The following is a 144,179-nucleotide window of genomic DNA, read 5'->3' as shown; positions in this document are numbered from 1 at the left end:
TTCTTATTTAAATTCATGCGAACATTTTTTTCGAGGAATGAGAAAATGAATCTCCGTGAAGTGTAGTGAGATCATATTCATGGTCTTATTATATTATTATAGCAAAATTAATAGGCTTGCTAACCCATTGTGAAATCATATGTCTTTATTAATTGTTATTAAACACAAAGTCGTCACAGTTCCACATAGTTCACATGCACACATTGTTTAGCAATGCACCGGTTCCTGCGAATAAGTTTGTTTAAGCCGGACAAGATATTAAATCTCTTGTGTAAATGTGTCGTGTGAAACTTCGTGTATGCGTGGAACTGTGACGACTTGTGTTTTAACAAAAATTAATAAAGACATGATTTTACAATGGGACAGCAACCCTCGAAACTAGAATCCTGAAGAAAAGACTAAGATTGATGACGTGAAAAGGTATTTAGCCTATTTATTATCAAACTAGATTAAAATTCCTTTTACAATATTCGTTGAACAATTACTAAATATGTGTTAAAAATTTCATTGTTTGAACATGCAAATAAAATGTTTTCATTGTTTTCCTAAGCATAAAAGACACTAATAAGATTCAAAATAGATGCTTTATAACTTTTATTGCTTACTAAAACATGTTGCTTGAGAACTACACGTAATAAATGTTGCCTTAACTGGAAGTATATTGTGGGGAATATTATAGAAGTAACAAGCTATATCATTAATTCAACAAGATTAAAGCTGGTCATGTCAATCTAGTCTGGGTGATGTAGTCCAGGGGATTGGATTCGGTTCAATCATCTTGTCATAATATTGCTCCAACATTTTCATACAGTGTTTTACATTAAATGAAAATATACTTTTGATCAGATGCAAATGTAGCTTTGATAAGAAAACATACGATTAAAAAGTTTTCAAATCATATTCATCTTATTTCATCTTATTGAGATAAAGTTAACAATACACTGCATTGGCTAAGTCATAAAAGAAAATACAGTGTTTCTTCTTCTCTTTCTGAACTTTAGTCTCATGGGGGTTTAGCCTGGAGAATCCAGTAGATTCTTGGATGACTTTTGTATCATTTTACAGGCCTTGATAAAACTAAACAATTCACATAGAGAAAATGACAATTTGACCGCTAAAACCAAAATGGCAACTAAAATTTACTCCTATCAACACGGTGTTAAACAGCATTGTTGTTGTTTGTTCCCTATTATATAATCACTGTTATCAGTAATCGTTTTAGGTTAGGTAGGTTTAGGGTGAATCATTTTTAGGATGCTATTTTTCTATTAGTGGTCAATTTTTTTATGCCAATTGTTTGGTTTAATCAACCCCTGTAAAATGATATGAAAGTCGAGTTTACTTCCCATTTGAAATTCTTTAGCTATACCTACTATATCTCAGGGTAAAATGCTTAAAATTAACCATAATTATTGTAGCCCACCATAAATAAAATGTTTGCCACAAACCAAATCAAATACTTCAAATAGTTAAAAGGCAAGGAGTGTTCAAGTTACTTTTTAACCACCCTGTATAAATCAGTTAATTTTTATATTGTTTATATAGATAAATTTAAAGATAGTGTTTATTTATAGCTTATTTAGATTAATTACAAGTTTTGGTTTAAAAAATAATAATTTCTGTAAAAAACTTGCTCGTTATAAACTAATATTTCTTTCTTTAAAGGTTCAAATCCTTACACTATATCAAAGATTATTCATTACATTATTTTATTTTATGTAATTAAGTAAATTATGACGTACTGGATATATTAATACTAACGTACGTTTACTTAAAACAATAATACAATTTTATAGAAGTTTAACTGCTGTACAATTTATTCGTATACAAGCGCAAGAGAACAAACTTTGGAGATGCGGATAACTTCTAACAAGATTCGTCGTTTGCTTTTAAAACTTTTTGCACTCCGGATTGTACTCAAATAGGTAAGAATATCTCCTTTAAAATGTAATTTATTCCCTATTTAAAAAGAATTATGTTACTGAGTAGTTAGGCCCGCTGCTAAAGAATAATACAGTTTTTTTTTTTGTGTGTAATGTAAGTTAGTTTGTTAAGAAATGAATGCATTTCCAAAATCAAAACAAAATAAGTTAGTTAACTGTCAAACTAAAATAGTTTCCTTGGAAGAATAGTAAAAGAATATATTTAAAGTTTTGTTTTTACTTTAACCGTAACCATCTAAACAACGCTTCAATGTACTAAATAATCATTTGTTTGCTCAACAATATGGTTTAGCAATAATAATAAGGATGACATTATAAATTCGTTTGTTCTTGTTGCATTTAAAAGTCTAATGTTTGGAAAAGATAAAGGTGTAGAGTAATTCGTTGACAGTATTTCCATAAAGCAGTGATTCAGAAAGTCCAATTTTAATACAAACTTAAGATGCAAATTATGATATGTATTTATTTTGGAAATGATTTAAACATTTTGCCAATTTATATTCCATGGTTAAACTCGTATTTATTTAGGAGATTTAGTAATATAATATGTCAATTGAACACAAAACTTGAATACGTTTTAATAAAACAAATTTCGTTAAATAATCCCGTATATAGACCTGAGAATAAGCTAGTACCGTGGATCCTATGGTACACCTAGAACCTGGGCCATTATTTTCGTTAGTAAAAGTCATCCGATTTCGTTGAAATTTTGCATTAATGTGTGCGAAATTTATGAGAAAGTGTTCGTGAACCAGCATAATTGAACTTTGGTAACGATGTTTATAGGCCTTTTTTTTTTGTTAAACATAGATGTTTATGTTTGACCTTTAAAACAATCTCCCAAATGTATTTTTAAAAAATTGTACATTTTTTGTTAATAAATATAAACGTTCTTATACGCTGTATGGAGACGGAAAAAACTGATAAAAACTGTTAATGCTTAATATAAACATTATTGTTATGGAGGATTAGTAAACTTAGCTTCTTTATTTATCGTTATATTTTTATTTAAATTGCTAATGTATATATTCATACTAAGTTATCTGCATTTCGCGAACCCAACTACTACTTTTTGTCAATACTTAGGCTCAACATTTAACAATCACTATTTAGAAAAATCCAAACAACCAAAGTGCTATGATAGGTAAATAAACATATTTTTTATGTAGGAATATTCCTTTTATTTTGATAATAAGTTAAAGATTGTACTACACCTAAGTAAATATAGTATTCTCATTCAAATGATGTAAATATTCTTAATTAATCATATTAATTTCAGTTAATTACATCAGTGTTACATAGTAATTGATGTTATTCTCTGTAGGTACGTGCCCCGTTGGACAGAGATGAGCTGTAGTACATTATACTCAGGACAATCCAATTAATTTCTGAGATCCCATCATAATCCTTTCCTCCTACCAACTTGTCTTGTTACAACCTTGCTAGTCACATTTAAATTATCCTGAAACAACTTATAACTATTGACCTTTAACAATAGCTAAACAAAATTAAAACGTAAATTAAACGTATAATTCAACGTAATGCTAAGTCAAACTAAAGCATATAGATTTTTTGGTTGACTATTGGTGTATCAACTTTACCGAATTAAAAAGAATTTTTTGTGGAATACACAACAAATTCTAATGAAGAATGCAAATTCAATCCAATTGAAATGAATACCGAGTGAAAATAAGAATTACTGTATTTGTGTAAAGTGGCAAATCAATTTAAGTACTCGTTATTTATTAATAATCATGAATACTCAGTATTCATTATATTTTTTTATTATTGTTATACTAAGACCTTTGGCTGATATATACACACTTATGAGATATTTCTTTTACTACCTAACACAAAAATATGAAATTATGAATATGTACTATACATTTAAACAAACATGAGGTACTTGAAGAGGTATTTAGTTTGTAGCAACAAATTATAGTTGAATTAAAAAAAATACATCTAAAATAAGATAATAAATAAAGCGAAACGCATCAATTAATGTCAAATACACGGGTGATGAATGAGTTTATAAGTGAACGTAGGGTTAGTTGCCGTCTGATATTATTATAAACAATGAGGTATTTTACCTGCTTTATATCATTCAATAAACTTCCTTTTTAATAGTAATAAATTACAACTTAAATTTATAAAATCAGTGTTTTTCCAGTTACAATAAAATCAATAGATTTTACTTTAATTTAATTAGGTTTTTATGTACCGGTAGAAACCCAAAATTTGAAATTTTTTTCCTGTTTTTCAATGTAGGAAATAAAATAGAGATGCACTTTGGTTTACATAAATTCATTTTAATTTAAGTGTCAGCCCTCTAATTTTCCCTAACATATAAATCTAAATAATTCGAATATAATGTTCTACTAGGCTAACTACGATTACAAACAAACGATTTCCCTGAAAATTTGTAACCTTCAAAACAGTAGTTAGGGTTTAGACACCGAAAACGTCTAAAAATCTGTATGTATTTATACATCGACAGTATTTGTGCGTACTATTTAGTTTAGTTTTTCCATTTAGTTTTGTTATCTGCAGTATTTCACTGGGATTTTTATGTTTTAGAATTCCTTGTCATAAGACAGTGGTCCTCCGCATTTCTAACCGTGTATCGAACACTAATTCTTAGTTACATACATTGCAAAACATCTTACCACTCATCGAGAATAAATGAGTCTTTAAGATTTTTTAAAGTAAAATTTCCAATAACTTAACCCGATTGTTTTGGTATATCCAACAAGGATAAATGACATTAGAAAGTTATCGAGAGGCCTAACTCTAATTGCTAAAGCTGAATTGATGATCAACCTCTTACACTAACTACTCAATCCCTTAGCCAAATTACTAAATGATATTAGTGCGGTAAACAAGATCAAACTGTAAGTTGTCTGGATGGTCAATCATTATGTTACCGGACAAACCTGATTATAGGACAAACTAGTTCAAACGCATAGTTTAGAACAAACTATGGCGATTAGGAAAAACTAGATCATTCTAGTTCAAACTAGTTAAACCTAAAAATCGCGTTTGTTCAGTAACAATATATTTCTTGCCTTTTAATCTGAAGGTCGCTGGTTCGTCTAAAAGCGACATCGTTCCCGGAACCAAATGTCATTCGTCATTGGGTTATAAATTTAATGACACTTTCTAACAAAAGGTTGGTCGACGTTAGAAAGTGTAAGACTAGAGTGTGATCCGATCCCTTACAAAGCCAAAGTTGTAAAAACACAAATAAAATTGAACAGTTTTTTGTGGATGGTAACTTAAACAATGTTTACAAAAGTTCGGCTTTACCTTCGTCAGCAGCTCAAACAGTACTAAATTGTGCTACAGCCTTTACGGCATTACATTGCCATTATCAGATTTATCAAATATTTAGCTGAAGCAGTGCCGTCAACGCAAAATATAACACAAATACCTCATAAATGATAAAACTGTTTGTTGTTCATTAGAGCAAGGTTAGTAAATTTCAAATTGCTCTAGTATACATGTATCTTATGTTTTATATCAATCTAATTAAATTGTTGTACTTTTTTTCGTATAGTGTAAGATATACAATAAAAGCAGCTAAGAATATGGTAAACACAAAACAAGAAAGGCAATAATTTCAGTATGGTCTCAGAGAGACTTAGACCAAGGTGTTGGGTAGCAAGTCAATCATCTTATAATAATATTGGGCTTCCGTTGTCTATGGCATTGAACACCAAATGAACACTTGCTTGATTAAGGGTAATACTAAATCACATTTTAGAGTTTTTGTAGAACACCGAACGGAAAAAGAAATATTCTAGCAATGTAAGTGTAGTAAAAAGGCCAAAGAATTTATTATTTACATTATATTTTAAACACATTCACAAAACATTATCTTATCAATTAAACCTATCATTAACGTGAATTAAATAACATATAGGGAATAGATTTGATATATTATCTGTTTTTATGAAAAGAAATTAAATAAATGAGCAAATTTTTCTAATAAATAACCTGTAAAATCGCAATAAGATATATGTTCTTTCATTTTATACAAAAGTAATCCATTCATAAAAATATTTATTTTTGAACATTTTAATACAACAATGGTTGACTGTTTAAAGGTAAATATTTCTTGACCGTAACTGAAACATTAATAACCAAATGAATAGATATATACATCTAATTGGATAACATTATAAAAATAGGTATATCAAATCCAAGTCAAAACGTAAACCTAAACTAAAGGAATTCTTGAAACACACTCATTAACTTGAGTTATTACATCGTTGTAGTATTCAAAATACATACAATGTGTTATAAGTAAGCAACTAAGTAATAAGCTCTTTGAATAGCTCGAGTCTTGCAATCAACTTTTTGGAGTAAGCTTTCATGAAAGACGTAGGTAGCATATAATTTACACGAGCATTAAATTAGTTCTTGTAAATGAAACTCTTGCACGCCTCTTCTCTAAAACTTCTCGTTCCATAATTAAGATTTTCGGGGTTTTTTACATACCATACATCCTACTGAAACATCAATTTTCCAATAGTAATCCAAACATACAATTTACGTAATTGCACATTACAATTCGTTTTGTATTCTAACTCCCACAAAGGTTATTTCATCAATTTATGACATGTAATCAATAGTACACTAATTTAAGGTATTTCACAAAAACATGGTCCTTACTGCAGGGTTTTTTAAGAACTAAATCATAATACAACTAATTAAGGGTTTTCATTAGGACTAGAGTTACTACATAAACTGTGTGACAACTAACCGGAAAGGAAACTATTTTGTACTTAGTTCAGCATCTTATCGTGTAACTTGTAGCTAACAAGTAGTCCACTCTTGGTTTGAACTCCCAATTTATGTGAACAATGCTCAAGACTCGAGATGAGCTTTGCAATGTCTGAGGAAACTTGAAGTTCTCGGCATTCTTGTGGTCGCATAACTTTGCTTTGTTGGTCAGTTCTTGTTTTACCTGTTTTAGTTTTATAACATTTAGTTTTTAATTTGACTTTATTTATTGTGTGATTTCTAAGGTATTTGTAAAATGAGTGTCACAAATATTAGATTTTCCTAAGATAATGAATGCGATGCAAATTTACCAACCCTAATTTAACTTAACCTAAACTAATTTAACATGCTTGGGTCAAATTTACATAATTGTGGCCACCCTCCTCTTGAAAGGTCTCATTTCTTCCGTTATAGTACGTTGGTAAACCGTTTCACAGCATCCTAGATGTGAAGAAAATGGACAATTGATATTTTTTTACAATCCATAATTTTATTACTTTGGTTGTTGTTGTGCACCTTTTAAGACTTTGAAATTAATATAATAAAGCTAATCACGTAGAAATATATTTGTAATTAGAATAACATTTTAAATACAATTAAATTATTATTATATGCACCAATTATTGATTGATAAAAGATTACATTAAACAATTTTAAAATAATGTAACTTTTTTAACTCTTTATAAAAGTTAAGGAATCATGATATCTCGTAATATTGGATCAGTATTCTATACGCTATTTTAAGTCAATACTTGCATTTATATAATAAATAAGTGTTTTATTTTTTGCACATGATATAACCCCTTGGGCACAAGCTAATAGAGTTATTGATAAAATCTTTAAGGGTAGGATTTTTCAAGTAAATGGTTATTAAAATAATTTTATGTTTATTTATATAAATAATAGTGTCTTTAAATAATCTTTACAGCATACAAACTCCTTCAATGGTTCGGAGAAATCAGAGCTATAATCCGGATACATCGTGAAAGCATACTTTCGACTCCAAGTTTTTCAGTACAGTCCACATAATGTTCGGTAAAATGTTACACCTATTTGAGCATCTGATTTGGAGGACAGGGGTGGTAACAGTTGGACTAATGGCTCTCGTATTTTATGGAATATCTCAGAGACTAAAAATGGTTCTCTTCAATATATATACAAATAATTTAAACATTGTGTGTGTTATGCTATAGATTTATCTCCTAATATGTTGTATACATAAAACAATTTATTTTACATGTTATATTTTCTTAATCAAGGTGTGAATAGTTTATATCCCTACTATTCTTGGGTATTTAGATAGTTATTTTAATTGCAACTTTAACTCAATAGACGATAGTATACAACTAACGGCAATAAAAAAAACAGTAAAATAAACAGATGGGTTTATTATAAATTTTACACCAAACGTAAGCAAAAGTACTTAAATTTATTTCTTAAAATAATTACACTAGACTAAATATTAGGGAAATAAAAATCCTGTTTCTGTTACTTTTAAATATTTTGTAAAAATCCAGTAAAAAACGAAAAAAATTAAAATGTTTTACCTTTGATGAATAAGATTAAAAGCCGAGCCGTGATAATTGCATTTAAAGTGTGGCTATGTGTCGTTAATGGAATAGGTTAATTTCCCTTGGGAAATATTGCCAGTTAATGTAGCGAATAATAAATGTGCACTTCATCCATCAGTGGTTATTTATTTTAAGAGTTGGTTAGTTAAGGTCTAGAGAAACAAAGAAAATATTTCGATGATTAAATGCTTAGTCGTATATTTTTCCTTTATATTTCAACTTCTTCAAACGTAGTGTGATCCAAGCTGAAAATATTAGATGCATGTTTTGTATTGGTGACGTTTGAGTGCACTTGCGTCAACTCAATGTTTCGCTCTTAATAATTAAGGTAGATTTAACAATTACTGGCGCACCCTCTTACAGTTGGAGTTTACTACTTAGTATTCTACGGTTTCAAGTTCAGGGTAGAATTAAAACAGCAGTTATCTCGCAAGTATCAGGGGAATAGTTGTCACTGAGAAAACATGTTAATGGAGCATGACTTTGTCAAGGGAGCAGCTCTCACCATCCTTTTGGATTCAATTACGAAATAGTCTCTTATATAAAAATAAAACTGTAATGTTTAAATGCTAAAACTTAACATTTTTAATTTACAAATATACTTAAAAGTTAAAGACCAACGTACTCAAAGGGAATCATTCATGGTTTCGTATGTTATTGTTTTCCATAATTTTTTATATTTATATTTTATTGTTTTACCCAACTCAATAAAAAAAATCAGTAGTTAAAATGTACATTTCCCATTAACTTACTGCTTAAGTCCCACCTCACTTAGTATTTTTTTATTTAAAGTCCAAGGAAACATAAAACATAAATTATCTTACAAGTATCGAGGGAGTACTTGCCACTGCGAGGACATGTTAATGGAGAATGACTTTGTCAAGGGAGCAGTTCTCACTATCGCTTTAGATTAAATTATAAAATATTCTATTGTAGAATAATAACATATGCAACATTATTAAATGTTAGAGCTTAAACACAATATTTAACAAACATACGTAGAAAACAGAATAGAATGTAAAAAACATGTTTTTAAAAGTAAAATTAAAGTTTCAAGTTGTATTTTCTGTATAAACGTTACGTTAAAAGAGAATGGATGATTTATAACTCCTTTCTACAACTACTATAGAAATATAATTCATAGTCTATTCTAAAAAAAAATAAAAAAAAAATAGATAAAAACTATCCTAATTCAGCCAGTTAATACCATTCTCAAAGAAGAAGCTTTACTAAACTATGCACTTTTATCTACATATATACCGCAATAAATAGTCGTGAAGGATGGGTATTAAATACGTCCTGTGACATTTTATAATTTTTATTTTTAACCTAAATTCACTAAATAAAAAAAAACAATAATCAACTATTTACACTTCTTATGTATTTGCTTCATCAACTGCCCAAACTTCCCAAAGAAAATGCATTTCTCCATTACGGATGCATAGTTGCGGTAAAATTGCAAATGCTTTGGCTTGTAATGATTAAAATCTGCAATTTCCCGTCAATGGATTGTGCTTTTAGTTTTCTCAATAAACTGCAATGGGTTCCATTTGTTATACTTGAGTTTGAATATTTAAAAAGTGCGATGAAAATACTAACAAAATGTATAATCACCGGCAAACACCGTATAATATTGTATTTATTCAATCATTTTCATAATAATCGTATTTTAAACCTTGCTTTGTACCTGAAATTTGGATGTATATAAAATTTATATTTTGGTTACCGATGATTGAAATAAATTGTTTCCTGGTTATAAGCTAAAAAGATTAATTCATATATTTAGTTTAGTTTATAATTATTTTTATTATGTAAAGTGTATGCATATTTTTTTCAACTAAGTAATTACTAACTAACCCACGTTCATAATTTTGTATATATATTTTTTTTTTATTTAAAACATAGTTGAAAGTAAAAAGTTGTCATTGAGATTAGAATAATTATTTATAAAAGTTAGAGATTTTTTGGACATTGGATAATTGGTATGAATAACTTTGAAAGTTTCTCTGTTGGAAAACAAAGAGGCTTGAAGATTGAAAAAGGAGTTTTAGTTTTTAAAGGGTAATGTATTTTAGAAAAACTATTTAAAATTATATAGTGGAATAGACAAAATAATTGTCTACCTATTGTGTATGATAAGATTGATAAATATGTTGTTTCTTCCCTAAATTATATTTCGAAACGGTTATTGGTTACCTTAAGGATTGTTATACAGGGTGATTGAAAAGTCTGGTTACGGCTTAATATTTTAAAATATAATGCAGATTGAGCTACAATACTTGGTACAAAGTTACAGGGCATAAAACTCTATATTAACACATATTCAGTGATCCAATAACTCTTCAGGGGGACTGCCCACAAGGAGTCGGAAGAAAATCTTACAAGGAAGCATAGGTCAATATGCACATTAAAGGTGTTTTTTATTAGAATACAATGCCGCAAACCGCACTTCAAAAGGTTGATATTGCGCAAAATGGCAGTTGTTCAAAGATTCATTTAATTTACATTGCTATTATACGCTTACTCCTCAGGGGGCACAGCCCTAGGAATCGGAAGAAAATTGTTAACGTAAGCATAGGTCGATATGCACATCAAATTAAAGGTCTTCACTAGTAGATTACGATGCCGTAAATTCAAGCTCAAAAGAATGCCTGAGTAAAAAATGACAGTCGTTCAAATATTCAAAATGGCGGATTCAAGAAATCTTTAAACATCTGCCATTTTGCGCAGGATCAACCTTTTGAAGTACGGTTTGCGGCATAAAAAGACCTTTAATTTGATGTGCATATTGACCTATGCTTCCATTTAAGATGTTCTTCCGACTCCTTGTGGGCCGTCCTTCTGAAGAGTTATTGGATCACTGAATATGTGTTAAAATAGAGTTTTATGCCCTGTAACTTTGTACCAAGTATTGTAGCTCAATCTGCATTATATTTTAAAATATTAAGCCGTACCCAGACTTTTCAATCACCCTGTATATTGAAATTCAATGTTGTATTAAATACAAACTATTAGGCTAAATGTTTATTCTGCGATTTTTATTTTCACTTTATTCTGGATTATTTGAGGTGCAAATAATTACCTTAACAAAGGTCAAACTGCTTCAACTAAGGGAGTATCAATAGAGAAAAAACATAAAAATGTATGCTCATTTAAAAATATAAACGTTTTATATTTTTATTAAATCTTTAGTACAAAATTCTCTTTATATTTTCACCCTCACTAATTATACTGCCTAGAACAGCAAACTAGAATCAAATTATTTTTACAATATCCATTGACAAAAATAACAAAAACTGACTGTCTTTCAAAATACCATATCTGGATTAAAAATATTATTGTTTTCTAATGTTTTAGAAACCAAACTTGTTCCGAAATATTCCAAGGTTTTTTTTCGAGTTGCAATGTCTAACTATCCAAAATGCATTCTATGAACATGCAAATAAAATATTTTCATTGTTTTTTCAAGCATAAAAGACACTGATAAGATAAAAAACATATGCTTCATAACTTTTATTGATTACATAAACATGTTGCTTAAGAATTACAAGTAATAAATGTTGTCTTAACTGGAAGAATATTGTGGGGAATAGTATATAAGCAACAAGCTATATCACTAATTCAATAACATTAACGCTGGCCATGTCAATCTAGTCTGGGTGGTGTATTCCAGGGGATTGAATTCGGTTCAATCATCTTGTCATAATATTGCTCCAACATTTTCATACAGTGTTTTACATTAAATAAAAAAAACCTTTGATTAGATGCAAATGTAGCTTTGATAAGAAAACATACCATTTAAAAGTTTTCAAATTAAATAATCTTATTGAGATAAAGTTAACAATACACTGCATTAGCTAAGTCATAAAAGAAAATACAGTGTTTCTTCTTCTTTTTTTCTGACCTTAAGGCTCAAGGGGGTTTAGCCTGGAGAAATTTTAGATGCTTGGATGACTTTCGTATCATTTTACAGGCCTTGATAAAAACTAAACAATTTACATAATGCAAATTAAAAATTTGACTGCTAAAACAAAACGTCAACTAAAAATTACTTTTATCGACTTGATGTTAAACAGTATTGTATTATTGGTAGTAAACAATTATAATTTTATAAAGTTTCAATTTGTACCAATGCAAAATCGTTTTTAGCTCAAATCATTGCTAACATGTTCTGCGTGGTTAGTACCCAAACAGTACCCGGAATTCCCTATTATATAATCACTGTTATCAGTAATCGTTTTAGGTTAGATAGGTTTAGGGTGAATCATTTTATGACGCTATTTTGCTATTAGTGGTCTATGTCTTTATTTATGCCAATTGTTTGCTTTGATTAGGACCTGTAAAAAAGACCTGGTATGAAAGTCAAATTTACTTTCCAAAAAAATTCCCAATTGAAATTCTTAAGCTATGCCTACCATACCTAAGGATAAAATGTAGTTAACCATCATTATGTAGCCCACCATATATAAAATGTTTGCCACAAACCAAATCAAATACCTCAAATAGTTAAAAAGGCAAGGAGGGATCAAATTACCTTTCAGCCACCATGTATAAATAGTTTTGGTGATTCATTTTTATATTGTTTTTATATATTAAGTTAAAAATATGTTTTTTATAGGTTGTATAGATCAATTACAAGAGTTGGTTTCAAGTAAAAACTTGCTTGTTGTAAACTAATATTTCTTTCTTTAAAGGTTCAAATCCTTACACTATATCAAAAGATTATTCATTACATTATTTTATTTTATGCAATTAAGTAAATTGTGACGTACTCGATATATTTATACTAACGTACGTTTACTTAAAAACAATAATATAATTTTATTGAAGTTTAACTGCTGTACAATTTATTCGTATACAACCGCAAGAGAACAAACTTTGGAGATGCGGATAACTTCTAACAAGATTCGTCGTTTCCTTTTGAAACTTTTTGCACTTCAGATTGTACTCAAATATGTAAGAATATCTCCTTTAAAATGTAATTTATTCCCTTTTTAATTAACATTAGGTTATTGAGTAGTTAGGCTCGCTGCTAAAGAATGATAATATACAGTTTTTTTGTTGTTTTTTTTTAATGTTGCTAGTTTGTTAAGAACATATTTCCCAAATCCAAACAATATATCTTAGTACACTATCAAACTGAAACAGTTTCCTTAGAAGAATGATAAGATAATTTTATAATTAGTTTTTTCCCCTTTTGTTGTAATCATTCTTAATAACAAAGCTTCACTATACGCGCGCTTCATCAGTCATTTGTTTGCTCAACACTATCGTTTGGAGACAAATTGCAAATTTCTATTGCTTTAAGGTTAAAAATGGTAAAACCCCAATTTTCAGCCATCAAGCCCCCACTTAACCTCGTTGCCTATAGGAGCCCCAAAACGAACAAGTTAATCCGCTCCAGATCTTAATATTACTGTGAGACCTACGGTAATAACCCCTTATGTGGGAACTTCAATAACAGGATTTTAGGTAAGTTATTGTCTGGAAAGTGGTTCAAGTATGAGTTACAATCAGTTATAATTTCTCTTTCTAAAAAGAAAACTCACAAAAAACAAACAGAAATGAGTTCAAAATCTCTAGCCTTGAGGTAATAACTGAAACAGAGTGACTTTAAGTTTACATTAACTTGTACCTGAAAACTATAAAAACCATACTAACCTTAAAAATAATTACAGCATATAAACCTAGATAATTGTTATTGAAATGATTTAAAATAATAATAAGGATGACATTATAAATTCATTCATGCTTTTTGCGTTCAAATGTCTTATGTTTTAAAAATATAATAAGGTGTAGTAAATAATTTGTTAATGGTAGATATTATGGTGCACTTAGAACCAAGTTAATTATTTTCGTCAGTAAAAGTAATTTAAAACAATCTTCAAAACAATCTCCCAAATTAATTCAAAAATATCGTACATATTTTGTTATATTAAAGCGTTCTTATAAGCTGTATGGAGACGGAGAAAACTGATAAAAACTGTTATTGTTTAATATTAACATTATTCTTATGGAGGATTAGTAAAATAATTAGCTTGTTTGTTTATCGTTATATGTTTATATAAATTTGCTAATATATTTATTTTATACTATGCTATCTGCATTTCGCGAACAAACCAACTATTGCTCGGTAATACTTAAGCAAACAATTTACCACTCACCATTTAGAAAAATCCAAACAACCAAAGTATTATGATAGGTAAATAAATATATTTTTTTTTGTTTTTTTTGCAAGAATATTTCAATATGTTTGATAATAAGTTGAAGATTGTACTACACCTAAGTAAATATATTACTCTCATTCAAACGATGTAAATATTCTTAATTGATCAAATTAATTTCAGTTAATTACAGCACTGTTAGTAGTTGATGCTATTCTCTGTAGGTACGTGCCCCGTTGGACAGAGATGAGCTGTAGTACATTAAACTCAGGACAATCCAATTAATTTCTGAGATCCTATCATAATCCTTTCCTCCTACCAACTTGTCTTGTCACAACCCTGCTAGTCACATTTAAATTATCCTGAAACAACTTATAACGATTAACCTTAAATAATAGTTAAACAAAATTTTTGAAATGATAAGTTAAACTAAATCGTATCTACCATATTGGTACATCCATCTTAACAAATTATTCTTTATGGATTACACAATGCTAACCTCACACAATTACCAATTAAAAATTCAAATCCAACTTAATTGAATACCGAGGAGTCAGTGGAAACAAGAATTATTTGTCTAAAGTGAAAAATATATATAAGTACTCGTTATTCATTAATATTCATGAATACTCAGTATTCATTATATTTTTTTTATTATTGTTATACTAAGACCTTTGGCTGATATATACACTCTTATGAGATATTTCTTTTACTACCTAACACAAAAATATGAAATTATGAATATGTACTATACATATAAACAAACATGAGGTACTTGAAGAGGTATTTAGTATGTAGCAACAAATTATAGTTGAATTTAAAAAATACATCTAAAATAAGATAATAAATAAAGCGAAACGCATCAAGTAATGTGAAATACCCGGGTGATGAATGAGTTTATAAGTGAATGTAGGGTTAAGTTCCCGTCAGATATTATAAACAATGAGGTATTTTACCAGCGTTATATCATTCAATAAACTTCCTTTATAGGAAAAATAATTGACAACTTAATTTAATAAAGACAGTGTTTTTTTTTCAGTTACAATTATATCAATGGATTTCACTTTACTTAACTTAGGTTGTTATGTTCTAATAGAAACCCGAAATTTGGAAAATTTGATTTCCTGTTTTTCAATGTAGGAAATAAATAAATAGGTATTTTAGCTTAAATTAATTCATTTTAATTTAAGTGTCAGCCCTCTTATTTTCCCTAACATATAAATCTAAATAATTAGAATATAATGTTCTACTAGGCTAACTACAATTACAAACAAACGATTTCCCTGAAAATTTGTAACCTTCCCAACAGTGGATAGGGTTTAGAGACCGAAAAGGTCTAAAAATCTGTGTGTATTCATACATCGACAGTATTTGTGCGTACTAATTAGATTTGATATCTGCAGTATTTCACTAGGATTTTTATGTTTTGGAACTCCTTGTCATAAGTCAGTGGTCCTCCGCGTTTCTAACCGTGTATCGAACACTGATTCTTAGTTACACACTTTGAAAAACATCTTACCACTCATCGAGAATAAATGAGTCTTTAAGATTTTTTTAGTAAATATTTCCAATAACTTAACCCGATTGTTTTGGTATATCCAACAAGGATAATTGACTCAACAAAGTTATCGAGAGGCCTAACTCTAATTGCTAAAGCTAAATTGATGATCAACCTCTTACACTAACTACTCAATCCCTTAGCCAAATTACTAAATGATATTAGTGCGGTAAACAAGATCAAACTGTAAGTTGTCTGGGTGGTCAATGATTGTGTTTCCGGACAAACCCGATTATAGGACAAACTGGTTCAAACACATAGTTTAGGACAAACTAGGGCGATCATTAAAAACTAGATCATTCTAGTTTAAACTGGTTTGACCTAAAAATCACGTTTGTTCAGTAACATTATATTTCTTGCATTTTAATCTGAAGGTCGCTGGTTCGTCTAGAAGCGAAATCGTCCCCGGAACCAAATGTCATTTGTCATTGGGTTATAAATTTAATGACACTTCCTAACAAAAGGTCGGCCGACGTTAAAAAGTGTAAGAAAAAGTTGTAAAAACACAAATAAAATAAAATTTGTTTGTGGACGGTAACTTAAACACTTTTTACAAAGTTCAGCTTTACCTTCGTTAGCAGCTCAAACGGTACTAAATTGTGCTACAGCCATATTTCGGTATTACATTGCCATTATCAGATTCATAAAATATTTAGCTGAAGCAGTGTGGTCAACAAAAAATATAACATGAATACCAAATATATATGATAAAACTGTTTGTTGTTCATAAGAGCAACGTTAGTCAATTTAAAATTGCTCTAGTATACGAGCATCTTAAGTATTTCACTGATCTAAAATGAATTAATATAGAATTTTAGGTGTATAATCTTACCAATCTAATTACATTGCTGTACCTTTTTCGTATAGTGTAAAATATAGAATAAAAGCAGCTAAGAATATGGTAAACACAAAACAAGAAAGGCAATAATTTCAGTATATTCTTGAAAGATTTAGACCAAGGTGTTCAGTAGCAAGTCAATCATCTTATTAATATTGGGCTTCTGTTGTCTATGGCGTTATACATTAAATGAGAACACTTGCTTGATTAAGAGTTAAAACACATTTTAGAGTTTTTGTAGAACACCGAACGGAAAAAGCAATGTTCTAGCAAAGTAAGTGTAGTAAAAGGCCAAAGATTTGTTTTGATTATTGTCATTACATTTTAAACGTATTTACAAAACAACTTCTTATGAATTAAACCCTTCAGTAACTTGAATTAAATAATAATATATAGCGAACAGGTCTATATAGTATCTGTTTTTATGAAAAGAAATAAGATAAATGAAAAAACTTTTCTAACAAATAAATATGTTCTTTTATTTTATACAAAATTAAATCTATTGGTTAAAATATCTATTTTTGAACATTTAATACAACAATGATTAACTGTTAAAAGCTAATAATATCTTGACCGTAACTGAAAAATTAATAACCAAATGAATAAATATATCTAATTGGATATGTTACACTCAATCTCCGAATTCGGACAATGTCCGAAATTTCTACCCACTCCGCGATGTGGATAGAGTAAAATACCCACGTCGCGGAGTGAGCATTTTATTTCGGACATTGTCCGAAACGAAATGCCCAGACCGCGTTGTGGGTGAACTGATTTACTCAAACGCCGAAGTCAAAACCTTCTTCGGCGATTGAGCTAATTCAAAATACCCACAACGCGATGCGAGCAAAAGTGATTGTCCATGTCGGGTTGTGGGTATTTCTAGTTTGCTCAAACGCCGACTAGTAGTTTATAAACTACCGTATACCCATAAATCTACATGAAATCCACAATCAATAGGTAAAATAAATAAAATTTATGTTTTCGACTATAATTATTTAATGTATAAATAGCATTTTAGAAAATACAAGAAAACAGTAAAAACCGAATAGGAACAAATATAAAAAAGTCCATTACACATACATTGAAATTATGTTTTCCTACAGTTACCTAACAATGTACATGTTCTCTCACTGATTCGAGAAAGCAAAGTGGCCAATTCGCTCATCAGTGAGACAATTTTAACATTGTCTCACTCTAATTACTTTGTCTCACTCCAGATTTGCAACGTGAAGGCACGAAATAGTGAGAGCGTAACATGCAGGCAACGTCGTATGCGCGCGAAATACGTTGGCAGCACTGGCTGTAAATCAGCTGGTCAGCTGTTGTACTGTTGTATTTGTCACTTCACGTTAAATTTTATATTAAAAGTTCACTTCTGTGTAAACATAGGTTATGTTTCTTCACCAATTTATTTGTTTTATGGTAACTGTAGGAAAAGTATAATGTGCAACTCGAGTTCAAAGTACAATTGCCTCACTCGAGAAACCATTCCTCACTCGCCTACGGCTCGTGAGTAAGAATTTCTCTCGAGTGAGTCAATTGCTGACTTTTCTCACTAGTTGCACAAATAACTATTTCCCGCTTTACAAAAATAGGAGTAACCTTAAAACGCAAATTATCACACAGTTCTTGTTACATCTTTCTTTTACTTATTGGCACAAGAGGTGCTGCCATGGCATTGAGAATTGCATTTTACGTTTGATTTAATACATTTACATGATTTACTCAAACAGTTCTTCTTGCAAACACATCTTATAAAACCTTGTTTTTTTTTAAGAGGTTGGCGACCTCTTTTAACCTCTGATTTGCCCATCCACATTGACCTCTGACGTCTTGATTGGCTCGTTTGACATACCACAACAATATCTCACAAGAGGTAATCACTGAACATATATTAACTTTATCACGTGCGTATCACTACAGGACAGCAACAGTAAAGAAAACACAATGCAGGTACAGGTCCGTCCATCCTAATCGCAGATAGTGCAAATGGTGGGGGTGACATGTCTAAACGTAAATTCGGCGTTTTCAAAAACTAGAAATACCCACAACCCGACGTTGGCAATCCCTCTTGCTCACATCGCGTTGTGGGTATTTTAGATTTGCTCAACCGCCGAAGAACGTTATGACTTCGGCATTTGAGTAAATCAATTTATCCACAACGCGGTCTGGGTATTTCACTTCGGCCAATGTCCGAATAAAATGCTCACTCCGCGACGTGGGTATTTCACACTATCCACATCGCGGAGTGGGTAGAAATTTCGGACATTGTCCGAATTCGGAGATTGAGTGTAACAGATACATTATAAAAATAGGTATATCAAATCCAAGCCAAAACGTAAAGCTAAACCAAAGAAATTCTTTGAATCACACATATTAACTTGAGTTATTACATCGTTGCAGTATTCAAAATACATTCAATGTGTTATAAGTAAGCAACTAAGTAATAAGCTCTTTGAATAGCCCGAGTCTTGCAATCAACTTCTTGGAGTAAGCTTTCAAGAAAGACGTAGGTAGCATATAATTTACACGAGCATTTAATTATTTCTTGTAAATGAAACTCTTGCACACATCTTCTTTAAAACTTCTAGTTCCATAAATTAAATCTTGGGGTTTTTTGTACATACTACACATCATACTACTGAAACATCAATTTTCCAATAGTAATCCAAACATACAACTTACGAAATTGCACCTTAGAATTAGTTTTGTATTCCAACTCCCACAAAGGTTATTTCATCAATTTATAAAATGAAGTAAATATTACACTAATTTAAGGTATTTCACAAAAGCATGGTCCTTTTACTCCAAGGTTTTTTGAAATTAAATCATGATAAAACTAAAATTAGGGTTTTCATTAGGACTAGAGCTATCCTACGCACTCTCCTTAAACTGTCTGAGAACAAACCGACAAGGAAACTATTTTATACTTAGTTCGGCATCTTAGCGTGTAACTTGTAGCTAACAAGTAGTCCACTCTTGGTCTGAACTCCCAATTTATGTGAACAATGCTCGAGACTTGAGATGAGCTTTGCAATGTCTGAAGAAACTTGAAGTTCTCGGCATTCTTGTGGTCGCATAGCTTTGCTTTGTTGGTCAGTTCTTGTTTTACCTGTTTTAGTTTTATAACATTTAGTTTTTAATTTGACTTTCTTTATTGTGTAATTCCTAAGGTATTTGCAAGAAAATGGTCACAAATATTCGAATTATTCCTATGGAAATGAATTTGATGTAAATTAACCAACCCTAATTTAACTTAACCTAAACTAATTTATCATGCTTGGGTCAAATTTACATAATTGTGGCCACCCTCATCTTGAAAGGACTCTGTTTTTTTCGATCCAGTACGTTATTAAACTTTTTTACGTTCTAGATGCGAAGAAAATATAAAAATTAACACTTTATATTTGTTTACAGTATATATACTTTTTAATATGGTTGCTCCATTTTAGACTTTTAAATCCAGTAGAAACTATCTATAAATAACATAATATTTTAAATATACAAAGATTACAATATGCACAAATTATTGACTCAAATACAATATAATAAAAAAATAAATATAAAATAATAAGGTTGTAATAAGGTAATTAAAAGATTTTAAAATGGTTTAACTTTGTTATTCAACTCTTTTTAAAATTTAAGAAAACATGCTATCTAGTAGAATTGGGTCAGTATTTTATACGCTGTTTCGAGTAAATAATTGTATTTATATAAGAAACTAGCCGCTATACCCGTACCTTGCAATAACAACGAGACAATTTTGGTTCCTTGAAAAGAATTGCAAGCAGCTTTACAACGCTAAATAGAACAATTATCATGATCCCTAGATTTGCTGTGTGTAGATAGAATTTTATTAATTTACTATTAGTATTAACTGGCTACATAAACATAACTGTAAAAAATCCATCCATTCCATGTATCACTGCTTTTTGTTTCTGCATGTTAAAACTAGCTGTTGTCATAAATTTAAACAATACTTTCTCTATATACTATGTTTAGGGGGAGAAAGTAAAAAATAATAGTGCTGCTCCTTTAAAACTTTTTAATGCTATTGAACATCAGAGAATCACTTTGTTTAGTTGAAACAGCTGTTAATATTCTTAAATTCCATTTAAATATAAGTGCTCTTCATGTTAACATGGGGAAACTCCAGAGCCACTAGGGCGAAGCCGATTGGACGGATGACGAAATTGATGCTGTACAAACCTATTCCATGAAATTCTACACTTATGTACCAAGTTTCGTGGCAGTCAGTCCAATGGTGTCCGAGATCATAACGGTCAAACATACAAATTTCCTCTTTAATAAATATAAGAATAAGTATTTTATTTTTTGCACACGATACAACCCTTTGGGCACAAGCTAAATTGATAAAAATTTTTATGGTCAGACCTTTTTCGAAAACGTTTGTTCAAATAGTTTAATGTGTTTTCAAAATAATGATTACAGCATACAAACTCCTTCAATGATACGGTGAAATCTTATCTAAACCCGGATACACATAGTGAGAGCACACTTTTGACTCCAAGTTGTTCAGTACAGTTCACGTAATGTTCGGTAAAAAGTTACCTCAAGTAACCTATTTAAGCATCTCGTTTGGTGGGTTGGGGTGGTTAAAGGTAGAAAAATGTCAATTTTTTAACATCTCAGAAACTATGCATTTTAGCGTGAAATGATTCACTAAGAAAAATTATCTACACAAAATTCTAAACATTAATGTCATAATATTGTAAAGTAAATTATTACATAGTTACAGAAGCTTAAATTTTTACATTTTCGACCGTCCTTATTGCTTTAAAAGTTCCGGAGTTGGCTGAATATTAAAAAAATAATAAAGATATAGCCACAAAACTTGGAACAAAGTCTTTGGATACAACAATAATTTTGGTTCATTATTTAGTGTTACGCTACCTTCTTAAAGGGGGCGGCCCGCTAGGAGTCAGAGGAAATTCTTTAAAGTAAGCATAGGTATATTTGATATGTATATCAAATTAAAGGTCTTTGTAAATTCTACTTACATTGTAAGTAGAATTATGCCACAAACCCAAACTTAAACGAACAAATGAGTAAAAAGTTTCTTACGATAAATGTAACAGGGCCATCAATCAATATATCAATATGCTTGTGGATAAATATTACTACTGTCATGTTTCAACTAAAAAGTATATAATCATTAAGTGTATTACATTTTCGATATCTATAAAAATAATGTACGGGTTTGATGTTAAAATATTACGAAAAGAATTATTAGAAAGAATTATTATAAGAAATTATAACGAAAAATTTTATTCAAAAACATTTTTATTGTGTAAAAGTACAATCTCGATCACTAATGAAACATAAAACTAACTTATATACTATTACTGTATAAAGACAATAATGTAGTTGGGGCTTGTAAAGAATAGGTTGAAAGGTGATTGGTAGAGGATTTTGCACTTAGCTGTTTGCAGCTACTCTGTCATTCTCAAAGCACTATCACCACTATTTAAAGAAGGAAACTACCCTCTTCGTATTGAGTCATACTGTAAGTCTTTTTGTAAGAATGTTTACTTTTAGTCTGTTTGAGATCATTCTAACGAGAAAACTCTAATTGAGTTAAGATTTTACTGGCGGATAATCACTTAAGCTTGTCAATAAGATAACTCCGTGTTTTATAGGTCATCAAAATATCGTAATATAATTGTTAACGATATAATAGTCAACTCTTTAATTAATATATCTACAATTTTAACATTTATCAGTAATAGATGTCTTTGAGGTTTCTGATCAACTTTTTGAACTTCTAAACGTTATTGCATTTTAACTTTATTTGAGGTTGTTCGATTTAGGTTCAAGAAAAGTATTAAAATAGAAAAATGCATGACATCTTCAACGAATTTTGCATGGTAAATTAGTAATCATAGTAATAGTTAGATGTATTTAATTGTATGTGGTAGAGTAAAGTTTCTTACTTAGAATCATCGAATTTCTACGAAATGAATTTCATCAACAAGAAAGTTAAAAAGAAGTTATTCCAAGTAACCAAAAATCCTTTGCTGTCTTTCTGTCTTGTATTATTCGTTTTACATACTTCTTTTGTAATTTTGTATATTTCTAGTTTCTTAAATTTTTACATAGAGTAAAGTAAATATTTAATATTTAAATATCACTTAACGTATACACAGTTCGTACTTATACATTGGTTTGTTTGGAAAAGGATTACAAAAAATAAAACTTTTGTCCATTAAATAAATACCATCTGTATAGAAACAAAAGCAATATTAAAAGTTTGTTTTTAATTAGTGTACTCACATGTAATGGAACATAAAAGAGACGGTAGTATATACTTGGTTATTTTAGCGTAGTAGTCAAAATTATTACAAACATAAGTAACCATAATTTGGTAAAAAAATTAATTTATATTTTCAGATCTCAGAAAATACCATGAAAAGTTCATTAAAAGGTCAATTATTTGTAAAATTGTGTTTATTGGTGATAGTTTATAAACTTATATTCCTAATATCATAGACAAAACTAACTAAATATATAGAAAAAACTAACTCTGGCGCACACCGCTGTGAGGACCGTGTAGTTACGTATATAATTCTACGCGTCTATAATTCTATAATTCTATGAATCCATAATTCTACGCTACGTATATAATAGATTAAATTATTTGTATATATACAGTATATACAAATAAATTAAACGTTGTGGGTGTTATGTTACAAATTTATCACATTATGTGTGGTATACATTTAACAATTTATTTTACATGTTATATTTTCTTATTAAAAATGTGGATAATTCTTACCCCTATTATTCCTGGGTATTTAGATCGTTAGTTTAATTGCAACTTTAAGTCAATAGACGATAGTAACAAACTAACGGCAGTAAAAAAGAAACAGTAAAATATACAGTTGGGTTTATTATAAATGAAAATGTTTTACCTTTGATGAATACGATTAAAATCCGAGCAGTGATAATTGTATTTTGAGTGTGGCAATGCGTCGTTAATGGAATAGGTTAATTTCTCTTGGGAAATATTGCCAGTTAATGTAGCGAATACTAAGTGCACTTCATCCCTCAGTGGTTATTTATTTAAGAATTGGTTAGTTAAGGTCTAGAGAAACGAAGAAAATATTTCCATGATTAAATGCTTAATCGTTTCTTCTTTTTGTTGTTCAATTTCTTCAAAGGTTGTGTGATCTAAGCTGTTGGACTGCAATTAGGTTTAACAATCCGTTCTGCAATTTTTGCAGAAACATCTAAACATCATACGTCATTCAACGAAAACAAGAAAATACCTATAGGTTTCAAAGTAAAAATAGTTGCAGTATTAAAAACTATGCATACTAAAGAACCAAAAATGTTGTATTTAAAGGAATTGATATATCTCGATATGAGTATAAAATAAATGTTCTTAGGGAATAATCGTACCTTTTTTGTTATTTTCTAGCATACCATCACCAAACTGAACACAGAAAACAATATAGTTAAACCAAAAATTAATAAAAATAAAAGGTATAGCTTGGAAAATACTACATTTCCCATTGACACAGTTGCATAAATAGTGGTTTTTGATTTTCTTTCTGTATTAGAAGATTAGTTTTTATTGTATTAGGATTTCCTCTTTTAAGGACATACCTCAAGATTAGTTGGGAATACATGACAAAAATATTTTGATCCAAGCTTTCAAAAACGGGCGATTAGATATGCAATGCAAATAAAGACAACCCAGTATACACCCTAAATTGCATAAGCACTACGTCTAACCTTATTCCTAGTAACCAAGAACGATGTATATTACTTAAAATAATACTAAGTTATGAAAAGAAACAGTATACTTGTAATCCCCTTATACTTATTCTTACATACTTTGTGGTTATCGCAATTCTATTTTCTATGGGCTAAAAATTAAACCATATATTCCTGTAGTCTCAATTTATATTATAAATTATTAAGTTATTTGCTTTTTCAGTAATGAAAAATGTAGAGGATCCCATCTTAATACAATCGATTTTAAGGTTGACGAGAAAAATATATATTTACTATAGGTAATCTATTTACGTTCCTAGCTGTTCAGTTCCTTTACCTAATATGTTTTTTTAGCCTGTTTAGAATTAATTAGAACAGCTGATGATTTTTTAAATGATTCATAATATTGTAAAAATAAAGCTTTCATTATGTTTCTTCTTGTTAACATGGCTTACTCATTTTTCTCTCACGATTTTCATTTATTACACACAAACACCCCGCATTATTTAATGGTACTTCGATCCAAGATATTACTTAAGCGATTTGGAATTACTTTCACCCACTAGAGTTCTTATATTAATATTTCCTCATTTTACCCATTGTTTTCTGTGCCTCTGAACTCTTACCCAATTGAACTCTTATTTCCACATTGGAACTCTTAACCCACTCATTTACACATTGTAAATTTTTGACATTTATCTCCTCATCTTTGAACAATGGCATCTCCAAATAGTGATTTTAAAATTGAAACTTATATACGACTCACATATTTTATTAAAACTCGTCTCAACAAAATAAGAAACATCATGGATCAACTTGTTGAACAAGAAGAATTATTAACAGTTGTGCAACATTAAGCCTTAAAGACTGTTATGTAAGAAGCCCATAAGAAAAAAGACGAATTTGATTATTATGTTCATCGAATTTTAAGTACATCAAGTGAAGAAGATTTGAGCATTGAAACTTTAGCTGAAGATGAAGATGAAATCAGTGAACTGTTCATTCACATTACTAGTTACATTAAATAAATGCTTCTCAAAATTGGCTCTAACCATGATTCGACAAAGGTTGATTACAGTCCAGCTCAACCTCATAGAACTACTGCAGTGCATGTAACCAAACCGAACTCATCAAGTCCAGCTCAACCTCAGAGAACCACTACCCAACCCGAACACATCAAGTCCAGCTCAACCTCAGAGAACCACTGCAATGAATGTAACCAAACCAACCAAGCCAAGTAACCGTACTGTTATAAACCCTACTGATAATGCTGTCACCCATCCTACTGACCAGGTTGCTATCCAAACGACAGACAGTGCTGCCCACAGTGCAACCACTACGGTAAAGACAGTCAAGCAATTTAGTCAAGTGGTTATATCTTCCGATGGAGGTCTGACCAATAACTACTCTTCATCACAAACTAAAAAGGAAGCGCTCATCCTCCAATCTCAACTTGTTGACGAATTACTGAAACAAGAGTGCTTTGAATTGAAGAAATGTGTTATGAACTGTCAAGACTTGTTTATTTCTGTTACTCGATCTAATCATAAAACACCAAAGTTCCTTCTAAACTCTGATGATCAACATTTAAACGGAGGGCTAGGACTTCTGTGGTCTCCAGCAACAGTTTTTAAGTTGTTTCCTAGTAAAGATGGTATAGGATGAAAAGCAGAAGTAGAAAAAAGCAACCAGCTGCTATAGCAGGCCTATAACAAACTTTTGTGTTTCGTTCTAAACTAACTGTTGAAGTGAGGACACTTCAAGGCCGGGAGTATGTTCAGTTCTTTCACCTAATATGTTTTCTTTAGCCTGTTTAGAATTAATTAGAACAGCTGATGATTTTTAAAATTATTCATAAACTTGTAAATATAAAGATTCCTTTCTGTTCTTCTTGGTTTATTCATTTTTTCTCTCTTAATATTTCATTAATTTACTCAAACACTCTACACTACTAATACTTCACTATTCTACTACTCACCGCTACCACCGTTCACTCGCCGTTCGCTATTGCTACTTCGTATTCTACGGTTTCAAGTTCAGGATAGACAAGAGAAGTTATCTCACAAGTATCAAGGGAATAGTTGACACTGAGAAAACTTGTTAATGGAGCATGACTTTGTCAAGGGAGCAGCTCTCACCATCCTTTTGGATTCAATTACGAAATAGTCTCTTATATAAAAATAAAACTGTAATGTTTAAATGCTAAAACTTAAAATTTTTAATTTACCAATATATACTTAAAAGTTAGAGTTTTATCTTGGATTTACATGTTTTAAAATTAAAAATATATTACAAATAAAAAAAAATGAATATTGTCTCCAGTGTTTTCCTTACTATTTAAAATAGTTTACTAACAAAAAGATCAATACCAAATTAGTTTCATAACTTAAGTTACATAGCCTACTAGATCGTACACAGTGGAATAAAATATAATCGATGACTATAATCTAAACAGCTGTTTCCCTACTTCAACAACATTTACTTTACGTTTGCAAACATTCATAACCTCACATTTACATTCAGGAACACGAAGGAAATGGAGCTATCTGACAATTCTGCCTAAGCCTTTTAAAGACGCCATATGTTTTGTAGTTGGCGTGAATCTTTAAATCATGCCATAAAAGTAAACCCTTTGTTTCAAAAAATATTTACTTAATACTCTATAAATGTGTGTATATTTTTACATTAACTCATTTTTTTTTAATTACTTACTTTTAAAATGTAAATCCGTAATTGTAACATCCACACCTTTGACCTTTTTTTCTTAGACGTTTGGTTCTTACAATGCTAATAAATAAAAAATCGAATATTTTGTTTTTAATTTCGAAAATAAAATATAGGTTTATAATAGTTTAACGTGAATAATTTTTATGTATAAAACATTCAGGTAAGATTTTGCTTATTGAAACGAAAGCTTTGTGGTTAAGCTATACAAAACTTGTTGCATATTCCCAAATTAAGAAAATTAAGAACATTTTTGAACCGATAGTTATTGGATAACATGTTTTCAATTAACTGCAAACGCTATTTCTCCAAAGAAATAATACCATCAAATGTTATGCTGTGAAACAGTGGTCGAAACTTCAGCTGTAAACCCTTGAAAATGCTAAAGAACGTAAAAACCAACAAACATTTAATTCACTTAATCAATATTATAGGCCTAACAGGTAATAGAGGAAGATTTGCTAAACTATACATGTACACCTTATTACACATTATTACACACATAACATTACATTACATTATTACACATGTACACATTATTGTCTTGTAAAAAGAGTTGTAACATTTTCTTTATTGCTGTCGACTTAAATTAACCGACCATCTCTAAATAAATAAATAGTCATCAGTTCTCTACACTGCTGTATTTGCTTCATTAACTGCCAATAGTCCCAAGGGAAATCAATTGACTCATTAGTTCCGCATAGTTACCTGTCAAATGCAATTTCCGTGGTTCGACATGATTAACGTCTTTTACCTGTAATAAATAGGTTATAAATTTACCTTTCTTGGTCTATTATATCTGCTTTAGTCTAGGTTTCCAGCTGAAATATGTTATAGTAGACTAAAACTTTTCCAATATAGTTTTAGCGAATTTCCCTATAGGGAAGTAGCTTTTACCGTAGGTGGCACGGTAAGACCTAGACCCGGGACCGATTTACTTTTTCATTTTTATGTCCCCAGTTGCCAAAAACACCATTCGTTCAAATTTTTATATATGTATATATATATATAGACTTATATATATAGACTTATATATATATATATATATATATATTTACGTCCGTGAACGCGATAACTTGAGTAATTTTTGTCCGATTTTGATGAAATTTGGTCTAAGGGTGTAAAGCGGGATAAACTTGAATGAGTTCGCGAACCAGCATGATCGGACCATGGGAACGGGGTTTTACGGGGGGTTTTATAGGGTAAAAATTAGTTTTTCTCACTTTTGAACCTCAAAACACAAGATTTCAAAATTTCTCTTTAGACCTTTTTAAAGAGCTTAAAAAAACAATTAATTTAGTATGTAAAATTATTTTTGTTCGGTTAATAGTAACGGAGAAAATTAAAAAAAGTTTTAAATTTAAAATTCCCATGTTATTCTTATGGTGAATATTGTCAAATGTTGTAGAGTGCTTGCTTATGGATATATTTTGTATTTTGATCAAATTTATTTATTTTGTACTAAGCTATCAATATTGTACAAAAAAACAAACTTTATTAGTTTCCTTGTAGCAGCAAACCTAGGTACTCGTTAAACCTAATGTTATTAAAATATATTTAATTGAAAATAAATTAAGACAAATGGAAATTCGCTTAGTCGGCAGGTTTGCTGCGGCGGGGGTATTTAATAATATTCCTAATCGTTGGGCAACGTCTTTGAAAAAGCGCAATTGTTATCCAAAATAGTATCATAGTTAACACATTAATCCACATGAAGACAGTTTAAATAATTATACATAAAAATGGCTTTTAGCCAAAACGATTTTAATTTTACTTTATTAGGGTGATGGCTAATATAAATATATAGGAATAGGCAAGCATGTTTCTTGAAACCCTTTTTTCTAACTCAGTGTGCACGGCAAGGAAAATCTACACATAGGCTACTGTTACAAGGGTATTTTCCTGTGGACGTGCAGAATACATTTACAAATTAAAATTGGCTGAAAAATAAACACAAAAAATCAATTAACGGTTTTACGAAATTAACCTAATTAAATGGGCCTTATGCACCTGACCTTAAGCACAAAATAAGAACCAATGGAAGAAATTAAAATTACATTATTTATTTACAGCACTTGGTTAAAATAGAGAAGTCCGCACATAAGATATTTTTGGTCGGTTTTTTACCACTGGATGGCCCTAAGTTTTTATTATTTTGTAATTTGTTTTTTATAAGAATTAAAAGTGCATGATACATAAATCGATTTTTACAATAATCACACAGATACAACAACTAACCATAACATGAACAATTAACATCATGAATATAAACTATAATTAAAATGACTGACTTCTTTCTTCTTAAATAAAGTAGTTTTATTTATTTATTGAAATCAATTTCTCCTACACACATTTAAGTAATTGTCACCTAAAAGCATGACTTCAGCCAGAATTAAACAATTATGTGAGTAAATATTTTTACCAATGAAAAAGTAACAATATTACAATTCAATAAATTATCTTACGAGTTACATGAAATATGCCTATGACAACGCATTATACACCTCGTAAGTTATTTTATGGTATGTGGAAACTAAATAAATAAATAAACATAACTATTAAGGATTGTTATCTAATAATATATGAATCATTTATATATAATGAATAGAAGTGTTTTAATAGCCTCGGTAGTTTAAAGTCAAGCTTTGGCTAGAGGTGGGGGAATAAAATAGGTCAGCAGCAACAAGCCCCAACCCTTAAATAGATTTTCGAATAATATTTATGAATGAACTGCTTGTATACATCTTTTCCATTATATTATCACCCTTTTGATTATTAAAGAAGGGAAATTAGTTTTTAAGACTGAAAAATCAAGAGCCGTTCACCTTTTTATTTAGAATACTTTTTAAAATAATAGTTTTTTCCATATAATTTCATTCGACTAATTTGAAATTAACTTTAATTCAATTTTTATTCAAAAAAAAGTTTTGGGAAACGTGTGATTTTGATTGTATGATACCGTAGTAAAAGGTGCGAGAATTTCTTTTTTAAGGTTGATCCATCGATCTCTATTATTAAACAATAGAGATCGATGGTTGGATCTCGTGCATAAGATATGTAGTGTTGATTTCAGGCAAACCAATCATTATACTATGATAAAATACAACTTTTTTACTTAAGCAACCACAAGGACTAACTTGAAATAAAAAAAATCACCCAATGTGTATAATATCTTAAGGTACAAAAGTTCAAATTTCACAATTACCAAGTACAGTACAAAAATAAATTACATTATACCTAATCGTAACGCTCTATTGAATGCGAACATTTTAGAGACATTAGAATTAGATTATTTAAAATCATTTTTAAATGTTGGCTATTTTCTAGCTTTTCATCTTTTAATGATCTGTATTTATTAAATTAATAAAATTATAGAGTCGATGATTCAGTATTAAATCAATTAAAATAATATCGTTGCATCAAATGAAAAAGAGATATATTAAAACAAGGATTAAACATAGAAATAGAGATAAAGTAAAATTATAGCTTCGAAATCAAATTATTCATTCGAACTTTGAGGACAAAGAAGCTTTGAAACTTGTTCTGATAAATATATTAAATTGTAACAACTCAAAACCAACAAGCACTGTTGTATAAAATTCAATTTGTACTTTCTAAAACGTTTCACCCCACTAAATAGAAATTGTGTTTTTATTAAACTGTTACAACAATTCTTTGAAACCTGTACAGTACACTTTTCAGTTTCACCTTGACATTATTATGTTGTATTGTATGTCATAGACTTAAATTTTTAATTATCACTACTTGTGGTGGCTATAATTACTCTTAGACCCCAAAAGTTGCTTTTAGATCCAATTCATAAAATCTAAATGTTGTGTTGGCATTTAAATATGTTTTAAATATTAGCGAACATTTTAAGTTTTCATGAAATATATATTACTAGAAAACTAATACCAAAAAATATTCAACAATTAATAAGTTATATATAACTGTCCATATTGAGAAGTAGGACGTTATGCACCACAGTGTTAACATGAGTTACAAAAACAACGTTAGAAAACACAAAGATTCTTTTCTCCTCTTAAATCCGCAAATCAAACTCTGTAATTATTCAACATAACAACAAAAACGCCCAAAACGTAAACATAAGCCAAACTATTAGCCAGCAGATAATTTACAATTACACTTGTCATAAAACGCAACTAAGTCATTAAACTGCAATAATAAATAAATCCGTTTAGAAAACCCCTTGCATGAAGGACATATAACAAAGTAGTATGATTGAGGTGAAAATAAGGTATAATACACAACTTTAATCGTATCCATATAACAATCCTTTTAAGATTTTGCAAAAACTACTAAACTGCATATGCGGTTTACAAAGGCAAAATTATAAAAAAATGCTTTAAAGTTCTTAAAGTAAGCGATACATATCGAACAACGCAAGGATTATTTAAAAATTTGCCTGAATATACCCATTTAGATTAACTTTCTTGAAGACTTTACCATACCTTTTTCTCTGTTATTAGCGGAAAATGTGACCACAGTGTGAAAACGTTATATCATTCAATACTATTTTATTATCGAAAAGATAACACACCATTTCTTACCAACATAAAGAATGATTTTGTTTCTGTATCCTTCAAGTTTTTGTCGTTGTAATTTTTTTCAGAATCTTCCCGTTTTAATACAACAATTTTGAGTGAGATTTGTATACCTGACGAAAAATATTGTTGCCTGAAATTTGCAAGTATATAATCAATATCAGGCAAAATGTTATGCAATTATAGCCCATCCTTTACTCTAAATCCACTACTGAACCTATTCCAATAAAACAGATTCCAACACACATGTCACTATCTGAAAATTGTTTCTAGCAAGCAATGCTACAAAATCTAAAGAAAATCGGAAGTATTACCATAGAAAAGTATTTACATGTATTGTATGGTAAATATTAGATTTGATGGACTTTTACAACGCTAAGTCTTTTTACAACACGTATAATGAAATTGCTACCTACATCTACAGTAAAAGTTATCAACTATAGTAAGACAGTAAACAAACGAACTTTTGAAAATATCAAATTCAATTAATTAAAAAAATGATTAAATTGTAGTTAATTATTTGTTTTTTTTACACTCGATTCTCCATTTTTCCACATTGACGCATCTACTGACGTTGCATGTTTACGTCAAGTAATTAATTTCTAAACCAACGTCCTCCAAAAGTCTAACGTGATTTTGTATTCGACAGTTGTGTATTTATTAATATTTGTTAGTTATCGCAGTAATCGATATATTTTTCAAGAGCAATGCACTCAAAAGGTGTAGTACATTATTCATGGTTTTGCATATTATTGTTTTCCAATTTTTTTATATGTTTATATTTTACGGTTTTACCGAATTTAATAAAACAACAACGGTTAAAGCTCGCATTTCCCAAAAACTTACTGCTTAGGTTTCACTTCACATAGTACGAGGCATGTTTTTTAAGTAAGTACCGTTTTTAAACTTCTCCGTTCCAGCGCTGCGATTGGCATTTTGCACATTTGCGCTGTATATGTGCATCTATTGGCAAGCCCTAGCCGGAAATTCGACAACAATCGGCCGTGTTTACATCCGGTATCGAGCATTCAAAATGGTGCCGCCAATAGAGACTGCCGCCGACTGTGAAGTGCGCTCTGTAATTAGATTGTTATGTTCTAAAGGTGTGAAAGCCACTGAAATATGTCAACAGATTAGTGAGGTGTATGGCGAGAACATTTATGAGTGACGGAATGGTACACGAGTGGGTAAGGGCATCTAAAGACGGCCCCACCAATGTTCATGATGAGCAACGCACTGGGTACTGGGGACAGTGACGCTGCCCAGTGCGTTGCTCATGATGGACGTTGGTGGGGCCGTCTTTAGATGCCCTTCTGTGTCCTTACCCACCTGCGTACCATTCCGTCACTCATAAATGTTCTCGCCATACACCTCACTAATCTGTCGATAAATTTCAATGGCTTTCACACCTTTAGCACTTAAAACTCTAATTACAGCGCGCACTTCACAGTCGGCGGCAGTCTCAATTGGCGGCACCATTTTGAATGCTCGATACCGGATGTAAACACGGCCGATTGTTGTCAAATTTCCGGCTAGGGCTTGCCAATAGATGCACATATACAGCGAATGTGTCCAAAATGCCAATCGCAGCACTTCAACGGAGAAATTTAAAAACGGTACTTACTTAATAAACATGCCTCGTATTTTTTTATGTCAAGTTCAAGATTACATAAAACATAAATTATCTTACAAGTATCCAGGGAGTAGTTGCCACTGCGAGGACATGTAATTGGAGAATGACTTCATCAAGGGAGCAGTTCTCACTATCACTTTAGATTCAATTATAAAATATTCTCTTGTAGAAGAATAAATAATCCAACATTATGAATTTATTTATCTTAAACGGTACTTACGTATTAAACGGAGGCCACATTTTGTCAGCGCGCTGCGGCGGTTATGTTAGGTTGGGTTATCGTAAATATTATGTGTGTAGGACTTTCCTCGCTTCGTTATGAATCGATACCAGACGAGTTATACTTTCTATTATGATAACCCAACCTAACATAACCGCCGCAGCGCGCTGACAAAATGTGGCCTCCGTTTAATACGTAAGTACCTCTTAAACACTTCTTTTAACAAACATACTTAGAAAAAAGAATAGTTTGTGAAATGTACATGTTTTGAACAAATAAAATTATTTTGCAAGTAGTATTTTCGTTATAAACATTATTTTAAAAGAGAAGGTGTAAATAATAACTCCTATCGGAAACTATAGAAACCTTAGCTCATTGGCTATTAATTTAAATAGAAATGTAAAATATACAGCTGTTTGGCTTGTCCAAATGTTCAAAAGATAAGACCGATCAGGTTTATTTATTAAATTACTGGCATGACAAGAACCGGTATTTGAATTTTTTTCCAAGAAATCATTTTTTCTACTTAACTTTTTTTACGACAATGAACGCTTCTCAACCATTGCGCTTTTTAACATGTGTTTATATGCATTTACAAATATCGTTATAAAACATTAATTAACGCAATTTTTTCATTACATTTACCATGTCAATCATATGGTAATAGATGGAAATATTACTTTAAGCCTAAACATGAGCTGAGAATGTGTAATCTCTAAATATGTATGAGATTTGATGGAAGCGGTGGAGCTTAGTGCTGACTTTGTTGTTTTCATTAATTTCCAATTCAAAACAAATAACGGTTATGCAGAACGTGGTAATCCTGATTGTAAGCCGAAACCAAATTAGAAAACTTTGGAGAATCATCAAGTCTCACGGATTTAAAGTTATAAGACTAGTGTTATCAAATAAGAAAATACGATTATTAAGTTGTAAAATTCTAACTTCTTTAGTGTTTACTTTGTACTGTAGTAGTTATTCTATGTGTATTTACCTGTACTTCATGTCTATCCTTATAGTTATCAAATGTATTGGTTTTATTAATTTTTTTTTATGATTTTCTAAATTTTTCACAAAATTAGAGTCTTTATATTTTCTCGTTTCATTCGGAGGAAAAAACTTCTATCGTAAAATAAATAAGGTTGCACCTTCTAAAACGTTTGATAGCATGTTTCGAAACAATAATTTAAGGAGCTAAACAAAAGGAAGTGAATAAAACAAATATTTTACTAATTTACTGAGAATGTAATTCGATAAAGATTGTAGAGACAATTTTAAATTTTTGAAAGATTTAAATCGCATTGGTATTACAGTAGTCATGTGCCTTTTTAAAACTAAGTCAACTAAATATAAAAACGTAACTCTATTTTATATATATTGACAAAGCTATTTTTGTATCTTTTTAACAGAATTATTATCATACAACAGTTTATTTAAAGGTAATTTGATTGAGTTGGTTATGTTTTGTCAATATGTTACTTTAACAATATGTTAGTTAAGTAACAGAGTATATTAAATCTTTGTCATCTAAAATATAGGATACACAAAGTAAGAAAACAGTGAGCTTTCAAATGAAAGCAAATACTAAGAAAAATACTCAGAAAACGTAAATATTAGAATGAATGATTTATATTAACTAATACTTTTTATTAATAAAAGAAAAAAAATACAGTTAACATTTTTAGTCAATGCTCTGTTAAACATGAAACACATTTATTTAAATTAAGTAACTAATCATTTTGCAAAGTATTGATATTGAATGTCAAAAAATATGAGATTCATAAAAATATACATGGGCCATCTCTAAAACCGTTTTTATACTATTACAATAACCCCTATCAAGTTTACTGTTTACAAAGTAAACATGTTAAAAAAATAAATTATTTCTTAATTGTTCAGAGCTCTGAAACGACGATTTATATGTAAATTTAAATGGAGTTTTAGAATGGCGTTTACGATGGATAAATCTACATATTTATGAGATGCCTAGTTACAGATTGAATCTGGGGCAAGTCATTAATTTCAGTGAGTGACAGAGGTTGTTTGGCTATTTCAACAAACTGAATTGTCCATCCGATCGACATAAATAGTCAGGGTTTTAAAGATTAAAGCTTATCGTAAATTGAAGCTAGCAAATTGATGCGTTTTCATCAAAATAATTTATTTTAACACTTAAGAGTTTATCAACCAAAATAAATTTTATTGCAAAAAGCATAACCTTTTATCACTGTTTGATTACAGTAATAACAATTTAAAGCAAAGGGATTTGTAGCTTTAGCTTTAAAACACTTGTTTTAAAATATTGATTCACTATTTTTAAGAACCAACCAAAAGATGTGTTTTTATTGATATGTCCAAATTATAAAGATGCTATAAAAAACATACAATTGGGACGAATTTTAACCTTAATGTTAATGTTAACCTAAAATGAGAATTTTTACTGACCACAATGCAGTTGCTAACTGTGAGAGAAAGTGTATTAAATAAAAATCCGATGCATATTCAGTGGCAATTCGTTCTCTAATTGCCTTAGAGGTTATACCTTTTTCCACTTTATGTATAACTCTTCCGAATGTAAAATGGTTTTGTAAAATGAATTTTTTATAATTTTATCAATATTTATTTTCATTAATATTCTAAATAATATTCAGAAATCGGTTAAACTTTTTTCAATTCAAATCGTTTTCCAAAGAACTTACAGCCCCAAGGCATTTGCAGAAGACTGTTATTTCTAGTAACTATGGTTTGTCTATAAATTATGTCATTTATATAATGTTCAGCATTGTAGGAAAGTCTTCAGTTTCCTTTTTTAAGGAGTTAAACTTACTTACATTTTGTTTTTAAATTAGAATCCATATACTGTAAACATTTTATAACCTACAAAAATGTTTTATAAATTCATAATATTTTTCAAATTCCAGAAATCTCCAGAGAATAATTTTAATGATTGTTGAAAGTTGCATCTTTTGACAAAAGAATATTTCATCAATAATTTTAAAACTATTTTGAGAACCCTTGCTTAAGTAACGTTTCGTGGCGGGTTTTTACACAAAAAAAACCTTTCCCTTGATACTGCTGTTTGATTCTTAATTAATATCACCTTAACAAAATATCTGTTAGAATGTCTTGCTCTGTTTTTGGTTACAACAAGGGGTTTGCTATACAGTGAAGTATCACACCAAATACATCGGTCCGAAGTGCTTTCCGAGCGTTTTAACTAGACTTTTACTATAATCTTCGTTATTGATACCGATTTAGACTTAATAAACCAACTCTTTATTTCAATAAGCACAGGAAAGATAGTTGTCGCTTTGTTTTTAGCTAAGTCAGTTAATTGTTTAACTATTTGTCATTGGATTTAAAAATCAATACCTAATACTACTCGTAATATTACGATATTATTGTATCTATGTTGTTTCCATTTATGTCTTTGTAAATATTTATATGTGATCAATGTGTGTACACATTATTCCAATTCGACAATATCTCAAGTAAGGAATGGCAAACAAGAAGTTTAGCTAACCTATGAGACAAAGGACTGACGATAACGTTTCGACGTAGAAACCTAGGTCTCCACTATATAATAAATTGGATCGTAAGGTAAGCCTTAGGTTTAATTAAGTAATATTAAATTACTCTATAGAGAAATATTTATTTGAAATACAATGAGCTACCGGTAGCTTTATTCAACACCGTGAGGGGTTGAGTTTACTTTATTCACTACTCAAACATTAAATACAAGCAAAAATGCTAAAAAACGAAGAACAGAGTAAAAGATGGTCAGGCAATGGTTGGCTTTTACATTGATTACGCGAAAGCGGATGGATAAAGGGATGTTTTAAAGCTTAAATGCTGAGAAAAAAAGCGCATTTGTTGTTTGAACTAACCATTTAAATGATATTCGAAGTAAATAGTTACAAAATATAGTACAATTTAATTCATTAAGAGTATATTTGTATTTTCATATAGTTAAAACAAAAATCTGTATTTGCTTGATTAACAAACTTCTAGTGCAGAATGTATATTATTTCAACTATATGAAAGGAGAATATAACAGAAAAGGACAAAAGGGGTTCCCTTAACTGATACTATAAAGCTAAAAGCAGGTCAAATACGTACTGTAAAAACCACATGTGTCCACAAGTAGGTCAAAAACGCCAAGTATCCCCAGAAATTGCAAAACTTTCCTCAAGTCATAGAAGTTTACAGAAATTGGGAGTTCAAACCGATAGCTCTTGGACAGCTTGTTTGTTGCAAGCTGCTCGTCAAGATACTGAACTATATTGTAAACAGATTTTGGCAGTTTTGCTGTCTGAGGGTGATTGTAGTGTAACCTAGAACTTAACAAGTTGACGTGATTATGTAAAGTATATAGTGTCAAAATTCCATTAGAAACCCGTAAAAATTATTATTGTTGAGTCGGAATAGTATTGTCAGTAAAATGAAAAAAATGTAGACTGGCTACTCTTTATTCTAGCACAAACACTTACAAGTAGATAATTATAAGCTATATTGCATTATTTTCTTTATAACATTCAATAACGTCATTCAGATGGATACAAAGAGGCTAGGCTATAACGTTGGCAAGAATAAATTATTTGACTGTGAAATTTAACATTTCTTAAATAGAATATATTTAAAATCTTCCACAAAAATGTTTACAACATTGAAGAAAGGCCTCTGAACGTTAGGAGGAATGATATTGATGACATTTAATTCGTTTATTGCTAGAATTTATAATCCTGTATAATTTCCTGTTATAATATTGATATGTTAACAATACCGGGTGTCCAAAAAAGAATGGACCAAAAGTAAAAGGGTGTAAACACTTTACTATTAATGATAAAGAATTATCTATATATATATAGAATATTTTCCTTAACCTCAGATTTTCCATGCAATGGAATAACGGATTAACCTCTTCATGTTCACAATTATTTCGCTAAAAAAGGTCAAGTCGGTGCTCCAGCCCTGACCACACATTGTGGCACATTTCATTAGATATGTTTCCTAAGCCTTCCCTTATCTTTGCTTTAAGTTCATCTATGTTAGGGATCGGCGAGGGATACACTTGATCTTTCACAAACCCCCAGACAAAAAATAACAGCACAATGTTGTCTCTATAAAAAATTCAATTCAACTGCACCTCCATATTGCAAAAGTATGATAAAAAAATGATAAATTGCTAACAACAATGAATCAGCTGATTATTATTAAAGGGCACTAAAACAAACTAATAGATGCCAGCTTTAAAATTAGCCATATATGACTTTTCAACAATTCTTGCTTGTTCTGATCCATTCTTTTATGGACACAGTATATTATCCATCAAGCTTTCCAGACTTGACATATGAAAAGTTATCTTTAGTTTAAGTTTAGATAGGGCGTTTTGATTTATATCAATATTTTTTAGTAATTGAATGCAATAGAGAACATTATACAGTAATTTCAGTATTCCATTGAGCAGTAACGCAAATGTTTATCTAATTCGAAAATATTATTATAATTAACAAATAGATAATAAAAACAATATTTCAAGATAAAAAATTGTATCGGACAATATTTTGTATAAAATAGTATTCTGTGAGGAAATATAGTGTTTAATTTGATGACTGAAGCATATAATTACAAATATTCTGTGCCAAATTATTTTTAAAAACAAAATGGGTTGATAAGTTAAGTTTAATTATACACTGTATAATGATAAGGTACTGGTTTGTAAAGTTAATTTAACGATATTTACGAAGCAAGGTTTTTACTTTATATTTCATTAATCACTGCTATATGAATTGATAAACTAAAATAAATTCACAAACATCATGTTTTAAGAAAACATATTTTATGATTTCTCTTTGATTTTAATCAAAAGTCTGTAAGTAATCTTTATTTAACCAATATTCCACACAATTAAATAAACTCTTCACACGAAGGGTAATTGATTAAGGGAAAACTAATTTGAATTGTGATTCAGTTCATTACCATAAGTTGATTAAATATGGAAACTTGTTTTAATCCCTTGTGTTTAAAGGGGAAGAGAAGTAATGTTTTTGTAAAACAGAATAATACAATTTGTTGACACTATACTACACAAATTTAAATTATGTTAGCAAGGATATTTTTTTTTTCTTACAATAATAATAAAGTGATCTGAACAGCTGTAATTTTTTACTCGTTTTTTCGGTTGAGTTCAAATTTGTGGCACTGTATTCTGCTAGTAAAAGCCTTTAATTAGATTTACATATCAACCTATGGTTCTATTTAAGATTTCCATCTGACACCTTGTGGGACGTCCCTATGATATGACAAAAATCCGATAGTTCCATAAAAAAATGATATTTAGGTGTCGTGTTTATGTACCAAATCTTATTGATTTATCTGTTATTGTTCAGAGCATATTAGGCCCGTACTGGACTTTATTTACAACCTGTATAAAAACACATACATTTTTAACAACATGGTTATATCTACGATACTTTCTATTAAACCTGAGATATATTAGAAAATTTCCCAGACAGGGAATAAGCTATTACCGTATGTCTCATGGTAAGACTTAGACCCGGGACCGATATCCCTTTTCATTTCGAGGTCCCCAGAGGCACTCCATGTGTCCATTAGCGCGTTAACTCGAGCACAAATGATCTGATTTTGATGAAATTTTGTACAAACGTGTAAACCTACGTTTATTTGAACGAGTTTTCAAACCAGCATAATCGTACTATAGGAACGGGTATTTATTGTGGCTTTATGGGGTACAAATTGGTTTTTCAAATTTTTGAATCTAAAATCATAAAATTTTACAATTTCTTTCCAGACCATTTTGTAGAGCTTCAACAAAATAAATAATTTTGTATATTGAAGCGTTGTTGTGTGCCTAACGGTTACGGAGGTAATAAAAGAAAAACTTTAAATTTAAAATTACCATGTTATTTTTGTGAAGAATTAATAAACTGTTGTAGTTTGCTTGTTTATGGACATATTTGAATACAATTTGGCAATTTTGTTTATTCCATACTAAGCTATCAACATTTCAATCAAAGACACACCTCATTACCTTCCATGTAGTAACAAACCTAGGTACTCATTAATTTTTTTTATATAGGAAATAAATCTGGCAATTTTCAGGGAATATTTTTGTATAAATACAGCCAGGTAAATGGAAATTCACTTAGTATACAGGTTTGCTGCGGTGGCGGTATATAATATTTAAACCATATTCTATTGCCCTGCTGAACAAGGTTAGTGCGAACACAAGGTAGGTGTAAGGGATTATGATGGGATCTCTGAAATTAATTGGATCGATCTGAACATAATGTACTACTTATCTATGTTCATCTTTGTCCAGGGCGGCACGTTGACTTGAGACTAATCAACGAATAGGTTTCATTACAGCAAAAAGATGTAAATAACAATAAATCCTGTAATATATAAACTTATAACAACTCAAAGTAAAATAAAGTTATCTTAATGAATTGAAGTCACATGTAATATTAATAATTACACGTACATTGACACCTTCAATAAATTTGGTCTAACAGTATGTAGAGTTTAAATTAAATTGAAATAAGCTAAAATAGTTTTTATTTAACAGCGATGTAATTAGGCAAATAATAAAAACAGAATATTTTGAAATAAATTAATTGGCAAGTATTTTTTATTCAATTAATGTATAACATTTTAGTAGGTTAAAATAATATACGAGAAACATTAAATGGAATTATGTTTGTAATTTGTATCGACAAATAAGACCATGTACCTTAATTGGCTGTTTTCTGAGATTTCTCACTAAACTTGATTGTCATGAGCAAGCAAGTGGAATTAAAATATAAGTGGGGACCACTCGAATGTATTTGTAAGTTCATTGTTCCCTTCGATTAAAAAAATAAACACTCTCAGGTTTTAACCATAGAAAAAAAGGAAGCCAAAGTATAATTGACATATAGTAAATAAAGTACAGTTTTCGGAAATAATTTTTATTAAATTGTATGATAAACTTGTGTTTTAACATTTAGGTAGTATTTAACTCTTACTGTAACAAAAAAAGGAGACACTATTTTATTTTAACATTGTATTTATGAAGGTTAAATTTATTTTGACGTAGAAATAAATGGTCCTAAATAAAGTCATTACAAATACGATTTTGGTGCCAAAAAAGGATCTTGAAGTCATAAATTTCGAAGGACAAAATAGAGAAAATCAAACTGACGATTTTTCTTTAAACTAAACTAAGCTATTCTAATGCTGATTAGATTTATGCAAATGCATCTGGAAATGTTTGATGTTTGTGATCTATGTTTTTGGCTGACACGGACATGCATGACGTTGAGGTAAAACCAGACAGGAATATATCACTTACACTTTAGTAGATACAAACAAGAGGAACAGTAACTGTTAAACGAGGTTGAACTAAATAATTTGACTTTTAACTATCAATATAAATGAGCAATATCAATTTAAACTAAAATTAATATAAATGTTGTGCCAAACCTAAAATGTTCAAAGTATCTGTAAATCTTTGTACAATTTGGTTAATCTATTTAAACTAAATTGTATTGCAGTTGTTACAAAATGTCGATCACTTAATTATCTTTACTCATGTACTCATGATACTAAGGTAAATTGGACTTTAGAGTAAAACAATTAGGTTAAATTACAACGCGGAAATTTTGGGTCTGGTTGATAAGTATAGTTGAGCCAGTAAAATTGTCTGTCACATATATCTGAATTTATACCCGAATACTTCAGAAGTTTGTTTCAAAGACAGTAACTCGAGGCCAGACTAGAGTACTCGGGGCGTTTCAGAACTGTTTGTTTGTAGCGAGTTTGTCATTAAGAGAGGGGACTGCAGTTGAAACAGTTTAGAGGCGATAACTTTGTTTCAAACTACTTTCCACGTTTGAGTGGCCAAACGAAATAAAACATTGTATTCGTAATGTTCATTACGTTTGAGTGCATTTGCTTTTTGATGTTAATTCATAACTTTTACAGAACATAGTAAAGCGTGTGCTGGGGATAAAGAAAAAGGGTGAGTACGTACATTATATATTTTATACACTGATGAAACTGAAGTTTCTTAATATACTCGCAATAACAATCAATAAGACAATAGGTTCGATAATAAAAACGTATTAATATTGTTTAAGCTATTTAAATTCAATCGTTATTTTCTTCTTGTTTACCTGGCGTAGATTGATTACTATACAAATATAGTCCAATTAAAAAATAAACCTATTTTTTAGAGTTGAACAGTTACTAAGCCGGAAACTAGAGCAACTTAATAACCGTTCAACAATTAATAATAAGTTTTTTTTTATTGGGTTCATGGTGAGATAACTGATTAGAGATTAGACCTTTTTTTATTTGGTACACTGTTAAGCATATTATTTTCCTTTTTAAATTTTAAGTAGTTACATATATATGATATACATTTATTTTTCCATAACAATTGTGATTTCGTATGAATCTGTTAAACAGATTTTTCCATACCTGTCTTAAGTACATCTTGGTGAAAAGAAAAAGAAACATCAGCCTTAGATGAGGATCTTTATAACCCATACATTACTTTGCAGAAAGATGGCCTTCGGCTTAGTTTAAAACACTCTTAAATAAACCAGGGTGAATTTTTTTACAAGAGGTTCACTTGACCAAGTACAAACTGCACACAGATGTTGACCATTGACTACGATTTCAAGCGAAACAAAATAAAAGCTACCATTTTTATATACCGATTTCCCTCATATAATCAGTATATTTCATAATTCAATGAGACTATTATCGGAAACACCATATTCGATACATATTATACCGTCCACATACTATACACTTTGATAAATGGATGATATATTATACTCCTGTGGTCCAGAGAAATTTCAACTTTAGATGACAGTATGATCGGATTTTGTGATGAGAAAAGTTAGGGGATAAAACTCTCAAAGCTTAGCTGGCGACGCTGAACGCATAACAAAATATCACCCAGGGTTTATACTCTACAGTGATGAAAGACTACTGCTTCAAAATAAGTACTTCTCTATTCAGTGAAAGCTTATTAGCCGTGTTCAGTTCATTCAATACAACTTGTGTTGTTTCGCCAATTGTCCATAGTAAAACTCTACTAAAACATCATTTATTGAAATGGTGTACAATTCCTTTCTTTTATTAAAGTGTGTTTTTTTATCATGACTTATTATGTTTACTAAAGATTAGGTGAAGTACATTAAAGAAACTACATGACTGATGGAATGTGTAGGCCTAATTTATAATTATAACAGAACAAATTAGTTTAAAAGTAAACCTGTTTGACTGCTTTAAGTAAAATATTTCGATATTACTATTATTTGTATTTGAGATATATTTTCCTCTTATGTAAATTGTTTCTAAAATAAATTATATAACCGATGCGTGGATATAATCAGCTACAGTTTTCATATACGACCCATGTAAAAATAGTGAATTATGTTTTTTCAAACCTATGGCAATATAATATTATTTACTTTAAATACCAAGAGATGAAAATAATTAAAAAAATAGCAATACAGACAATCACTCTTGAATTTCGTGAGAAGTTCTTTTTTTATGAACGTTGAAAGATGATGATGTTGTGTTTTTAATTTTTACGACAATTCCGATCGAAAATAATTACTTCCGGAAGCTTGTGGTTGAATCTAATGCAATTTACATTCTATTTTGTTCAAGATAAGATTAATTTCTTTCGTAAATTTAAATTCAAATGTTGTTTTAGCTATAGGAATATTTTTTGTAGTTATATTTAATCCTTAAACCACACAAATACTTAATCTTCACTAGTCGTATTTTCCACTTAACGAAACCAAAAGTTTCCTAAAAAACCTGTGAACAACAGGGTTACACTATCTCAATCAAATAAATCGTTTAAAAACTAATTGTTTAATCATTTAATGTTTTCAAGCAGAAAATAAGCTAAACATAAATGTTTGGTTCTCTATTTCTTTTTATAATGATAAGTGTGCAAGTAATTATATTTACACTACACGTAGGCTTATCTTGCATGAACACTTGACACACACAATCAATGTACACAGCTGTCAGCTATACAATAGTGTCAGCTAACACATTGTGATTGAATTCCACCAGTAACTATGTACACTCTCATCTGTGTTTGTTTAGTTGGTTACAACTGTTATCAAACACCATCACCTTGTACACACAACCGTCCAAGATTGAATAGTTTTTATATTTTAATTGGTAACCTAATTGTAATTTTGTAACCTAATTGACTGTTGTTGGCACCAGTTTAATACATTAATCACATTATTACACATTATTCTACATTTAAAATGCACTAAATGTCAACAAAAATATTTGTTTTCGTTAATTGTTTATTGCTGAAACGTGTGTGGGGTAGTATTTTTTAACTTTGTATTTTTTACAAGAAGAAAGTCTCCGTAACCGTTATAGTTATAGCTTTTTTAGATAACCACATCCCGTGCGAGAACCAAACTCTGGTAAAGGCTTCTATGTAATGAACACTTCCTCTCACTTAGACGCTTGTCTCCATTACCCAGGAGAAAATGGTGTTACAGGTTGTCTTTGCTGGGTTTATGACGTTATTATACTAACTAGACTCAACAATCACTTTAAGATTTTTTATTTTCAATAGGCAATATTGTAGTTTAGTTTTTTTAAAGTAATATATTTTCTTAGTATTTTTAGCAACATTTAAAGCTTTATTTTAGTGAAGCCTGATTTAAATCACCGAACGTCTTTTACAGTACGTGCCTCCTTCTACTAGACGAAGGATGCCTAGGAGGTTTAGTTAGTAGTCGATATACATATAAAAGTTCAAAATTCATGTTTCTAGCCCCTGGAATATATTGTCCGACAATAATAAATTGTTTAAATAGTTCTGTAAAATATCCCAACGATTAATATTGCTCATAAGCTTACATGTTTTGTTGCGAGGACAACATTTTCAATGCTTGCAACTCGTCAAAACACATTTAAAACACGGACTACAATAACACATAAGACATTATACATTAAACATTCGTACCATTTTAATGTTTTTTGTGTTCGTGACGTCCGTGAGTTAAATGTGTTTTGACGAGTTGCAAGCATTGAAAATGTTGTCTTCGCAACAAAAAATGTAAGCTGAATTGCAAAATTAATCATTGGACTATTTGACGGAAGTATGTAAAAACCTATTATTGTCGAAATATAAGTTGGTTATCTTAATGTTCCATTTGTCTATTAATACAATAACCAATAACTATGTTCTAGGGGTTTGCTGTAATTAGTTTAATAACTACAGCTGTTTCGTGCTGCTAAGAGCACAAGTTCTTAGCAGCACGAAACAGCTGTAGTTATTTTATTAACACGAGGATCAATATTTACGAAACAGCTAATCTAAGCCTTTTAAATCTTGCTATAGTAATTTTCGAACAAGCGGAACACAGTTTAGTAGCTGTCCTTTCCACTTTTGCCACGTTTCAGAATAAGTACATTACAGTTGTTCTTATGTAGCCCAACCTATTTTATAAATTTATCAAAAATATGTTTGGAGCGGTGATGTTACATTGATATCAAACACGTCCTTAATGAATAGGCTTGATCGGAAATGTCTAAACTCAAGCGACAGAACCACTGATACCGCTGTAGTTAACGACTGTTTGTAAAGTTCGTGAAACCGATAATGTCATTTTGTGTAATTACTAGTTTGTAATTCAAACGTTTCTGTGTATTCCTTTTAAAGAAGCTATATCTTAGTGATTCTGTGTATACGTGCACTTTTTACATCATTGAAAGGTTCGTCTAAAGTTAAATTACGGTGAAAAGTTGTGGTTGAAAGTAAAAAGTTGTCATTGAGATTAGAAATTTATTTATAAGAGTTAGAGATTTTTTGGGACATGTATGATAATTTGTATGAATGATTATGAAAGTTTCTTTATTGGAAAACAAAGTTGCTTGAAGATTAAAAGAGTTTTAGTTTTTCAAGGGTAATTTATTTTAGAAAAACTAATTAAAATTTTATAGTGGAATAGACAAAATAATTGTCTGCCTATTGTGTGTGATAAAACTGATAAATATGTTGTATCGTCCCTAAATTATAAGTATTTTGAAATTGTTATTACATCTTAGGGATCTTAGGGATCTTAGGGATCTTAGGGATTGTTTTACATGGAAATTCAATGTTGTACCAAATACAAACTGTTAAATATTTATTTTTGGATTTTTATCTAAATTCACTATATTCTGGATTATTTGAGGTGCCAATAATTAACTGAACAAAGGCCAAACTGCTTCAACTAAGGGAGTATCAATAGAGAAAAAAACATAAAAGTGGCTACTCATTTAAAAGTGTAACCATTTTATATTTATTGAACCTTTAGTATTAAATACTCGTTATATTTTCATCCCTCTCTAATTATACTGCCAAGAACAGCTTGACTCTTTGAAGAGACTCCTAAAAGTGTATTTGGACCCTTTGATGCGTTTCATTTTTTTTAAAGTATTGGTTATAAGCATTGAAAACTGTTAAGATTGTAAGCCAGGCCTATTTGTACAAGGTAAAACATTTAGTGGTGTACAGTATAAATAATTATTTCTTTTTCTGTGAATTACTAAAAAAATATATAGGAACACCATTTCGCCACAGTACAATGATATAACAAATATACCTACCTACCACTGGAATGCAGAAAGACGGTAGAGAGATTTCCCATGATTTTTAAAGCTTATCTTTTCTCATGATGTTAGTTACCTTTATCTTTTTCGTGTCTCAGACTCTAACAACAGAAAATATCACGAGCTACAACGTATGAATAACTCCTAAATATATATTCAATTTTTTTTAAGGAAACCATAAATTGCTTTAAATTCTGTATTGGTAGTTTTCGTCATTTACAAAAAAAATACTTAAATTAACTATTATATATTATATAGATTGTATTGCGTAAATTTCGGACTTTTGTAAAAGTGTAAGTGAATCATCATTATTATTATTACGACATCACCCACGCAATATCCTTACTAATTGACCATGAAATTGTCCATAAATATTTCATACATTAATTATATAGTATTAAGTTTCTTAAAATATGTAATTTTTTTTCCTACACCACTTATAATTTATTTGTCATTATAAGTCTCTTGAAAGTCTTCTGGATCTATGATGATACGGCAGGCCTAATATTCATTTAACTCACTTGTATAATTCAATTAATATATGTATAGTAAATAATCATGAATAAATTCCATAGCCTATTTTTAACAAAGCCCACAACTTCATTGAGATTAGATAATTAACAAAAGTATATTGATTACATACATGATTTAATGTAAGAGAATTTCAATATATCAGAAACGCGTGTAATATAATTCAAAATTGGTCATTAAAGAATCTAAATTCAAATGAGCAGAGTTACCGTACCATGTGCTCAACAATAGGATACTGTTCCTAAGAAGAAGCCAGGTTTCATGCAATTTAAGTTAATCTCATGAAGAAAATCTAATTGATAATTGATTCAAATTAACCTCGAGAGGACTTAATTTCAACTTTACTTTCAGCATTTAAGTATAAACCTTTCATTTTAATCAAACTTTTTAGTAAACTCCGTCGACATTTTGGAATTATTTTGGACAACATCAAAATTTGATTTCATTGTTGGAATGTTGATAGTTACACTTTAATTATTTGAACATTGTATTATTTATTAAATCATTGCATTCAAGCCAGCACGACGCCCTGAGATGAGCTCTTGTCAAATTAGACTTTTAGAAATATAAATTTAATAGGGCTACATTTTAACATTAATATTTCCACTTTATTCTATGTCCAAATTTTACTGTCAGTCCCTTTTATTCTAGCCTTTTAAAAAATGTGTCTACTGTTAACTTTTATTCATTAAAGGCCGTTTTTTAATTGTATATTTTTCTATTAATTAAACGTAGAATAGCCTAGAAGGAATATTGTGTGTATAATTACAACCAATGGATTCTGCCACAAAACTTGCACCACGTCTACTAGAACACGTTCTGGGGAACTCGTCAATTTACAATTGTTACGATTAGCAATGAAATACAGACAGTTCTACGTATTTTTAAATTGGTAGAATATATTCCCTCCAAATTGGCCAAATTGTATTTTTCCATAACATATTTAAGAATTGAAAATAACCTTTAACGATCAGATTTTAGCTTGGATAAAGTTTTTTCTCTGGCCTACAAAACTATGAAAAAATGAAGATGAACAATTCTATTTTGAAGATACGTCTATATTTTAGGGAAATTTCAGATTTAAATTTTTTTTTATTTAAAAATATATAACGCACTATAACCAAGTCATTTTGAAATGGCAGACCAACAATACTAACATAGCTAAGAGGATTGTGGACTCCTATCTTGATCTTTCTTTGAAAGCGCAGTTCCTTTCTTTTTGATAACAGATTCTTTTGTGTTTTGAAGTCTGTTATTTCTTTGCAAAATAATTTGGGAAATATTCTGAAATGTAAAGTTACGAGGTTATTTATCAGACAAGAAACTGTACATTTCATTCGGTTTTTTATTTATTTATTTTTTTATTTCTAATTGGAATTAATTTATTTACGAAACACCAACTTCATACAATGAAACGTCAGGTGTTTAATTTTTCTATACAGATAAACTAAAAAACAGACATTCACTGTGTCTCGGTGACATAATTTTATTTATTTTTCTTTAAGGACACAATCACAATTGCTAAAGGTAAAACTGTCTCAAAAGCTGACACTTAATTGGTGTACGTGGCAGTTTGTATAACTACTAGTACTTAGGCCTACATGGTCAAAAAAGGAAATAGCACAGCTCCCATGTTGTCGAGAAACTGCATCTCTAAATAAACATTGGATTTCAAATCTACAATTTACAACATAAATCTCTATATTCTACATATAAAACGGGAGTGTGCGCTCGATATTTCAAACCAACACTTTTAATTAAAAAGGGAAGGATGTGTATTAAGGATAATCCAATTAAAATAAATTTATTAGCAGTGATACTGATCATTTTCTGGCCCTATGAAAACTGAGAAGAAAATTATATTCCTTTTTGTAATATGCGTCAAAATACAAAGGATATTGTCAGAGAAAAAGAAAAAAAATACCCTTTCTAAAGAGAGATTGAGATGGAAATCCTCATAAACCCTGCTCTGCGTTGGTTTGTCGGTGTGCTATTGTTAAATGACTTTGTTGTACTTTTTTTTTAATTTAAAAAGACTATAGGTCAGGTTAACAAATTAACCGTACCACAATTTTTATATTACATAAAATAGGTTTATTCATTAATATAAAGGTTTCTCAAAAACAATTTCTAGAAATTCCAATGGCGTGAGACAGTTAAAATATTAAATAATAATTTCTTGACACACTAAATTTACTATGTCACACTAAATATTTATAAATTCTAAGAAAAATCTATAAATCGTTCCTCTACACAGAAAACAACAGAAACTAACCAAGATCAAAAGTCACTACCTACATGATAAGTCTATACATAAGGTCTTGCTGTTCTTGACACTGTAATTAATTAAGAGTGAAGAAAACACTTGGGGTTAAACAATAGAATGAAACTGATTATATTAACTTTAGAGTGAAAAATAGTCATTTGAAATTTTAACGTCCACATCTCTCTTAATTTCTGCTAAAAAATAATGGTATAACCAATTCTTTATAAACTTCTTAACATTATTTAGCCTATTTAATTATATGAATCATAATGGACTGCAAGAGGTGTTAAATTTGTAAAAAAAAAACACTTATTATTAACATTTACAACGCCTTCGGACATTTCTTACTTCAGCATAATGCACGTTAAAATATAATTACAAATTTCCATAATGTATTTTAAGATACCTGTTTAATTATATTAATACAATAACTCCAATTAATAGAGTCATTTATAATTTTGTTTAAGGAAATCGTAATAACGAGTATAAAAAAAAATAATAACCGCCCTTTAACTATTACCAAAAAATAATAGACACAGTGATTAGCCTATAACCTAAACAATACAAACAATATAAGTGTGGACAACCACAAAAACAATATAAGTTTGAATCCTAAACTAGTAAATACAGGACAACAGATAACCCTGAAATAATTATTATATATTGTATAAGTGACATGTTTTGGATATACAGTATATGTAAATACATACTTTAATATATCAGCAGCCCTATTTAGTAAACACCTATATTAAAAAGCCTAAATATATATAACAATTAATTGTATAAGAAAGGCTCCATCTAAGAGGTTTCTTGACTTTAGGTCAGAAATCATCGTAATCAGTTAAATAATAATTGTACAAAGGTTGACATGATTAGCAAAGAATCGTATTTTATTGCAGCGAAAACAAGGGAATCTGAATGCAGATGTTTCAGCAAAAAAATAAAATCTTCAAGTGTTTCCTAAATCTAGTTTGCACAAGCACTTCATAAACCTAAGACAACCTGTAACACAATTTTCTCTTGGGTAATGTAGTTTTGACGAGCGTCGAAATGGAAGGAAGAGTTCATTACTTAGAAGCTTTACGTCAGTTTGGTTTTCGCTGCGTGTGATATGGTTGTAAGAAACCTATAAAGGTTGAGGTTACAGATGTTACAAGAGGTTAAGATAATCTTCAAAACGAACACTAATAATGTAAAAATAACTTTCTTGGAAAGTTTTAGTAACACACAAATATTTTTGTCACAAAATTCAAAACTTAATTTGAAATTTAGTGATAGTTTTATATCTAGTAGTGAATGATGAATCGAAAAAACCTTGCTTTAATAAAATAACTGTTTTGTTTTATACTATTGAACAGAAAATTGAACAAGTTCTTCAAACTATGAACTAATGGCAACAAGCCAACTCTTACAAGAAAGTTTAGGAAAACTCCGTATAATTTATAAACCATTAAAACAAACAAACCAAAAATTTTAAAAAATCTGTTAACAAATTAAGATATATATGTAAGAAGTATTAAAATAAAACTTAAATATTATATGACTGAAATATTTCTTTAGTAACTGTTCTTGATAGGGTGAACAAACACCAGATCAAAAGGTAGCGTTAATCCAAGCCTAGTGCAATTAATAAGGAAATTATTCTTTAAAAACTGTACTAACCAAGGAAATATGTTTAAGTAGCCTAGAGTTGTGATACAAGAAGTCAAGAAATGTTTAGTGAATCACAGTTGAATACGGCATTTAGTAGTTTTAAAGATCATTCCAGTAGTGGCTATATATAGCATTGTAAACATACTAAGATTGTGACATTTTAGTTTCATATCTGACATGGTTTTTTCGAAGTAACAGCTTAGAATTAAGTAACAAAATAGCAATGAAGTAGAACCTCAAACAATATTCTCGTCCCTCAATTTTCAAATTCCTTTGGTTTTGCATTATCACTAATCCCACAATATTACAAACCTCAATAAGAAGTCTACCTTGATAACAAGTGTAGCATGTTTTTAGGTAGAATAATTTGACAATCTGCTAAATGTTAACATATCTCCAAAAAATGTTCTTAGGTTGATACCGTTATTGAATATGTTATGGTAAACATTAACATTTATTTGTAAAACATCCCCTTGACCAATAAGCAAGAATCTTTTACACTAGTTAAAAAAGTAATAATTTTTCCCTTCTGGATTAAAGAACGAAAAACACTCATGTATCACTCACAACTGTGCATATAATGTGATTATAGTTATTAGCTGTTAAATTTTGATTTAACTTGAATACCTATATATGAATAATCATAGATATATGTTCACAAACTGAATCGATTTCACCACGGTGTGTTGAATTTTGTCCCTATTGTACTACTGACAGGTGTGTAAACATTGCGACTGTGTCTGTCAGCTGAGCATGGAAGACAAACATATGCAAACCGAATAATACACCGTTACTCATACCCAAGGAAGTCTATTCAATCAATATAGGTTGATTATATACCTTATTGTATCGCTCACAGTTGTGTAAACATTGAGACTGTATCTGTCAGCTGAGCATGGAAGACAAACATATGCAAACCGAATAATACACCGTTACTCATACCCAAGGTAGTCTATTCAATCAATATAGGTTGATTATATACCCTATTGTATCCCTGAAAGTTGTGTATACATTGAACTGCATCTCTCAACTGAGTATGCAAAACAAATATACAACCCGGATTATACACAGTTACTGATACCCAAGGTAGTGTATTTAATCAATATAGGTTGATTGTATACCTTATTGTATTGCTGACAGTTGTCTATACATTGCGACTGTATCTGTCAGCTGAGTATGAGGAACAAACATACAAACCAAATTGTAAATAGTTACTGATACCCAACGTAGTGTATTTAATCAATATAGGTGGATTGTATACCTTATTTTATCGCTGACAGTTGTCTAGACATTGCGACTGTATCTGTCAGCTAAGTATGCAAGACAAACATACAAACCAAATTGTACACAGTTACTGATTCCCAAGATAGTGTAATCAATCAATATAGGTTGATTGTATATACCTTATTGTATCGCTGACAGTTGTGTATACATTGCGACTGTATCTGTCAGCTGAGCATGGAAGATAAACATATGCAAACCGAATTGTACACAGTTACTGATTCCCAAGGTAGTGTAATCAATCAATATAGGTTGATTGTATACCTTATTGTATTGCTGACATTTATGTAAACATTGCGACTGTATCTGTCAGCTGAGCATGGAAGATAAAGCTATGCAAACCGAATTGTACACAGTTACTGATACCCAAGATAGTGTATTCAATCAATACATGTTGACTATTGACACAATTGTATAGCTCACAGTTGTGTATGCGTTGTGACTGTATCTGTCAGCTGAGTATACAAGACAAACATACAAACCGAATTATACACAGTTACTGATACCAGGGCCTATAATATCCAACTACAGCATGAGCAGACGGCAACTAACTTATTGGCAAGACATCACGCAATACTTCCTACACTCGCCTTAAAATTAAGAAGTTTGCGCAATCTCGTATTTTATAAATTAAATTTCTTGTACTTACTCAATATACAGTGCAATCCATTTCAACCTTTATTATAGCTCGTACATATTCAATATTATAGTACAGTATTAAATATCACTCAAGAATATTGACCAGGTATAGTTAACGTAGATGCCAATATTTATGTATGAGATCAATATTCACCTAGAAGTAAACCTTCATTCAGGCAAAAATCCCTTCCGCTGAACACTCATATTTTTTCATCTCTGTAGGGTATAGGGCTGGGTGATTCTTTGCACTGTGGCAATAGTCATTAAGTATGCTGGGGGCTTTGTAATCTTATCTCTAAAAGCTATACACCACTTTTAGCATCCAGTTTTCCCCCCAAAAGATCTCACGGGTTTTTACATTGTTACTGTAATATATTCATATAAGTAATATAACATTGCGAATTTGGCGCGAATTTAAATGACTATCTACGAGATCGCCTGGTTAGCGGCATTAAAAGTGATTCAATGAAGCAGAGACTTTTATCGGAATCAAATTTAACATTCGAGAAGGCAGTGCAGATGACGTCACAGTTCGAGATGGCGGAGAAGAGCGCGGCGTCACTTTCGGCGGGAAGCAGCGATGGTCACCGCGGGAGGATCCAACGCATGGCGGCGGCATCAGCATCAGCTTCACCACGCCCATCAGGTCAGCAACCCCGCCCACGAGGTTCAGCGCATCACAACACCGGAAGAGGTAGACAACAGCAACAGCCAACATCGTCTGCAGCGGCGTCGGCGTCAACGTCAAATGATAGATTGCAGTGGCAGTGTTTTTGTTGTGGTGACTTCGGTCACATCGGCAGGAATTGCCGTTTTAAAGGTTCAACATGTCACAAGTGCGGTAAGAAAAATCATTTAGCAAAAGTGTGTCGATCTCAGCAAAACAGTAAGTCACAGTTTCAGTTCCGTAGTAATAAGAGTGATTTTAGATATAATAGAAATAAGCAGCATAACTATGTAGATGAGATATCTGATGATGTAAGCGTAAATGATGATATTGAGGAGAGTATAGGTAATCTGTTTGAAATTAGTGAAGGGTCCAGTAAAATAACTAAGGTAGATCCTTTCAAAACAGAGGTTATTCTTGAGAACAAGTCAGTAACTTTTGAAGTTGACACGGGTGCGTCAGTAACTGTAGTAAGCGAGGCTTATTATAAAGATAATTTGAGTACTTTGAAATTGTTTCCTACTGACATCAAGTTAAGCTCCTACACTAATGTGCCAATTTACCCTGTGGGTAAGCTAGAGGTAAATGTTCAGTTCAGAGATAAAAGCAGGACCTTAGACTTGTACGTAATTAAGGACGGAGCTCATCCCCTTATGGGACGAGACTGGATAAGGGAGTTAGGAGTAGAAATTTCTTTCAAAAATGTTGAGGAATTATTTGTTGCTAAAACTGAATCAAAGAGTAAACATGACAGTTTAGTTAAGGAACTAGTAAATGAGTTTCCGGAAGTTTTCTCAGATCGTTTGGGGCAGTGCAATTGTAAGCCCGTAAGGCTGGTTGTAAAAGAAAATGCCATTGCCAAATATCATCGACCCAGATCACTACCCTACACCCTTAAGGCTAAGGTAGAAAAAGAACTAGAACGTTTGGTGGAGTCCGATATTTTAGTCCCAGTTTGTAGTTCGGAGTATGGATCGCCTATTGTGCCAGTTCCTAAAAAGGATGGTAGCATTAGGATTTGTGGGGACTTTAGGCATGTTAACGCACAATTAGAAATTGATAGGTACCCCATTCCTAGGGTCGAAGATTTGTTTACAGAACTACAAAAAGGGAATTTTTCAGTAAGATCGATCTAAGTCAAGCCTATATGCAGTTAAGATTAGATGAGTCATCACAAAAGCTGTGTACAATCAGTACACACAAGGGGTTGTTTGCGTACAAAAGATTGCCTTATGGCATAGCATCAGCAGTAGGTATATTTCAAAGAGTCATCGAACAAGCTTTGCAAGGGTTGCAAGGTGTGAAATGTTTTTTGGACGATATAATTGTATCAGGACCAAATGACGAAGTACATTTAAATAGACTAAGGGAAGTTTGTTCACGCCTCAAGGCTGTAGGTTTCACAGTGAAACAAGATAAGTGTAAATTTTTTGCATCAAAATTGGAGTTTTTGGGGTTTACTATAGACAAACATGGGGGTCACACCTCGCAAGCCAAGATAAAAGCGATTGTCGATGCCCCTGTACCGAGAAATGTGACAGAAGTAAAATCATTTGTGGGTCTAGTCAACTATTACTCTAAGTTTGTCCCCAATATTGCGGGTGTTGTGAGACCTTTGTATGACCTTTTGAAGAAAGATGTGGAATTTTGTTTTGATAACGAGTGTATTAAATCGTTTAAGAAAGTTAAAGAGCTATTGTGTACGGTTCCTGTGCTAGCACACTATGACCCCCAAGCACCAGTAATACTTACAGTAGATGCAAGTAACTATGGTCTAGGTTGTATTCTCAGTATAATAGACAAAGACGGTGCTGAAAAGCCAGTAAGTTTTGCATCACGTACATTGAACCAAGCAGAGCAAAACTATTCACAAATTGATAAGGAGGCATTAGCTGTAGTTTATGGTGTTAAGAAATTCCACCAGTATTTGTACGGGAAGCATTTTACCCTTAAGAGTGACCACAAACCCCTTATTAGTATTTTTGGACCTAAGAAAGGCTTGCCTGTGTTCGCAGCCAGTAGATTACAGAGGTACGCCCTGTTCCTGTCAGGGTATGATTTTGACATAAAATATGTTAGGTCAGACAACAATAGCGCCGATGCGTTGTCTAGGTTACCGCTTAAAGTGTCCCCAGCAGACGAGGAACCCGAATTGTTGTGGTTAGGTACTTATTTACACTTTGTTAAAGAGAGCTCAATACCAGTGACATGTGATCAAATTAGAGTAGAAACACAAAAAGACCCGTTATTACGGAGAGTGTTAGGCTATGTCATGTTTGGGTGGCCAAATTTTGTCCCTAAAGAGGAATTTGAGTTGTTCCCATTTTATCAGAGGAGGGAGGAACTAGCTGTCGAGCAAGGTGTTTTGATGTGGGGGTACAAGGTAATTGTTCCTAGTAGTTTGAGAAGTTATGTTTTGAATGAACTTCATGCGTCTCATCTGGGCATAACTAAAATGAAGTCTGTTGCGCGTTCTTATTTTTGGTATCCAAGTCTAGACAAAGACATAGAGAACCTTGCTAACAGCTGTTCGTCCTGTCTTCTTGAAAGACCAAATCCTAGTAAAGCCGAATTGCATCATTGGCATTACCCGAGTAGACCATGGGCTAGGTTACATGTAGATCACTTAGGCCCATTCAAGGGAAAGTTGTATCTGATAGTAGTTGACGCACATTCAAAGTGGCTGGAAGTTTTCGAAACTAGTTCGACTTCAGCCAATCACACTATAAATCACCTTCGTGATTTGTTTGCACGGTTTGGTTTGCCAGAGTCAATCCATAGTGACAACGGTCCTCCATTTAGTTCAATGGAGTTTGCCTCATTCTTGAAACATAACGGTATCAAGCACACAACATCGGCTCCGTACCATGCTCAAAGTAACGGACAGGCCGAGAACTCGGTTAAGTATGCTAAGTCAAAGTTAAAATGTGCATTTAGGGAAAATGTAAATACTTCTGTAGCCTTAAGTAGAATCCTTTTTGACTATCGCAATTCTGTGCACATGACCACTAATGAGACACCTGCTATGTTATTGTTTAATAGACCTTTGAGAACCCGATTAGACCTACTCAGACCTACTGAGACTGTAAATAGACAACAACAAGCTCAAAAGATGTATGCTAGGGGTAGTAAGCCTCGATATCTGTTTGAAAACCAAAATGTATTGATTAGAGATTATAGATCTAAGGATAAGTGGATTGAAGGATGTGTGGTTAGACAGATAAGTCCAACTATGTATATAGTTAAGTTAAGTTCGGGTGTTACGTGGAAAAGACACATTGATCAGCTGATAGCTATCGACAGTGGCCCAGTGTTGACACCAGATGCAGACAACAGGCCCACGGCAACTACAGTCATCGCGCGCCCAGCTGTTCAGAGTACACCAGCTGAGCGTGACGTCAGTCCTATGACGCGCGAGCGCGAGCTTCCGGGACATAGTACGCGCTCGTCCCTCTCTCCCACCACTCCGCGGCGCTCTATGGTTCCACAAACAGCTGATCGCAACTCACCACCAGCTGTACACCGTACACCTGTACAACACCGTACGTCCACTACACCACAGAGACGTTATCCCATGAGAGCTAGGAAACCAGTAGAGAGAATAGATTTATAATTAGTTTGTTTTGTTGTCATATAACGGTTGTTGTGTTTGTGTGTTGTTAGGTTGTTTTATTTATGTATTTGTTTGTCAGCGTTTATATTCTATCTGTTTACTGATACTGAAATTGAAAAATAATTATTGGTCACATTTTATGGTCAGATTTAAAGGGGAGGAATGTAATATATTCATATAAGTAATATAACAGTTTTTACTATTTAACAATTTACAAGGCTATGTTGGCAATATTTAAATATGTACGTTGAACTGTAACCGTTTGTATTTCCCACTACCAGTTAATAATATTTGAATAAACGAATGCTATTGGACGATCGGGTCACGCCACTTCCCCAACCCATGAGTCCATGTTAACCGACACCTCTACACCTCAGTTATAGCCAGCTTCCATCCTGAGTAACTCCGGCCCGTTCGGTCGTTAGCAGTTTTACAGTGTTAACCCGTAGTGCTTATTAACTTCCCGATTCCCGTAGTGTAAGACGTCAGGGTGACGTAGTGACTTAGTTACAGTGTATAAGGATAGCACCGTGTCAACGAAGGTACGTCAGTGGCGACGACACTTCAGTTACCAAAAGGAATCTTCGTACATGAATATACTTTATGATTATAACATGGGATTGCATGCGCAGAAAATTATTAAAAACTACCATAGCCCCCACTCACACACAAAACAGCGAAAGACAACCTGACAGTAATAATATTTTAAAACCTCGTATTTTATATTAAAATTATCAAATGGCAATAGGTGGAAAAGGTTTATTAGCAATAACAATTTAATATGAATTGTAAGAAAGGTACTAGAAATCAAACAGAAGTTTTTTGTAATGATGTGATTTTTGGGGTTTAGTCCAAGTATAAATATGCACAAAGCTCAGCATAAGGTGCAGCTGGAATTAACATTGTTGTTTACTGTTATTACTCAAGCCATTACTTTTGTCACAGAAAACGTGGTTGGCCTTTTAGGTTGACATTGTTTTAATCATATTACCACCGACTCGAAAGTTCGTCTGCGTATTAAAAATGTTGTTTGTTAAAAATGTCTTTGTTTAGAATCATTGTTCACAGTTAATGTAAAGTTTTTTCCTGATACAAAATTTATAATAGCTAATATCCTTACAAAACTATGTTTTCAAAAATACAATTGTTTAGCTAGAGGGGTTTTAAGTATTTAATTTTAAAACTACCTCTTGCAAAAACTAAATATTTGGTTTAGCTAATTTTTAAAAACATTTTCATCTTTTAAAATATGATTAGTGTATGACGATTGTATGAGGTGTGTATAAACAGATTATCATCTCAGCCTCATTATGATGATCTTAACAGTGCAATACCACAGTTTAGAAAGCCCACATTTTGCCCTGCTAATCATTAATGCCTCAGAGAAACCGTCATTTGCTCTAGCGGATTTTTCGAATATGTTTTGTAAGCGATTCATTTTGAACTACAACAAGATCAAAAACTGTAACACTAGGCCTGAAAAAATAATGTTTATTGAACGGAGTTTCATATAGCCTACCTGTACGGGATATATAATAACATTTTTTCCCTAAATTGTTATGTTTAAATATCAGTACCTAAAAATTTGGATAAGAACTTTTACTTTTAAAGGTGCAACTAATGTTTCTCAATATGCTGTGCAATCTTGTAAATCTTGTAAATCTTGTAAATCTTGTAAATCTTGCTAAAGAAAATCTACAATGTCGTCAAAATATAACATAGTGTTATAACTAACTATGAATTCATACGTCTTGCTAAATAAAATTGCTGATATATTATGATGAAAGGTGCGTAATCAAATGTAATTTATCACTTAAATATGCTAAAGGACGAAAAGAAATGTGATATAATTAGATAATGTAACTAAACATCGTGATTAAGAAATAAATCTTTCAAAGATACAATACCCATAACTGTCAGATAACTCTTACCGAACAAGTTTGCGACCACACTAAAAGCTTGGATGCTTGCCAATCCATTTTATTCCATAAAACAGTTTTGGGATGCACAGCATGTTACTGTTGGGTTGAACCCACAGTAGTCTGTCAGTTTTAGTAGAGGTATTTCAAAATTGTAAATTTATTTTTCCCTGCCTTAGCATGTAGTTTTTATTTTTTATTTTTAGTATGCATTGCTTTGTATAGTTTGTAATGAGTGAGATCCTGCATGTTTTATTTCAGCCTTTAATCTTGTTAGTCAAGAGTGCAAGAAGAAGTTTGGCATGTTTATTTACTATTTGTTTGACGTAGCCTATTGTTATATAATTGAATGGCCAATAAAATCATTTGAATCATTTTTATGCAATGGTGGACAACGTTATATTAAGACAAACGTACATATGAGGATTGTTATAATGTGTCAAATAGTTAACAGTGTACCAGGCATCTTTTTCCTAATTGCATCTAATAATTATCATTAAAAGTAATAATGGTGTTTTATAGGCTATCGTTTTATTTTATAATGTTTTAATTGACAAATTTTAAATCTAAAGAGGGATTTTGGAGCTTTTGTAAAATACGCTTTACAACAAGCAAAGAACACTGATAAATGGCAGGAGAATGAAAACACGTTGTGAAAGGAAAATTGAGAAAGAAATACAGATAATCTCTCTCGCAGCGTTGGTTTGGCGAGCAGCCATTGCGAATGACTTTGTCGTATATAATGTACATAATTTTATATATATTTGTCTACGAGATATTATTTTTTAGATTGATCATTCCTAGGACATACTGGGCCATACATTAAATTTGTTTGTCTTATTCCAATTTGTAGTTATTTTTTATTCCTCTATGTGAGAATATCAGTTTACACTTCAAAACATATTAGTCTCAACAAACATCATTGTTTGTTTCATCTCTTGGCTTTATTTAACATACGCAAAAGATTTTGAATTGTGTGAGCCGTTGGTAATGTAAATAGATTAATAAATTAAATACAGCTGCCCATCCACAAATACTGTACAAAGAGTCTCTGGCATTTAATTAGCGAGAAAAATATTTGGTTTTACAAACTAAAAAAATTGCAATAATAATTTATGTAATTAGTTAATTAAACCTACCGATATAAACCCGATATAGTTAATTAGTAAATATAATTATGTTATGATAGCTTAAACTGTTTATTCTTTATTTTAACACTCATTGATTTCACCTACAGCTCTACGAAGCATTCAATATAAAGTTAACAATGCCTTACGGACAATAAAAATCATTGTAAATATTGATAAATTGACTTGCTTAAATTTAAGCCACACAAACAAATGTGACTACATATACTTATTATGCTGTTGTTTCATTCACTCATTTCTGTTATTTTTAAGTACTAATATTTACAGTAACTAATATTTAATGCACAAAAATGGAAAGATTGAATACAATAAAAAAAATTGTTAAATATTAAACTCTATTGAATAAACTGATCTCCCCAGACAATGAGTATGATTTCGACCCGAACTCAAGTTTCAAGGAATATGAGCGAGGGTAAAAAAGAAACGTTATGCCCGGGTGATAAACTGTATTTTTCTTCTTATTGCAGCATTGTAAAACAAAAAATATTGGAAAACTAAATACTTTTTATGTAAAGATCCCCTTAAAACGACTCCAACTTGTTTTTAGTTTTGCTAATGCAAACAATCAGCTGTTTAGTAAGTGATTCAACTTTTTCGCCTATTACGATTGTTATACTGCACTATCGAAATGTCAAACTATTGACAATGATGCAATAATAAGCTAAACCCTTACCTAATGAATAAATCGAGAAATGATTTCGATCCATGCGATTGCTACAATTGAAATATACAAATGTTTACAGCAGCATATTTACTCCCCAGGGAGTAAAATGGCTTTTACTCTCTGGTAGTAAAAATGCGACTTCGAACTCACAACGCATGTATAAAAAACTGCTTTGTTTGCAGCAGTATGCCGAAAAATAAATGTAAGTATTTAATTATTTGGCCGAACCCATTGATTTAAAGTTAAAAAATGATTGCTAAAGGGTTATAATTTCAAAGAGTAAAGTTTTCATCTGTAATTTCTCGTGCGAATAAGGTTGGAACCCCGTTTAGAATTATGTTCGTTCACAATATTTAGGTGATTTGAGGAAAGGTTTCTCCACCGCAAAAGTTTTATTTCAATTAGAGGTCCGGCATTTTTTTTGTAGGGCGAATGGTGTCATTTGATTGGTTGATTCAACATTGACAGATGGAAGATGCAGATATTCGATATTTTAACTACTGTATATCAACTATAAAATGAAACTGTTATAACATAACCTTACTAACCAAACTTGCTGATAATGAACAAATTGAATGATGGGTTACTGTACTAATCGAATCGATATTTTCAATCAATATTGGATCAGCCAATCAAAAATTTCCATTCGACCTATATGCCAGAACTCAAATAAAAAGAAATATACCACCCCACAATTTTTGCTGCTTATGTAGTATGTTACAGCTGATCGATGTTTTGACAAATCTCACCCGTTGAGCAATGTTTTAGTGGTAGATCAAAACGTATAGGGGATGGATTGCTTCACCTAACACCACCTAAATTTTGTGAACGGAGTTTAATTAACATCCACTTTACAGTTTTCTATTATTTTAATATAAATTAGGTACGGTGTTTACACGATATTAGAAAATAAACTCATTTGCAATAAATATTGAAAGAGTGTTTTCCAGAATAGGATTTTACAAAGATTTGTTTCTGGTAACAGTATATTCAAAGTGCTTGTATACATTCGTCAAGTGTTTTATAAATCCAACTTATGCAATAACGTCATAGAACAAGTAAAGACAAACCGTAACACAATTTTCTCCTGGGTAATGGAGTTTGAGGAACGTTGAAGTGGAAGGAAGAGTTCATTACTTAGGGGTTTTTACGTCAGTTTATTTCTTGCTTTATTTGATTTTGTAATATAAAAATATAACGATTGAGGTTACAAAAAAACTTGAAGTAAAGCTTATCATAAGCACCACCACAAATAAAGATGTCATTAACAACTCTCTTTGGAGAATTCAAGTCTCACACAACGCTTTGGTCGCAAAATGCATTATTATCTTGGATTTACAGTGTTTTAGTTATTTTTTATGATAACAATTACAATTATATCAGTTATGCCCTGATTTACTGCATTTTAAATTCAACAGCTTATCCTAAGCCTTGGCTTATGTGTCAAATACTGCTTCAATTATAGATTACATTGAAACTACAGTATAAGGCCCGTAGGGTGGATTCCTTGGACACTTTTTAACACTACATAGATGTTAGCACTCACCGACATGGTCTTTACCACCATTCAAAATTTGAAACCGATTGCTTCAGCCTTCTAGGAGGATTTTGCCAATGATGAAATGCATACGAGTCTATGTATAAGAGCTTCCCTTAATTAATGTATCCAGATTCAATATCAAATATTGTGCAATATAGTCGTGTGTTTTAACTTACTATATCAAACTAATGAATCAAATTCCTCAAATTATCTTTTTAAAGCAACTGACTCTTTTACTGTATTGGATTAAAATTTGCTCTGTAAAGATCTACTGTAAGGAAACTGATAGTAATGTTTTCACCCGCGTCAAGTATCGGTTGGGGTGGCGTTTTGTTATGCGTTTAGTGTCACCACCAGCTATGCTATGGGAAATTATATGCTTTCTCCACTGAAAGTAACACATTTTTAAGTTCGAAAGACCTTCTGTGAGTAACTGCTTCAAAATAAGAAAGTATTGGAAAACATGTCTCATAATTTGGGAACGCATCAGTCACACCACGTTCTGAGTAGTATTTAATTGAAAACATATTGGATATAGTTATCCATTGCACATTTTGTCCAAAATGCATTTTAGCAAGTTTTCTCATATAGGAAATAAGCTATTACCGTAGGTCTCATGGTCAAACCTGGACCTAGATGTAAACCTATGTATATTTGAACGAGTAAATAAACCAGCATGATCGGACAAGGGAACGGGGTTTTATGGGGTAAACTTGAGATATTCTCATTTTTGACACTCAAAATAAAGAATTTCCCGATTTCTCTCAAAGCGATTATGTAGTGCTTAATATTTTTTTATGTAAGTCAGATGTAAAATAAACCATTCAGAGAAGGGATTTCAAATAAACTTACGTGTTTTAAGTCAATTTAATTGCATAAAGCTTTAGCTAAATTTGCAACTGGCATTCACATTTTTGTTTGCTATTATTACTCAAGCTAATACTTTTGTCACAAAAAACATTTTCGGCCTTTTAGGTTCGCATTGTTTTAAATTATATTACAGCCAAGTGTTCCTCTTTGTATTTTTTATAAAGTTTTTTCTAACAGAATTATTGTCTTTAGTTTATGCAAAATATGATCCTACCATAAAATGACAATGATACCTAAAACTACGTTTGAATTTGTGTCATATATTGATAAAACTAAAGGTACTGACTACTTGCAACATATTTGTTTGGACAGATTAACAGTACTGGATAGTCAATATTGACTCAAAGTTGAAAATTTGTGAACATATTGTCAATTATGACCCATCAAGTTATTTGAAAAGCCTAGATTAAGTGTGTGTTTCACAGGGGCTTTACCGATATTATTATGTCTTAGTTTCCAATAATTTAAAATGTCGGTAACCCTATATTGCAATGGAGAGCGTTGCTAGTACGAATGTATTTTGATTCTATGATAAAATATAAAATACAGACATACTTCTCCACACTAATTCAATAAATTTTTCGTACTATAAAATCACTGTTTAAAGCTTTATAACGACAAAAGCTATACTTGCAACACAAATTCGTTGGATTATGAAGGACGAGTTAGACGTTTTACTTTATAGGCTACTCTTTTAGGATTGATAAAATATTCAAAACATTAAATATAAATGATGACACTAAACGTGTTATAAAGTGATATGTGTTTAAAAATAAATTTGTCTGTGATATTATCGAATACATTTTTGAAGTTTGTCCATATCCTCTTCACTAAAATTGAATATAATAAATATAATAACGTGCTTAGTTATCTCATAAAAGTAAACCTATGTTTAAAAGCAATTCTAATCGGAATTTCTTAATTGTCTGTAACTATGTTTATAAAATAATAGCGATTTTAATTATGAGTATTAAGTTCTTTTTCAGTGCTTGAACAAAGTTAACAAGTTTCAATTTTTGTAAGCTATGTCCCACAGCAAAGGACACGGAGAAATAAGAGAATAATGAAAACTCGTTTTAGAAGAAGATTGAGAAGGAAATCCCCATAATCCCTTTCGTTGCGTTGGTTTGGCATGTGATCCATTGCTAAATGACAAATTGTTTTTAGGTTTGTACTTGTACATTAAAATAACCCCGCTGAAGCAAACCTGCCGACTAAGTGAATTTCCATTTGTCTGGATTGATTTTCAATTAAATCTATAAATAACATTAGGTTTAACGAGTACCTAGGTTTGCTGCTGCAAGGAAACTAATAAAGTGTGTTTTTAGTAAAATATTAATAGCTTAGTATAAAATTAATAAGTTTGCCAAGTTTGATCAAAATATACCCATAAACATAAAAAATACAACATACAATATTCTCAATATGAATAACATGGGAGTTTTACAATTTTTTTTAAATTTTCTCCGTTACCAATAACCGTACAAAAAAAACTTTGATAAACTAAATAATATGTTTCTCAAGGTCTTTTAGAATGTCTAGAGATAAAATGGAAACCTTTTTGAGGGTCAAAATGAGAAAAACTATTTTTATCCCATAACCCCCCCCCCCTCGGAAAACCCCGTTCCCATGGTCCGATCATGTTGTTTCGCAAACTCATTCAATTTTATCCCACCTTAAACCTAGACGACACCTTAGACCTTAGACGAAGACAAATGATATATTTTTTATCGTACAAAAAATATTGCCTTTTATTTATTAGAAGGAGGAGAAAACTATTATTTAATAAACTCAAAAAGAGAAGTTGTATACAACATAAAACATATGAACACAAATAAGGTTACTGAGCTGACGTCAACTATCGTCAATCCTATTGTTTCTAGTCTACTATTTTCGGTGTTCAACCCCGTTTTAAAATCCTTATTTCTTATTGTCAAACATGGATTACTCAGCACTTGCCGTTGTCAAATTTAAAAATACCTTACACGACAAAAGAACACACACTAAGATACATTTACTTTTACTACAACATTTACAATACATGAGGCCGGCCAAGGACAAAACCATATGATGAAGGAACAATAGGATTAATTGACGATAGCTCAGTTATCTTATTTGTGTTATTTAATCAATTCTGGAGGCACATTATGAAAAAAACATATTGCAAAATAATATAGTTTATTGAATAAAAGCTCCCTTGACAAAAAGGATGACTGATGTGTTCGAACTAATATCTGATATTGGCAAATAACAAGCAAATAACAGCAAATACATGGGAATTTTTTAATAGCTTTTATTTTCTTTTATAAACATCAAAGATACCTTAAAAGTAAAGTTTTAAAAAAAATTAGCAAATCATAGTCTAATTGGTAAAAATATTAATATTATTTTCGGTTTGTTACTTTTACAGTTTTTTTATTGCATTTAATTAGTTTGTCTTTAAATTGAGCTTAATTTACGCGAAAAACTGTTTTAGGGCGATAATTTGCTGATTCACCGTTCCAGGAAGTATTGTAGTTGTTTTTGGCGGTTATAAATTACAAATGGTCCCGGAGAAAAAAGAAAGGTTTTAAATAAATACCTTTCCAATGATATGATAGACTTTCTTACAAGATGTACACAAGGTAAAGAGAAATCAAGATGAGATTTGTGCTTGTCTATTTATCCATGTGTCCAACTGAATGGGTTGAGGAATTCAATGTCAAAATATCAAAATATTTCCTAAAAGTTGTATTACCTATTAGTTCCTAAAACTAATAGGTAAGCATTTGAATCTGTGTCCTCTCATATAATAAAAAGTTATGTTGAGACAAACAACAAGCGTTTGTATACCAGCTTATATGTCACTGTTTTATATTTTTATACGTATACTAGTACGGTGATGTACGTAAAAATTATAAAATTAAAATTAAACCCTAAAAACACTTATTATTAAATTTAGGGAGGATTTTCTTCGCGTAGGCCTAGTAGTAAATTTTAGAGTACTTGTATCGGCAAAATAAAACAAGTGATCTACAAATCTTATTTGCACAACGAAGTCATAAACGCAGCAAAGACAAGTTGTAACACAATTTTCTCCTGGGTAATGGAGTTTTGACGAGCGTCGATGTGGAAGAAAGCGTTCATTACTTAGGTTTTACGTCAGTTTGGTTTTCGCATGAGATGTGGTTGTCTGAGAGACCTAAATTTGAATATCAATGTAAAATTTGCATGAAAAAGCATAGGTATCCAAAATTATCTCAAATAAAACTTCGATCATACTCAAAGATTGTTTAAAATAATTTCCAAAAACGTATTTTGGATTGATTATGATTTTTGCATTTACTATTGTTTTGCTGTCGAATGAAATTTCGCTTGGATACTATTTTCCCTCTCTTTTCTTCTTTATAGGTTGTACTGTAAATTTTTGATTGGTGAGTCACATATAAAAAAATATTGTAACAGAAAAAAGGTATGAGATTGTAATTTTAGAGACATAAAACTACAAAAAAAAAATAATCGTCCAACAGACAGCTGTATGTTTCAACACAATTACATTATTGTAGTTGTGTCTGAAAATTGTTGCCCATGCTAGATCTACACATATGTACATGTGAGTACACATAGTTACTGATACACAACATGTTACAACTCCACCATGGTATGTTGACTGTTGACACTTTGTATCTCTGACAGTTGTGTAAACATTGTGTTTGTGTCTGTCAATAGTCCGTGCTAGATGAACACATGTACATGAGAGTACACATAGTTACTGATACACAACATGTTACAACTCCACCATGGTATGTTGACTGTTGACACTTTGTATCTCTGACAGTTGTGTAAACATTGTGTTTGTGTCCGTCAATAGTCCGTGTTAGATGAACGCATGTAGATATGAGAACACATAGATACTGATACACAACATGTTACAACTCCACCGTGGTGTTTTGACTGTTGACACTTTGTATCTCTGACAGTTGTGTAAACATTGTGTTTGTGTCTGTCAATAGTCAGTGCTAGATGAACACATGTAGATGTGAGTACACATAGTTACTGATACATAACATGTCACAACTCCTCTGTGGTGTGTTGACTGTTGACACTTTGTATCTCTGACAGTTGTGTATCCATTGTGTTTGTGTCTGTCAATAGTCAGTGCTAGATGAACACATGTACATGTGAGTACACATAGTTACTGATACACAACATGTTACAACTCCACCGTGGTGTTTGACTGTTGACACTTCGTATCTCTGACAGTTGTGTAAACATTGTGTTTGTGTCTGTCAATAGTCCATGTTAGATGAGCACATGTAGATGTGAGAACACATAGATACTGATACCTAAAATGTCACAACTCCGCCGTGGTGTTTTGACTGTTGACACTTTGTATCTCTGACAGTTGTGTAAACATTGTGTTTGTGTCTGTCAATAGTCCATGTTAGATGAACTCATATACATGAGAGTACACATAGTTACTGATACACAACATGTTACAACTCCGCCGTGGTGTTTTGACTGTTGACACTTTGTATCTCTGACAGTTGTGTAAACATTGTGTTTGTGTCCGTCAATAGTCCGTGCTAGATGAACACATGTACATGAGAGTACACATTACTGATACACAACACGTTACAACTCCACCGTGGTGTTTTGACTGTTGACACTTCGTATCTCTGACAGTTGTGTAAACATTGTGTTTGTGTCTGTCAATAGACCGTGCTAGATGAACACATGTACATGAGAGTACACATAGTTACTGATACATAACATGTCACAACTCCACCGTGGTGTTTTTACTATTGACACTTCGTATCTCTGACAGTTGTGTAAACATTGTGTTTGTGTCTGGCAATAGTCCGTGCTAAATGAACACATTTACATGAGAGTACACATAGTTACTGATACAATACGTTACAACTCCTCCGTGGTATGTTGACTGTTGACACTTCGTATCTCTGACAGTTGTGTAAACATTGTGTTTGTGTCTGTCAATAGTCCGTGTTAGATGAACACATGTAGATGTGAGTACACATAGTTACTGATACACAACATGTTACAACTCCACCGTGGTGTTTTTACTGAATTTAAACTTCTCATTCTGCTGAAAACCTGTTGATGGATGTATGTGTTGGCGTCATTTTAGTGTGTTGATGTTAACTGAAATATGTCTAATTTTAGGCCACATATAAAATTTTAGATTTTTGCTCGAAACTTAAAATATACTAGAAGACATGCAATAGTTTTGCTGATTCAAAAGGATTGAAAGTCTACATATTTTACTCTAAAGTGTAAAAGGAATGCTGCCTAAAAATATTTCATGGATGTTTTATACATTTTTGCCTCACAATTTATGAACTATAATGTTAAAAATAGAAACAAAAAATAATAATAATATACGTATTATTACAAACAAAGTAGTTTATTATGTGTAATAAGAACAAACTAGTGTACCTATGTCGTGTCCTTTGTCATGAACAGGATGACTGCCAATACCTTAACACATATTTACTTAAAAATGTTGTCGTTTTACTTCTTTGGAATAATCTTTGAACCTGTGCATGCCTATGTATTGGTAGCATAGGTAGCCTACTGCAGCTTAAATCATGTGCAAATTTGCCTACAATGAAAATTAACTTGCAGATTTCCTTATTTGCAATTTGAAAAGTGCATTGGACTGGCTTTGTACAACGAATTTTCGCCTTTTGTTTTAAAAATAACTGCGTCCATTAAATTAAATTGACAAAACTTTTTACATAGGCAATCCTCGCTAAAGCTTGCCTGTGCGATTTTGGTACATCTCTGTCAAGGATGCACCTAACAAGAGCCTATTATTAGGATGAACCTAACTGAGCCATTTTTATCGGAAGAATTCCAAGTATAAAAAAAGTAAATGGACGTTAGGTGTTCTACTCGTATGATGAAGTATTACTGTATTGTTCACTACGTCTTTATGTTAGTAGAATACTTTACAATTAAAATTTTATTTTTAATTAATTATTATTTGTTAGCTGTTTTGTTCACTCAGCTCAATTGGCAGACCTGAGACCGCATACCTAGTAGCTTCAGGTGGGTAGTGAATGCGTTGTTGTGTTTAGGTAAAAATTAATTTCACAATAGTAATAAAAAAGTACAAGGTGTTTTTTTACCCAACCCAAATTAAAAGTAACGGTAGACACTGTTTAAGGAAAAACTAGCGGGAGTAATCACGTTCAAAGCAAATAACTCGTTTAGCAATGCTTTGTGTAAAATATTATAGAAATTTTTTCGTTAGATTTAAAATAAATTTAGGTACACAACGGCATTCACAAGAGTTTTACTGGATTAACTGGAACGTAATAAATAAACTTCCATTCCATGGAGATACACTTCAGCTGAAGTAGCGTTCTATCATCACTATACAATATAAACTGGGGTGATATTTTGTTATGCGTTCAGTGTCGCCTCCCAAGCTGTGAGAACTTTTTCCTCTCAATTTTCTCATCGCAAAAATCGATCATACTGCAATCTACAGTTTCACTCCTGTGGGTCCTAAAAGTAATATATATTTAAAAAGTGATATGGTATATATAAAAAGATATGACTAACTTTTAAAGATTTTGATTCATTTTTTGAGGCGTAGATGTTTAAAGCAATACTCTGTTGAATAATTATTCTCATATATTAGCTAAAGAGAGTTTAAATGTATATTTTCCTACCACCTGACAAAGTCTGCTTCCTCTTACTGATTATAGCACAGCAAGTAGCTGACTACTACATTTATTCACTTTTTCCGTACTATGTTTTTTAAATGTTTTCAATAAACATGCTTGTCTATTAACTTATAGAATTAAGATTAATCAGTGTGGCAGATTGCGTGTAATAAATATAAAGGTTACTTAAAGTCTTCGCAATCCTGTTAATTGAGCACTACGGCCGTTTCGGAGATAACTCCATCGTCGGGTGCGTAGTCTTTATACACTAATCTGAGCTTATTCAAAGGCAATAACAGACAAATTGACCTGTTTGGGAAATATCTTAATAATATCCATCCTAGACTTAAATTCACAGTAGAACATGAGAAAAGCTCTTCTATCAACTTCCTTGACCTGACAATAACAAAATCCGATAACAAACACCTTTTTAATATTTATAGAAAACCAACCATCCATAGCAGCTCTAATCACTCCACTCTCACAAAATTGCAGCCTACAATTCAATGCTCTACAGATTGATTAACATACCTTTAAGTGAAGAAAATTATAGAAATGAACTTAACACAATAAAATACATTGCCTTGAATAACGGTTACAGCTCTGTCATGATTGATAAACTGCACAGGAGAATCAAGAGTAAAGCTAATAATAAAAATGCCAAAGAAAAAACTGATAAAAAGTACGTGACACTAGAGTTCTGTAAACTCAACCAACGTTTAGCAACTCGTCCTTTTAGTAGGCATAACTATTCAGTTGCATACAGAACTAGCAACAACCTTCAACGTAAGTTGTCAGCTCCACGACTACTACGCCTATACTAGAGAAGTCAGGCGTGTATAAGCTTAAATGCGGAGAATGTGATTCCTACTATATCGGACAGACTGGTAGATGTTTTAAGACCAGATATAAAGAACATATAAGTGCTATCAAGAAACCAAATCCTGTCTCAAATAATGCAGAACACATCCAACAGTATTGCCACGACCACTCTGAAATTAATAGTTTAGAAATACTCCACATTGGTAGCAAAGGTCACAAACTTAATTGTATTGAAAATTTCCACATTTACACCAGTACAGCTATAGAACCGAACTTAATAATTAATTCCCAGACTAATTCAGCAGCCAATCCAATTTTTGAGAAAATAATACAAATCAAACAGGACAAGGTATAATTTGAGTAGCTATGTTGGTACACGTGTTATCAGCTGTTCCAGTCGTCCACCAAACTTCTGCAGTGATAAAGTTCGATCAGTCGGTCGTCAGTTTTTAGCCGTGCACGTGCCTTAATGTTTTCGTGTCGTGTCCGTGTTTTGTGTTGTATGTACTATTTATTAAACTTTGACGCAATGAAAATGAAGAAACCACGTAAAAAATGTAAATATGTAAATAGCTCAGATTAGTGTATAATGACTACGCACCCGACGATGGAGTTATCTCCGAAACGGCCGTAGTGCTCAATTAACAGGATTGCGAAGACTGTAAGTAACCTTTATATTTATAGAATTAGCTATAACTCCATAAGAAAAGTTTATTTTCCATTGTTGATCCAATTAACATAAATTTTCTTAAAATACAAATAAAACCTGCACATACAGGAGTGATAACCTTTCTTTTGGTACAACCCGCGTGTAAATTGGTCCAGTAGTATGGTCAGGGTGGCTGTCATCACCATGAGAAAAGTTTAATTTCCATTTTTTACCCAATTAACATAAATATTTTCAAATTACAAATATAACCTGTATATATAGGACCGATAACCTTTGTTTTGGTCCATTAGTATGGACCTATATATACCTATATATACCTATATAACCTATATATACAGGTTATATTTGTAATTTGAAAATATTTATGTTAATTGGGTAAAAAATGGAAATTAAACTTTTCTCATGGTGATGACAGCCACCCTGACCATACTACTGGACCAATTTACACGCGGGTTGTACCAAAAGAAAGGTTATCACTCCTGTATGTGCAGGTTTTATTTGCATTTTATAGGACCGATAACCTTTGTTTTGGTCCATTAGTCCATACTAATGGACCAAAACAAAGGTTATCGGTCCTGCAAAGTCTATAAGTCCAGTCTAGCTGCCATAGGTTTTGCAAAAGTGTTTAATATATAAGATGCTAAAGATCTGTTGTTGTATATAACAACAAATAGGAAAATGTGATTGTGATTAACCATATAAGAAAAAAGTACATGTGTACATTTGTGTCTGTGAAGGTTTTACATACATTGTTTGTTATTGCGTCTGCCAACTGTTCATAATTTGACCCATAATTTTGAACTAATTTTTTTATGCTGAACTCAATGCCGCAATCCGTTTATCATTTTCATATTTGGTTTTTGAAATATTGACATTTTTTATAAAAATTATTGTAATATTTCATCAGGTAAGCTTGATAACAAAAAACGTATTGCAGCATTGAGTTCAGCATAAAAAAGTAGTTCAAAATGATGGGGTACAATACCACCTTTATATTTAGAATAATTTATCACATTTAAAAATGGCGGATTCAAGATGGCGGCCGAAAAAATACATCCGTCATAACCACGTGACAATAGGTCGGCATTGAATGGACCATTCATAATAAATGTAGATAAATGTTCATAAAATTTAATAATGCTAGATAAAGATAAGCATACACCAGTATACTTATCTTTATCTAGCATTATTTTGAGATTATGGTCTTAGTTTGCAAATGCAAATTGTTAAAATGGGCTAAAAATAAAGTTATAAAAAGTTCTCAGAATGGATAAAGGTTTTTTTAAACAGATTGCAGCATTGTATTCAGCGTAAAAATCTATTTGAAACAATGGGTCACACTCTACTTTTACATTTAAACAAACTTTGTTTCCAATATGGTGGATCCAAAATGGCGGCCAAAAATGTATACCTAGTCAAAATGAAGTACTAACTATTCGACAATTATCTGATGTGGTCCGGAGTTGATATCTTAAGAAATGTAGAAAAAGTTAGGGGGGAACTCAACCTATAGTACGTTAGCTATATAACTAGACCGTATCTTAAAATATCCCAAGGAGTAAGACAACCTTATCAAATACGTTGTTGAACCTTTTTCTCTTATTCTCATGAATAAAACCGAATGTTCGTTGCGATGGATCCAATAGCAAGGGTTGGGATATACCATCGTGGGTCGGAATTGGCGTACAGAAGATAAACATAATTTTATCTTCTTCCAAACTTCTCACGCAAAGTTTTTCTCACGATGTTTGGTTTTCTTTGTGAAGCATCTTATAAATGTTTATTAATCAATTGCTCCAGCCATGTGTATGGTTTATAATTTAGTAAATTATTTATGCATAGATTTATTGTAAATGGTTAGAATTAGGAACATTATTCCGTATTGATCTTATATTATTTTAGTTATTAGCATGTCTCAATTCTGGCTTACTAACTCTCTAGTAATCCTTCATCAGACGTGTGAACCTTTAAATAACAATTTTAAATAATCAAATGGTTTTCGTTCCTACTTAATAACTTTTTAATTGTTGTCAGGGTAATGACTTACGGGTTAATTTTAGTTTTAAATGATTTTTTCACCGTATGGCTATTTTATTTAACACCACCAGAAGATTACATAAATAATGTAATACCTATTACAATTAAATCTTACATTTATGTGAATATGTATGGTTATTTTATAACTATAGAATTTTAAACTATAGACAATAAAATGCTAACACACCTTGCACAATAACAGTTCAAGGTATGTTAAACTGGGTAACAGCTAGTATTTTATATTTCTTACCTTCGCATAATCTGTTTTGACATAATAAAATGTAATAAATTGTTGAGCTAAGTCGCACGTCTATATATTACTATGTTAAAGAAACTAAGTAGAGTTTCATGACTTTAGAAGTACTACTTAAAACCGTTTTTATAAATCATAAAACATTTAAAAATAAAAATAAAACATAAAATATTCATTGATTTTTAAAGCTATTAAAATCATAAGCAATAGTATTTGACTATTGAAATACTGTTTTTATGTAGCTATAAAAATGTACAGCTAAAAGACAACCTTTCCATGATTTTTATTGATTTCTGAGTCACAGTAAATAAACTTTCATTCCGTGGAAAAACATTTCAGCTGAAGTGGCGTTCTATCATCCACGTGGAATAAATAAATAATTCAAATAAATAAGGTCTTTATTCATGAGCGAATTTCAGTTCAAAACTGTTTTACAAATTGACTCAAGTCAGGACTTAAACTAAAGAAAACCTCTTATACTGGTGGAATGTATAAGGGGAATGTAAACTGGTGATATTTTGTTACGCGTTCAGTGTCACCAGCTAATTTGAGAGTTTTGCCCTGTAACATCATAAACCCCGATCATATATCGTATTTTCCTGTCAAATTCAGCTTTCCCTGTCCTTCATATCATCTACCCAATAAAAAGAAGGTTATGTGGTATACAAATCAAGTCGAGGTGACTCTTTTAATATATTGCTTAAAAAGTATATGAAATTAAATAATATTCATACTGTCATTATACTTCGTTCAAGTATTTCAGGCTGTTCAGGGGAATCTCCCCTCCCTTATAAATATACCTTATAAATATATAGGGTATATATATAAAAATAAACAATAGTCCAAAAGTTGATGTTTGCCAAAACGTCCATCAGCTGTCACATACATTAAGCAAAAATATTGGTGGGGGAACATCCCTAAACTGCTTAAATTTTGTGAACATTTTCACACATTTTGGGGTATTAATACCCGCAGGACGCGACGAATCAGGTTTGGGAACATTTAGTCATTATGGCTCCTGCTACAACACATGTTTAGCTTTTGTATGAAAATCAGCTTAACTGTCTAAATACTCGTAGATCCTAAATTTGTATACTTGAAATGATGTTTTGAACCAACTATATTTCACTAACTCGGCTAATATAGTGATTTAATTTAAGGCTGCAATCTACCCGTCTGGTGCGTTCAAATGTAAGGGTTTTAGTTCTTACTGTTTGTAGCCCCAATAATTTTAACCGGTTTAAAAGATCTTGGTACAATGTAAATACCCCCGCCGCAGCAAACCTGCAGACTAAGCGAATTTCCATTTGACTGATTGGACTTACACTGAAATGTGTACTTAAAAATATAAAATTTATTCCCTATTTAAATAGAATTAGTTTAACAAGTACTTAGGTTTGCTGCATCAGGGAGGGTAAAACTGTTTTTTTTTTTTGTAAAATGTTAATAGTTAGTAAGAAATAAAAACATTTTCCAGATTTGATCAAAATATGTTCATAAACAAGCAAACTACAACAGTTGACTTATTCTCCATAAGAATAACATGGGAATTTTAAATTTACAATTTTTGGAATTTTCTCCGTAACCATTAGGCGCATAATAACACTTCAATATACTAAATTATTTGTTTTTTAGAGCTCTACAAAATGGTTTGGAAAGAAAATGCTAAATTTTATGTTTTTTTGGTCAAAAATGGGAAAAACCTATTTTTACCCCATAAAACCCCCCGTAAACCCCCGTTCCCATGGTCCGATCATGCTGGATCGCGAACTCGTTCGAATAAACGTAGGTTTACACGTTTGTACCAAATTTCATCAAAATCGGACCATTTTTGCTCGAGTTATCGTGCTAACGGTTACACATACCATATATATATATATATATACTAGCTGACCCGGCGAACTTCGTATCGCCTAAGTTATAGGTTTCCCCTAAGACAGACCGATGGAAAGAAAGTACCGTTACGTTTAATTTTCAAGATGATCTCGTTCGCATCGCTCAATCACGTCCTGGTTGAGGTTCGTTCGCTACGCTCACTCACCTTTGGGTTGGAGCTCGTTCGCTACGCCAACTCGCCTCCAGGTTGAAGTTCGTTCGCTACGCTCACTCACCTTTTGGTTGCAAATTAGCTGTTGTCATAAATGTAAAAGAAATAATAGTGCTGCACCCTGTTGGTAATCCTTGTAACTTTAATGCTATTGAACATCATAGAACAGAACCAACTTGTTTAATTGAAACAGCTGTTAAGATTCATTAATTCCATTTCTCATAAGGTTAACATGGGAAACTCCAGAGCCACTGGGGCGGAGCCCTTTTAAGAATTTCGAAACGGGAAATAGTTTACGTCCGATTCGCATACCTACAGAATTTACACACCAAATTTCATAACGATCGGTGAAGTCGTTCCGGAGGAGTTTGCAGACAAACACTGTGACACGAGAATTTTATATATTAGATATGCCCACACAAACCATTTTTAAACCATTTTTTTATCTTTATTTGGTAACCATTTTTTGGTATATATATATATATATATATGAATTTGAACGGATGGTGATTTTAGCCTCTAGGGACCTCAAAACGAAAAAAAAATCGGTCCCACGTCCAGGTCTTACCATGAGTACTACGGTAATAGCTTATTCCCTATTATGGGAAATTCGCTAAAAATTGGTAAAAATTTTAAAATAAGTGCAATAGGTTTTTAAAAAACATGAATCTGCAGTTACTTTATTAAAAAGTTGAAAGATAACGACGCAATCACCCAGATTTGAAAGGCTTGCAAGCGCTCTTCATGGCACTGTTCAATGCAATAGGAACATCAGCGCTCAGCAACTTTGTATTGAGAAATCCGAGCTGAGATAGAGCGCAACCTCAAGTCCTTAAGATGTATAATAAGTCTGCTATTTTAACTAAACAAATTACTTTAGATCTTTTAGGATAGGAAGGATTTCCCAGCTCTCTCCACTAAAATGCATTCAACAGATTTGGGAACCCCTCCTGTTACCCTTGTAGTATGTTATGGACATAGAATCAAAATTGATTGAAATTAGACAATTAGAAGCGTAGATACAACCAATAAGGTGTAACAGTTCATTGACATATAGCGGGCCTCTTTAATGGCCGCCATTTTGGTGTTCTACATAGAATTGGAAGTGGTTTCCTAAGTGGAAATTTACATTTGGCATCAGCTAGGATCACAGAAAGTGCCACATTCCGATCGAAAAGTGCAGTTTTATTTTGTGTGTACCCATAGTACTACTATAAAAATTCCTCTCGCTGAAAGCATGTATTAACAATGACGAAATAAATACTTCTATGATTTGGCAACCTCTCAAAACTGCAGACGAAGAAGTACGTATAAATCGGTTGATTATAGCATATCATCCAACAAACATATTGTCAACTTTAGTCATATGATGTACTTGAGATCGCACCAGGCTCACTTTTCTATGAGTGGTACTTGATTTACTGATAAGCATTAGATCTAATTGCAAGTGTTAACATGGCTTAATTTTACATCCAAAAAATAATCTGCTATTCATTAAAATAATATTTTTTCGACAGTATGCGTTAATGTTTGTTTCGAGCTATTGCAAAAGCCTATTATGATAAGTTATTTGTATTTATGTTGGAAAATGTACTAATATTTTGCAAATTTTCCATAGAGAATAAGCCATTAATAAAGGTCTAATGGTAAGACCTAGTTACGGGACTGCATTACTTTTTCGTTTTGATGTCCCCAGAGGCCAAAATAATCATCCGTTCAAATTCATATATAGTATGAGCGAAAATCATCATATTTTAATGAAATTTGATACAAAATCGTAAACCTACTTTTTATTCAAACGAGTTTGCGAACCAGCATGATCGGACAATGGAAACGAGTTTTTTTTTTGTAATTTTAACTTAACCATTTTGTAGAGCATAAAAAAGCAAATAATTTAGTGTATTGAAGTGTTTTTGTTTAGTCATCGATTACGAAGAAAATTTTTAAAAAATATGTCAATTTTAAATTACCATGTTTTATGGAGAATAAGTAAATTGTTGTAATCTGCTTGTTTATGGATATATTTTCATAAAATTCATTTACTTTGTACTAGGATGGAAAAATGTTTCTACAAAACACATGTATTACCCCCCTGAAGCAGCACACCTAAGTACTGTACTTGTTAAACCTTATGTTATTTACATAGGTAAAGTAAAAATCCAATCAGGCAAATATAATGACTTATTCAGCTAATTAGCTGTGGCGGGGGTATTTTTCTAAATTTTCATTTTAATATGTATTCATTGATCCCATTATTACATTTCATTTATCCAAAACAAAGTCTTGAGTGACGAAATATGAACAGAAAAAAATCAAATAACATGTTTTATTTACAGCGTGGGGTGAAAATAGAGAAGTCTGTACATTACATATTCTTGGTCAATCTTTAGACCACTGCAGGACATCTAGTAACAATTAATAACAGCGGTTGTGTGTATTTAAATCAAATAAAGTTTTACCCAAAAATGTGTTTTTATTTGTGGGTTTGCTACCACAATTCATTTTTGTTACACACCTAGAATATTATTAAATACATTTATTTATGTAAAAAGCAGAAGACATAATTATTTTCTCTTAGCCTAAATTTGTTTCACGTCAGCGAGAACAGAGATGACAAATGTCAACGATAACAACAGTCAGTGTTTGTTGGTACAAAGTGTCAGTTGTGTTTTGACGTCGGTATTTTGGTTATCCAGCAAACTTTGTCATCTGACCGCATACGTGAATATTGTCAAATTTACTCTATCTGACAGAGGCCAACCTCAGGCTCGTTTTCTATGCGGAGCGAATTTCTAGAATTTCACTTACTTATGTTATTATCATTCTGCCATTGAACATTATCATTGAATAAACTTCTAGTTTTCTGAATATCCATAATTATGCTTATTTCACTATAAAACTTTATTTTGTAAATTTCTTTTAAAAAATTTCCAAAATAGGTAATAAGCTTTTACCATAGGCCTCATGATGAGACCTGAACCTGGGACCGATTGACTTTTTAGTTTTTATATCTCCAGATGCCAAAAAGAAAATATCCTTTACAATTCATTTGTATTGTATTGTATATATATATCCATATATTTATATTTATACAAGCGAACCTGGTGCACGGATTCATGAGCAATCTAGACACGGAAGAAGGATATTTCATTGGTCTATTTTATTTAACGTGTTTGGGTACTTTAATTGGTTTTGTTGGTAAAAGTGGGGAAGGTGGATTGAGTTCGCAGTTAACGTATTAGCAGTTTTTTTTTGTGACAGTCGCCAGTCAGTAAAAGATTCTTTTTTAATCGTTCGACTTAAACCTAAATGATTCTTTCAGATTTAAATTTATTTTCAACATGGAAAAATACTTATTTTGGTTAATTTAAAATTTTGAAGATTGTACTACCTATGAACCACGTGTGCCTGTCGACATGAGTGACAGGCGTGCTCACGTGTATACTCCATGGCCGAAGACTGGTTCTTTTAGCATTACTCCAACAAAACATAGTGTCTGTCCTTGAGATTTAATAATGTTTAAAAAACGTTGAGGCTATCCACGCTCAGTTACAATTGCTCGATCTAGAGCAACAGGCACACTAGTCTTAATAAATGTGGCCAATAAAATTCAAACGTTTTTTTTTTAACACATCCTTGGTTCAGTCAGTAATTAATCCTGATTTAGCCTTGGGTCCTTGAAATTTTCCTTGTAAACTGCTTGGTTTTGTTTATTATGCTTAATTATTTAAGCTTGTGACAGGGGGAATAGGCAATAAAATCCGACAGGCTGTTCCAACCCAAACCTCTGTTGACTTAGGTGCTTGAAACAGACCTGATGTTGCCTTGTTGTCTTGAATATTATTATTTTATTTTATTCAAGGTTAATGACTTGAAAATTGAGGGTCGATTCGGCCAATAAACTATCGAATTTTGCTGTGAGGGAGTGGTAACCTGTGTACTCAGCCGATTCCCAACAAATGTTAACCAAGATAAGATCATAGGTAACAACTGATAAGATGTTTTGTTTACTTTGCTCGCGTCAAAACAAAATATTTTTTACTACATTTATCTCTGGTTCAATATTACATTATTCACAGAAGTTTGAACAAAATAGAAAAAATAAAATAACATAAATAACATTGCGGGTCCGCCCAAACTTGAGACACCCTGTGAATAGTATAGTTAAGGTGGACAATGGGAATGAGTTTTATGGTAAACATATGTGAGGAACTGGAAAACTTCTGCCGAATCTCTTGTCCCACTGGAGAACAACATGTGGATATGAGGCCTGCTCGTATCATTCGAGATAACCATGATGTTGGAAAACTCTAAACCTGGTTCAAACTTCACCCCCCATTTACAGTTACTGACAAGTTGATCTCTCTCAGTAGTGGTTTAGTCGGAGGTCCTGAGATAAAATGTCACATGGCCCAACACCTTGGAACAGAAGGAGTGAAGCTCATTGTTGGGAAAACTTTCGACAAAGTAGCTTTCAAACGGAAAAACAATTTGGCATTAAACACAAGATCTATTAAACTGCCCAACAAGAATGTAGTTATTGATCCGCTTAAAATCTTGCAACGAGTTTGCATAACTAAACAGTCGGAAAAGGATTTACAAGAATATTTCAAGTATGAAATGGCCCCGTTCCTTTTGTCTTTGTTTACAGAGCAAGGGATGCGAAAGGGCACAAAATCCTCATTCTACTCTGCTTTCACTCCTCTCTCCAGCCACACACCAATAGACGCCAATACATATGTCGTTTTAGATTGTGGTTATCTCCTGCACAAAGTGGTCTGGCAGAGGAAAAGTTATGTAGCATCAGTCGTCTCGGGTTACACAACCTACGTCAATAATCACTTTGGTAAGAACGTCTCGATTGATTTTTACGGTTACCCAGAAGGTGCCACAGAAAAAAAAAACACTAAAACAGCGGAAAGACTTCGGCGCTATGCTGCTAATTCAACTTATGAGTTAACATTTGATTAATCCACCACTATTCAACTTTTACAAGATAAGGTATTAGCTAATGATAAAAATAAGAGACGCCTGATCACACTTCTTTGTGACGCCTTTGAACACCAGGGCGTAGAAGTGACTGTTGCACAAAAAGACGCCAACCGAGATAGTTCTGATAGCATTGTCTAAAAACCCTTCATCTGATCGAGTAGTCATTGTAGGAGAAGATGTAGACCTTCTCATCCTTCTAAATGGTTTAGGCACTGCAATGACAAACGTCTACCTTCAGAAGAGTAGCAAAGATGAAGCTGGCTGCTGCCACTACTCCACAACCTCCCACAATAAATAAATAAATAAATAAATAAATAAATAAATAAATAAGGTCTTTATTCATGAGCGAATTTCAGTTACAAAACTGTTTTACAAATTGACTCAAGTCAGGACTTAAACTAAATAAAACCTCTTATAACTACGAAACAAAATAAGATTAGTTACAAACTCTTTAGGCGATTCTTAAAACTGTTGTAAGACAGTGTTTTTAGCTTGCAAGGAAGTGCATTGTACTGAGCCGGCCCGAAGTAAGAAAACCCCCTTCTCCCAGCATCAAGAACAACCCTTGGTATGTCAAGCAACAAGTCCTGTCTAGTTCTGCGCTCTCTCACGGCTGACCTCGCTTTCAGTTTTTCCTTCAAGTACTGTGGTGCCTGAGTGACCAGTGTTTTGTGGACGATACATGCAACCTGCTTATCACAGCTCTCTCGGATGGACATTGTATTTGAGATCCTACGGTGGCTTGTTATATGGTCATATTTTTTAAGTTTGTATACGAACCTTAGGGAGCAATTCTGTAGCCTGTGAAGTATTGTGATCTGTTCCTGTGTTAAGCTGTATCCAAAAACAGGTAGGCAGTAATTTAAAGTAGTGAAAATCAGGGATTTGACCAACCTCAACTTGATGTTTGCTGGGAGCAATGTTCTAAACCTATTAAGCACTTTTAATTTTCCAACAACACGTTTGCTTATCTGTTTTACATGGCTAGAGAATGTCAGCTGTGAGTCAATTGTCACACCAAGAATCTTAATGCTTTTGGAAGTTGAAAGCTCTGAGTTATCAACTGTAACTTTTATGCTATTTTTTTCCAGCTGCTCATAGATTGCTGTACAGTATTGGCAAAGTGTATGGCGGAACATTTTTCAGGGTTAAGCTTTAATCCATGATCCTTAGACCATTCACAAACCTTTGAAAGGTCACTACTCATATGCTGTAATGCCTCCCCAACCAAAGTAGGCTGGTATGATAAGAAGATTTGACAGTCATCAGCATAAGAATACATAATCCCGAAATCCAACACTGATTCAATACCTACTATATACAGATTGAACAAGATAGGACCAAGACAACTTCCCTGGGGAACACCGACTGTCTTTGCCACTGACGATGAGAGCTGATTGCCCACCTTTGTAATCTGTGATCTCCCACTCAAATATGTGGTCATCCACTCTAGAGCCTTACAATCAAATCTAAAATATTTTAACTTTGAAATCAACAAGCTATGGTTTACAGAATCAAACGCCTGTGTATAATCTAACGACGACAATACGCTGCACAGCTTATTATGTTTGGCTTTGTAAATTTCATCAATCATGTTAAGCAAAGCTGTGTATGTACTATGTCCCCTTCTAAAACCAGATTGGTTAACATCTAAAATCTGCTCTGCATCAATAAAATGCGTTATCTGGTCCACAACAACCTTCTCTAGGAGTTTTGACAACGAAGGCAACAATGATACAGGTCTAAAGTGTGAAACCATGGATGCATTGTTCGTCTTAGGAAGGGGGATTACCAGGCTATGTTTCCAACATTCTGGGAAACTACCCGTTCTTAATGACATGTTTATTAGGCGTGTTATTACAGGGAGGCAGTAAGGGCTTAGTGACTTAATCATATGAATGTTGATTCCGTCTATTCCAGCAGATGCTGAAGTTATGCTATTCATGGCCATTTTTACTTGGCCTTCACTTACTTCAGAGAAACTAAAAGTCCCAGAAACGTTTTTAGCAATGTTAGATTTGTAATAGTTTAGAACATCAGGGTTAATATTATTACCAGTTCCCATGGTGGCAAAAAAACTATTCATATCATCTGGAGCTAGTTTACAAGAATTATTGTTCTTTTGGTTCAATACAGATGGACCATCTCTCCGAATTGATTTCCAGAACATTTTAGAGTTCCTCATTTCAATATTATTGCTGAAATGGTTCTGCTTTGCCCGCCTTATTGCACCATTTAACCTATTTCTAGCTCCACAGTACTGCTGCCTAGACTCAGGGGAATTTGCATGCAGATGCTCCTTCTTATATTTATTTTTTATTTTTGTGAGAAATTTTATTTCCTCATTCCTCCATGCAGCTTTTCGTTTGGTGACTCTTTTCCTAACTATGGGCGCACACTCATCATAAATCTGAATGATTGAATTTGTAAGTTTAGTACAGATTTCCTCTAAACCATCAATCTTAGCTATCGCTGCCCAGTTGGTTTTTGAAGCTAATGAAATAAATTGAGGCATGTCAAACTTTGTGAAATCCTGATATGTTATATATTCTGCATTCCGTTTTTGTCTGCTACACGGAAAATCGCAAAAAACCAGTTTGTGGTCAGTTAGTTTCTTACCATAGCTAGTTAAAATTAGGGAAGTGTCAATCACTCCCACCCTGCTCATCTCCATAACACTTTCAGTAATAATATGGTCTATAAGGGTCGATGACATTTCTGTGACTCTAGTTGGCTCCATTACCAACTGCGATAAGCTAAGGGATTCCATCAGATTGCTTAAGAACTTGCCCATCACTCTTTTTTCCCCCGAATAGATTAATGTTCAAGTCCCCTAATAATATTACAGAGTCTACAAGTGGGAGAGTGTCAATAAAAAGAGAGTATAATACAGATTTCAGGTAACTATAAGGCACGTCAGGTGGTCTATATAAAAAGCAAACGCAAATCTTTCTGTTTCCAATATCAACTTTCATGCATATATAGTCCATGCGATTGTCAATATCAGTTAGTTGCATCAGGTTTACATTTTTTTCAGATCTCACATAGACTGCAACACCTCCTCCTTGACCGGATACAGAGGTGTCAGACTTCCTATCACTCCTCAAAAATGTATATCCTGGTAATTCAAAACAGTCTGAGTTAATTTCTGGGTTAAGCCAAGTCTCCGACACCCCAATATGTCAAAGTCAAAATCCTCCAAGACAGAACTGAACTCAGGGAAACCTGTATTTAGGGATCTTATATTTACATGCCCTATCCTGAAACTATCAACTGGACGTTTTTTCCGTTTCCCGAAAAAGACTGTCCCTGAGGCACTGACTCAGTGTTTACATATAATTGCTGGTAGTCACCAGACTTACGTTGGGTTGGTTTGACAACATTTCCTACATCACTTACTTCACTTCCTACTTCCCTAAGCACATCCCTTGAAACCCAATGAAATATTAAATTTTCCATTCGTTTTACACCCACTCTATTCAAATGCCTTCCATCACGAGACAGATGATATCTGCGAATTGTTTTGTTTCCATCAGCAAAGGCTACACCAAATTTATTAGTGCTTGGTTGTGGTCAGTTAGTTCCTCCATGGTGGCCATTTAAAATTTTGTTTTAATGGCTGTTTTTAATTGAATTTTACTTTTAAAATTATAAATGGCCGCCATTTTTAAATTTGATGAGCCAAATCAAAGATATTTTCGGAGAATGTTTATACCTGTAGCCTACAAGTTTATACCAAGTTTCATAAAAATATCTCCAAGAGTTTTTGAGTTACTAATTATTTTAAAAAATATACAAAACGGCGGATTACGGCTAAACTAAGCTGAAATCGAAAAAAAGTTATTCTATATGTTCGACTTATTTTTGCATGTAGAATCTGAATCTGCACAGCCCACTATGCTTTACCGAAACACCCTGTATATGTCCATCCGGACGATAACTTTAGTAATTTTTGTCCGATTTTAATTAAATTTGGTTTGAAGGTGTAAGGTAGGATAAACTTGAATGAGTTCACGAACCAGCATGATCGGACCATGGGAACGGGGTTTTTACGGGGGGTTTTATGGGTTAAAAATTGGTTTTTCTCATTTTTTACACTCAAAACAAAAAAATCCAATTTCTCTATAGTCCTTCTTAAAGAGCTTAAAAACAAATAATTAAGTATATTAAAGTGTTTTTATATACGGTTATTGGTTACGGAGAAAACTAAAAAAATGGTAAATTTAAAATTCCCATGTTATTCTTATGGAGAATATTGTAAAATGTTGTAGTTTGCTTGTTTATGGATATATTTTGATCAAACTTGGCAAATTTATTTATTTTATAGTAAGCTATAAATATTTTACTAAAAACACACTACTTTATTAGTTTCCTTGTAGCAGCAAACCTAGGTACTCGTTAAACCTAATGTTATTTAAATAGATCAATTGAAAATCAATTCGGCCAAATGGAAATTCGCTTAGACGGCAGGTTTGCTGCGGCGGGGGTATTTCTTTTTGTTAACACAATAGGTAAACATTTTTTAATCGTTACTAAATCTTACATACGTGTAGAATTCATGTTACCTTCGTTCCAAGCTTCATGGAAATACAGTATCTACATTCTAAGTGGTTACCTATTTGCTAAATGTATTGAATTTCTTGACCCTGGTCAACAAAATAAAATAGGGAGTCCCCTTTATGACAGTTGCAGAGGCAGACGACAGCTTACTACCACTGTCCACTAAACAGAACCACTAAAATGGAAAAGGAATGGAAGGAAAGTGTGAACGTTTTAAAATCGTAAAATCATTCCTCTGGAAACGAATGAGTGTGGCCATTGACTATAAGATTCAATGATTTTATTAGGCTATTAAGTTTGTACAATAGGCTACATTAAAGTACTATAAAATGTAATAAAACTAAATATAGTCCACTTATAAAACACTAAGCAAATGGTATGACGTCAAAGAGCGTCCCGTGAACCTTGAAAGAACAGGACCCCAACTTTCTAATTTCAAATTCTAATCCAATTCCCGCACCAAACCAAAGGAATGGTCATAGTAGAAAATGGAAATGGAATGAAGAAAAGGAAAAACAAGTAAAGAAGGATAGGATGATGGGAATAGAAAACGTAACGTATAGGTACCTCAAATTTCCTTCTAGAGATCCTTTTCTTTATAACTAACTAACTAAAATATTACTAGACATTCCATCCCCATGATAAAGTAGTCGCCAGGTTTTTGAACAAATTTGTCTTAGTTGATGTGAGCTACCTAAAGATTGCACTGATATGAACTGATTTCTGCCGATTGCATGATGGTTTTTACCAAGTCAAACTGATGGAACGACTTATTATGAGCTATAGCATAGACAAATAGAATAAATTAGCAATTACTGTTATAACCCAGTAACTTTGTCAGTAGCAAAAAATAAGGTACAAAATAGAGTTTTAGACACTAGAGCAATCTGTACTGGCTCAAACAAATACACATTAATTTTTAGTAAAAAATTGGTGCGATATCTGATCCGTAGATGGGATGTCTATTTACATCATATTACAGAACAAATCAGTGCTCACTGTCAACATTTACGTCATCAATAACAAAATGTAATGTGTCAATATCATTCTCCCGATTGATATTGTAAATTAATTAAATGAAGTAAAAAAAATATATCAAATAAACAAAAGAAACGGTATCAGCATTCTGACACATATACTTTCTCCCATAAGTTTGTCAACAACCTTTATCATGAGTAAGCAGTGAGAGTAAATATACGACAATAGGATTTGTACAATTTTGTTCAGAATTCAAAGGACTACATACTAATTTTTTATCAAAATCGGTCTGGAATTTTTTGGGGAAATCCATTTTTTCGATTTTATGGAAAAATCCTTATTTAAAATCAAAATTTGTAAAAAATGAAAAAAAAAACTATCAAAACTGTAAGGACTATAACATACTTAATTTTTTTTTCTTGTAACTCCATCACATCATTTTTTCACCTCATCATTTCTCCTGTCATTTATTTATTTATTGCATTTGATAAATAATGTATGTTTCGAAGCAACTGCAGTCGACGCACAGGCTCGCTGCCCATGTCGGCTTATTCCCTATTAACATGTACGTTTTTTTTTACCATAGATGTAATGTAAAGGTTATTTAATTTTATTCTTTTAAATTCACTTATGTTTTTGTTCTTCCTTTAAATATTTGTGTACATATTTTGTAAATACCGTAATTTGTTTGAATAAAGAAATAATTCATTCATTCATACTATATGTTAATTTGAAACCGAATTTTTTTCTAAAATCCTATTTTTCATTATTTTATGGGAAAATAACATAATTTACAATAACTTTAGAACCGTAACTTTTACAGAAATGGTATCTGTACCATTTTTTTAGAATGTTAAGGGCTACAACATACTAAATTTTTATCAAAATTGTTTTGGCCATTTTTGAGAAAAATCCGATTTTCCGGTTTTTTATGGGAAAATCCCCATTAAAAATCAACATTTCAAAAAAATGAAAAAAACATCTAGAGATACCATGGATTAGAACCTACATACCATATTTCATCGAAATCGGACCACATGTTTAGTCCCTAGCCACGGCCGCCTTTAACTACAGGCCGCGGCCTGGTAGAATTGGCAACATCGCAAGTGGTGTTGTTCAGGGGTCTGACTTAGGGGAGGTACGATAGAGGCATTAGTTCAAAATTCCTCCGTAAACAGCGCTGTAGTAGAGAGCACTTTGGCAATGAAGGTTTACTAATCGCAAAAATAGTTCTGTTCATAAAATAAAATTTTAAATGCCTCAAATTCAATTTTATTATTTTTTAATTATAAAAACTATCATAACCTAACCGAACTAACCAAACTTGTTGATAATGAAATAATATAACAAAAGTTTAGTAATAGAAACAATAAATCTGTTTAATATAAATAAAAATAGAAATTGCTCAATTAAAATGTTATAATGACTTAATAATAATAAAATTAAACTGTCATAACTGAACCAAACCAACCAAACTTGCTGATATTGAAAAAATCATGGACAAAAAGTTAATGCTTCCAGCGGGATTCGAACCCCGGACCTTCAGCATATGAACCCGGCACGTTAACCACTAGACCACCGAGGCCGATGGCGGCAAATCGTATTGTTACTGTAATGGCGTTCCCTCAGCTAATGAGAAGCCCACAGCTGTCATCGAAGCCTCTTCTATACCTCCCCTGAGTAAATACCTGTTGTTCAGTGACAGACGTCCCATAAGATAACATGGCAGACAGGTGACATCAGCTCATTAATTCGCACTTTATTGATTTAAATTTAAATTTATGAACATAAATTTATTAAAATACTAGCTGACCCGGCGAACTTCGTATTGCCTAATTTATAGGTTTCCCCTAAGACAGACCGATGGAAAGAAAGTACCGTTACGTTTAATTTTCAAGATGATCTCGTTCGCATCGCTCAATCACGTCCTGGTTGAAGTTCGTTCGCTACGCTCACTCACCTTTGGGTTGGAGCTCGTTCGCTACGCTCACTCCCTTTAGGTTGGAGCTCGTTCGCTGCGCTCACTTGCCTTCAGGTTAGCTCGTTCGCTACGCTCACTCGCCTCTCTCGTTCGCATCGCTCAATCACGTCCTGGTTGAAGTTTGTTCGCTACGCTCACTCACCTTTGGGTTGGAGCTCGTTCGCTACGCTCACTCACCTTTAGGTTGAAGTTCGTTCGCTACGCTCACTCACCTTTTGGTTGCAAATTAGCTGTTGTCATAAATGTAAAAGAAATAATAGTGCTGCACCCTGTTGGTAATCCTTGTAACTTTAATGCTATTGAACATCATAGAACAGAACCAACTTGTTTAATTGAAACAGCTGTTAAGATTCATTAATTCCATTTCTCATAAGGTTAACATGGGAAACTCCAGAGCCACTGGGGCGGAGCCCTTTTAAGAATTTCGAAACGGGAAATAGTTTACGTCCGATTCGCATACCTACAGAATTTACACACCAAATTTCATAACGATCGGTGAAGTCGTTCCGGAGGAGTTTGCAGACAAACACTGTGACACGAGAATTTTATATTAGATTGAAAATAAAACATATAGAATTGAAAACAGAAACAATATGAATTAAAATCTATATCTGTACATTATTAAGCGGAGTCAATATTGTCATAGTCCAGTAACCAATCTTTCATAAATACACAAATACCATTAGCTGCTTCCAAACAAAAACAGCTGTTACAACACCACTTGCGATGTTGCCAGTTCGAAGGCCGTGGCCTGAGGCCCATTTCATAATAAAGTACAAACTAATATTATTAGTAAATCAGCTGATCGCCCAATGCAAATCTAATGGAAATTACAAGTTACAAGTTGTAACTTGTAACTTGTAGTTTATTATGAAATGGGCCCCGAGTTAAAGGCGGCCGTGCCCTAGCTCTGAACACATCCAGACACACACACACACATACATCACTTCTAAAACCACTTTTTCGGGTCCAGGGGGACCCAAAACGGATATATCCACTCAAAACTCAAATTCGATAATTTTGACGAAAACGATACCAATACTTTCTCCATATAATGGTATAAGGGGAGAAAGTAAAAAGAAGATGGTTAAACAAAAAAAGTGAACACTGGGGCCTCATGACTTTTAATCAAGGCCACCACAATTGTGGCATTTAGAGGAAAAAAGTTATAAAAAAAAACTAGTGTTGAAGCGTCAGTCAACGTCAAAGCCAAACAAAGCAAAGCCAATACCAAAGCCTCAAAACCAAAAGCGCCGCTCTCGCTCAACTTGGTAACTTGGCATTCGTTTATTTACTTAGCTTAGTGTTACCTACCGGTAGCGGTAGCGATAAACTGAAAAGATACAAAGTAAACTGATGAAGACATTGCTTGAAGAAATAATTAATGAAAACGAATTATTAGTCTCTGTAGGCCTATTATTGGTATCTGTAGTTATGCTTATGTAACATACGATATTACAGCTCACTTCTCTGCTAGGCCTACACACAGTACCAGCATTGACTTTAACTTTATATCTAAAGTCAATGGTACCAGTACCAAGACCAAGCCAGCAACTAGGCTAATAAGTTAGGCCTCATCAAAGAACACCCTCACAAAGGTAAGTTTAACATATAAGTTACCCTATGGTTAAACCTTAGTTCTTGATCAGCACTAACTAGCCTGTAGTAGACCTAGCCTATTAGGCCTGGCCTAGCCTATTTAACTTGGCCTACTTCCTTGGTGGGCTCAGTTCTGCAGAAAACCTGCATTATTAATGAAATTACATTACTAGGCCTAGTTGGATCTCATTGGGCTCTTAAGTTAAGTTAACTTATTTGCTAAGCTTTGGCAATCTGATTCCTTCTCAATTCAACTTAGGCTGAGGTGATCCAGAGGTATGTTATTTTTCTGTCTAATACATTAGGATCAAATCAAATCGAATCAATTTATTGTTGTAGACATTTCACAATGCTTTAACCCTCCGAGTGTCATGCGTCGCTGCAGCTACTCACGGACACTGTTTACGGCGAAGGCTCTATGACTGACAAAATCGGATTGAACTGGATCGAGTTAGGTAGGCCTATCGTTCTTTTCGTTATATTCTAAGCTTTCTAAGAGGTCTGTCTCTAAGCGCTTTATGTTCTCCGAGCTGATCGTAATTGTAGCAGACAGCTGACGTGCGTATTTGTAAACAGGTTAGTTAACCTCGGACCGATGACTGATGTGTTTTATTATGTTTATCATTGTTTAAGTGTTAAAAATCAAAAGTAGTGATATACGTGGTGCATTATAAGAAGATTTAAGTGATTTTGAAGGGCTGGTTGATGATCCTGAAGAAGTAGGTAGGCTAGTGATATTGATGTAAATTAGGCCTATCAGCCAGATTACTAGCTATGGTTAGGCTATGCATTCTTAGCTAAACGCTATGTACTGAAATCTGTTTTTTGCCCATAACTTATTTATTTGCAAATCTACTTCCTTATATTATTATATCTTTGTAATCCTCATAAAATTTAGAACAAAGTGGCTATTTTCAAATATTTATAGGCCTATAATTTATACAATTTCATTGAGCGCGAACTTATTTTTTTTTTAATTTTTCCAAAATAATTTTTATTTTTACCACAAAAATTTTTTTTGAAACAAATATTATTCCTTAGGTTTTATGTATGATATTGAAACCCATGATTTTCCAAACAAAATGGTAGGCCTAAGTTATATAGAACAGTAGAATTAACATTGTTTTAAGCTTTTCAGATCCATTTTAATAAAACCTTGCAAATGCGCCAAAAATAGGCGGACATTAAGGCCTAAACTGTGGACACTCGGAGGGTTAACAATCGTCATAAAATTCATAATCCTGTTATTAATACAGCAAATGAATACTTAGATGTAATCAATCAATATAGGCCTAATAGCCTAAGTTACAGGCCAAGTTTAATTTAGTTAGCCTGGTTTAATTTTGCTTTTAGCCTATTTTATTTATATTTTACACCTAAAAAATATTCTACACTCATTAGAATGAAAATATCGATCGATTTATCGATGGTTCGATAGGCTATTTATAAACATAGTATTTTGTGTAATAAGAGAGTAACTGACACTCGCTTTAAGTCTTTTAAAAAGCAAAGAAAAACTTAGTTATAATTAAAATTTGACTTAGTCGATTAAAATGACAAAAAAATGATACCTCCACCAGGATGAAAGAGCCTCTCTCATTGACAACCATGTTAGAACTGGTGGACATAGGCGGTGTTCTTTTAGCAAGTAAGATAGGCGGTGTTAGAAGAAATACGATAGCAGCGAATTCTGTTGGATTTTCGTTAAACTACGTCGCAAGGACGTGTAAAATGCATAGGTTTCCATAGAGATACCAAAATCTCATTTTTGCCAAAAATGTCACTTAGGTGGTGTTATTTCTTAAGCGACGATGTTCTACATTAAATATTGAATACGAATAATAGAAAACGAGGGAGGATCAACAGTAAAACCCTAATTGTAAATACATTATAAGAAAAAAATTAAGGTGTTTGATAAATATTTTAAAAACATTGGTCTATTGCATTTTTCTACACCCTGTATAAGTATGAAGGTGGCCGGATATGTTAAAAACTGCGTCATTTCATAAGATTTACAACCATACGCTACACTATTGAGGTTTAGATATGCTTTTAATTTACTATAAATTAATTGATTGTATTTTCACTTTATTATTTCATTAAAAATGTCATATTTATTTCTTATTTTTATAACATTAGATACTTAAGTATGCTGCTACGGGGAGGGAATTAAAGAGTGCGATTTTAGTAAATTGTTAACCGCTTAGTAAAGAAAAAAGAATTAGGCCATAGCTCAGTAAATAAAGGTTGTGTTTCGGAAGTAAATAGTGATGTGTTTTTCATGGATGCTTGTTAATTACTGTACGTAAGGAACAATTTCTGAAAATACTCATCCCATCTATATTGTTGAATTTGGCAACTTCTAATTCACTAAAGAAAAATTCGCTCAACTTCGTTGCCTTCTGTAGCCAAGACAAGGGAGAGAAAGTGAAACCTCTCTAAACGCAGGCTCAGGGTGAAACAATAGACCATAAATCAACCCAACGGTATCTACAGCTGGCACTGTATTGTCACCCCATTCCTGACAAAACAAAATAGTTTAAAAAGTAAATATTGGTTAGTTTCTTCGGCAATTCAAGGAAAAACCTCACACTGTTTACGTTTGCGTTGGCTGGGAAACAAGCAACAGTGTCACATTCACTTTATTTCATGATTTCACACTGCTGATTTTAACATATTAAATATAATATTTTTTTCACAACTAGGCCTATGGTTTAAACTGTAGCCCTCGAGGAGGCGCTTCACCAGTAAAACGGGAGCGGGCGCATGCGGAGTTTTATTCCACAACACTAAATAGCTTAAATATTACCCATTTTACTTGTTGTTATAACTAAATATTATATTATAGTGTTGAATAACCTAATCAGAATCCTAATTTCTTTGTTAAAACATTATTTGTTTAACTTATTGTGAGTAATATTTCAAATAAACATATTGAGAAATGTTCTAGTATAAAGGTATGTTACGAGAGAGGGCGCTTGCGGAGTTTTGTTCCGCAATAATGCAATTAGACATATCCCTTTCAGACCCGGGAATCTTAGTCATCTCGACCGCTTTAAGTCCTGAGCAAATCATCATACTAATATTATAAATGTGAAAGTTTGTGTGTTTGTTTGTTTATTTGTTTGTTTGTTTTTTGAAGTTCAATCACGCATTAATTACTGGTCGGATTGTGTTGAAATTTGGTATGATGATAGCTCACATTCCCGATTAACATATAGACATATTCTTACCTCAAAAATTCTTTTGGGCTCCGCCCCAGCGGCTCTAGAGTTTCCCATGTTAACCTTATGAGTAGGGGCCTATTCATTTTTAAAAGGAATTAAATAATTTTGCCAGCTGTTTCAACTACACAATTTGTTTATATGATATTCAATAGCATTAAAAGGTTATACGGTTTACCAACAGGGTGCAGCACCATTAGTTCCTTATACATTTATGACAACAGCTAATTTGAACCAAGCAGCAACAAAAACCTGAGTGTGAAAACTTTACTTCTTCCTACTGATTAGGTTAAGTGGTAGACCTATAACATTATGGCTATGGTAGATGTTCTATATACTATAGTATACCGTAGATTATAGTAAACCCAATATTTTTAAAACGTGTCCTCTCTCATTGCAAATGCCAATGTAAGCGAGTATTTAACTACAATACGCATTGTAGGCCTATACCAACCCCGTACGAAGGACGGGTACTCAGCTAGTTTTGAATAAATGTTGGTTTTTAACCTAGATTTCAAATACTAAAATTATTGATTAGGTTTGTTTTAAAGATGAAACCTTCATAATACCATATTAACCATTTCAGTTTCAGCAATAATTAGCATCATATAGGGCCTACGTTTAAACACATAAATAAAACAGTCATTAACCTTAACAGTTGCCTCTTTCTCCTATCTCACCGTGACATTGCAACAAACAACAAACAATCAGTGTTACCATAAGACATGAAGGCAGACTGCAAAACAAAAATTCCCACCTGATCTCCATAACCTACACAATCGATGCGTACAGGTCTGAGCAACAGAAAGATCCAGAAACTTCAAAAAAACAAATAAACATCTAACCTACACAATTGTGTTGGTTAGGTTGTCAGGACTTTAAAATATACCTACACAAATGAATGTGCTGGGTTATTATCAAAATATATTTGATAATAATTATTAATGAAATAATACATTTAAACAAGTTTATAATGTTGTATGTATAAAATATACACGCAGTTTGAAAGAGTGCATGAGGAAATTAACTCTGCGCTAAGGACTTACGCGATAGGGCGCACGCGGAGTAAACGAGTAAACCTCCGCAAACTGACACCGCGTCAATGAATTGCAGCTGACAACAAAATGAGGAGGAATTCGAGTGTAAAAATAGCTTAGGAACATTCCCAGGATGAGGGGCGTGAAGTGTAGAGCTGAATACGACTGCCGACACCCATTATGCATATTTATATTAACAAAAACTACAAGTGCGGAGGAAAACTCCGAAAGCGCCCGCTCGAGGGTTTTAAAATAAATAATTTATAAATACAATTTTTCAATACCACTTTTTTAAACGCACTAAAAATTTAAAATAATTTATAAATATATGGAGAGAATAAATGCATGTAATATTTCAAACTAAGAACGAGGGGCGTATGCAATGGCTAATTTACGATTGTCTTCATCAACTAGGAAATATAGATGTAAATTTTACAAACAGGATGAATTTTTTTAATTCTGTTTGAATTTATTTGTTTCCTATCGACAGCTATCCCCTCCTTATTATGAACTATTGTCAAATTGTCAAATTATATTAGTTTACGCAACGATTGCGTTAAGTTAGTCTTCATGAGACGAGTAGAAAATTTCAGGCACGAGCCTTGGCGAGTGCCTTAAAACTTCTAAAAATGATTTTATTGGCCATTCAGTTACATAACAAACAATAGGCTATGTCAAACAAATAATAAATAAACATGCCAAACTTATTCTTGCACTCTTGACTAACAAGATTAAAGGCTGAAATGAACACATGCAGAAGCTGTCTTAGTCGTAAAGACTATTAACGCGAGTTGCGTATACAACTTTACCTACGACCGTTTTTTAATTACTAACAATCACTACTCATAAGTTCTTAGAGAGGTTATGTTTTCGTTTATTATCATTGCCAATGAAAGTGATGCAACGACTTAATGTATAATCAGCTGATTTCATGTAATTACGTGTTTGTAAAACTTCGTTAAATAATACATTACTTTTTCCAGGGAGTAGGTTCTGCTAGCAGTATTCTGACCATAAATACCGTATCAGGTACATTTAGGGAAATATTGCATTTTTTGGATAACTGAAACAGTTAATTTACAGTTAGATTTCAGCATCAAATATATGGTCCACAACGAGTTAGGTGAAAAAGTTGTTAATAGGTTTTCAAAATAAACCAGAAGCACATTCTCATCAATTAATTTAACCTTATTTTGTTTCGTCCATTTAATGAATAGCTGGTATGTAATTTCATACTTTTGTTTCGATTTCGGTGGCAAAAGATTAGCACAAACAGTATGTGCTCTCATTTCCATCTCGTCAACTTCACTTTCACTAACTGGCATTTTAAAAATAGGTTTAATCTACCTTCCTTTAACATCCACCAACTTAGGTTAAGAATAGCGAGTATAAACAGAAACAAGTCGGATCAACAATTAAAATTGTCAACTGATCGGCTGATCAGCTGATTAGTTGACGTTCGAAGCATTACAATTTTACTTCTTTTCTCTCAATCCTTGAACCTCATTGGTCCATTACCCGTGTTGTTATGAGAAAACTATGCTAGAGGTATAACTGTCACACTTTTTTTGTTATTTTGTCGAATATTATTAGATATATATATTTTTCCCAGATTTAGAGTCATTTATTTACAAACATATTCAATTAAAATTTTGAAAATAAACTCAACAGTGTGTGGTTCTTATATTTTGTGTTCAAAGAAATACCTAACATATAGTTTCGAAAGTAACATGTGTTTATTGAGTAAATAAATAAAAAAATCATAATTTAAACACGTGTAAGGTGTTGAATTATCGAACAAAGCTTTAGGCCTGATTACCAATACAACAACAGCCACAATTGCAAACTACAGTATAATGATTAAAACCCTAATTTTATCCCAGTTAATAGGAAAATTTTTTTGTTTTAGGGCATTAAAATAGCTTTATATCAACATTTATCTCAAAAATAATTTTGTTCTATCCTTAATATAAAACCTAATTTCACGCTCATTTACGTCTATGTCTTCATGAATTCACTAGAATTTCATGTACTTATTTTCATGTCTTGTATAACCATGTAAAATGTATACAAATTAAATGTTTACGATTTTTAGACTGCCGTGTTTTTTGTAACGTTTGCAGATAATAAATATGTACATTTCATTGTAAAAATGTAAGTAATATAGTAGAGGAACACCGTTCGCCGTACTCACGTCGGTAAAGAAGATCTTTCGCATCATCGACGGTGGTGCTGCCTGATATCCGCATCATGAACTAAGTCAAGCGCAACGACCGTTGGCTGTCTGCTTTTGTTTCCTTAGTCAATGGCGAGAGTGTACTGCGGGCAATGAGTATGAGTTGACTCATTCATACTCACCGGTGTGGCTCGGTGGCTGCCGCGAGGCTTGGGTTCCGTCATCCCGCCGCCGACGCTGTCAAACGATGTTTTCATTTCATTTCATTTCATATAACTTTATTCATTTAGGCCTAAGTACAATACATAGATACAGGAATGGTGTCAAGAGTAATTTAATAAAACTAACTTAACTAAAATACTCATCATTATCATACATGGCCTAACAACATACCATCAATATTAATAGCTTCAGATCAAATAAATTAAAACAAGTAGTGCAATATAAAAGTTTATACATGAAAATGTCAAAATTAAAAATATGGATAAAATTATTTTAGAGCCAAAAGTTTCAATTTAAATTAAATAGAGCAATTAATAACTTATAGGGGTCTATACATATCACAAGTGATCGAACAGGGGTTACTTGACCATTTTAAGAAAAAATAATATTTTTATCCTAGATATCAGAGGCGACGTTTCATAAGGAATATTTATCAAAATTATAAAATAGAATTATCAACAATAAATCTAGATTTCGCCCCCCACCTCTCAAGCCCAATCGCCGCCACTGCTAGATATCTATATCAATTCTGGGTTCAAAAGTGATTTAACATTTTTTTATCTCTTTTGTTACTTCTACGGTGGCCATTTTTGTTTTGGGGAACACACACACTTTTGCTCATGTAAGGGTTTGTGTTGACTTGCATAACTCGGTAACCATGAACACAAGAGCAAACAGAAAGCATTTTAATTTGGAAGAAACAGCCTAAATTTTATGTTCAGTACATACTAATTGAAATGTGTATCAAAAACAGTTTTCAACCCATCTGAACATTTTATAAGAAAACGGAAAAATTTCAACTTTTGAAGGCGTATTACCGTTGGAACGAATAAAATCTCAGACTTGATTTTTTTTTGTGTATAGTAACTCAGTAGAGCTGTTTGCATTTCAAAAATCAACCCTGATACTTAATTCCTTTAAAAGTTATAATTTTTCAAAAACTGAAATTTTTTGAAAAATTCAAATTTTGAGTCTCAATATCTTTGTTGGGACAAGGTTTAATACCCCCGCCGCAGCAAACCTGCAGACTAAGCGAATTTCCATTTGACTGATTGGATTTACACTAAAATGTCTACTTTAAAATATAACATTTATTCTTGATTTAAATAGAATTAGTTTAACAAGTACTTAGGTTTGCTGCATCAGGGAGGGTAAAACTGTTTTTTTTTTTTGTAAAATGTGAATAGTTAGTAAGAAATAAAAACATTTTCCAAATTTGATCAAAATATGTTCACAAACAAGCAAACTACTTAGTTTACTTATTCTCCATAAGAATAACATGGGAATTTTAAATTTACAATTTTTTTGAATTTTCTCCGTAACCATTAGGCGCATAATAACGCTTCAATATACTAAATTATTTGTTTTTTTAAGCTCTACAAAATGGTTTGGAAAGAAATTGCTAAATTTTATGTTTTTTGGGTCAAAAAAGGCAAAAACCTATTTTTACCCCATAAAACCCCCCGTAAACCCCTGTTCCCATGGTCCGATCATGCTGGATCGCGAACTCGTTCGAATAAACGTACGTTTACACGTTTGTACCAAATTTCATCAAAATCGGATCATTTTTGCTCGAGTTATCGTGCTGACGGACATATATATATATATATATATATATATATATATATATATATATATATAAATATATATATATATAAATATATAAATATATATATATATATATGAATTTGAACGGATGGTGTTTTTGGCCTCTAGGGATCTCAAAACGAAAAAAAAAATCGGTCCCGCGTCCAGGTCTTACCATGAGTACTACGGTAATAGCTTATTCCCTATATGGGAAATTCGCTAAAAATCAGAAATTTTTACTAGAAACCCCTCTTATGGTTGTTATACTGCTATATGAATTTCATCTTTGAGATTTACTTTTAAGCTAAGGTACAGTATCATGAAAATCGTAAAAAAAAAACCATAAGCTCGGCCAACGCGGCTAGTACTGTAGGTAGCATAATGGGCAATAAGATTAGTTTATAGGTGTAGGTAATTATTTTATTTAGGATGTAAACTTATCTACTTTAAAGTAATGTATAGCTTTTTCTTTCAAATTTCTTATCGTTGTTAAAAAAAATTCATCAGATTATTTTTATTCAGGTTTACACAATTTTTTTCAATAAATTATTTTTACCTTAGGCCTATTTAAAAATTTATTGAGCCACTTTTATTTTAATAAAGAATATTAGAAATTTCACATACAAAAGCTGTTTGAAAGACAAGTTCTTAAGGAATTATATAGGCTAAAATTTTGTTTTACTTGTTAGTGTTTTTTGTTCTATTTTGATTGTGCTCGTTAAAGAAGTTTGGATATATCTTGATTCAGTTTGGGGGTGATGTTATCAGACCTACCTTCCATAACCATAAACATCTGTATTCTTGCTAGAACAATACAAGTTACATTTTCAATGTTTTTTAGTACTTTAAAATGAGCTGTGTGCAGTTTGTATTATTAAACTCTGTCAGAAACTTGATCTGTGATTACATTCATGATTTGTTTTACACTACATATTGGTTCCTCATGTGACAAAATACTAAATTGATTCAAGGTTCCCTGCAAAAACTTTTTATGGTTGATTGGAAGTCCTGTAATGAAAATGCGATGCATGAAGTTTACAAAGAGTTAACAAACACCAGACCCTAGGAGGTTGACCAAATTGTTTGGGTTAGGTTGATAATGAAGTAAAATTGCACCAAACAATAAACAAAAGTGTGTAATAGACAAAAATATAGACTGAAAATGGTAACTTATTGCTGATTATTGCTGGTCATCCAGTGTAATTACAATATGGTGACACTGTGATCGTTATCTTTTTGCCATACAACAACTATAAAATAGAACCAAAAGAGCACTGTTAATAATGGATGCTCAGCCATAGGATGTTGGCAGTTATTAAATATTTTCCAGTCCCATACAAAATGAACATGCAGTTTACAGACTTTTTCCTTGTCATCGTATTTCATGTACAGTTCTTAGTTTCTTGGTCGGCTGGACACCCTGGTTAGTATTCCAGAACATATCGTTTTTCTTTTATTTTAAATATGCATACAGAAAAGTTTTCTCCGCAACAGGGGTTTCGGTTTGAATGTGTTTACATTTTGATAAGCGTGATTTTATTTTCAATGTTAAGCATAACAGCAAAGCCCTGTTTTGGATCATTATGATATTTCCAAGCTTGTGGAAATTATTTTTATATTTTAAATTGATTGTTTAACCCATGTGAACGAATTAATAAAGATTTTAAAAGGTTTTATCTTTTTCAGAAATGAAGACAGATGAGTTCAGACTTAAGACGGGAGAAATCCAGCAATTCATTTTGTTAAACTAGAATTTGAACTACAATAATAATTTTCGGTGTGGTTTGGTGGTAAAAAGAATTAAAACAACGGATTATACTGATTTACTAAATAATATAATTCAATAAAGAAACGCAAGAGAAAGGAAAATCCCTCAAGTATATTGTAAAATACCTAATATGCATTGCAAGACTTGACTATGAGGTGATTCAATGTGGAGTGAGAGAAGTAGCATATCGTGTAAATACTATACCTACATTTAACAATGCCATCAAACAAGGTTTCTAGTTAAATACATTTAAATCCCTCTGATTGGTTGGGTTTTCTGATTAGTTACTAGCTAATGTGATAAGTTTATAAAGGGATAAAAATTACAAGAGTAGAAATGTTAACTTGCTCTAAAGATTTTCCTCTCAAATGTCCAATCTGTGAGCAAAGTTATTGAACTCAATCCGCAATGAAGCTTCATATATTGTATCACACGGGAGAGCGACCCTTTAAATGTTTGGCATGTGGAAAAACCTTTTTCCAACAACACCTTGTAAAAACACATTTGTTGATACATTTTGGGAAACGTCATAAGTGCACTACATGTGAAAAATCCTTTACAACCAAAGGCAAAATGAAGAACCATTTATTGGTTCATACAGGAGAGAGACCATACAAGTGCAATTCTTGTGAAAAATCTTTTGCAACAAAAGGCCATTTGAAGAGACATTCATTGGTTCATACAGGAGAGAGATCTTACAAGTGCTCTACATGTGAAAAATGCTTTACAACCAAAAGCAATATGAAGACGCATTTATTAGTTCATACAGGAGAGAAATCTTACAAGAGTTACAAGTGCTCTGTGTGTGAAAAATCCTTTACAACCAAAAGGTATATGGAGACACATACATTGATTCATACAGGAGAGATACCTTACAAGTGCTCTACATGTGAAAAATACTTTACAAGCAAAAGCTATATGAAGAAACATTTATTATTTCATACAGAAGAGAGATCTTACAGGTGCTCTATATGTGAAAAATCTTTTAAAACCAAAACGGTTATGGAGAAACATACATTGATTCATACAGGAGAGAGGCCTTACAAGTGCTCTACATGTGAAAAATACTTTACAACCAAAAGCAGTATGAAGATACATTTATTGGTTCATACAGGAGAGAGACCATACAAGTGCAATTCATGTGAAAAATCTTTTGCAACAAACGGCCATTTAAAGAGACATACATTGATTCATACAGGAGAGAGATCTTACAAGTGCTCTACATGTAGAAAATACTTTACAACCAAAAGCAGTATGAAGATACATTTATTGGTTCATACAGGAGAGAGACCATACAAGTGCAATTCATGTGAAAAATCTTTTGCAACAAACGGCCATTTAAAGAGACATATATTGATTCATACAGGAGAGAGATCTTACAAGTGCTCTATATGTGAAAAATCTTTTACAACCAAAACTGTTATGGAGGCACATACATTGATTCATACAGGAGAGAGACCTTACAAGTGCTCTACATGTGAAAAATACTTTTTAACCAAAAGCAGTATGAAGAAACATTTATTGGTTCATACAGGAGAGAGACCTTACAAGTGCAATTCATGTGAAAAATCTTTTGCAACAAACGGCAATTTAAAGAGACATTCATTGTTTCATACAGGAGAGAGACCTTACAAGTGCTCTACATGTGGAAAATACTTAACAACCAAAAGCGGTATGAAGAATCATTTATTGGTTCATACAGGAGAGAGATCTTAGTGTAAAAACATACAGACAGCGTAGCGTAGCGCAGCGCAGCGCAGCGTACGACCGAGGAACAAACTATTTTGTTTTTCTCAGAGCGTATTGGAGCGCATTCGACTGCAGACACGCTTAAGAGTCAATTCTAGTCTCTTTTCTGCACCAATTGGTCCCCTTCAATTAGTTGTAAGCGTCTCTCAATCATCAAACTAAATATGTGATCGAACGTTGTAGTCGACATTCTTGCATAATTCTTAAACCGAGACTCGTGTTTTTAAGGATTGGAAATAAGATGTATTCACCATGCCTGTTCCTGCCTTTACACACTTCATGGGGTCGCCGGAATTTTATCCCCCTGGAATTTTACCCCCTGGGCAAAGCTGACGTCACTATGACGTAGTAACCTGAGTGGCCAAAAGTTTGTTCGCGGCCGGAATTTTACCCCCGCGGATTTCGAAGTCTAATGAAAATAGTCAGAGCGTGATTAATTTAATTAGCGATAAAAACCGGAATTTTACCCCCTGTACATATAACTAGTGTTTAGACAACTGAAATGTACGGGCCGGATTTTTACCCTCCGGAATTTTACCCCCCGGAATTTTACCCCCGGATTTTTACCCCCCGGAATCTTACCCCCTGGCCGATTTTATAAATTGAATGATTGGTTTTCTTATTTCTGTTTTTAATTAATTGTAAACATTTCATTATTTAGTGGCCTGTCTTTATTTATTTATTTTGTAATCTCATTCAGTTGATTGTATATACGTCATATTAACCAAAATTTGGCTTCAAAGATCGAATCCTAATACTTGAATCTCAAAATTAAAATTAAAAACATGTTCGATTAGTTAATGTCACAAATAAATTAAGATAGGCTACTTAATAATAAAATGTTTACTATTAAATTAAAACAGAATGAAGATAATTAATCATTCTCACTAATTTTTATATCTAGCCAGGGGGTAAAATACCGGGGATAAAATTCCGGGGGGTAAAATTCCGGGGGTAAAATTCCGGGGGGTAAAAAGACGGGCCGTACACTCCCGGTTTTTATAATTTGATGTGTTCTGATTAAATTCACAACCGTGAAAATATATGTTTAATTCCGCGTTTAATCCATCGAGCTGATGTCGCGAAACTCAAAAGTTCGCGGCCGGAATTTTACCCCCTGGTTTGTGACGTCACGTTTGCCCAGGGGCTAAAATTCCAGGGGGATAAAAATCCGCTACCCCACTTCATGCACCGCGACACTTCTCCTACTGATCAAAAACTGCCACCTTAAGGTATTTTCGACAAAACTGATATGAGCCGTCTTCGACAGAGCCATCTTCTATACTGATGTACCGGGTACACTATTAAGACCGTCTACAACCTATGTTGCGCTACGCTACGCTGCACTCTCTGTGTGTATTGGACTACGCTGCGCTCCTATACGCTACGCTGCGCTGCGCTACGTTGCGCTACGCTACGCTGTCTGTATGTTTCTACACTTACAAGTGCTCTATATGTGAAAAATCCTTTAGGACCAAAAGGTTTATGGAGACACATACATTGATTCATACAGGAGAGACACCTTACAAGTGCTCTACATGTGAAAAATCCTTTACATCCAAAAGGGGTTTGAAGAAACATTCATTGGTTCATACAAGAGAGATATCTTAATTGATCTGTGGTGCAATTGAATAATCCTTGACAACCAAAGGCGAAATTCAAAGACATTCATTGGTTCATACAGAACAGATACCTCACAAGTGCTAATCATGTTGAAAATCCTTTGTGTCTGAATCCGTTATGAAGAGACCTACATTGGTTCGTAAAAAATGTGGAAAATCCTTAGCATTTAAAAGCTGTATTAAAAAAAATATGAAAAGGGTTCATACTAAAATTATGATCTTTAAAGGGCACTACGTATGAAAATACTTTTCATTGAAAACACTAAATAAAGGGAAAAAATTGTTTGAAATTTGTTTTCAAATATTTTTTAAAAATTTGTTATTGGTCATTCAAGTTTATATTCAAGTATTGGTTTTCAATTTAACTAAATATTTTAAGAACAACTTTACAGTTTTTTAACACAATACCTAAACATATTAACTTTTAAGCAACAAAACCTTTTTTTTTTTCAAAATATCTGCAATTATATAATAAGCACTTCTCATGTGTTTAAGCGTCTTAAATGTGACTGTTTCTTAAACAATTTGAAAACTTTGGCACCTATGAAAAATGGATTTTTTTTGTTCTTTACCATAACGATCTTAAAAACCCTTCCCCCCTCTTTGTAACGCTGTGTAATGATACACCACTTTAAAATATTAGGTCAATCCCATATTTCACTAACAATACCTACGTTTAACGGGTACTTAAATTTGCTGCTGTGGGGATGGTTTAGTGAAGTATCTTTAAATGGAATGTTAAAAGCTGTATTAATAAATAAAATAAATCAAATTTTAATATCCTTTAACAAGCTACACTAATTGACCTATTATCCATAAAAATAACATAAGAACTAATTTTAAATCAACCTATTTAGTTTTAAGAATATAAAAAAATGTATCCCAAAGATATCCGAGCTTCAAAATTTTTAAATTGACGTAGATTAGTTATCTTTGAAGTAAGTAACACATGTTTTAATGTAGGCTAAAATTAGTACAAAATATGTAGGTACAAAATAGTTGCAAACCTCATAATTATAATAGACAATAGACAATTAATCTTTATTTACACATTCATTAATGGATGGCATTAGTGGTAGTGTTAATTTACAATTTTTTCTAAATTTGTGGTTGAGGTATCGTTTAGTCAAAGATCTGTTGGTGGTATTCTTTTAAGGAGTAGAAAGGTCGATTAATGAGCCATTGATGCAAAGCTGGTTTGAGGTCATCTTCTGTCTTGCTTCTTAGATCTGGAGGTAGCCTGTTGTAGATTTTCATTCATGCGTATGAAGGTTTCTTTTCAAACTGTGCCGTGTGATATTGTGGAAGGTTGTACTGCATGGTGTTTCTCAGGTTGTGTTGGTGCATTTCGCCACGCCTTGTAATGTTATTTCTTACTGTAAATAGCACAACTTCCTGGATGTAGAGTGCTACAAGGGTAAGTACTTTGAGTGACCTGAATGCTTCCCTGCAGCTGTCGAGTCTTTGGAGTCCTGCAGTTATTTTGACTGCCTTTTTTTGTTTTGTGAGAACTCATTGCATGCTAGTGGGCTTCCACCCCATGCTACAAGTCCATATCTCATGTGCGACTCAAAAAGAGCAAAGTATGCTACTTTTGTTGTGATGTCATCTGTTGCATTTTTTATACGTTTAATAGCATAAATGCTTGAACGTAATGTTTTACATATATTATCCACATGAAGGGTCCAGGTTAAATTCTTGTAGAGTGTGATGCCCAACAACTTAGCTTCATCTTCCACTTATACATCTGGAAGTCGTGGCACTTTATGAGATTTATGGCGAAAAGCTATTTGAGTTGTTTTAGACATGTTTACTGCGAGACCATTATTATATCAGTATTGGTAGGCCATACTGAGTGACACATAGGATTTTACTTATAGATTTTCAGCTAGTGGTTCATTAAACACTAAGGTTGTGTCATCAGCATACATAAGAGTAAGGCAGGCGTCTCATATTTGTTGCGGCAAGTTGTTGGTAAAAAGAATAAATGGTACTGGACCCATGACTGTCCCTTGGGGAACCTCCATGTTGCAGGTTGTTTAGTAGGTTGTGATTTGTGCAGTGGTCTAAAAGTCTTTTTAAAACAACTTTTTCGTATATTTTGAAGAAGGTGGAAACAAGAGAAATTAGTCTGTAGTTGCTTGCTTCTAATGTACTACCTTTTATGAATTTCGGGTATACTTTAGTTATTTTAAGTAGTTAAGGAAAGATGCCTCGTTTTAGGGACTTCATCGATTCCAGACGAGTATTTTGCATTAAGTTTGTTTATAATCATTTTAACTTCCTTCTCGTCCGTGCTTTGAACGAAACATGGGTCACATTACTTATGAGTTTGCCATCTACTTGAAGGGTTATTTCATTTAGGGATGTTTCCTTTTTGGACCACGCTGTGTTTATCGTTTCCCAGATAGCTTTAGATTTATTTTCAGCTTTCATCAACTGGTCAGAGTTAACCTTCTTCCGCATCGTTTTCAAGTACAGGTCATAGTTCTTTTTATTTTCAATTGAAACCCTTTTTTCATCTGGATTTCCCGTCATCTCAAACTTTCTTAGAGCTTTATGAAATTCGGCTTTGAGTCTCACTGCTTCTGGGTCCATACAAAATGTGAGTTTATGTTTTCTTTGTGTTTTTATCTTCTTTTGGGGGCAGGCTGCAACCATAGCTACTCTCACTATGTTACTAAAAGTTTTAAAAGCTTCTTCGGCATTGTCTATTGAGGTAAAACTAATTTTCTTTACTGAGAAGATATTTGAGGCCTTGCAGGTTTTTATTTTTTAGGCAGCGTCCAATTTGGGCTGGATAACTTGAGTTGATGTGTGAGTTGAAGTTTACAGTACAGAGTTGATCAGCAAGATCCGAAAGTCCTGCACTGATGACTTCTGGAGTGAGTTGGTCTGTATCCACATTTATATATATCCAGTCAATGGAGGTTTGTGTTAAATTTGTTATTCTTGTAGGTGGAAGCTGTAGTCTCTGGATGTTGTGCATAGCAATAGTTTCATTTGACATAATGTATTTCCTGTTAGGGTTACAAATCAACGTTATTATCTCCCATGATGATGAGGGGAGAATTTTCAATTTTTGTTTCCTCAATTAGTTGTGTAAAGTAAAGGTCTTTAATGATTTCTCAAGGTCTCCGTTTGCCGGTATGTAGGTTCCCAGTACAAACAGATTTGTGTTCTAGAATTTTATTTTTATAAGAGCTGCTTCAAATAACAGTTCTTTACAGTACTTGGAAACATCTATGGCTACTGTGCTACTCTCAAGGCTTTCTTTTACACGAATGCATACACCTCCCTTTCTGTGTTCTATTCTACTATAGTGAGCCTTGAGGCAGAATCCAGGAGCTATGACGGTGCCATTTATTGTGTCAGGTTTCAGTCCATGTTCTGTCATTACTATGTCGGGTTTGGTTTCTTCTAAAAGGTGCTGTAGTATATTTATTGTATTGGAGGCTTCCTGTGTATTTTGGTGCAGCAGGATGAATTTGGAGTTTGCATCCTGACTCAATTGTCTAAAAAACAGTCAGGTTGCGTTTCTCTTGTCTCTGCTGGTGTTTGTAGTTTTTTTTTAAAATTCAAATCAGGCTGCATTGGAATAATCTTAGAAGGTGAGGAAAAAACAAATCTATTATCCTGTAGCGATGCAGCATCCCTTTTTACCAAATATCCATAATGCATCTTCATATGTTCTGAATAAAATCCTATATTTTATACAAAGAAATCATTGTAATCCTCGTCTTTGCTCTTTGGTTTAGCATTTAGGGGTGGAAATTAATTTTAATTTTTAGTCACTTTCAGGCTTTCTCAAGCTTTTACTGTTTGTGACACCTGTGACAGTTTTTGTGGCGGGGTTTGGCTGGTTCCCCCGGTTGATAGTTGTTCTGTTGAGGTCTCAGATGAAAGTTTTTTAGTAGGAGTTTATCTGACTCTCCCTGTTGTAGTTTCTGTTGGCAGTTTTTTAGTAGGAGTTTGTCTGACTCTCCCGGTTGGTGTTTCAAATTTGCAGTTTTTTCGTTGGAGTTTGTCTGTCTCTCCACGTTGTGTTTTTGAAGGTTTTGCTGGTTCTTTCTGCAGTCAGTAGCAAGTGTGTGGTTTGTTTGGTCTAGGTATTATGCATTTTGCAGGGATACGCTGAATTTGTTAGTTCTGTTATGATTTCTTTGAGCTATTTTATTTTTTAATGAACTTGGTGTTGGAATGGAAGGATTTGTATGAGTTGTCGGAGAAATGGTCTCTTTGTATCTGCATTTTCAGGGTGTTAATGACGTGTTCCATTTGATTTTGTTTCATTTTAATTTTAGTAAGTTCAGCTCAGAGGAAAGAACTGTGTCCAGCTACACATTGATGGGTCTGGACTAAAGCAGGCTCCAACCAGATTTTCCTCTTTTTCATCCAGCTTAGCTTTATTGTGTTTTTGTGTCAGATCTGTTATGTTTTGTTTAAGTTGTTGAATTTCTTGTTCACATTCTTTTAATGAGTCTTCTTTTTCCTTTTCAATTCTTTAAAGGTGTGCTCTAAGTCGCTGTGAAGCATCTTCTCATTGTCAAGCTGTTTTTCAAGATTATTGATTGTTTCCACTAACAAGTTGTTTTTCATTAACAATGTGTCATTTTGGTCTAATAGTGTCTAGTTTTTTCTTCCCAAGCTGCCTCATTTTCATTTTTTATTTTTGTTACTTGATAGTTTGACATTTTCGAGACTCAGCCTGTGTTCATCATCTTCAAGGTTATTGTCTTCAACAAGGAGGGCATTTCCAACCTCCGCTGCTAGGTTAAGAGAAGTTTCCAAATCATTTTCTTATGTATCAAAATTCTGTACAATGTTTTGAAAATCATCCATGGTAAGATTTAATTAAATTGTTTGACATAGGTTCGGGCTTGTTAGTTGAGGTATGAAGTTGAGTGATGCAGCTAAACAAAGTGTCCTCTGAGGTTTGACTTTCAGAGCAATACTTATCAGTTTTGCTTGATTTCATTGCAAAAGCCATTTCTGCTTCTTTTAGAGCTGCATTAAAATATTTATTTTTGAAATTTTCTTGTTTACTGCTTTGTTTTCTGAGTAAAGACATACATCACTTTCCTTTACTTTAGCTGTTTTATTATCTCCATAAAAAGAAACACTATACTGTTATCATCTTTCTTTGGAACAGTCTCCTCTATTTCTGCAGGCCAGAAAATGTACAGATTGCGATATGGTCGTGCTGAGGTGTTATCGACACCAACGATCACATAATACCAATAGATGGGGCACGTTGGTGGTATTTTTCACTAATCTTAACTAAGATGGCGGCTGCCGGCTGTGATGAGCCCTAATAGCGGGGCTAACTAATTAAATGTTAGTTTATCAATGATATCCGTGACAATACATTATAAATATAACACAATGACCTTCAAAATACGCTTTTAATTTGTTTTCTAGCGTTTACCGTTTCTTAGAAAAAGTTAGTTTACATAATTAACAACAAAAACTTTTTGGGTGAAAGAAAAATTCTGAAAAGCTACAAATTAATTTATTATGTATCTATATCGTATTCAAGTTTGATACAGTTCTGGTGTTTGGTTTACATTGTACACATTTTTAAAGTCATAAGATAGTTTCTGAAATACAACTCTCCTTTATATTTTGACTGTCATAAATTATTGTGAAAGAGCTAAAAAATATTAATTTTAAAAGAATACAAAAAATAAAACAAAGAACATTTATATGTACTCCGTATATTTCTAATCAGTTTAGTAACTTTTCTGTATAGCTCCAACCTTGAGTATCTAAACTGTATTACATGTGAGGTTGTAGGCAGAAGCTACCCGAATGACATAACACGGCGGGTAGTTTACAGGGCGGGTAGTCCCTATATAAAAATTTAAATTACAACCAAACTACACCAGCTAAAAATTTAAAAAAATATCATCCAAACAATTAAACTTTTTAGCTACAAAATCCACCATTTTTTAACTTACCTGACCAATGTTAACCTTATGAGTATTCTTATTTAACGGGAATTAAAGAATTTAGCCAGCTGTTTCAACTAAAAGAGTTGGTTCTATAATATATGCAAAAGCATTAAAATTTTTTAAGATTTACCAACAGGGTGCTGCACTATTATTTATGAAAACAGCTAATTTGAACTAAGCAGCAAGAAGAAACTGTGATACACAATGAGAACTGTCAAAGTAGGATTGTTTACAGTTATGTTTATGTTTTTAATTTCATGAATAATTTATGATATTTTGCAAATTTTTAATAATCTATCTTTCTCTATTGGGTAGGTGAAGTAGTAGAACATTATGGCTATGGTAGATTTGTAATACTATCGCATACCGTAAATTTGAGGAAGCAAATTTTCTTAAACCGTGTTTTCTTACATCGCAAACGCAAAGATCGGGTTAACTGCAATAAGCATTTTATACTTATTTGCCAACCCCGTACAAAGGACGGGTACTCTGCTAGTACATATATATATATATATTATGCGATTTTGATGAAATTTGGTACAAACGTGTAAACTTATTTTAATTCTATCGAGTTCGCGAACCAGCATAATCAGACTATGAGAAAGGGGGTTTTCGGGTTTTATGCGGTAAAAATAGATTTATCCCATTTTTGACCCTAAAATTGTGCTATTCCCTACCTGTACGGGTATGGAAACGTAAATTAGTGTCATTTCGTCCCCAACACTAAGTAGTTAAACACATAAATATTTTAAACACTAACTTTGTTCCACCCTGTATTAAAATGGTCGACACTAGCAAAATCTTTTTTCTAATTACTAAAATTTGTAGACAACATTTTTATCTTAATTTAAAATTCTCCTTGCTTTGCTAACTTTTATGGAATCAGACCTAAATATAATTATAATTATTAAAGAAATTATACTTCTCTGGAATTTTAAAACTTTTTGACGAATGCTCTTAAATAAGATTCTTGTTTGTTACAAGTTTTATAATAAACTAGCAGTTTCCCGGCCCGCGTTGCTGCGCTTAACAATTATTATCGTAAATATTTGTTCTTTACGATGAATAATGAAAGTGTGTACCAAAAATAAAAATAGAATATTTTACTTAATTGCCAGTTAATAAACTATGTTTTTTGTTTTTTCTATAAGTTTTTAGGCGTACCTACTACGCGTAATTTTAGGCGTGAGCACCCAAAATACAGCTGTCCGTGTGAAAAGCATGCATTTTCTAAATTTAAACCGACGATAGTCAGGGATTGCCCTAGTGCCTTATAATGGTGGTGGCAAGACAAAAAAAAAAAAAATTGTAGCTGCTTAAATTCAGAGGGTAATTTGTGCAAAGTTCCACATTTCTTCAAAAAGTTACTAAATTCAGAAGAGGTGAACTGACGACCATTATCAGAGACTATAACACTTGGTAGTCCAAATGTGGTGAATATTTTACGCAGCTCTCTGATTGTCCATGAAGATGTAATACTCTTCGTAGGTATGACTTCAACCCATTTGCTGAATGCGTCTACTACTAACAAAAAGTAGTTTCCGTTGGTTGGCCCAGCAAAATCTATGTGGATTCTCTCCCATGGCTCACTTGCTGGTTCCCAGGGATGGTTAATTTCTTTCTTCGGTAAATTTTGTTTTTCCCTGCACTGTCTGCATTTTGAAATGTTATCTTCTATATCTTTGTCCAAACCTTTCCAGTAGCAAAAACTTTGTGCTAAGGCTTTGGTTTTTACCATACCCAGATGACCAAAATGTAGTTCTTCGAGGACATGTTTTTGTAAAGGACTAGGAATCATCACCCTCCAACCTTTCATGATACAACCATCATGTAGACACAGCTCACCGTTATGATAACCATAGTGCTCCAGCGATTTTCCAGTTTCCAAAGCTAGTAGCAAGTGTTGCATGTTTTCATCTTTTTTCGTTTCTTGAGCAATTAGGTTATGGTTTAGGTTGATCGTTGCAATTTGGTTCATATAGAAAACATCAGTCTGGTCCATGCTGGCATTTGAATGTTTTTCAATTGGGAATCTTGAAAGGAAGTCTGCATTTCCATGATCATTTGTTCGTCTAAACTCTATTTTGTAGTCAAAACCTGATAAGAAGTGTGAATAGTTAAAAAGTCGTGTAGCTGACATAGAAGGTAGGTTTTTATCAGGATTGAATATTGTAACTAACGGCTTGTGATCCTTTACTAGGATGAATTTACGTCCATAGCAATATTGGAAGAACTTTTTTAGTCCCCAATAAATTCCAGTAGCCTCTTTGTCAATTTGGCTATATTTCTCTTCCGGTTTTGTCAGTGTTCTTGAAGCGAAGGCTATAGGTCTTTCACTTCCATCTGGAAATCTATGTGACAGTACTGCTCCAAGCCCCACCGGAGATGCGTCTGTTGCCAATACCAAAGGTAAGACTGGATCAAAATGAGTAAGGACAATTTCATTTGTAATGATCTCCTTAACCTTCTGAAAGCTTTGTTCACATTGATCTGTCCACTTGTATTTCTTCTCCTTTTTTAGTAGTCCATGTAACGGATTGAGAATCGTTTGCCAGGTTCTCGATAAATCTGTTATAATAGTTGACAAGACCTAAGAAGGTTCGCAGTTCACTAACATTCTGGGGTCTTCTTGCTTGTCTGATAGCCTTAACTTTATCTTCTGATTTGTGGATTCCGTGGGCATCTATAGTGTGACCTAAGTACTCAATTTGTTTGTGTAGAAACTTGCATTTATCTCTATTTAACCTTAGTCCATTCATTTTTATTCTTTGAAGTACCATTTCCAACCGAGTGAGCAACTCTTCTTCTGATTTTCCTTGGATGATTATGTCATCGAAGAAGCATTGAGTGCCTTCTATACCCGATAAGACCTTGTCCATGATTCTTTGCCAAATTCCAGGAGCTACTTTAACTCCGAACATGAGTCGATTAACTCTGAACTGTCCCTTATGTGTACTAAGGGTTTGGATGTCAGCACTTGCTTCATCCATTTGTAGGTGTAAGTAAGCCTTCTTTAAGTCCAGAGTACAGAAAATCTTGCCACCGCTCATATTTGCGAAAATATCTTCAATTCTCGGAATTGGATAGTGTTCGTCTTGAATTTGTCTGTTCACCGTAACCTTATAATCGGCACATATTCTAATTTCACCATTGGGTTTCATTTCTTGTACTATGGGTGTTCCCCATTCAGAATTGTCCGTCTTTGTTATTATTCCTGCAGTTTCTAAGCGCTCTAGTTCCTCTTTTACCTTTTGTTTCAAGGAATAAGGTATTGGCCTTGCTTTCATAAATATTGGTCGAGCTTCAGGTGTCAGTTGTAAGTGGCATAGTTGATCAGGTATTTTTCCTATATCTGGCTCGAAAACATCCGTGTATTTGTTTAGAAGTTCATCTAAACGTCCTCCAGTTTCTTGTTTGATTGCTTTTACTTCTTTCCAGTCCAACTCTACTTCCCGTAGCCAGTCTCGACCAAAAATAGGATCCGAGTGACCGTCTACAATATAGAGTTTACCCGTAAAACTCTGGCTTTTGTATGAACATTGAACAAACACAACACCTTTGGGCTTGAATAATTCTCCTGTATATGTTTTAAGTCGTAGCTGTGTATTAAAAAGTCTTCTATTCGTATTAAGTTTCTTGAACATATTATATGGTAACGTGCTGATGGCTGAACCTGTATCCAGCTCCATCTGGACTGGATTCCCCTCTAGCAAAATATCAATAAGTATTTTATCACTACTGCTATTGTTCAATTTGTAAATTTCATGTGTTTCTTCTTGACAACTATAGTTTCCATCTTCTTCAGTCTGATGAACTTTTGTTTCCTTTGCTTGCATACAGACACTGGCTATGTGACCCTGTTTTGTGCATTTGTGACACGTTTCAGAAGCAAACTTGCAGTTGTTGGCTCTATGGTCCCGTGAGCCGCAGCGGTAGCATCTTCCTCTCAATTTGTCAAAGGGTGAAGGCTGAGCTTTCTTAGGTATATAGTTCGATTTTTTGTTTCCAATCTTGTGAACAGTATTGTTTGTAAAATCTGTTGATGTTTTGACCAGAGAACTTTCATCTTTGGATAGTTCCATTGCTGTTGCCAATTTAACAACGTCATAAAATGATTTAGTTGTTTTTTCTTGTAGTATCCTTGCTCTAACATCAGCATCCTTAATTCCTCTGATGAACTGCATGCGTAAAAGTGTGTTGGCTATGGTTTTCCCCCAACTCTCACAGGGTCAATCCATTTCAAGTGGTCCAGAAATAAATTAATTGGTTGCTTCAAGATTTTTAATTTTTTTTATATTTTAATCCTTAAAAGTACATATCATTAGAAGTACAAAAATACAATTATTTTATTTTTATTTAATTTTTCTACTGTATGGCGGCCATTTTTTTGTTAGTCGAATGCCCGTTTTCAGCGATTTCAGAGCTCTACGTTAAATTAAATATCTCTGGTTCTACTAATCCTAGAACATTAAAATAAAAACCAATCTCTTCAGAAAGATCTAAACTTTAATATGGTAGTATAGTTATGCACTTAAAACTAAATATATAGGTCTAATTACCTGTTTAAAGTTTAACGCAACGATGTTACGAAAACAGATTTTTAACAATTTATTTTTACATAAAGGCAATTGACTATGTGTTTGTTATTTTTTTATCTGATAGTTATAGGTGTGTACTCCAAATTCTCAAAGTTTCAAGTTGTGGACTTGCATAGGGTATTAAATACAAAATTTCAAAATCTTAAAATTTTCAAAATTTCAAAGTTTGACGCTTAATATCTCTGTTGGGCATGAAAATAAAAATTTCAAATTTGGCTCAGATATAGTACTAAGTAAGAGTATTATCCTGTAATAATTATATTTTGTGGACTCAACTGGTTTTAAAGTTATGAAACATTGAAAAGGACTCAAATTAGCATTATACGCGTATAGCGTATGAAGCATATGATATTATAATACACTATCAATTTATTTTTTATTTATTAATAATGTTATATTTTAATAATATATTTTAAGCATTTTGATGTTTTAAAACACTCTACTTTGCTGTCTGCCACAGGTACAAATCTGTGAAATGATTGTGTTCAGGGAATTGGTCTAGACGTCCTTCAATATTGAAGTTCTAATTCATCTTTTGCTACTTCTTCATTGTCTACATAAAGGAATTGAATACCTTAAAGGTGTATTTAACAAAAGTTAAACATATCCTTAGCATTCAAAATTTGGTTGTCAATAGTATATTGTAGACTCTATTAGTGACTTCGCTCTTTGTAGTGCCTACACCATCGGAAAATATTGACTCCACTTTAAATTTATAGAAATGGTTTTTAAATTAATATTGTTTTGGTTTTAAACCCTATGTGATTTATTTTCTTTTAATTCATTTATGTTCATAAATTTAAATTAGTAATTGTACACAAGTCAGCCATGTTATCTTATGGGACGTCTGGCGCTAAACAACACTACTTGTGACGTTGCAAATTCTACCAGGCCACGGCCTGGATTTATAGGTGGCCGTGGCTATACAGTATCATAAAACAATTTTTTTACTGACATATTCAGTCACAGGTACTAAAATACCAGATGCGAGGCATTTTTTTATACACTACTGCGCACGGAAAAAATGCCTGCAATGGTGTAGGAGGCACTACAAAGAGCGAGGTCACTAATAGTCTACAATGTACCATTGACAACCAAATTTTGAATGCTAAGGATATGTTTAACTTTTGTTAAAAAACCTTAAAGGTATTCAATACTTTTATGTAGACAGTGAAGAAGTAGCAAAAAAAGAATTAGAACTTGAATTTAGAACAATTTTGATTCAAAGGACGTCTACCAATTCCCTGAACACAATCCTTTCACAGATTTTTACCTGTGGCAGACAGCAAAGTAGAGTGTTTTAAAACATCAAAATGCTTAAAATCTATTATTAAAATATAAAATTAATAAAATACATTGATAGTGTATTATAATATCATATTATGCTTCCTACGCTATACGCGTATAATGCTTATTTGAGTACCGGTACTTTACAATGTTTCATAACTTTAAAACCAGTTGAGTCCACAAAATATAATTATTACAGGATAATACTCTTACTTATTACTATATCTGAGCCAAATTTGAAATTTTTATTTTCATGCCCAACAGAGATATTAAGCGTCAAACTTTTGAAATTTTGAAAATTTTAAGATTTTGAAATTTTGTATTTAATACCCTATGCAAGTCCACAACTTGAAACTTTGAGAATTTGGAGTACACACCTATAACTATCAGATAAAAAAATAACAAACACATAGTCAATTGCCTTTATGTAAAAATAAATTGTTAAAAATCTGTTTTCGTAACATCGTTGCGTTAAACTTTAAACAGGTAATTAGACCTATATATTTAGTTTTAAGTGCATAACTATACTACCATATTAAAGTTTAGATCTTTCTGAAGAGATTGGTTTTTATTTTAATGTTCTAGGATTAGTAGAACCAGAGATATTTAATTTAACGTAGAGCTCTGAAATCGCTGAAAACGGGCATTCGACTAACAAAAAAATGGCCGCCATACAGTAGAAAAATTAAATAAAAATAAAATAATTGTATTTTTGTACTTCTAATGATATGTACTTTTAAGGATAAAAATATGAAAAAAATTAAAAATCTTGAAGCAACCAATTAATTTATTTCTGGACCACTTGATATGGATTGACCCGTGTGAAAAATCGCAATCTGTGGTTAATTTTTGGAGTTCAGCAGAATACATTTTCACAGATTCTGATGGGTCCTGTACTCTTGATAAAAATCTATGCTGCATTGCCCATGTACTCGGCAGAGGGTCAACATAATCTGATAGTAACTTTACCAGATCTGAGTAGGTCTTATCCAGCGGGTCCTCAGGCGCACACAAATCATACAATTTCTGATGTAGGGTAGGAGACAGGGCATGAAGAAAAGAAGGGTGTAAACCTTGTCCCTGGGCTGTAGTCCATGTCCATGTAAAAGCATAAAAATCTCTAAGCGCCTGATGAAGTTTTTGAACGTTTTGTCGTCTTGAAAAGGGGTGAATGATATAGCTGAAGTAAGAGAACGGTACATATGATTACTTCTGTTGGTCATCGTACTACCTTGTTGCAGATCTTTTTCTAGTTCTATTTGTGTTTTTCTAATTTGTAACTGATATTTTACTTTGTAATATCGTTCTTCCATGTCAACTCTGTATCTAACTTCTTCATCAACATCTTCTTCCTTTGAATTCAATTCTATTTTCAGTTGAACAGCTTCAAACCTTTTCCAGTTTTCTTCTAATAAATCCATTCTGTTTTGTAAGACTTCTGTTGGTATGGTGGATACATCATCTAAGAGTCTGTCTGCCCTTGTAATCTGGCCCTTAACAATAGCCCGTACTTTCTTCAAATCTACTAGTGAATCAATGTTCTGTAAAATTTCCATTCTGTAGTTGACTAGTTAAGATATGAACAATTTAGATTGGTGATTAGATAATAAAAGGTAAAAAATTGAAGGTAATAAAGTGTAGTTTCTTTTTTTATCCTCGTCGCCAATTAATAAATACAAGCACTTGCAACTTGCATAACTGTTTATTCATAACTGGGAAGTAAATATTATTGTATGAACAATGTAAATAAATAATTAACATATGGATTAATATAAGAAGTACAGAAGCAAAATATATAACATGAATAATACACTTTTACTGAATACATTGAATCGGGAAAATGCAATTATGTTTTAAAAAAAGTTTAAACAAATCTTGGTAATGTTTGCAATAAAATTTGATTACCAATTATGTTCAAAAATAAGACATACTTTATCAGGTTTGCAGTTTTATCCAAACGTTCAAATTATTTAATAAAACGACTGCTCTTTTCAAAGATTTATGAATATCTTTTATGTATCTGTGATTTGTATAAAAAATTAATTTGGAGCAACAACTGGCTATTATAAGAGCCGAGATGCCTTCATACGTAAACAGTAATAAACGTAAATATAAAATGGCAAACATGCAATAACATTTTATGACACCAAGATCTTTTAAATCGGTCCACAATTGGGGCTACAAACAGCAGGCCTAAAAACGAAACCCCTAATAACATTTGCGCGCACCAGACGGGTAGAGCGCAGCCCTAAGCATGAGAAAACAGGTTATAATTTAAAAAAATATTTTGTTGTAATACAACGTTTTGTAAACTTAACTATAGAATTTATCTTTTACCTCAGCAAATTGAAGCAATTTATTGTAAATTCCGATATGACAAATATTAAGACATTATGAGATGAAAGGTATTTCTTTAACAAATGTTAAATCATAAACATAATAATATAAACATATAATTTAAAACATACAAAATAAAATTTGGATACTTAAATCGGATGACCTATGTTTTATATGAATTTTATGGAGGAACAAAAATTGTACTAATTTTATACAATACAAATTCTTAGACAAACCTAACAGCGTTTGATGGAACCATTTTTATTTTGATATTCAGCTGAAATAAAAGGATTCAAAATTGCTAAAATAAATATAAAACATTTACGCAATAAGATTCGATTGCAATTTAAATTTTAATGAATATGTTAAGCTATTAGTTATAGTTTTACTTAGTAGGAATTAATTAAAATGTCTCAACAGTTACTTTTTACGATGTTTTGCATGTTTTCGGTAATCAGTAATAAAAAAATTTTAAAAATATCATGTTGAGGGTAATGAAATTGTTTGGAATTTAATGGCAAATCCGAATATAACATTCTTTTTTCTAACAAAAAACAATAAACGAGCAAATGAGATAATCCCGACATGATGTCACCTTAACTCTGCCCCCTAGCAGGGTTAAGTTGAAGTCCAAAACCATTGTTATTTACGCCCGAGATTATCCAGTTTGCGCTAGACCATGACTCGTGAACCCGACATTTGGCCCGGGGTTTTCTCTAATTGAACCCGTGAAGCCGACTTTTTGCGCTTGGGTTTATCCCTGGCATAATTGGGTGAAGTTTATCTGTCTGCGCCCGAGCGCGGGTAACCTCGTACTCGTGAAGCCGATTTCTAAGCCGCGGCGCAAAAAATCGGCTATAACTGGATTTTGCGCTCGAACTAAGGATAACCCGTGACTCGTGAACCGCCTCTAAAAGGCCGTCACTAAGATGTGTGATCGTTACTTACGTTGGTGGCAACGCCATTATAATTGCAATCACGTTATATGCGTCTTACACAATCGTGGCAACATCAGCGATAATCTCCTGCGATTATCTCAGCTTTCATGACTCTTTGTGATTGCGGCCATATCTTAATCGCGGCGAGATTCGTGATGATTGTCCCTATCCCAGCAACAGCCATTGCAATGTTTGTACAAACCCATTTGCACCAACAGCCATTGTTGGTGGGTCCTGTATTCGTGATTGTTTGCTGTGGTCATGATTTTCCACTTCTTAAAACGAGAGAGGCCATTCGGTAAGCGTCTAGTAAATCTTTGAAGTTATTAAGAAAAACCATAGTCCGAGGGGATCCTACGGGTTTAGTAGTTTAGTGCTTTTGTTTAGTGTATGTCATTTTAGTGTAATAAAATCTTGACAACTTACGCTATATGTCGTTTTGTGCTGTTTTTGTTAAATATATGTAAAAAGAATCTTGTCAATTTATTTGTAACTATTTATTTTCCATTAAGGCTACTTAAATGAGAGATTTTCAATTATATAAAACATAAGTAGGAGCTGCAAAAAAGTTTCCGTCGTGATTATCTGTATGGATAACACCATTAAACAGATTATTATTCTAACAAATCTGTAGGGATGAAAATTAGCCTTAAAATTCGTGTAACTGAGCAGTCAGACATTTTCGGCAAGCCTCTTGTTTTCGGGCGGGCCTATGCGAGGGACTGTTTTCCACAGCAGTACGAACTCTGTCGATCTGACTTTGGTCGGCCTTTCAGCTTCCTTTTCAACGCAGAAGCCGTTGTTCTAAAGTTAGTAACCCACCGCATTATTGTTATACACAACGGAACTTCTCCATGTCGCCTTACGTGCCCTACCTACCGTGTACTCTGTTACTGAGGGATGAGTATAGTTGGTAGCTAAAGTGTTAATTGATAGAACGCACAAAACTGCTTATGCTGCTGAGCTGCAATGAATGAATTCAATACTTTTTAAAAACAACTCCATAACAACTTCACGTAGCTCAGGTGACCACTGCTCTGTGACTAGAAAAAATGGCATTGTGTAGACTCGTGTGCTCCCGCTGTAATGGTAAAAATATTATGAGATCAGAAAGCAAGCGTTCAGACGATTTCAAATGTCCCGCGCAAGGTCATTAGTTCTCCGAGCGGCCACGTACTGCGCTAGCGTCGCGACCCCTATAAAAGCCGCACAGGACACGGGACCGTGGGACTTGAGTGCTGGGCGAATAGCTAGCAACATCTCCCTGGTAGGGCGAGGGCGGAATAGCCCGGTAAATACACCAGTGGTGGAATAACCCTGGTAGTGACGAATAGGCCTACTAGGTGTTAGGCCGAGGGCGGAATAGCTCTCGGACCCGCGTATATTGTGAGACGATAGGTCGAGGGCGGAATAGCCCGGTAAATAAACCAGTGGTGGAATAACCCTGGTAGCGACGAATACTAGGTGTTAGGCCGAGGGCGGAATAGCTCTCAGATCCGCGCATATACATCGCGAAACGGTAGGTTGAGGGCGGAATAGCCCAGTTATTAGCCGGTGGTAAAATAACTCTGGCATCGTCGAATAGTAGGTGTTAGGCCAGGGCAAAGTAGCTCGTGGACCCGCGACAATCGATTCGGTTAATTGTAAGTATAGTTGGTTTTAATTCCAAAAGTGAAACACGGTATATCCATTAAGTAGAAGTTTATTTTATTTTCGAAGTTAAGATTTTAGTTAATTACGACCAGTGTTTCACTCACGGAATTAACGCCAAGTAGTCCAAATTACTAATTTGTTTAAATTAAGGCCTAACCCGGGCAGTGATGAATGTGTCATTTACTGAAAGCTGATGCTTTAACGACCATATCTGAGCCCATATTTTAAAACTAAATATTATTATTATTACCACTAACCCTGGACTAACTCAATTAGATTAGCTATCCGAGGCCGACAGTACAATTTTGTCCCAGGACGAAATTGCACCGTCACAAATGGCGCTGCGAACAGGGACTTGGTAATTATATACTGTAGTTATCGATCGTTAATTTTTGCCATTTTTGGCTGGCGCCCGAACGATTTGTTTTTCAGTGAGAAAGAACGGTAAATATCAAAAATGTGAGTTTTACAATTGTTCTTAAACATTTGGTCTTATCTTCTCTGGCCCGTATACTACGTAGTTACTCCGGGTAGAACTATTGCGGATCCGGATAAGAGTGATAAAACTCTTAAGACTACATCGAGCACTGCGAGTACTGCTACTACAAGTTCTGGTGAAATATCGAAAACGACCAAATCGATCGAAACGACTAGTACTTCGACGATTACTACTACTACGAGTACTGGGGTGATATCAAAATCGACCAAACTGATCGAAACAACTGGTACTTCGACGATTACTGCTGCTACAAGTACTGGCGCGATATCTAAAATGACCACGAGCGAGGTTAATAAAATCAAAGAAATTTTAGGAATGCCAGAATATGTACCGTTCGAGGAATTGTGTAAATCAATTTCAAATTTAAAACGAAGATCGAATACTTACGATACTAACGAGCCAACACAGCCAATGCGAGGCACGGGCGGATTAACTTACAGCTCGTTGCCTATTATGAGTACGCAAACAGTTACGTCAAATAGGCCTACTGTTAGCAAAATGCGACATTTGGCGGACGAATATAATACTACGCCATCAGTTTGTAGTAGCTAAACTAACAGCTTGTAGTAGGACTAACTCAATTAGATTAGCTATCCGAGGCCGACAGTACAATTTTGTCCCAGGACGAAATTGCACCGTCACACCGCTATTTCTGCGTTCCGCCACCTCCGAACCCAAATCTGTCCCGCCACCTCCGAATTGTTAGTGAGTTAATAATTTTACCAAGATTACTAAATTTTTGATCTTATACCATATATTTTTTATTGAAGCCCCGTGGATGGAAGATTAATGAAAATTTTACCCGTGGGTTAGGTTAGGTTTGGTTAGGTTAGGACAGAAAGTCTTAACGCAGGTAGTAACCGAGGATTATAGGGGTCACTCTGAAATTCGGAGGTGGCGGGACACGGAGATAGCGGGAGGTAACCGTGTAGACTTTCCAACGAGCTTACTCCCACCACTTTCAGACAACCTGTCGCTGAACAGTGCTCTGCAGAAAATGGATCGGTTTTTTGCCACACCCTGTACTTTATAACACTATGGCTATATTCAATATTGAATACAACACTATATTGGATATAAAACGCTAAATAGTGTTATTATATATTCAATGCTAATTCGTAATGATTGTCATTCGAAAGTCTTTGGGAAACTACAAGAAAACATATGATTTGGTAAAATAAAACACGTTCAGCTAGCACGTGACGTCACTATGCACACATTTTGTAAAAAACGGCAATTGGCGGAGAGGGGGAACGTACCCTCCCTCGCCGTTACCTCCCCTACATGCACTAAAAATTTCGCGCAGGTCGTTTTCTAAACGGCCGACCTATAATACAGAACGTTGTGATTATTCGAACCTACAAAACAGTTGGTGAAAGTAAACATCTGCTTTTAAATTATATTTATTTGTAAACATTGTAGTTCAAAAAGTCTGACATCGTCCCACTTAAAACCCTTTGGGGCGGAGCCCTTTTGATGGATCTGCACCAAACTTCACACAAACCATCCTTGAAAGATGATTAATAATTCCTGAAAGTTTCATTACAATCTGTCGAGCAGCTTCAGAGTCCATAACATTCAAACATACATATATATATATATATATTAAATATTTAAGTAAATAAGTACAACTGAGCACCCTGAATATTATATTTTATAAAAAGATTAAGAAGTGACATGTTTCGGACATAAGTCCATTTTCAAACTTCAAAATACATTAAACACTTAACTGTAGTTTATATTGTTTGTTTGTAAATAAATATAATTTATATATACATATGATTTACTCTACTATTTACTCCAATTTTTTATATAATCTTTAAACTTATCTTTATTTTTACACGTTCTCATAGCACATAGTACATTTTTATTTTTTAAATCTTAAATTATTTCTTCAATTTCAAATTAGCTCAAAAAATATATATATAATTTTTAACAACTCGAGTCTACGCACAGACCACTGAGGTCCATGTAGACTCATTTCCATTATCTGTTACTGTACATTAGTTATTATTCAAGCCGGAGCAAACATTCAACTAGTATTTTAGTTTTTATTATTATAACTTTATAAATTTAATTTTACTAGAATTAATTACGTAATCATTTTACTCTATAACGCTTCAAGACTACATATATTTGTATTTTATTTTTGGAAAAATTGTAAATGTTTTATATATTGTGGAAACTGATTTGATTTATAGAATTAGACAGGATTTGGAAAAACATTTTTGCTACTGATTATTTAATTACTTAAATATTTAATATATCAGCAGCCCTATCACGTGAACACCTAAATTAAAAAAAAAAAATATATATATATATATATATACATACAAACTTCCTCTCTTATAGATATAGATTATCTAACCTATTAAAGTATAAACTACGAGGGCTATCCAGAAAGTAAAGAATGTTTCGTTATGTCGCCGCTAGGCGCGTGCCGATCTTGTACATTTTGCCAGCAACTCAGTCAGCGTCGAGCCGTGACAACGGGAGCATTCTCACACTGACCGTTTTTTCACAACTTCAACTTAAGATGAGCGCTGTGATTAAAAATACCGCCAGTTAAGAGGTGCGGTCAGTAATACGGTTTGTGTTGTACCGGTTGTTGTGTGACTTGCGATGGGTTCACCCCTTTCCAGTATTCTTGCAGAATTTTTCCGATACCACGTTGAAAATATGCATCTATGGAAAAACTGCACAAACAAGCTCAAAAGCAAAATAGTGTTTTATTACCGATATGTGGATGATATCCTAACATTTTATGAAAGTAATAGCAGGCAATTTTGACTTTTCAGCAACTACATGAACATCTTTCATTCTTATCTAAATTTCACCATTGAATTATGAGCCAACAGCATGACATAGACAGAAATCCCACAGCAACAGACACTACCATTCGTGAAACTTCCCACCACTCTTTAGCTCATAAACTGGGAGCTTACAATAGCTTTGTATGTAGATGATTGCTCTCACTCCCAATCAATGCCATAAACTTTGAAAATACGAAAAATAGCATCAATTATATAGCCGTTAATAATGGCTTTAATTCTAACATCATCGACTCATTAATTGGTGTAGGAAGAAAATTAATGAAAAAACTACAGATCCAAGGCCTAAAATAAAAACAAAATTAGACTCAGTTGCATATAGTGAAAAAAATCACCTCACTAAAAAAAAATTATCTAGCTAAACTGTAGGGTTTAGAACATCTAACAGAATTCAAAATCTTGTTAAACCTAGCAGAGCGCAACAAAAATGCTAAAAATCTGAGTGAAAAGTGTGGAGTGTACAAAAAACATGCAATGACTGTGATAAGTTTCATATTGGCCAGAAAATCTGACCATCAGGCCATTTATTAAGAGATTTAAAGAACACCTTCCCAAAAATAATTTAATACAATAATCTAATTCAAATTTCGCAGAGCCACTATTCAACAGTAATAACAATTATTTCAGCATGAATGAAAATGTAAAAACTTTGCATACTTAAAAAATGTGAGTAATCACAGCATTAGAGCAATATGAATTTTATAGAGCAGCACAAGGGCGGTCCTAGACATATATTTTGGGGGGGTCATCGGGGGCCCGGGGGGTATGGAATACCCCCCAGCAAAGGAGGGGGTCCGGGGAAAAATTTGGAAATAACGTTCTAAAACGAGTGGTTTTGAAGCTATTTTGAGGGCCTAGTTTAATGTGTTCAATCTTCCCAGTTTATTTAAAGGTCAAAGAAATGTCTAAAAATAAACTTGTACGAGGCATGTTTTTTAAGTAAGTACCGTTTTTAAATTTCTCCGTTCCAGCACTGCGATTGGAATTTTTTACCTTTGCGCTGTGTATGGGCATCTATTGGTAAGACCTAGCCGGAAATTTGAGAACAATCGGCCTTGTTTACATCCAGATTTAAGCATTCAAAATGGTGCCACCAATTGAGACTGCCGCCGACTGTGAAGTGCGCGCTGTAATTATTTTTTTAAGTTCTAAAGGTGTGAAAACAATTGATAATCATCGACAGATTAGTGAGGTTTATGGCGAGAACATTATGAGTGCCTTAATGGTACGCAAGTAGGTAAGGGCATTTAAATACGGCTCCCCCAACGTTCATGATGAGTACCGCACTGGGCGGCGTCATTACCATTAAAGTATTATATTGTCTGTGTCATTACTGTCCCCGTTGTCCGTACCCAGTGCGTTGCTCATCATGAACGTTGGTGGGGCTATCTTAAAATGCCCTTACCTACTTGAGTACTATTCTGTCACTCATAATGTTCTTGCCATACACTTCACTAATCTGTCGATGATATTCAATAGCTTTTACACCTTTAGCACTTAAAAATCTAATTACAGCGCGCACTTCACAGTCGGTGGCAGTCTCAATTGGTGGCTCCATTTTAAATGCTTGAAACCGGATGTAAACACGGCCGATTTTTCTCGAATTTCCGGCTAGGTCTTACCAATAGATGCACATACACAGCGCAAATGTCGAAAATTCCAATCGCAGTGCTGGAACGGAGAAATTTAAAAACGGTACATACTTAAAAAACATGCCTCGTACAATGTCATGTCTTTGCATTATTGAGGCTTGGGGTTTTAATATCTAAGGAATACCGCAACATTACAACACATTCAAGCATTATTGATTTACGAAAACACCCTTTCAACTCATGGTGGATGTATTTTTGTTTCCACCATGGTTTCAACTGGGTGCCAATGTGCATGCTAAACGGAAAATGTCCAAAATCAGACCAAGATTTCGAACCAGAGAACTTATTTGATCTAAGAAGTGTTTAAGAACTTTGACCCAAAACGACTGCATTATACCTGCCCCGTGCCCAGTAAGCAACAGTTAACCTACACAAAGTACATTACCGGTACCCGACTAACGTTGCCGTCGGCGTCCCACTGCTACCGCCTGGAGAATTGGTTCTCAGTGTTCTCATTTTTTCTACGCCAGTGCCAGTGGCATTTTACAAGGGGTCAACGTGAGAATAAAGTTTTTGTGCAACGATTTTGTGGTTGTGCTGGGAATTAAATCTGTCCCTTCCACATCTAAGTCTGAGACACTACATTTTGTTGTTGTGTTATGGCTAGCAACATGCCAATTGGGCTGTCGTATTCTTAAATATGATATCAGGTGCTCTAAATATGAATACTATTAATATTGAAAGTTTTGAAATTTGCTATGGCAATCATTGAATTACATTACTGTAATTACAAATTCCTAACGCTCAACTCAGATAAATTAATATTCAACTACCTTTCAAGCTTTGACTATTGATTCAACTTCTTTTCTTTATCCAATACCCAAACCCAATTCAAGTTTTCAATCATCTAGGTTAAAATGAATGATAAATGCCGAAAAATTAAATAAGAAGAAGAATGCGACCGAACGTCAAATGTCAGCAACGGACACTGCCGTTGCTGTATATGGCTGAAAGCGTCCGTCGTCTGCCGATCTTCCCTACTTTTCATAACGTACAAAAAACAGTCAGACTCGAACGATAAGTTTTAGGTTAGAGTTTGTAATTAGTCCTTTCATTCGCCACAAATGTAAAGACTACAATGAATTTCAATTTGGCAGAACGATTTGCAATAAAAATTATTAAAGTTCCCCTGGTATAATAGTTTATATATATAAAAAATATTTTGGGGGGTCATGACCCCCCTGACCCCCCCCCCCCTCTGGGACCGCCCTTGGGTTCTAATTAAGTAATGTTCAGTTCATATTTGAGGTGTTTGTATTGATAAGCGGGATTTTATTTTCAATGTGTAGCATTTTAACAGCAAATCCCCGTTTTGGATCATTATGATATTCTCTAGCATGTAGCAAATTATTGTAACATTTCAAATTTATTGTTTAGCCCATCTGAACGAATCAATTAAGGTTTTTAACAAGGTTTGACCTTTTTCAGAAGTGAAGACAGATGAGTTCAGACGTAAGGAAGTAGAATCTAATTTAATGACAAGAAAACTAATTGAGATAATCCCTGATATAATATTTTAAAGAATCACTTGAAATGCTATGTTTACAATTTGGCAAATTTATTTATTTCATCCTATACTATTGACTTATGGTAAAAACAACTTTTAACCTTCCCCGTAGCAGCAAACCTAAGCACTCGTTGAATCTAATGTTATTGAAATTGGGAATTAATATGCCTTATTTATGGAAATATTTTAGTAAAAATTAAAAATGTAATCAGACAAGTTGAAATTCCCTTAGTCTGCTGCGGCGGGGGTATTTAATATATAGGCTATGATATGGTAAGATTGTTATCTAGTTTTTACTTAGTCCCTAGTCAACTGTTACCTAGTCTTTCAAACACTTTGTTTAATTACCTCACTTTTGTTTCATATCCTATATAGTGCTGTGTTTTTCAAATGATTCTAGCTTATTTATTTTCTTGTTGTCTTTGTTATATTTAAGTTTAGTGAAGATTCCATGTTATAGACCATGTTATACTAGGCTATCTAGAATCTATGGTCCTTTTTGGCACTTTTTTTGTTAACGAGGTCTATTGTAACGTCTGTTATTTAATGACCAATAAAGATTTATTTATTTATTTATATGTATACTAGCTGTACCCGCAGGCTTTGCCCTGTTAAACTTTATAAGTGAGCTCGTTCGCATGGCTCAATCATGTCCTGGATGAAGTTCGTTCGCTACACTCACTTTTAGGTTGGAGCTCGTTCGCTGCGCTCACTTGCCTTCAGGTTAGCTCGTTCGTTACGCTAACTCGCCTCCGGGTTTAAGTTCGTTCGCTACGCTCACTTGAACCTTTTTGTTGCAAATTAGCTGTTGTCATAAATTTAAAAGTAATAATAGTGCTGCACCCTGTTGGTAATCCTTGTAACTTAAATGCTATTGAACATCATAGAACAGAACCAACTTGTTTAATTAAAACAGCTGTTAAGATTCATTAATTCAATTTCAATATGAGTACTCATAAGGTTAACATGAGAAACTCCAGAGCCACTGGGGCGGATCCCGAGAGTCCGATCAGAATAAAAACAGCTTAGTTTTCCTTTTTAATGCCTAAAGAATCAGTAACCCAAATTTCAGCCTCATAGGTAAATGGGAAGTAAGAGAATTAGTGATGAGTGAGTGAGTCAGTCAGTTAGTGAGGGCTTTGCCTTATATTTATATATATATATATATAGATATGTATGAATTTGAATGGATGTTGTTTTTGACCTCTGGGAACCTCAAAACAAAAAAGTAAATCGGTCCCGGGTCCAGGTCTTACCATGAGACCTACGGTAATAGCTTATTCCCTATATGGGAAATTCGCTAAAAGCTTTTTTTAAATACCACGTTTTAATACAAATTAAAAAGTTGAAAATCATTTTTTAATATGTAGAGAGAAAAAAATACTGTAAGATTTAAAACAAAAATCGTAGGGCGCATGCAATAAATAAGTTAGGATAATAAAAATGATTGTATATTAGCTATTGCATGCGCTCCATGTTTTTTGTTTTAAATCTTACAGTAATTTTTCACTATATATTTATAAATTATTTTATATTTTTTAGTTCGTTAAAAAACGAGGTACAGTAAAGCAGAGTCCATAAAGGACAAACAAACAAACATACATACATATAAGCAAGCATACATTGGATTTTATATACATAGATTATATTCAACCTTAAGTAAATGTAACATTTCAGATGAGCGGTAAGATATCTATCTTGCCAAAGTAACAACGGCTGGGCCCACAATTTGTTGGAGGAAAGTCTGTTGGTGGACTGTTTCCTTTACTTCATAATTGCTGAAATCCAACAGAATCATCAAGGGAGTGTTTAATATTGCCAAGAAACTCATTCACATTGCCAAAGTAAGTAGGGCCTGAAGTAACATACTAAGCCTTTAAAACCTAATTATTTGTGGTATTCAAACCTAGGATTGAAATAATTAATTATTAGGCTATTTAACTACCCAGGTATTTATAATTGCCAGGGGCGGACTGGGTACTCTATTAGGGCGTAAACCTTGACCAGCCCGAAGGCGCCAACCGGGGAGTCTGGGGGGTATGGAATACCCCCCTGTACAGAGGGGGGTCTGGGGGTTCTCCCCCGGGAAATTTTTTAAAAATTATACCTGTAAACTCGCATTTTTAGGCAATCTAGAGGCATTAACAGTGGAAAATCAGAAATCTGATAACTGACGCTATTAGTCAATGTTTGGTTTACAAAATTTAGACTATTTACCCACACGACTTGGTGCTATTCTGACAGTAAATATCCTGACAAAAATAAAAATACAAATGACTTTCTTAGGTTCTTTCGTATTATATTTGTGTATTTTCTTAATTTTCCCTTGCATGACTTGGCTGCATGCATAAAATATAAATCAATTGCTTCCTGTTTACAACCTGAACTTTCAACTAATGTATTTTTTGGCACTGTAAATAACAGAAGTTATATATTTTAGATTTCTAGGAAATTATTTTAACACAAACAATATGCTTTCACTGTGAACAAAACCAATTTATTGACTTAAACTTTTTTAGAATTACATTAAGTCAAAACTGTAACCCTAAAGTAGGCCTACCTAACCTATTTCTACAAACGAAATAGCCTAGAGAGAACTACGAAGGTATTTTGAGCTGGCTATCTGTAAGTAGAATAGGAAAGTTGACCAAATTAGTGCCATAGTGCATATTGAAATAATTAATTAATAGGCGGTAGCCACATACGGTATTAAAATAATGTTTACTGTTTAACCTTTACTGTGTAATGGTTAAGTTAACAAATACACTGTCACTAAATCTAATTTAAATTTTGTAAAAGTAGTGATTCTACAATACTGCTTTCGTTCATGTTTCCTGTGTAGGTAAATAATATAAAAATAAATTGAAGCTTTCGATACAGAGACACAAATCAGACACTCACTAAAGAGAGACACATTGTAATTGGCAGCCCACACTCTTTATTTATTTATTACATGCACGGCAAACGCCATTTTACAAGAGAGTTCAGTTGACATTGATAAAAATTAATTGTGACTTAAAGTGAAATAGTTATAGTATGAGCAATAATTAAATATTATAACAAATATGAATAATATTAAATTATCTTCACTAGAGTTGTTTACCACAGACGACATCGTGACACCGACCGATGTCGGATGCAGTCGCAGTGCAGTTTTTTTTTTGGGTTCGGCGTAAAATGACGCGGGAAGAGGACAGCTGTTTTAAGTACCTCAGACCACAGAGTAAAGAGTGCCTTCCACTCGGAGTAGGCCTACACGTACGAGAGAGAAGAGCTGCTTTGCTCTCGCTTGTCGACAGTGTCTATTCAGGTCTCACACCCGACTTTATGTTTTGCTATTCACTGCTGAAACTTTTACTCTAAGTTTTTCCTCTTTTTCCGCTTTCTAAAAACACATCTCGTCTCATTTTTTAAAATTTTTTATGAATTTTTCCTTTAACGAGGGCGCAAATATTGGAATGTTGAGAAGGCGTATCGGCCCACCGGTGGGCCGGCGGGCCAGTCCGCCCCTGATAATTGTATGTCTTAATAGGCCACCTATTTTTTATAAACACCCGGATAATTATTTATGATATTTCAGCTACACGCCAACCAAAGTTTTTAGATAGTCAAAAGAAAATATAATAATAAGTTAGTCAATTGTTATGATGCAAGCCAAACATGTGCTTCACACAAAGCTCTCTTAAATAATACACTGTGATTTGTAATTTGTGATACATGTTTTGTTTTGTATTTTACTGAACATGTACAAACTCGATAACTTGGGTATTACTAAACCACAGTAAAAGCAACAAATAAATAATACAGGTCTGTTCATTGCCTAAAATAAAGACAGTGGAGGACCAGGTGTCATGTCTGAATTCGCACACCTTGTTAGGTAGCCCTGGGACCAGCTTTAAGTTACCCATGTCAGGGATTTTGGTAGAATTTTGGATTTGTTTACTAACAAAACATATGAAAGTAAAATTTAAAACAGGTGATGCAAATTAATGAAATGAAATGAAATGAAATGTGTTTATTGTCCTTAGAATTTTCACAAATTATTGACAAAGTCATACAACTGCTAAGGTTTATAGCATAGTCAGTTAATAAATACAGTAAGCTACAATATAGCTAACTACATAAAATGAGACACTTTACAATACACATTTTAAATATTACAATTGAATAGGTAATCTTAATCGTAAGAAAAATTTGTGGCATTGAAAATAATGGAAGTGATTAAACCGCATAACCAACAAAGTCCAACAGTAAATAATTTGGTCAATTCGCAAACTCTTAACTCTACTTAAAAATTAATACCAGACATTTCAAAAAATTCATTTAGAGAATAGAATGGGTTGTTCAAAAGCCATCTGTAGAATTTTGTTTTAAAAGTGTTTTCAGGATATTTTTGTATTAAATGTATTAGTTTGTTGTATATTTTTAGTGAGATTACAATATGGCTTTTAAGAGTTTTAGACAGTCTGAAAAAATCTATGGTAGCAACGCTTTTATTCCTAGTATAATGAACATGAGAAATTTGTTTGATTAAGTTGGGATTTTTTAGAACGTATGATACAGAGTCAAATAAATAAATGTTAATCACTGTTGGAATTTGTAGCTGAATGAACAGGGGTTTACAGTGTTCCTGTTGGGGTTCATAGGATATAATTCTAACCAACTTCTTTTGTAAGACTAGAATTTCCTCTATCCTACTGCAATTGCCGTAAAATATAATATTGTATCTAAAAATGGATTGAAAATAAGCAAAGTAGGCTGTTTTAATATAATTTTGATCTATACAATGTATTAGTTTAGTCATAAGACAAATTACCCTTGAAAGCTTAGAACTTATGTAATCAATATGAGGTCCCCAGGAAAGAGTCTTATCCAGATAAATACCAAGAAATTTCACGTTGTCTACATAGCCATCCAACATATTTAATTCACACGGTCTAAGGCGAAAAACAATTTTTTTAGTTTTATCTTTATTTAAGAGGAAGCCATTAGATTCAAACCAGATAGAAGCTTCATTAATTGAGTTTTGAGCTAACTCTTGAAGTTGTTTAAGATCAGGATTAATATTTAAAAATGTTGTGTCATCTGCATACAAATAAGTTTTGCTAGTTATACATGCTGGGAGGTCGTTAATACAAATTAAAAATAACAGAGGACCTAGAACAGACCCCTGAGGCACGCCATATTTTATTTTTAATTCTTGGGACCAGTCTCCATCAATATTGACTTTTTGTGTTCTATTGTTTAAGTATGACTTGAAAAAAGAAAGTGGAGTTCCGTTGATACCGTAAAAACTTAATTTCATTATCAGGTCATCATGGTCCACACAATCAAAAGCCCTACTCAGGTCACAAAAAGTGGCCTGAGCAAGTGACTTCCTCTCAAAGACCATTAGTACCTCATTAAGCAATTTATCTATTGCGTCTGATGTACACTTGCCCTTTCTAAATCCAAATTGCGAAACACTTAAAAAGTTGTTTCTTTCAAAAAAAAATTCAGCTGATCAAAGACCATGATTTCAAACAATTTTGATACTACAGGAATGATTGATATTGGGCGATAACTTTCTGGAATGTCTTTTTTACCTTTTTTAAAAATGGGACAGACTCTGGTGACCTTTAATTCATCTGGAAAGACGCCTTCAAGGAGACAGAGATTAAAGCAGTAAGATAGAGGTTCAGCTAGATTACCAATTATCTGTTTAAGCAAACTATTAGACATAAGATAAACATCATTACTGCTAGAGTTTTTTAGTTTTTTTGTGGCTTTTATTAGATCATTAGGTGCGATAAAATTCCAGAAAAAAGGCACAGGAGTAATGGAAGACTTATTAACTAAATCTTTTGAACTGTAGGCATTACTAACAATTTTCATTTTTATGTTTTCAATTGATTCAATAAAAAATGTATTGAAAATATCAGGAGATATTTTAAGTTTTTTTGTATTGATTAAAGAGTTGCCACTGGTTTTAATGACTTGCCAAGCAGTTTTACATCTGTTATTACTTTTTTCTATGAGATTTGTGTTGTATTCTATTTTGGCCTTCTTAATTGAATGCTTATATTGATTTTTTTACCCATTATATGCTTGTTTTGTTTCATTTGAAACACTTCGACTATTTTTTACTATTTTATCAAGAAAAATTAATCTTTCTTTCATAACTCTTAACTCACTAGTATACCAAGCATTACTTTTTTTTTTTTTGAATTTTCAGTCTGAATTTTTACTACTTTAGAAAAATAAAAAATGTTATCTTTTAAAACTTTGAAAAACATTTTAAAGATATTTTCTGCTTTTGGATTTATACAATTAAGAACTTTTGTCCAATCATAAGTACCAAGCTTATCCACTAACACACCCACTGAATCTTTTGGCAAAATTACTTTAGAAAAGGAGTTCAAAGCAGCATATTGATTAACGCAATTTTTTCCCAAATTCAAAGTTATATTTAATAGAAGACCATTGTGGTCGGAGAAAGGAAAATCAAAAACTTTACAGCTTATGTTTGCATTTTTATTACAGTTTGTTAATACGTTGTCCAGGCAATTGTTGCCTCGAGTGGGGTAGTGATTTAGGAAGTGAAAATTGTGCTGGCGGAGTATATTAAGAAATTGTTTAGAGAGGTAGTTGTTCTGTGTCAAGTCAAAATTTTTATTAAAATCTCCTCCAATAATTGAAACATAATTAGTCCAACGAGAAAGATGAGTTAATAATTTATTAAAATTTTCAAGAAAAACCACAGGGTTGCCCGAAGGTGAGTGGTAGACTGAAACAAAAATTAATTTAAAATCCTCGATAAAGACCGCTGCTGCTTCTAAACTCATTTCAGAACAAAACTGGTCCAAATCACACATTTTAACCTTTAAAAAGTTTTTAGTGAAAATTAAAGAGCCCCCCTTATATGATCAGTTCTGCAGAAAACACTACTACAACAGAAACCATCAGGATATGCCAAGGCAACTTCTTCTGTTCTTAACCAATGTTCAGTTAGACCGATAGCAGAAATATTATTACTGAGTAAAAATGACTCTAAAATTGATATTTTATTTTTTAAGCCCTGGATATTTAGAAAGAAGAAAGTAGTATCCGCATTTACAACTGATGGGTTTTTTAGTGGTTTTAGCTTGGCAGTCTTATTAAGGCTAAACACTATTATTAGACCTACTTGGATCTACAGAAACAAATGATGCATTGGTACTGAGATCAACACTACACATCTGGGAAATGACTTTATCAGTTAGCTTATCTAGATCTCTTATATTACTCACATCCTTGGCACAATTACTCTGCTTTAGCACTTCACTTGAGACACACTGGACACTATCAGGGGCTTTTTCGTCTGTCATGTTGAACTGTAGTTGCTGCTGAGCCGGGGGAGTATGAATATTGGTCTCTGTAGTCTCCAGAGAGGCAATTGGTAGGTGATGGTGTTGGAGCTATGGTGTCTGTAGCATGTCTTGTGAAACTCTTAGGTGTGGATGTAACAGATGTGTTCCTTGGTGGTTCAATGGTATGTAGGGCTGGAGATTTTTCTTGTAGGGATTTAGAGTGTCTACTATGGTTTGTGAGAAGTTCTGTTAGCTTTTTATGAAGACCACCGCTTATCTTTGACATTCTTTTGGTTTCTTTTTCATCTAAAACTATGTAGACTGTGGCGCCAGTGACAGATTGAAAACTAATAATCTTATTAATAAAGTGCTCAGGCTGTATAAAGTCTCTAACGCACCCCATTGGGGAACAGATCAAAGTTTTTAGGCCTCTGTTTTGAAAGTCGTTGATAAGTTGATCAAAAGCCTTGTCATAGTTTTCTTGTGTTGGTTTTTCGTGATATTTAGCTTTGGTCACAATACTATACACCAAAGCACCATTTTGTACCTGTTGGCATGTTAAATTACTGCAAATCAAATCATCGTTTTTAGGACTTCCAATGTTGTTCTTGAACACCACTGCCACACCTGCTGACATGTGTTTAGGGTCTTCAAAGTCCGCAGATATTGAATGGGCAAATGCTAGAGACTGCTTATTCCTCCACTTCTTGAGCATGGCGTTCATATTTCCCTCTACAATATTTATAGTCTGAAGGCAATCATTAAGTGTGATCTCTGATTTATTCTTAGCAGTATTACCCTTCAGTATCATCTGTGCAACAGTCTTAGCTATGGTGACTTTTCCTCTCTTGTTAAAATGCAGGCCATGTCTCGTAAACAGATGACGTGGTAGCAAGTGCAAGGAGAGTAAAGTTGTATCTTCCTGCTCTTTAACTATATCCTCGATTGCAGTATTTACTCTGGATATTTTATAGTCTAGGTTAGGATTGTCGTGCCTCATTGGTATGGTTGCAATAATTAGATTTGTGTGCTTTGAGTTTTTTATAAGTTTTTTACATCTTCAGTGAGTCGTTTTATTCCGGTGGTTTCTATGTTGTTAGTTCCTGCTAGTACTAAAAGGTGATCCTCTTTACCCAAATCTTTGCTTAAACTTTTTATTTCTTCTGTGACTCTATCAAACTTTGCCCCAGGCCTTACATATGAACAAACATTGACATTTGTTCTTGGTTCTATTAAAGAACTTAAATTTTTCCCATGACTATCAGCTAAAATTACAAGCCTTTTCCTCGGAATGTTTGATTTAAGATTAGTTGAAGTTGGGTCTTGGTTTTTAGCTTCTTTTGAGATTTCTTCAGTGAAAACAGAATTGGATTCCTGGTATTTATTGCTTGTTAGACTGTAGGTGGTTGATGACAGTTATTTATTATGTTAATTCTATTTGTTTGCTCCATTGTTGCTGTGTTCCGTCCCGTTTGGTTGTCATGTCCGATTCTTGTCGCATTTTCAACTTCATCTGGATGCAGCATCAATGATCTTAAAAGGTGAGTATTTACAGAGCCATTGTTCAGAACAAAATAAGCAATCTGTGTCCTTTTAGTTAGAATTGCAGCTTCATTCAAAGGAGGGAAGATAAGATTTTCCAAAGAGATATTGGTGTTTGAGGGTTGTTGTAGTATGTAGGTCAAAATTATTTCAGTGACAGCAATAGTGAAAACTCCACAGTCATAAGTATTCTCCTGCTGTGGTGAATGAGTAACAGAGGTAAAGTTTGAAACTCCAAGTTTGTCCTCGTTTAAGAAGTAGAACATTTTTTCAGCAAGTTTTTTAGCTGGTCCAATATTATACTGTTTTAAGGAGTCATAGTGAAAAAATGTTGCTTGCGATGAATCATACACCAGCAAACCCCAATGAGAACCTACTCCCTTAACTTCATTGTCTAGATTGATAACAGATTCCACTGCTTGAAGATCATCGCTGTCGTTAACAGGCAAAAATAAATACCTTGCTGCCTTTACATTTAAACTATTAAGTATAAAATTATAGTCTTGTAGTAGTTTTATTGCTTGACAAATAGTAGGATCTAAGCATATAATCCCCTTGCCATTTAAAAAGTTATTATTCAACACTTCGTTATATTTCTAGATTGTGTTATCTGTGATCCAATTGGGACCAAGGATGCTGACAATATTTTCATATTTTCTCAAGTCAGCTTTACTACATAAAATTTGTGTTTCCGTATTTGTAGAATTCGTGTCTGTGCAATATGTTATGGTTAATGGGCTTGAGAGTGGGCTACTAATTGCCGATGGTTCATCAGAGATTGTCAAATTGTTGTTCAGAGTACAACTAATATTGCTGGATTCCTGCTTATCATCATTTAAGGATTTAAAGCTAGAGTTGAAACTTTTGTCAGCTTCTCTGATCGCTGTGTTAAATTTCACATTTTTTACCTTTGATTTTCCATAAAGGGATTTATTCTCTTTATAAGCACAAATATCAACATCCTTTACCACACCAATCTCATTAGTGCCATAAAATTGAACGGTATATTTAATTATTTTCTTAGATGAATCTATTGCTGTTACAGTAGCTGGCCAATGTGGATGACCTTTTATTTTTGCAAATACTTTGTCCCCAGTATTAAATGTACTTTTCGTTTGACTCATGTTTAGTACATATTTTATAGGCTAAACAATTAAAATTAAAAATAAAACTCTGTGATATGTAAAATAGAAATGTCCACTTGTCCGTTTTGAATAATAATAATATCATTTTAAATAGTTAAGGAAAAATGGTATGTTTAGTCTGCTATTTAATTGTTCTATGTATAAACTAGCTGTAACCCGCGGGCTTTGCCCCGTTTAACTTCTTAATTTTCAAGATTAATTCGTCCGCATGGCTCAATCACATCCTGGTTGAAGTTTGTTCGCTACGCTCACTCACCTTTAGGTTGGAGCTCGTTCGCTACGCTCACTCACCTTTAGGTTTGAGCTCGTTCGCTGCGCTCACTTGCCTTCAGGTTAGCTCGTTCGCTACGCTAACTCGCCTCCAGGTTGAAGTTCGTTCGCTACGCTCACTCACCTTGTGGTTGCAAATTAGCTGTTGTCATAAATGTAAAATAAATAATAGTGCTGCACCCTGTTGGTAATCCTTGTAACTTTAATGCTAATGAACATCATAGAACAGAACCAACTTGTTTAATTGAAACAGCTGTTAAGATTCAATAATTCCATTTCTCATAAGGTTAACATGGGAAACTCCAAAGCCACTGGGGCGGAGCCCGAAAGGATTTTTGAAATAAGAATATGCCTATATGTTAATCGGGAATGTGAGCTATCATCATGCCAAATTTCAGCCCAATCCGACCAGTATTTTTCGCGTTCACTTGTCACAAACATCCATCCAAACTTTCTGATTTATAATATTAGTAGGATGTATGCTATTAATTGTACCATTAATTATGTTTATATGAAGATTAAATTGCAACGTTGCAAGTAGGGTTGTAACAGCTGTTTTGTTTGGAAGTAGCTGATGGTATTTGTGTATTTAGGAAAGCTTTGTTACTGGACTATGAAATATTGACTCTGCTTTAAATGTACAGATATAGATTTTCAATTTCATAATGTTTATTGTTTTTAATTCTGTGTGTTTTATTTTCAATATTAAAATAAGTTTTTGTTTATGAATTTCAATTTTAATCAATAAAGTGCAAATTGATGAGCTAACGTCACCTGTCTGCCTTTTAATCTTATGGTACGTCTGACAGTAAACAACCCTACTTGCGACGATGCCAATTCTACCAGGCTGCGGCCTGTAGTTAAAGGTGGCTGTGCATGTGGTTAATCAATAAGAATTTTGCATTCAATTTTAAATACAATACACTATAAATAATGCTTGTCCAACATAATTCTTGAATGTTGGCAATGAATACAAACATAATATTATGAATGGAGGAGACTGACTTACAGAGAAGTCAGACTGAAATTTTGCCGCCAAAGTGTTTTTAGCGTGGAGGCCACTTTCTTCTTTCCTTGGATTTATTTAAATTGTTTATCAAAATTTCAAAACAAAACTAACACATACCGGTATATGATTTTTTAAAGGTTACAAGTACAAATATTCCACCCTGAACAAAAATTTATAACCTCACATTACTTACTTTTATTTTAAATAAAGCAAAGTTTTCTCAGCAATATTCGGTTTGGATTAAGCCTAGTTCAGATTTGAGGTTATTGTATTGATTAGGCTAGTAGGATATTATTTTCAATATTGAGCATAACAGCAAAGACCTGATTTTGGTTCATTATGATATTCTCTAGCTTGTGGAATCATTATAATATTGTAAATAGATTGTTTTAACCCATGTGAACAGATTTATATACATATTTTAATAAGGTATGATCTTTTTCAGAGGTGAAGACAGATGAGTTCAGTTTCAGATATAAAAAAGGAGAATCTTATTTAATCACGAGAGAACTAATTGAGATAACCCCCTGATGTAATACTTTGAAGAACCACTTTAAATGCTATGTTTCACCTACAAAAATTAAATTCAGCAATTTATTTTGTTGAACTAGAATTTGAAATACAATAAATATTTTTGTTGCAGGTTAAATCAGTAAAAAAAGCAAAACAACAGATTATATTGATTCAAGAAATAATATAATTCAAAAAGGAAAGACAAGAAAAAAAGGGAAATCCCTGTAGTATATTGTAAAATAACTAATATGCATAGCAAAATTTGAGTTACTATTTATATACATACAAATCACTTTGATAGGTGAATTTTCTAACTACTTACTAGCTTATGTGATAATTTTCAAAGGGATAAAAAGTGCAAGAATAGAAATGTTACCTTGCTCTAAAGATTTTTCTCTCAAGTGTCCAATATGTGAGCAAAGTTGTTCAACTCGATCCGCACTGAAGCTTCATATATTATATCACACAGGAGAGCGTCCCTTTAAATGTTTGGCATGTGGAAAAACCTTTTTCCAACAACACCTTGTAAAAACACATTTGTTGATACATTTTGGAGAACGTCATAAGTGTACAACATGTAAAAAATCCTTTACAACCAAAAGCAGTATGAAGACGCATTTATTAGTTCATACAGGAGAGAGACCTTACAAGTGCTCTGCATGTGAAAAATCCTTTAGAACCAAAAGCGAAATTATTAGACATACATTGCTTCATACAGGAGAGAGACCTTACAAGTGCTCTACATGTAAAAAATCATTTAAAACCAAAAGCGAAATTATTAGTCATACATTGGTTCATACAGGAGAGAGGCCTTACAAGTGCACTTCATGTGGAAAATCCTTTGCATTCAAAAGCTATATGAAGAATCATTATTTATTATTTCATACAGAAGAGAAACCTTACAAGTGCACGTCATGTGAGAAATATTTTGCATCAAAAAACCATTTGAAGACACATTCATTGATTCATACAGAAGAGAGGGCTTACAAGTGTAATACATGTAAAAAGTCTTTTAAAACGAAAAGCATATTGCAGACACATTCATTGGTTCATGCCAAAGAGAGACCTTACAAGTGCTCTACATGTGGGAAATCATTTACAACCAAAGGCAATATGAAAACACATGCATTGCTTCATACAGGAGAGAGACCTTACAAGTGTTCTACATGTGGAAAATCCTTTACAACCCGAGGTGAAATTGTTATACATTCATTGCTTCATACAGGAGAGAGACCTTACAAGTGCTCTAGATGTGAAAAATCCTTTACAACCAAAAGGGATTTGAAGATACATACATTGGTTCATACGGAAGAGGGACCTTATAAGTGCTCTATTTGTGGAAAGTCCTTTGCTGTTGACACTTGTTTGAAGAAACATACATTAGTTCATACAGGAGAGAAACCTTACAAGTGCTCTACATGTGAAAAATCCTTTTCATCCAAAGGTGAAATGAAGAATCATTTATTGATTCATACAGGAGAGAGACCTTACAAGTGTTCTACATGTGAAAAATCCTTTACAAGGAAAGGACATATGAAGAGACATTTTTTTGTTCATACAGGAGAGAGGCCATACAAGTGCTCTACATGTGAAAAATCTTTTACAAGAAAAAGCGATATGAAGAGACATTCATTGGTTCATACAGGGAACAGGCCTTAATTGCTCTACATTTGGAAAATCCTTTAAAACCAAGGCAAAATGGAGAGACATTCATTGGTTCATACAGGAGAGAGACCTTATAAGTGTACTACATGTGGAAAATCCTTTACAACCATAGGCAATATATAAATAAATATTTCTTTATTGTCTCATAACGTTTTATACTTGTAGCATAGTTAAATATCCCCGCCGCAGCAAACCTGCAGACTAAGGGAATTTTCATTTACCCAGCTGGATTTCTACCAAAATATTCCCAAAAAATTGTCAGATTTATTTCCTATTTAAATAACATTAATTTTAGTGAGTACTTGGGTTTGCCGCAAAGGGGAAGATGAGTTGTGTTTTTTTTTTTTTATTATTAAAATGTTGATAGCTTAGTATGAAATTCAAAAAATCGCCAAATTTGAATTAAAGATTTTACTACATAAGTTTATTTTTAATTCTCCATGAGAATAACATGGACATTTATAATTTAAAAATTTTTCAGAATTGTCTCTGTTACCGTTAGGCATACAACAACGCTTTAATATACAAAATTATTTCTTTTTAAGTTCTACGAAACGGTTTGGAAATAAATTGTGAAATTTTGTGTTTTTAGTGTAAAAAATGGGGAAACCCAATTTTTACCCCAATAAACCCCTGTTCCCATACATGTATGTTTACAAGTTTGTACCAAATGTCATCAAATTCAGATAATTTTTGATTGAGTTATTGCGCTAACGGACATATACAGGGTGAGTTTTAATTGTCCCCCCCCCCAACTTTTTTCTACATTTTTTCAAATATCAATCCCAGACCACTTCCAAACATTGTTGGGTAGTAAGTACTTCATTTTGACAAGGTGGTCATTTCCGGCCGCCATCTTGGATCCGCCATATTGGATGTAAAATTTTTTTTTCAAATGTAAAGGTGGGGTTGTGACCCATTATTTCGAACTACATTTTTACCCTGATTACAATGCCGCAAACCGTTTTTAAAAATCTTGATCCATTTTAAGTTATGAGGGCTTTTTAAAACTTTATTTTTAGCCCATTTTAACATTGTGCATTTACAAACTAAGTCCATAACCTCAAAATAGTGCTAGATAAAGATAAGTATACACTACCAGTAATTGTCGACCTATTTTCACTTGGTTATGACTGATGTTTTTTTTCGACTGCCATCTTGGATCCGCCATTTTGAAATGTGATAAATTATTTTAAATATGAAGGGGGTATTGTGACCCGTCATTTCGAATTACTTTTTTAAGCTGAAAATTTCATGATCCGTTTTTCATTTTAATTTTTTTAATTTGAAATATTGACATTTTTAACAAAAAAAATTCAATATTTCATAAATAAAACTTGATAACAAAAAATGGATTGCGGCATTGAGTTTAACTTAAAAAAGTAGTTCAAAATGATGGGTCACAACATCCCCTTCATATTTAAAATGATTTATCACATTTCAAAATGGCGGATCCAAGATGGCGGTCGAAAAAAATACATCAGTCATAACCAAGTAAAAATAGGTCGACAATTACTGGTAGTGTATACTTATCTTTATCTAGCACTATTTTGAGGTTATGGACTTAGTTTGTAAATGCACAATGTTAAAATGGGCTAAAAATCCCCCGCCACAGCAAACCTAAAGACTAAGCGAATTTCCATTTGACTGATTGGATTTACACTGAAATATCTACTTAAAAATATAACATTTATTCTTGATTTAAATAGAATTAGTTTAACAAGTACTTAGGTTTGCTGCATCAGGGAGGGTAAAACTGTTTTTTTTTTTTTTTTTTTTTTTTTGTAAAATGTGAATAGTTAGTAAGAAATAAAAACATTTTCCAATTTTGATCAAAATATGTTCACAAACAAGCAAACTACAACAGTTTACTTATTCTCCATAAGAATAACATGGGAATTTTAAATTTAAAATTTTTTGGAATTTTCTCCGTAACCATTAGGCGCATAGTAACGCTTCAATATACTAAATTATTTGTTTTTTTAAGCTCTACAATATGGTTTGGAAAGAAATTGCAAAATTTTATGTTTTTTGGGTCAAAAATGGGAAAACCTATTTTTACCCCATAAAACCCCCCCCCCCCCCCCGTTCCCATGGTCCGATCATGCTGGATCGCGAACTCGTTCGAATAAACGTACGTTTACACGTTTGTACCAAATTTCATCAAAATCGGATCATTTTTGCTCGAGTTATCGTGCTGACGGACACATATATATATATAAATATATATATATATATAAATATATATAAATGCATTATTAAAACTAAGTACCCTTTTTTAATTCATTTTATTTAACAACGACTAGTTTCGACGATTATGTCATAGTCATGTTGTTTTTATATCTAACAAATACAATAAACATTTTATCTAAATCTATATAAATAAAATTAGAGTTTTGTCTGTACATTGCTCAGAATTATATATTTTTAGGTTATTTTTACGTCTTATACATTAAATAAGCAGAAACGAGTCTTATCTCAATTTCTGTCTGTCTGTCTGTCTTTCCCTTTGTCTGTAACACTCAAGATGGCATTTTACGCTATCTTCTCCTGGAAAACGAGAGTACCTATCAAGATCCAAGTCATTTTAATGTATTCACTGGATTGGCGAGATTGTCTTTAGCCATTAAAATATGGCCTCACTACTTTGTAAATAATATTACGAACGTTCAAAAATGTAGTTTTGTGCGATTTATGTCAAGTTTTCGTCCAATTTTTATTGCATAATCATCATGCATAATAACGAACAGCTGTTCGGATCAAGATTATTTTTCCTAGCTGTCACTGATATGTTTACAAATGTTGTTTACAAATACCGCAACCTTTTTCAATCACGTTTTGAATGTAAATCCCAAGTGATTAAAAACGTTTTTCTTACATAACGGATTTAATTAATCGAAAGTGCAATAATATAGTGTAATAGTGTAACCGTGTAAATGAAATTAAATAACTAGGCATCATCCAGTTCAGGAACCAGAGATTCTTTGTGTATAAATTGTTCTTGAGTTTTGATAACCAGAAAGAAGACCTTGAATCAGTGTTGTATACGGCTGGGAAACTTTAAATTTAATAATGATCGTCGCCAATGGCTTAGAAATATGGTTTCCACTCATTGACACGGCGCTTCAATGGCGGTTGTGTAAAGTGGTAAGTAAAAAATCACAACTGCAGTGGTTGATTGTAACAGATGTTTACGGATGATGCTAAACTCGCTTTTCTAATGTGTTATTTTCTGTTCCTACCATTGACTATATATATATAT

General features: G+C 32.8%; 3 protein-coding genes across 4 annotated transcripts; 2 read left to right on the top strand and 1 right to left on the bottom strand.

Annotated features, from left to right (window-relative positions):
* Window positions 1-90,644: 90,644 nt before the first annotated feature.
* Window positions 90,645-102,534, top strand: LOC129002643 (zinc finger protein 665-like). Its single transcript, XM_054430606.1, has 2 exons — window positions 90,645-90,803; window positions 100,737-102,534. The coding sequence occupies exon 2, from the start codon at window positions 101,227-101,229 to the stop codon at window positions 102,532-102,534; it is 1,308 nt and encodes a 435-aa protein (XP_054286581.1). The 5' UTR covers window positions 90,645-90,803; window positions 100,737-101,226.
* A 1,462-nt stretch (window positions 102,535-103,996) lies between these two features.
* LOC128990098 (zinc finger protein 665-like) lies at window positions 103,997-141,422 on the top strand. 2 transcript variants are annotated; one of them, XM_054412342.1, is made up of 3 exons: window positions 103,997-104,325; window positions 129,123-129,289; window positions 139,383-141,422. In XM_054412342.1, exon 3 carries the CDS (start codon window positions 139,622-139,624, stop codon window positions 140,909-140,911), a length of 1,290 nt encoding a protein of 429 aa, XP_054268317.1. In that variant the 5' UTR covers window positions 103,997-104,325; window positions 129,123-129,289; window positions 139,383-139,621; the 3' UTR covers window positions 140,912-141,422. The 2 variants fall into 2 exon arrangements, with proteins under 2 accessions (XP_054268317.1, XP_054268326.1); XM_054412351.1 differs by lacking the exon at window positions 103,997-104,325 and adding an exon at window positions 127,326-127,718.
* On the bottom strand, window positions 112,624-114,327 carry LOC129002638 (uncharacterized protein K02A2.6-like). Its single transcript, XM_054430591.1, has one exon. The coding sequence runs from the start codon at window positions 114,325-114,327 to the stop codon at window positions 112,624-112,626; it is 1,704 nt and encodes a 567-aa protein (XP_054286566.1).
* Window positions 141,423-144,179: the final 2,757 nt, after the last annotated feature.

Source organism: Macrosteles quadrilineatus, unplaced genomic scaffold (genome assembly GCF_028750875.1).
Source record: "Macrosteles quadrilineatus isolate MER2022 unplaced genomic scaffold, UCM_ALF_1.0 Scaffold_1__1_contigs__length_201487025, whole genome shotgun sequence".
Classification (NCBI taxonomy): Eukaryota; Metazoa; Arthropoda; class Insecta; order Hemiptera; family Cicadellidae; genus Macrosteles; species Macrosteles quadrilineatus.
Note: the sequence above shows the minus strand (reverse complement) of the source record. Positions and strands in the feature narration are given on the sequence as shown.

Bases quoted from the DNA above. Each gene is read 5' to 3' on its own strand.
- LOC129002643 (XM_054430606.1), top strand. From the start codon at position 101,227: ATGAAGCTTCATATATTGTATCACACGGGAGAGCGACCCTTTAAATGT.
- LOC129002638 (XM_054430591.1), bottom strand. From the start codon at position 114,327: ATGCAGTTCATCAGAGGAATTAAGGATGCTGATGTTAGAGCAAGGATA.
- LOC128990098 (XM_054412342.1), top strand. From the start codon at position 139,622: ATGTTACCTTGCTCTAAAGATTTTTCTCTCAAGTGTCCAATATGTGAG.